This window comes from Neolamprologus brichardi, chromosome 11 (genome assembly GCF_056152115.1).
Source record: "Neolamprologus brichardi isolate AB-2024 chromosome 11, ASM5615211v1, whole genome shotgun sequence".
NCBI lineage: Eukaryota > Metazoa > Chordata > Actinopteri > Cichliformes > Cichlidae > Neolamprologus > Neolamprologus brichardi.
The window spans coordinates 19,366,583-19,506,679 of NC_142114.1; the positions used below are offsets into that span (position 1 = coordinate 19,366,583).

At 37.7% G+C, this 140,097-nt stretch overlaps 17 protein-coding genes and 1 pseudogene across 19 annotated transcripts in view; 9 read left to right on the plus strand and 9 right to left on the minus strand.

Moving 5' to 3' along the window:
• LOC148100537 (cell adhesion molecule CEACAM5-like) overlaps positions 1–8,618 on the minus strand; it is an 18,022-nt gene extending 9,404 nt beyond the window's left edge. The window contains exon 1 of the mRNA XM_087847932.1: positions 8,591–8,618. Coding sequence (XP_087704058.1) covers positions 8,591–8,618 — 28 coding nt within the window. The remainder of the gene's footprint in view (positions 1–8,590) is intronic.
• A 3,941-nt stretch (positions 8,619–12,559) lies between these two features.
• On the minus strand, positions 12,560–15,724 carry LOC102790022 (cell adhesion molecule CEACAM1-like). The gene is made up of 6 exons (XM_087847933.1): positions 15,679–15,724; positions 15,056–15,379; positions 14,279–14,557; positions 13,752–14,018; positions 12,827–13,105; positions 12,560–12,660 (listed from the first exon to the last, which is right to left on the minus strand). The coding sequence occupies exons 1-6, from the start codon at positions 15,722–15,724 to the stop codon at positions 12,560–12,562; spliced, it is 1,296 nt and encodes a 431-aa protein (XP_087704059.1).
• Positions 15,725–18,480: 2,756 nt separating this feature from the next.
• LOC102781241 (cell adhesion molecule CEACAM1-like) lies at positions 18,481–26,166 on the plus strand. The gene is made up of 10 exons (XM_087847789.1): positions 18,481–18,598; positions 18,899–19,222; positions 19,731–20,009; positions 20,762–21,028; positions 22,513–22,785; positions 22,939–23,196; positions 24,181–24,286; positions 24,747–24,772; positions 25,222–25,253; positions 25,800–26,166. The coding sequence occupies exons 1-10, from the start codon at positions 18,553–18,555 to the stop codon at positions 26,025–26,027; spliced, it is 1,839 nt and encodes a 612-aa protein (XP_087703915.1). The 5' UTR covers positions 18,481–18,552; the 3' UTR covers positions 26,028–26,166.
• Positions 26,167–36,707: 10,541 nt separating this feature from the next.
• LOC148100538 (uncharacterized) lies at positions 36,708–41,491 on the plus strand. Its single transcript, XM_087847790.1, has 5 exons — positions 36,708–36,766; positions 37,580–37,837; positions 40,272–40,559; positions 40,647–40,922; positions 41,004–41,491. The coding sequence occupies exons 1-5, from the start codon at positions 36,709–36,711 to the stop codon at positions 41,123–41,125; spliced, it is 1,002 nt and encodes a 333-aa protein (XP_087703916.1). The 5' UTR covers position 36,708; the 3' UTR covers positions 41,126–41,491.
• Positions 41,492–48,277: 6,786 nt separating this feature from the next.
• On the plus strand, positions 48,278–57,370 carry LOC102781534 (hemicentin-1-like). The gene is made up of 15 exons (XM_087848281.1): positions 48,278–48,490; positions 48,709–49,005; positions 49,711–49,992; positions 50,097–50,360; positions 50,580–50,852; positions 50,980–51,231; positions 51,351–51,626; positions 51,741–51,992; positions 52,126–52,410; positions 52,739–53,014; positions 53,617–53,892; positions 55,170–55,421; positions 55,589–55,873; positions 55,996–56,235; positions 56,829–57,370. The coding sequence occupies exons 1-15, from the start codon at positions 48,439–48,441 to the stop codon at positions 56,915–56,917; spliced, it is 3,651 nt and encodes a 1,216-aa protein (XP_087704407.1). The 5' UTR covers positions 48,278–48,438; the 3' UTR covers positions 56,918–57,370.
• LOC148100539 (uncharacterized) lies at positions 57,368–59,199 on the minus strand. The gene is made up of 5 exons (XM_087848282.1): positions 58,420–59,199; positions 58,276–58,326; positions 58,057–58,134; positions 57,862–57,927; positions 57,368–57,646 (listed from the first exon to the last, which is right to left on the minus strand). Exons 1-5 carry the CDS (start codon positions 58,622–58,624, stop codon positions 57,558–57,560), a joined length of 489 nt encoding a protein of 162 aa, XP_087704408.1. The 5' UTR covers positions 58,625–59,199; the 3' UTR covers positions 57,368–57,557.
• A 111-nt stretch (positions 59,200–59,310) lies between these two features.
• Positions 59,311–64,296, minus strand: pafah1b3 (platelet-activating factor acetylhydrolase, isoform Ib, gamma subunit). Its single transcript, XM_006808164.2, has 6 exons — positions 64,231–64,296; positions 63,863–63,953; positions 63,044–63,133; positions 62,792–62,908; positions 62,505–62,627; positions 59,311–61,159 (listed from the first exon to the last, which is right to left on the minus strand). The coding sequence occupies exons 2-6, from the start codon at positions 63,941–63,943 to the stop codon at positions 60,899–60,901; spliced, it is 672 nt and encodes a 223-aa protein (XP_006808227.1). The 5' UTR covers positions 63,944–63,953; positions 64,231–64,296; the 3' UTR covers positions 59,311–60,898.
• Positions 64,297–64,513: 217 nt separating this feature from the next.
• prr19 (proline rich 19) lies at positions 64,514–70,790 on the plus strand. The gene is made up of 4 exons (XM_006808165.2): positions 64,514–64,600; positions 66,355–67,677; positions 69,679–69,755; positions 69,858–70,790. The coding sequence occupies exons 2-4, from the start codon at positions 66,525–66,527 to the stop codon at positions 70,479–70,481; spliced, it is 1,854 nt and encodes a 617-aa protein (XP_006808228.2). The 5' UTR covers positions 64,514–64,600; positions 66,355–66,524; the 3' UTR covers positions 70,482–70,790.
• Positions 70,791–71,031: 241 nt separating this feature from the next.
• tlr21 (toll-like receptor 21) lies at positions 71,032–74,051 on the minus strand. Its single transcript, XM_006808166.3, has one exon. The coding sequence runs from the start codon at positions 73,960–73,962 to the stop codon at positions 71,032–71,034; it is 2,931 nt and encodes a 976-aa protein (XP_006808229.2). The 5' UTR covers positions 73,963–74,051.
• Positions 74,052–76,256: 2,205 nt separating this feature from the next.
• Positions 76,257–76,959, minus strand: cnfn (cornifelin). Its single transcript, XM_006808167.2, has 3 exons — positions 76,836–76,959; positions 76,608–76,744; positions 76,257–76,394 (listed from the first exon to the last, which is right to left on the minus strand). Exons 1-3 carry the CDS (start codon positions 76,957–76,959, stop codon positions 76,302–76,304), a joined length of 354 nt encoding a protein of 117 aa, XP_006808230.1. The 3' UTR covers positions 76,257–76,301.
• A 7,868-nt stretch (positions 76,960–84,827) lies between these two features.
• Positions 84,828–86,236, plus strand: cxcr3.2 (chemokine (C-X-C motif) receptor 3, tandem duplicate 2). The gene is made up of 2 exons (XM_035915511.2): positions 84,828–84,937; positions 85,118–86,236. Exons 1-2 carry the CDS (start codon positions 84,836–84,838, stop codon positions 86,198–86,200), a joined length of 1,185 nt encoding a protein of 394 aa, XP_035771404.2. The 5' UTR covers positions 84,828–84,835; the 3' UTR covers positions 86,201–86,236.
• Positions 86,237–92,118: 5,882 nt separating this feature from the next.
• Positions 92,119–93,779, plus strand: LOC148100540 (C-X-C chemokine receptor type 3-like; annotated as a pseudogene).
• A 2,768-nt stretch (positions 93,780–96,547) lies between these two features.
• Positions 96,548–99,390, plus strand: LOC102787858 (C-X-C chemokine receptor type 3-like). Its single transcript, XM_087847791.1, has 3 exons — positions 96,548–96,644; positions 97,506–97,859; positions 98,198–99,390. Exons 2-3 carry the CDS (start codon positions 97,509–97,511, stop codon positions 98,945–98,947), a joined length of 1,101 nt encoding a protein of 366 aa, XP_087703917.1. The 5' UTR covers positions 96,548–96,644; positions 97,506–97,508; the 3' UTR covers positions 98,948–99,390.
• Positions 99,391–105,261: 5,871 nt separating this feature from the next.
• On the plus strand, positions 105,262–108,767 carry LOC148100541 (C-X-C chemokine receptor type 3-like). Its single transcript, XM_087847792.1, has 3 exons — positions 105,262–105,726; positions 106,405–106,839; positions 107,099–108,767. The coding sequence occupies exons 2-3, from the start codon at positions 106,408–106,410 to the stop codon at positions 107,846–107,848; spliced, it is 1,182 nt and encodes a 393-aa protein (XP_087703918.1). The 5' UTR covers positions 105,262–105,726; positions 106,405–106,407; the 3' UTR covers positions 107,849–108,767.
• Positions 108,768–112,033: 3,266 nt separating this feature from the next.
• Positions 112,034–115,595, plus strand: LOC102795437 (C-X-C chemokine receptor type 3-like). 3 transcript variants are annotated; one of them, XM_006808169.3, is made up of 3 exons: positions 112,034–112,075; positions 113,076–113,444; positions 113,776–115,595. In XM_006808169.3, the coding sequence occupies exons 2-3, from the start codon at positions 113,085–113,087 to the stop codon at positions 114,520–114,522; spliced, it is 1,107 nt and encodes a 368-aa protein (XP_006808232.2). In that variant the 5' UTR covers positions 112,034–112,075; positions 113,076–113,084; the 3' UTR covers positions 114,523–115,595. The 3 variants fall into 3 exon arrangements, with proteins under 3 accessions (XP_006808232.2, XP_006808233.2, XP_006808231.2); XM_006808170.3 differs by having other exon boundaries at positions 112,046–112,181; XM_006808168.3 differs by lacking the exon at positions 112,034–112,075 and adding an exon at positions 112,090–112,542.
• Positions 115,596–119,016: 3,421 nt separating this feature from the next.
• LOC102782110 (C-X-C chemokine receptor type 3-like) lies at positions 119,017–120,185 on the minus strand. The gene is made up of 2 exons (XM_035915512.2): positions 119,799–120,185; positions 119,017–119,694 (listed from the first exon to the last, which is right to left on the minus strand). The coding sequence occupies exons 1-2, from the start codon at positions 120,183–120,185 to the stop codon at positions 119,017–119,019; spliced, it is 1,065 nt and encodes a 354-aa protein (XP_035771405.2).
• Positions 120,186–124,928: 4,743 nt separating this feature from the next.
• Positions 124,929–127,711, minus strand: LOC148100542 (C-X-C chemokine receptor type 3-like). Its single transcript, XM_087847793.1, has 3 exons — positions 127,638–127,711; positions 126,175–126,558; positions 124,929–126,082 (listed from the first exon to the last, which is right to left on the minus strand). The coding sequence occupies exons 2-3, from the start codon at positions 126,556–126,558 to the stop codon at positions 125,348–125,350; spliced, it is 1,119 nt and encodes a 372-aa protein (XP_087703919.1). The 5' UTR covers positions 127,638–127,711; the 3' UTR covers positions 124,929–125,347.
• Positions 127,712–128,598: 887 nt separating this feature from the next.
• Positions 128,599–131,079, minus strand: LOC102796142 (C-X-C chemokine receptor type 3-like). Its single transcript, XM_006808171.2, has 3 exons — positions 131,005–131,079; positions 129,829–130,215; positions 128,599–129,730 (listed from the first exon to the last, which is right to left on the minus strand). Exons 2-3 carry the CDS (start codon positions 130,213–130,215, stop codon positions 128,996–128,998), a joined length of 1,122 nt encoding a protein of 373 aa, XP_006808234.2. The 5' UTR covers positions 131,005–131,079; the 3' UTR covers positions 128,599–128,995.
• Positions 131,080–140,097: the final 9,018 nt, after the last annotated feature.

Consider the following 140,097-nt stretch of genomic DNA (forward strand, 5'->3'; position numbering starts at 1 on the left):
AAGAAAATTTGTGTATTTAAAATTCATTGCGACAACAAGGAGATGTAGATAAAGGGTTACAAAAGAAGAAAAGAAACAAACCCAAAACAAACAACTTGTGATTTCAACATTCAAGAATCAGTGTTCAAAGACTGAAAGAAATAGGAGCATTAAGGATTACTAGAGAAACGAATCAAAACACTGCTCTGTTTATCTCATTTAATGTATACCATCAGTACTTAAACCTGCTCCTTAAGACACTGATCCATGTTATCTGATCTTATCTGAGTATTCCTGTGTAGAATATTCAGGTTTCAAATGATTATACATGAACTAGAAGTATTCAGCAGATATCTCATAAAAACAGTGATATAAATATTAGCCAAACAAATGAGTTTAAGGACATATTGGAAGGAAAATGAGGAAGTAAAACTTTAAAGTCAGTGTGAACAGGCAGAGTTTTTTTCTGCCACATCAAGCAGTGAGAGCTCACCCGAGACAGCACCGAGAATGAAGAAGTATATCATAAATGTTTCCATTTCTAAAGTGGTGTCTTTCACTCTGACTTTTCCTTTACTGGTACCAGTACATGAAAGCTAATTTCAATATATGGTGTCATAAGGAAGTAAATGTTTTATTTTGAAAGGTTTAACTTCCTGAACTTGTTAATCTTCAACACGGTTTTCTACTAAATGTTCACCCCCTCATTTTCTTTTTGCACAGTTAACAAGCAATAAAAATCAAATGCATAAATAAATAAATAACCTGTTTCAGTAAATGTTGTCCTCTATATTTATATGAGTGTTCGGTTTCCCCCCCAAACAACATTTAACAGTAGTAGTAGGAATAGAATAGAATAATAGAATAGGAAAATATCTCCTATTCCATAAAAGTTGGCTATGGTTTAAAATATGAATAAAAAACAAAATATAATGACGTACAAATTTTCATTTGCACCATTTAAAGTATGATTAAAAAATAAGGTCATTTTGAATTTGATGGAATTTGAATTTGGTTTCTGTAAAACATGCGTACACCTTTCAGTATTTATGAGGCCAGTTTTAAAGTACTTTGGCCCAGAGAAGAAGGCAGTTTTCCTGGATGATGTTCAGCAATTTTCAATCACAGTTTTTTCAAATTGATTAACATCTGCCCATCAGTACTTTAAATAAGTCTGCCTCTCTAAGGTGATGTTTTTATACTTAATTATGTTACTGACGTTCCACAAGCATTTTCTTTTAGTACCGCTCAGATCTTCAACATTTTGATGCCCCTGTCCCAAATTTTGAGGTATCCAATGGAGCTGGATCGGCAAACGTATGACATGAGAGTACTTAGAAAATCTAGTCAGACGCCTCTCAGCAGTGTTGGAAATTCAACAACCTGTAGATGTCCCAGGGAGTTTTTGCTTAGACCAATGAACAGTGAATTAAATACATGAATAACAATCTCCAGTTCAAAGTGTGTCACAATGGGACTTAACTTAGCAATAATATAATTAACTATAATTAACTATATAATTAATTATAATTAATAATAATAATTAACTTAGTGATAAAAGAGACTGATGTTACTGAGAAATTATTTAGTGAAATGTTACAATAAAACCCAGAGCTTTCATTACCTTAGACATAAATCTGTCAGGGGAACAAACATGGACTTCAGTTTTTTGATCATTAAAACTGGAGGAAGTTGTCAGCCATCCAACTTTTAATGGAGTCTAAGTTCCTAAATGACTGTAACTGTTCAATCAGAGGAAAGTCAAAGGGGCAGAGTGACTCTCTAAAAGAAGTGGTAAAATGGTTTCATCGTTGATATCAGCTAACAACGAGGCTGAAGATAAACATTAAAATATTTCATTGAAGTCCATCTAAATTATGTCATGGTGAGGAGTTGAGGCTTTTTCAAAGGTTTGTATTATATTATATTTATCTTAAAAACACAAAGTAGAACTATATATATTTTAAAAAAAAAGCTTAGAAGTTGCCGTAAAAGACTGCTAAACAATGTTTCAATCATTTCTCTGATATCATGTTGAATATCTACTCAGGTAAAATGACTTAATAATGTCATATATTAAATTTAGAACTTAGTTTAAGCTTTGTTTACAGAGTATCCAAACTCTGTGGTGCCTCCAGCCTGGTTTTTATATTGGTTGATAGGTTTGTAGTTTGAACCTATTCGCTGGAACGTTCAAGACGATTTAATTACACAGCAAAAGCAAGACACAAGTAGGCAAAGTTCTTTGTGTTACTCATGCATGAGGGAGAGAACCACGACAAGCGCCGTTCCTTCGCTTGACCCCAGTCGCTCTTGTCCACTCCCCCATAACATTGTTCTTTTATTGAGCTCACATGAATATACATAGGTTCATTAACATAAGACGTCTACATACACACAAAGAGTACCTTGCCTGTGCGTTGTGTCAAGATGTGACCATGTGAAGACTCCCCAAAGCTGGTGCCAGGAGTCTAGCGGTCCATCTAAACAAAAGGCTCTTACACTCAAACATATATACGTGTGTTTGCTATACCATATATCAGCAAGAGAAGATACGACCTCTCCTAGGAGGTGTGTGATCTATGCCAGAACACTCTGTAGAGGAGTGAACGCACCCCCCTCTTCATGCTACACAGAGTTGTTACAGACCTCCTAGGATGAGACATTCTTTCAATCTACAAATGATTATATACTTCTAAGCATATATGAGTAAATATTTCTAAGCATAAATGACAATGAACAATACAAATCTAACATTGGTAATCAGTAAGACCTAAATGTATAAAAGTTCATGACATTTATTATAGTTTTTTTAAATCCAGTTTTCAAACTCTTTTGTACAGAATGTGTTATGCATTATTAGAGATGTACAAAAACAAGAAAGAAAACTCTCCTGGAGGCCAAGGCAATGCCATCCAAAGTAAGTATCTCGCTAGGCACCATGTTTTTTTTTTAATGAGTTTTTAGGGTATTTAGAGTAAAACAACCTCAGTTTCAGGTGAATTTAAAAGCAGAAAATTAGAGGTCATCCAGACCTTTATATCTTTGGGCCTTCAGGTCACTTGCTTAGTTTGTGAGAGTTTGTGAGAAACCTTCTTTTGGTTGGTGTAGTAGTGCTGCTGCCAACACAACATTAAGAGTGATAATACAATTAATTTGGGAAAAAAAAGGTTTTCTACCTGTATTGTTGTATATATATGTGTGTATATGAATGTGGAAAAGACCAAAGACACCAAAGAGATTATGGCAGATTTCAGGAGAAGTCATTCCCAGCATACCCAACTGAATCTACTGCACTGCTGTGGCCAAGAAGGCCTAATCTCTCCTCCACTCCACTATACTCTAGAATAGCTCCATTCATGAGGCTGTCAGAAGACTGAATTCTTTACTACCTCCCACCTACCCCCCAACACACTCTCACAGAGTAAAACTTGACAGTACTGCTTTTCTCAGTGTCTTCAGACAGCATAAGGCCTGCAAAATCTGTAAACATCCAGATTTTTACAACATGTAGATTGAGTTCACCATTAAAACATACAGGACCACATTTATGAGTGATAAACTGATGTAAGAGCAAGGGCTAAAACCTCTGTGTATTTGTTGTATTTATTTTACATTTAATGATCAATAAGATGCTACAGACAAAGAACTATATCAAAATAATAGCAACTTAAAAAACCTTCATATTTATTGTTGTAGGCTAATAATTTATAAACAATCTTCATATGTCCTGTTAAAATATTTTCATAATGACCCCAAAAAATATTATAACCAACAAACTAACAAAAACAATAACTTTTGTCTTCCTGGAGCAGATAGAGTCTTCACAAATGTTTCATCTGCAGGACAAGAAAAGATAGACATTTTTTTCTGGCAGACAAACACTATAAACTGCATGCGAGTGGGCATTAGCTTTCAGCACTAATGGAAAAATGATAGATTTTTATACAGAGAAAAAAATCTTTCACTCTTTTCCTTATGTATAAGTATAATGTATAACGGTATTCTTTCTTAATAAAGCACAACAGTGAATTTAATGCTTACCTTAAAATGGAAATACAGTTCAATTTTTCTTGTCATTTGGGGAAGTGTTCTCATACACATGTTCTCCTGGTCAAAAAAAAAGATATTGATACAGTAATTTTATTTATACTTTCTTTATTTTGTTATTAAAAATGTGAAAGTTAAATGGTCTGTATTTGTATAGCGCTTTACTTAGTTCCTATGGACTCCAAAGCGCTTTACACTACATTCAGTCATTCGCCCATTCAAACACTGGTGATGGCAAGCTACATTGTAGCCACAGCTGCCCTGGGGCGCACTGACAGAGGCGAGGCTGCCAGACACTGGCGCCACCGGGCCCTCTGACCACCACCAGTAGGCAACAGGTGTCTTGCCCAAGGACACAACGACCGAGACTGTCGGAGCTAGGGATCAAACCGGCAACCTTCCGATTACAAGACAAACTGCCAACTCTTGAGCCACGATCGCCCCCAATATTTTAAATGTATGTTAAAAATATTACTCACCTGTATTATGTGTCTGTGGATTTTTGTTGGTTCTAAATATAATAAATGAAGCATTATCAAAGTCTTTCCACAAAGTTACACAAAACTGTAACACTAAACATTTACATTTGTTTAAAGCCAATCTTAATGACAAATGATAAAGACTTGTTTGTTCAAACAAATAGTGCACTGAAATACTTGTACCTCTGTGGTTATTTCATGAAATGATATGATGTTAAATGAATTACACATAACATTGCTAAGTTAAGCACAAGCATATGCTTATGTGTTTAGAAGTGGACTGAGTACACAGATTCCGAGACAAATAAGATCATTAAGAAATGATCCACCTACCTTCGCCTATAAAAGTAGTATCCTACACCACAGGCAACAGCAACGATGGCAAAACATGCGATTACAATTCCAGCGATACAACCTGCAGCACATTCTGATGATTGGTCTGGGGAAGTTCAAATAGAGACAAAATAAAGATGACACAAAGTTGTCTCACCATCTCAAAACTCTCCAAAACTGTCTCTCTTTGTTTATTTTCATAATTGAACAGGTTTCAGAGGACTTTTGGTGAGTACATTGCTGTTTTTGTCTGGAGAGCACTTGTATTTGTCAAAATGATGAATGCACTGTGTAGTTTCAGCAAATATTTTGCTGAAGATTAATGTTTTGATAAAGGATTGTTAAGTGTTAGGAAACATTTCCAAAATTTAGTTCCTGGAAAATATTAAAACTACAGGAAACGTACATCATTTAAACTATTAGTGGTACCATACTATAGGCACACTGCAAAATCCAAGAGTATCAGAGCACACATGTGCCTTTCACATCAAATCCATACACTGCGGATGATGATCTCTCATTTACATTATTCCACCTTTGAGAAATGTGCTTCACTCTCTCAGAAAAGAGAGAGTGATGCTTAAAAACCTCTATTTTTATGTAGTCACCCAAATTGGTAATGACCTGCCCCATTTTTGATTCTGCCAACAACACTCTCGACAGTTAATTAGGAATTGCCTTTTTCAGCTCAGAAATATCTCCCAACTGTGAACTTTGTTGTCTAAATTAGAGTTAAAAATAGTTATTCATGCTTTTATTTCATCTTGCTTAGATTATTGTAACAGCCTTTTTCTTTGTTTGAGCAAAAGGAATCTTGACCGTCTCCAGTTAGTCCAGAATGCTGCTGCAAGGCTTTTAACTAAGACACGAAAAAGAGAGCATGTTACACAAGTTTTACGTTCATTACGCTGGCTTCCAGTACATTTTAGAATTCATTTTAAAATCTTGGTACTGACTTTTAAAGCTTTGAATTGTGATGCACCTGCCTACGTTTCTGATCTTTTAGAACCCCACGGTAGTCCCATGAACACATTTTAAGACCAGAGGAGATAGATCTTTTAGAGCGGTGGCCCCCAGGTTGTGGAATGCTCTCCCTCCATCATCGCATAACCTTGATTGTATTTATTCTTTTAAAAAGCAGCTCAAGACTCATTTATTTAGATTGGCTTTTAATTAGATTTGTGCTGAATGTTTGATTGTGCTGTTTTATATGTATACCTGTTCTTATATTATTGTGAAGCACTTTGTGGTTTATAATATATAAATAAATTGAATTGAATTGAATTATAGAATGAGGTAGATCTGTGGATTTAGAAGAGCAGGTCAAATTTAACCCCTCTGTAAATTTACACCTTACTGCAGTTTGTATTTTCCAGTGGTTTCAAGAGCTATGTTGTCAGGGGGGGATTTGCCCTTGGCAGGGTCCCCCAAGGCAAACTGGTCCTGGGTAAGGGATTCTGATAACATCTATGATGAATAAAAAAACAAGAAGCATTCAGAGAGTGCGTTGCAGCTCACTCTCCAGCAGTAATTACTTTAAAGGGAATAGTATTATATTTTTGACAAATTACATTTTGTCTTCTTTGTTCTTTTTAAATGTACTTTAAGAAGTGTGTAGTGCAGTACAAATCAGATATGGGTGGTATGATAGATGTTTACATTGAATACAAAAACATTATGGAGGAGTAGGTAATGGAAAATAATTTTCAAATAAATAGACATGAATAACTTGAGCTTCTTATATATTATTATACTACAATATTTCTATTGTATTGTATTGTATTGTATTGTATTGTATGGTACCGCTTTCTATTTCTCTTGACAATACTTTATTTATAGATATAATGCATTTTGGAGTCAACTTGAAAGAAAGGCTCACGTGAAGCGCAAAAGTAAGATCAGAGGTCAACTGGCAAATGTGCATGTTGGGGTTGCTTCTCTGCACATTCAGTTTGGGTTTAGGTCATGACTGTCATTTGTGACTATAGACCCAAAAGGGGGTTCTAAGTAACTGGTGGTGAGATGGATCATCTGGTGGGGTAGGATGCCAGACAGGCCTGGTGTACCCAAACGTCTAGTATAGTGAGGGTGTGCTGTGAACATCTGCCAGAGCTCCCAGTCCACAAGATCCTTATTAACCTCCATCTTGCACTGGAGCTGTTCGTAGCTTAGTATGAATTAGAAACAGCATCTCCAAATCTTAGACCATGGTATTAAGACCAAATCTGGGCAGCAGACGTATGCAGATGTATGGTCTGCTGAGGTGAGGAGAGAGCTGAGTGTGAATTGGAAGGTGATGACTTACCAGTCATTTAGCGTTTATATCTTTATCTATGGTCACAACCTCTTGCTAGTGTTACGTCCCTCTGCAGCCTCTAATCTGCTCAGTGTGTTCAGCTGGTGCTAATTGACCACACCTAGTCAGGTGTGGATAAAGGCATACCTGAGGCAACTTGTCTTTGCCTTGGTGGCACCAGCCATTTTAGCCGACCTGATGTTCCATTTTAAGACAAAACCTCTGTTCACCTACACTCTGGTATTCGTCTCCTTTTTTATGTTGTGGCTTTGAGCCGGGTTGTAACATAAGTGGGGGCTCGTCCGGGATCTTTGGACATTTTAGTGGAGATCGAATACCAGTTTTTTGTGTTGCTTTTAAGTGGGTGAGTGAAGGTGTTCACTGTGATTGAGCAACGTCCCTTTAGTCAGTGTGTTTCAGCTAGGTGGCTGTGCTGCCCTTCCAGCGAAGCACTTGTTTGTTGTTTTGCTTTGTTGTTTTAATTTGTTGTGTTTGGTGGCTATCCTGGGTGGGGGTACGCTTCAGAGTTTGGTAGGAGACTATATCTCTGGTCTGCTGCCAGCTCTCGAGTTCGCGTTTAAAGTTGCCTCGAGCCTGGTACACCACTGAAGACTAGGGTAGGTAAAGTTAGGGTTTGTTGTTTTTAGTGTTTTAGGCTGGGAGTTGCACATAGTAAATCAGTGGCACCAAACTTGGTAGGAGGTTTGAGACCATTCATGATTATGGTCTGTAGCTGAGGCAGGTAGGCTGTTTTTAAGTTGGCATAATGTGTACTGTGTGTGCATATGTCAGTGTTGATGGATGCTAATGAGGTCCTCATGAGGTGAGTGTTTTGTGCTGTGACCTTTAGTGTTGTGGGAAATATGGCGTTTTGTTGGATCACTTGTGAGTGTTGTTGGCCAGGTGATGGCAATATCACTGTGGGGTGCTGAACCACCCTTGATGTGATCATTGTGTGGCCATAGCTCTCCATTTTTGTGGTTGGTCACTAGCATGCTTGCTTTACTGAACTTTGTGGATTAAGTAACTTGTTGTGGTATAGGGCCACTCATATGTGACCGTTTGTGTGGTGGAGACCACAGATCACTTGTGTGTGATTGTTCGTGGCTGGTTTCATTTTGTGTTGTAACAGGCTGAATAATCATTTTGGGTTTGTGACTGTTGTACTCCTTTGTGTTGGTCACATGTTACTTTTTGTGTGTTCAGTGTGGCAACTTCAGATCCTCATGTAGAGGCATCCATGCTTAAAGATGCCAACTTATTTTTGAGGGATCAAGGCTTCAGAGTGACTTTTAATAAATTTAGGGGTCCTAGAGGAACCCTTTTAAGGGAGGAGGTGTTACGTCCCTCTGCAGCCTCTAATCTGCTCAGTGTGTTCAGCTGGTGCTAATTGACCACACCTAGTCAGGTGTGGATAAAGGCATACCTGAGGCAAGCTTCCTGGGGAGCTCACTTGTCTTTGCCTTGGTGGCACCAGCCATTTTAGCCGACCTGATGTTCCATTTTAAGACAAAACCTCTGTTCACCTACACTCTGGTATTCGTCTCCTTTTTTATGTTGCGGCTTTGAGCCGGGTCGTAACACAAGTTACTGAAAGAATGAGGTTGTGGATACAAGTAGCAGAAATACGCATTGAAATAAATAAGCATTGAATAGGATGACTCCAGGACTCACTGGAGAGATTATGTCATTTGGCTGACTTGCCCCAAAGGACTGAACGCTATTGAAAATAGATGAACATTGTGGAGATGGAAAATTATTTTACTGTTACTATTCATAAGTAATGCAACAGTAATAATAATGATTATCATTTATCATTATCATTTCATTAGAGCATTTATTGAAACTGTTGATGTTACATTAAAGTTTGTATTTCAGGTATGAGCTGAATTAGGCATTGTACTCGGCGCTGAAAAGCTTAGAAATATGGTATCTAACCAGATTCTTACTCTGGATGGCATTACCTTGGCCTCCAGTAACGCTGTGAGGAACCTTGGAGTCATTTTTGACCAGGATATGTCCTTCAACGCACATATTAAACAAATATGTAAGACTGCGTTCTTCCATTTGCGCAACATCTCTAAAATTAGAAATATCCTGTCTCAGAGTGATGCTGAAAAACTAGTTCATGCATTTATTACTTCCAGGCTGGACTACTGCAATTCATTATTATCAGGATGTCCAAAAAACTCACTGAAAAGCCTCCAGTTAATCCAAAATGCTGCAGCAAGAGTACTGACAGGGACTAGAAAGAGAGAGCATATTTCTCCTGTTTTGGCTTCCCTTCATTGGCTTCCTGTTAAATCCAGAATTGAATTCAAAATCCTGCTCCTCACATACAAGGTCTTAAATAATCAGGCCCCATCTTATCTTAATGACCTTGTAGTACCATATTATCCTATTAGAGCACTTCGCTCCCACTCTGCAGGCCTACTTGTTGTTCCTAGAGTATTTAAAAGTAGAATGGGAGGGAGAGCCTTCAGTTTTCAGGCCCCTCTTCTGTGGAACCAGCTTCCAGTTTGGATTCGGGAGACAGACACTATCTCTACTTTTAAGATTAGGCTTAAAACTTTCCTTTTTGCTAAAGCATATAGTTAGGGCTGGACCAGGTGACCCTGAATCCTCCCTTAGTTATGCTGCAATAGATGTAGGCTGCCGGGGGATTCCCATGATGCATTGAGTTTTTCCTTTCCAGTCACCTTTCTCGCTCACTATGTATTAACAGACCTCTCTTTATTGAATCATATCTGTTATTAATCTCTCTCTCTTCCACAGCATGTCTTTTATCCTGTCTTCCTTCTCTCACCCCAACCGGTCGCAGCAGATGGCCGCCCCTCCCTGAGCCTGGTTCTGCCGGAGGTTTCTTCCTGTTAAAAGGGAGTTTTTCCTTCCCACTGTCGCCAAAGTGCTTGCTCATAGGGGGTCATATGATTGTTGGGCTTTTCTCTGTATCTATGAAGCGCCTTGAGGCGACATTTGTTGTGATTTGGCGCTATATAAATAAAATTGAATTGAATTGAATTGAATTGAATTGAATTGAATTACATAATAATCTTTCATTGCAGGTGCAGCTGTAATCATGTTATACACATATTGCATTTTTGTGCTAATTAAAGAGTTGAAGCTCGGTCAAGTTAATTAATGGTCTGAAGCTTCGGCCGACGCGATGTTCGACCGATCTATTGAGTAAAGTGACCCACAGCTAATGAAGGATTGCATACATACTTACAATTCACCACATATTATATAGGAATATAATAAAGGCCTGTGTGTCCTCATGTTGCACTGGAGTCTGCCTGGTAACACATGACTCAAACGGAGTCAGGAAGTATGCTTCTGAAATGTCTTTGTTTGTTGAGTAAGGTCATGCACTGAGGTCAGGACACACACAGGGTGCCTGCGCACATACATATGTACTATGTTTTGCTCAAAACTGCAAGTTGTACCTGCATACGTGACAGTTTAATTCCACAGATAAGTGAAGTGAAATAACAGGAAGCATCTGGCGATAGTGGAGGAACAAAGGAAGGAACTGATCTTTTTTAGAATATGTCCTAGGATCTCTGGAAACTTACTGGAACTTATGCTTGTTGATTATCTGCTTGTGACGCACCATTTTCGTATATATATGACACCCCATTTATTGTTCGAAGAAGATCGATGCTGTGTGAGTGATCGTGCTCGGCTTCCCATATATATATATATATATATATATATATATATACAGTGGGGCAAAAAAGTATTTAGTCAGCCACCGATTGTGCAAGTTCCCCCACTTAAAATGATGACAGAGGTCAGTAATTTGCACCAGAGGTACACTTCAACTGTGAGAGACAGAATGTGAAAAAAAATCCATGAATTCACATGGTAGGATTTGTAAAGAATTTATTCGTAAATCAGGGTGGAAAATAAGTATTTGGTCACCTCAAACAAGGAAAATCCCTGGCTCTCACAGACCTGTAACGTCTTCTGTAAGAAGCTTTTCTGTCCCCCACTCGTTACCTGTATGAATGGCACCTGTTTGACCTCATCATCTGTATAAAAGACACCTGTCCACAGCCTCAACCAGTCAGACTCCAAACTCCGCCATGGCCAAGACCAAAGAGCTTTCGAAGGACACCAGGAAAAGAATTGTAGACCTGCACCAGACTGGGAAGAGTGAATCTACAATAGGCAAGCAGCTTGGTGTGAAAAAATCAACTGTGGGAGCAATCATCAGAAAATGGAAGACATACAAGACCACTGATGATCTCCCTCGATCTGGGGCTCCACGCAAGATCTCATCCCGTGGGGTCAAAATGATCATGAGAACGGTGAGCAAAGATCCCAGAACCACACGGGGGGACCTGGTGAATGACCTGCAGAGAGCTGGGACCAAAGTAACAAAGGTCACCATCAGTAACACACTACAACGGCAGGGAATCAAATCCCGCAGTGCCAGACGTGTTCCGCTGCTGAAGCCAGTGCATGTCCAGGCCCGTCTGAAGTTTGCCAGAGAGCACATGGATGATACAGCAGAGGATTGGGAGAATGTCATGTGGTCAGATGAAACCAAAGTAGAACTTTTTGGTATAAACTCAACTCGTCGTGTTTGGAGGAAGAAGAATACTGAGTTGCATCCCAAGAACACCATACCTACTGTGAAGCATGGGGGTGGAAACATCATGCTATGGGGCTGTTTTTCTGCCAAGGGGACAGGACGACTGATCCGTGTTAAGGACAGAATGAATGGGGCCAAGTATCGTGAGATTTTGAGCCACAACCTCCTTCCATCAGTGAGAACTTTGAAGATGAAACGAGGCTGGGTCTTCCAACATGACAATGATCCAAAACACACCGCCCGGGCAACAAAGGAGTGGCTCCGTAAGAAGCATTTGAAAGTCCTGGAGTGGCCTAGCCAGTCTCCAGACCTCAACCCCATAGAAAATCTGTGGCGGGAGTTGAAAGTCCATGTTGCTCGGCGACAGCCCCAAAACATCACTGCTCTTGAGAAGATCTGCATGGAGGAATGGGCCAAAATACCAGCTACTGTGTGTGCAAACCTGGTAAAGACCTATAGTAAACGTTTGACCTCTGTTATTGCCAACAAAGGTTATGTTACAAAGTATTGAGTTGTATTTTTGTTATTGACCAAATACTTATTTTCCACCCTGATTTACGAATAAATTCTTTACAAATCCTACCATGTGAATTCATGGATTTTTTTTTCACATTCTGTCTCTCACAGTTGAAGTGTACCTCTGGTGCAAATTACTGACCTCTGTCATCATTTTAAGTGGGGGAACTTGCACAATCGGTGGCTGACTAAATACTTTTTTGCCCCACTGTATATATATATATATGTGTGTGTTTTAATAAAATCATTGTTTTGACGCACCTTACTGGGACTTGGAAGTCGTTTGTCTTCACCTCAAATTAAGAATCAGGACAACATGAACAGTTGGGCTGAGGTCAAATTTAAGGTGTCTTTGATATTGATATGGATCTTTTTTGGAACTTTGATTTGAAAATGTTTTGGTCTGTCTGAAGAACAAATAATAAAGTAATACACACAATAAATGTGTTCATTGCATTAAAAAAATTGCAATGATTGATTAAATAGATTGTTAGTAGTGCCAATATTGTACCTCAAAATTTATATAACCATACGTGTGAACAGTTAGTGTAAACTGAACACCATGTTACTTACAGTTAACAATCAGAACATATTTAACTCCATCACTGCTGACAGGGTTGCTGACATTACAAAAATATTCTCCTTCATCTTTCTTCTTCACAGTGTTAAAGGTCAACACTCTGTTATTGTCAGAAAGGATCATGTTGTCAGTCAGGGTCAGTTTGAAGCCATCCTTCATCCAGTTTCTGGTAAAGACTGAGCCAGAAGCCTCACAGGATAAGCTGACAGAAGTCCCCACAGCTGGCAGGTTTGTTGACGAGTTAAGCAAAATTGAAGGACCTGATATTTTCTCTGTTTGCCAAGAGATAAATTGTTAAGAAAGAAAATGCACATACAATTCTTTACATACAGGTTAGAAACTAAAAGAGAGATTTATCTGCTTGCTGGTGATGCATACCTGTATGATCCTCATGTAACACTAAGTATTGCTAAATGCTATCATTTTTAATATTATGAACATCCTGATGATATGGTTCTTTAGCTTAACTATGTTGTAGCAATGATGACTCCCAAAGCTCTGAAAGTTAGCTAGAGTTCCTATTAATTCATTATTAATCCCCAATGTGCAATTATCCCATGGTGATTGAATATATATTTAAAACAAGTCCATAACAATTTATTCATGCTTTACTTAATTGTAAATACAAAATACCCTAAGAAAATGCTATTCTTTCACCCTGAAACCATAAATGAATCAAATAATGTTTACTACCTGTTAGCATGTCAAAAATGAACTGAAGACTTTTTTGCTGGCTTATACAAACTGTGATAATGTTAGGCTAATCGCATAAAGCTCACAATATGTAATGAAATCATAACAACGTTGTTATCATAACAGCCACATGTTAAAGAAAGAAGAATTTGTTTAACATGTGGCTGAGAATCCAGAGAGCAAAGAATGCATGAATCACACACTTTAACAATAAATCAAACCTACCCAGCACAGTGATGGCTGAAGGCTCAGATGTTTGAGATCTCAGAGTTTTGCTGTTAAAGGCCTGACAGCTGTAGTTTCCACTGTGACTCATCTGAACATCCATCAGTCTGAGCTCTGATCCAGTATAAGGCAGCTGATCTCCATTCAGAAACCAGTTAAACTGGGCAGGGGGTCTGGATCCAACCGAGCAGGTGAGGCTGATGTCTGACCCTACAGGAAAGTATCCTTTTGATGGAGGTAAGATCAAATGTATATTTTCTGGACCATCTAAATATAGAGGGAACATAGAAAAGTTACGTTGGGTGGATGGAAAATGTAAAAGTATATTACATTCACTTTTTCTTGTGAAATCGTAAAAGTATTTCACACAACTACATTGCTTCACATCATGTCAACAGAAAAAATATCTCATCTATCTTCTATTCAGCTTATCGGACATATCTAATATTCTGAAATCTAAAATGATATCTAAACACTCTGATGCTTGTTTTCAGATAAATTACTGAACATTTACTTTAGTAACTCACAGCTGATGATGAGGTTTACTGGATCACTGGTACCAGTACTGACAGGATTGGACACACGACACCTGAATGGTCCCTGGTCAAAGCGGGTCACATTGATTATAGTCAGACTGGAGCCTCCATCAGTGAGCTGAACTCTGTCACTTGCTGTAACCTCAGAGCTGCCGTTCAACCAGAGGAAAGAGAGAGAGGATCCAGAGGCAGAGCAGGACAGAGAGACAGAACCACTGAACTCAACCAAGTCTGTGCTGCTGGAAGTTACCAACACATTGGAGACTTTCTCTGTGAAAGAAAAATACAACAATAGAAAATAAGCATTAAAATAATTACAAATCAATTCCAGCTAAACCATGTCATGTTAAGGAGGATATATTACATACCCAACCTAAAATGACAGAATAGCAATAATTGTAAGAAATACTGTACCAATCAAAACCTTGGAATATTTTTATTTGTATAAAAAAATAAATCAACTCCCTTTAAGTGAATATTCTGAACAGAATAAACGAGACAATTGAGTTCTCAGCTTGTTCTTTGCTTTATGGGAATTAATATTACCTTCAAACAAACCATTCAGTTTGTTACAGCCACTTTTTAAAAGTCTTTATTATCACAGTCTTAAGAATAAGACTAATTATTGCAAGAATGCATTACTGCAGTGAGTAGAGATGTAACATAAACGTACTAATCATTACAGGTATTTTTACATGTTCAATATAATGTAAACTTGCTTAAATATTGCAAAAACAGTTAAGCTGTTGAATTTCTACATCTGCTCACCATATATCAACAGAGTAGTACGGCCATTCTGGATTTTTCCATCTTGTACAATGGTAACAGTGTATTCTCCATTGTCATCCAGAGTGAGACTCCTGAGCTCCAAAGACGCAGTAGATGGGAAGAAGGTGATCCTGCCTTCATACTCAGGTTCAATAGTTTCTTCTGAGTTAATCATGTATACTATATCTGTAGTGAAATTAACATTCCAGTTCACAGATTGAAGCGGTTTCTCTGTTTGAGACAGTGTTGTAGTGAACATCGCCGTTTCTCCTACAGTTGCATTCAGATGATCATCAGGCAACACACCAGCTCCTTCAGTGAAACCTGCAGGAGAGAATAGCAAAGTGCTGTTGTTACTCAAACATATAAAACACTTGTGGAATATATAAAGATTAAGAGTTATTTTCATTAAAGTCTAATGTCAGCTTTTCCAGATAATACTGCACATAATTCTGGTTGAGTTTCAGGAACTCGCTCAATAATCGCGTGGTTATTAAAACAGTTAACCAGCTGTTGTTTTTGGTGACTTGCTATTCTAAGCCTTTGGCGAACAACCGAAGGAAAAGCTGACTTTTTGTAAAGAGACCACAAGTTATACGGAACATCTTAATTTGGAGACTTACTTGCAAATGACACAAAAACAACAAGAGGCTGTAGTAACAAAGCCATTAATTAAATATCCGTGAAGTGTGCAGTTAGGAATGTTTTACTATCAAACTGATCAAAAATCTACTGGCTCAGTATGGTGAATGAAACTCTACTTAACAAGATGCAGTGTCAGTTTCATGCACTAGAAAACTTGCAGGATGTCTTCCTCAAGTGGTGCAACTGTGTTAGTGCAAGATGTAAAACTTAAAATGTTGCTATAAAGACATCCAAATGTCCAGTCACATATATAAAAAATCTCAAAAAGTTTAATTAATCTGTAGAAAATAAAGCAAGTCTGAAAAGGTCACGCTATTTTCATCAGAGATTTATTGAAAAAGAAAAAAGAAAAAGAAGCACACACAGCAGGTTAATTCAAGAAACAAAACTGACACTGACAGATTCAGGTACAACATAATCTAGAAACAGGGAGCCAACAGAAGCAACCTGATCAAAGGCTTCCCACATTTCTCCTGTCTCCTCTGTCCTCCATCTGAAATCAGTCTTGAAAAAGGTGTCCCAAGTCCTGCATCCGGAGGAGAAAGGAGACAAGAACTATAGGATTTAATTTGAATGGCTTTAAACTGAGATTCAGAAGGAAGCACTCAACTTTCTTTTAAATGTCTTTTGTTTCCACTCTTCTCTCTCTATATTCATGAAGAACAAATCAGAGAAGTAAAAAGAGTTAAAGTCGCATGATGAACAATTAACGATCAATGAAGAATGACACAAAGGACGAGGAAAACTAAGCATTACTAGAGAAGCCCTGAGAGAATTATAAGGATCACGGCACTGCTCTCCTACTCTCATTTAAAATACTTTTGTACAAACCTGCTTCTTCTCTGATCCATGTTATCTGAGCAGGAAAATTTTATTTCTGTTTATAATATTAAGGTCACATTGTGGTTAAAGATGAACTAGAAGTATTCAACAGATGTCTCATAAAGTGAAAAACAAACAAACAATAAACAAAGTAAAACTATAAAGTCAGTGTAAGCAGACAGTTTTTTTCTGCCACATCAAGCAGTGAGAGCTCACCTGAGATGGACCCAAAAATGAAGAAGTATATCACAAGTACATCAGAAAATGTTTCCATTTTTAAAGCAGTCCTTCAGTCTTTGCCTTTTCCTTTGCTGATACCGGTACATGAATGTTCATTCAATATATGGTGTCATAAGGAAGTAATGTTGTTATTCTGAAAGGTTAAACTTCATGAACTTGTTAATCATTAACAAACCTTTCTACTAAATGTTTGTGTCAGATTCTGTTTAGTCACATTAAGCTTTCCTTCTGTACTGTAACAGCTAGTTACAGGATGTGTCACTTGGAAGAATTCAACATGATTTATTGTCAGAGAGAAATTAATTGATCTATTTTGGCAATTAGGCTCCAATGACCCATCACAGCAGTGATAGAATTCAAGACAGGAACAATTGGTATTTGGTTATGCCAAAAAGGGATTTCTGGTATATGGCCAACCAAGATTTAGGATAGGGTGGCAATATCCTGACTCATTTTTGGGGTTTTAAGGAATTGTTTTCACTGTGTGCAGTGTGAGCAATTTGCATGTGGTTGGTTTGTAGTGCATGTTGTCTTCTGGGAACTTTACTGTAGGTCACATCCTCTCAATCTTTGTTTGAAATCTCCATTTTGAGTGTAAGTTGTGAAATAAAGTTTCTGATCTTGCCTTCTGTGATGGTGTCTTGTTTTTGGTTTTCTGACATATCACAACTTGGATTATTACAGTATTAAGCCTCTTACCCTGGGACAGGTGGGATAGGAACAAGCTCTGTGACTGTGTTGGATAGTCGTTATGATCCAAGTCATAATTTTGTGTATTGCGGGGGTGGTGTTATTAATTTTCTCCACTGTTTTTTTGCTTATATAAGTTCCAGGTGAAAGCTGACTATTGGTTTGGGAGACTGAATGGAGCTGGCTATTAATTGGGGCCCATCCAAATCAGCTGTGCCCTGCCTATATGTACTTCCAGCTTCCAACAAGGCTTTGTGTGTTTAGCTGTGTTTTGTTGTGTGACCGATTTTCTGCACTAAAAAAACAAAAAACAAGATTAATTAATTTGTACATATTGTAAATATTGCAAATGATCATTTTGAAGAGAACAGACCTGGTTTCCCTTTTAGTCTAGGGAGGCATTTAAAAGGCCTGTATTGTGTATGTTGTTTTGGTTATGCCTACCCTGAAACTCTCTACCTTAAAATGAAAATAAATGATTCTGTTTTTTGAAATAGAAATTTATTCTTCCTCTAATGTTGACCTCAGGGCATGCTAGACACTATTTTGCCTTGCTTCATCGTCTTACTCAGAATTTTAAATACTCACAAAAACCTATCAAGATTTTGGCTCAGAGTTTGACTTTTAGTTTTGAAAGCAACAGAAATGAATTGTTTCAACATTGGTTGCATTCTGTTGATAGTTTTAGGCCATTTTGGTTGGTTATAAAACATTCTCGGTATCTTTCTGAGTATTAAATAAACAAATAACTAGGGCTGTGGCATGCAGTGAGGAATATATTACTGCATAGTGATTTGTTTTCTATTGATCAATTAAACTGTGTGGGTTAATCGGAAAAACATCCTGTGACTGGACATCAACATCTTCATAGCAACATTTCAAGTTTTACATCTTGCACTAACACACCACATGAGGGAGGCATCCTGCAAGTTTTCTGGTGCATTAAATTACAAAAAAAAAAAAAAAAATCTAGGACTCTCTTTGCGCATGAAACTGGCACTGCATCTTGTAGAGTTTCATTCACCATACTGAGCCAGTAGATTTTTGGTCAGTTTGATAGTTAAACATTCCTAACTGCACACTTCACGGATATTGAATTAATGGCTTTGTTACTACAGCTTCTTGTTGTTTCTGTGGCATTTGCAAGTAAGTCTCAAAATTAAGATGTTCAGTATAACTTGTGGTCTCTTTACAAAAAGTCAGATTTTCCTTCGGTTGTTCAAGGGCTTAGAATAGCAACAAGTCACAAAAAGCAACAGCTGGTTAACAGTTTTAATAACCACGCGATTATTGAGCGAGTTCCTGAAACTCGACCAGAATTATGTGCAGTATTATCTGGAAAAGCTGACATTAGACTTTAATGAAAATAACTCTTAATCTTTATATATTCCACAAGTGTTTTATATGTTTGAGTAACAACAGCACTTTGCTATTCTTCTCCCGCAGGTTTCACTGAAGGAGCTGGTGTGTTGCCTGATGATCATCTGAATGCAGCTGTAGGAGAAACGGCGATGTTCACTACAACAGTGTCTCCAACAGAGAAACCGTCTCACTCTGTGAACTGGAATGTTAATTTCACTACAGATATAGTATACATGATTAACTCAGAAGAAACTATTGAACCTGAGTATGAAGGCAGGATCACCTTCTTCCCATCTACTGCGTCTTTGGAGCTCAGGAGTCTCACTCTGGATGACACTGGAGAATACACTGTTACCATTGTACAAGATGGAAAAATCCAGAATGGCCGTACTACTCTGTTGATATACGGTGAGCAGATGTAGAAATTCAACAGCTTAACTGTTTTTGCAATATTTAAGCAAGTTTACAATATATTGAACATGTAAAAATACCTGTAATGATTAGTACGTTTATGTTACATCTCTACTCACTGCAGTAATGCATTCTTGCAATAATTCGTCTTATTCTTAAGACTGTGATATTAAAGACTCTAAAAAGTGGCTGTAAGAAACTGAATGGTTTATTTATTTTATAAGGTAGTATTGACCCCCATACTATAAAGAACAAACTGAGAACTCAATTAATCTCATTTATTCTGTTCAGAATAGTCACTTAAAAGGAGTTGATATTGCCAGTTATGTGAAATCTAGTATTTAAAGGTTTTGGTTTGTACAGTATTTCTTTTAAGGTTTAATTATAAATGTATTGTTTCTATTTGAGGTTTAGCTGGAATTGGATTTTTTGTAATTTTAATGCTTATTTTCTATTGTTGATGCAAAAAAAAAAAAATACAACTATTTTTTTTTTTTTTTCACAGAGAAAGTCTCCAATGTGTTGGTAAATTCCAGCAGCACAGACTTGGTTGAGTTCAGTGGTTCTGTCTCTCTGTCCTGCTCGGCCTCTGGATCCTCTCTCTCTTTCCTCTGGTTGAACGGCAGCTCTGAGGTTACAGCAAGTGACAGAGTTCAGCTCACTGATGGAGGCTCCAGTCTGACTATAATCAATGTGACCCGCTTTGACCAGGGACCATTCAGGTGTCGTGTGTCCAATCCTGTCAGTACTGGTACCAGTGATCCAGTAAACCTCTCCATCAGCTGTGAGTTAGAAGAATTTTTTTTTTTTTTAATTATTAGGTGATTTAAATTACAGTTTAAATCACCTAATTCACAGTGCAGTTAGTTTCATTTAGATGGTTTTGTTTTCATACATTACAGAGTAAGTCAATTTTTTTTATTGTGATATAATGTGGAATGATCTGGCTAATAATGTCACAGTTTCACAATAAGCCAAACTGAATGGTATATACCAGGGTTGTCATATAAAGGCCTGTGGGCCAGAATCAGCCTGACAAAGATTCCCATCCGCCCTACTGGATGGTTTTGGAAAAGATGAAAGAGGACAGAAAGTTTGGACTATTAACTGTTATTCTTTGTAGGTTTTAAACCTTTTTATTTTGATAAAGAACTCCTTCAAGGGCATTCACAATACACCAAAGTAATTAAATGACAGATTTCTGTAATTTTACACATTACCTCTTACATTTTAAACCCAGAGTCAAGCTGACACACGTCTTTAATGTATTACGCTTCATGTCTTTGTCATGTGAAAAATCTTAGACATACTGTTGAAAAAGCTCTTCTTTGTCTTATACTACGACAGCTCATTGATAAATTGTGTAAGTAAACTTCTCTACACTGGCTGAAATTGGAGTTTCACTGGTTTGACCCACCTAAGTGCAAAGTAGACTGTATGTGGCCCACAATATAAAAAACATTGAAACCCCTGCTGTATACCTTTAAATTTTTCATACAGTTAACTTTAACTTTTCTATGTCCCCTCTACATTTAGATGGCCCAGAAAATATCAATTTGATATTATCTCCACCACAAGGATACTTTCCTGTAGGGTCAGACATCAGCCTCACCTGCTCGGTTGGATCCAGACCCCCTGCCCAGTTTAACTGGTTTCTGAATGGAGATCAGCTGTCTGATACTGGATCAGAGCTCAGACTGATGGATGTTCAGTTGAGTCACAGTGGAAACTACAGCTGTCAGGCCTTTAACAGCAAAACTCTGAGATCTCAAACATCTCAGCCTTCAGCCATCACAGTGCTGGGTAGGTTTGATTTATTGTTAAAGTGTGTGATTCATGCATATATTTTTGACTAGAGCTATATTCAGATAATGATTTCACACATATAAAAATATTTGTGGAGATAAACAATACAGAAAAACAATTTTCAAATGCAATGGTTTCCTCATATACTACAGGCTCTTGACATATTTTCTCACGCAGAAAACAAATGGGGCTGATAGAGAAAAGGATTTACAACAAATCACCCTTTAACACAAGGAAAATGTAATGAAAAAGTTATTATGCACTTTTTCACGTGCACTTTGACTGTGATGATTTTTATTTTAATTCAATATCTTGTGAAGTTGAAAAAAAACTTAAGGTAGATGCTAGCAGGCAGGGCAGACATGAAAAGTTATAACCAAGTGTTCGGCCCAGTATACAGGAACATCTGTGCTGACTATAATCTCAAAATCCTGAGGCCAAATTGGAATACCTTCCTTAGGATATTTGAGAATAACCAAGCAAAGATCCTGTGGGACCTTCAGATACAGATGAACAGGTGATGCCTAACCAACTGGACAGACAAGTGGTGGACAAGTAGAGGACGACAGCCGTAGTGATAGATGTAGCAATACCAAGGAACATGTGAAGCTTGAGAAATACTAAGGGCTAATAGAGGAGCTAGAGAAGGTGTGGAGGGGGAAGGCAACAGTTGTCTCAGTGGTAATCGGAGGACTCAGGGCAGTGACCCTTAAACTGGGCGAGTGAGTCAAGGCAATCGCAGGGAAAAAATCCAAGATCTCTATCCAGAAGATCACAAACCTAGGAACAGCATCGATACTACACAGGAGCCTCAAGCTACCAGGCCTCTGATAGAGGACCCAAGCTTGAAGAATATAAAACCACCCACAGGGGTGAGAGTGGACTTTACTGTATTCATGTTATAATCTGATCACCCCTGCCTCCAACTCCACATCTTCATAAACCTTCTTATAGAAGTAGCATCCTTGGCACCACAAAAAGACATAAATAAAAAGTTGTCTCTCTCTGTCGTTGTTCTCTTCATCTACTCACAAAACATCAGTTATATTTAAATAGGGTAAAAAAAGTGTCTGGTATCACTTAGTATTAAATTGGTATTGGAGGAAATAAAAGTGTTAAATTAAAAGTGTCCGGCACATTTAAATTTAATATTAGATGCCTTGACCTTGAAGGTGAAGTTGTATGAAAATGTCAAACAGTAATAAATATTAAATTGGTATTAGATTATATAACTGTAATTTAGTGTTGATCACTATCCTGCACATTATTCTACAGAGAATTACAATACCATATCTCAAGAGGTCTCCTCATCTCTGTGGTTTTCTTTGGTGTTTTTAATCTTATTATTTTGATTTTTCAGTTGTTCTTCTATTTCACCATCACTGATTTTAGTGTATAATTTTGGTATTCAAATGATCATCTACTTTTGTTCTTGTTATTGTATTATTTTTGTTCTTAATTATTATTTTTTTGTCAAACAGAGAAAATATCAGGTTCTTCTGTCAAACCATCAACAAACCTGACAGTTGAGGGAACCTCAGTCAGTTTAACCTGTGAGGCTTCTGGCTCAGTCTTTACAAGAAACTGGATGAAGGATGGCTCCGATCTGACCCTGACTGACAACATGACCCTTTCTGACAATAACAGAGTGTTGACCTTTCACACTGTGAAGAGGAAAGATGAAGGAGAATATTTTTGTAATATCAGCAACCCTGTCAGCAGTCATGGAGATAAATACATCATGACTGTTAATTGTAAGTAACAGCCTGGTCAGTCTACACTTCTTGTTCATGCATACAGTAAAATAATTTAAAACTTTGAATGGTACAACTAATATGATATGTAGTCTAGTAATGCAGAAATTTAAAAGTAATGAACACATTTATTATTTTTTACCTGTTTTTCAGATGGACCAGAAAATGTTCAAATCAAAGGTCCAGATAAGATAATTATCAAAGGCGCCTTAAAACTGACCTGCTCTGCTGAATCCGCACCAACTGCCAGATTCACCTGGTTCTTAAATGGGACAAAAATACTCACCAATTCAGTTGAGTACATTAAAGAAGGGGTTGAACTTTCTGACAGTGGAAACTACATCTGTCAGGCATGGAATAATATAACTGAGAGAACATCATCATCAGTGGTGCATGGACTGACTGTAACAGGTATCTGCATGTATTGATTCTCTTGGATTTTTTAGATAGCTTTAACTGTCATGCCACTAATAGGCTTCCTAACATTTTCTTAGAGATCTTTGATACTAACAAGATTAAGATGAATTAATAATTAATCTTTCATCTAATAAGGTCTGTGAAGGTTCTCAGTCATCCAGGTCATTGTAGTCAAAGGAGCTTGCAAAGAAAAGCGTCTGGACTTCTTTAAGTTGCTTCTTGGATGAGAGGTGAAACGTCTTCAAGCAACTTAAAGAAGTCCAGACGCTTTTCTTTGCAAGCTCCTTTGACTTCATCTAATAAGGTTAAGATTCATTTCAAGCTCATGAGACAACAGTGTTTTTAAGTACAGAACTCCATTTAAAGATAGTTGTTTGCTATCTATCTATCTATCTATCTATCTATCTATCTATCTATCTATCTATCTATCTATCTATCTATCTATCTATCTCTGATAGATAGATAGATAGATAGATAGATAGATAGAACTTTATTATTCTTTTAGGTAGCTTCCAGCTTCCAATTTCCAGTTTTCAGTAGCAGAACACCGACAGAAATTTGTACATAATTACAGAATTAGATAAATAAAGGGGAATAAGAGAATATGACAGCTTAGTTGTCCACACCCTCCTTTGTCCTCCTGTTTCTCCTCCCTCTCCTTTCTAGTGAGGAGTTAAACAGTTTGATGGCATGTTGGACAGAGAAGTTTTTAAGTCTGTTTGTCCTAGACTTTAGGAGAAGCAACCTGTTGCTGAGCAGACTCCTCTGGTTGTTTATGACCATATATATGACCATATACAAAATGTTCTCCACGCAAGGAGTTCAGCAGCTCTTCTGTGTAATAAATTGACACTGAAACTTGACCAGTTACAAATTCAAAGGAAACTATTAAGTGACTGTGAGATGATGGAGTCATTCCTATTTTTTTTATTTTTTTTTAAAAAGCAACAATATCTATTGCTTTTTGTACATTCCCAGAAAAATCATCAGGATTATCTGCTGGTGCCATCGCTGGAATAGTAATTGCATGTTTAGTCCTTGTTGCTGCAGCTGTTGGTGGCGGATACTTCTTTTATAAGAAAAAGTAAGTTGGAAACAGGTGGACGTTTTTCTAAAAGTGCACAAATTTCTGAATGTCCATTGTCTGTGTAGTTTTAATGATTACTACAGCTTTAATTTGACGAGTCTTTATTGCTACTTCTCATGGGGACACCGGAAAATTGTATTTGAAAATTTTTTTAAAATTGATTATATGTGTTATCAGTATTTGTCATAAAAATGTCAGTTAAGTAAAACACTTCAAAAACTTGAAATAAAAAATAGTTTGGACTTACTGATTATTATTTGTAATATTTACACCTTTTGAACAGGGACCAAAAGTATAAAAAGAGTGAAACAGCATCTCAATTTCTAGTAATGTTGATAATATAGTGATTATTGATATATTGATTATAATAATACTTAATATGTATTGACTATATTATTGTTATTTGGCAAATTTTTATATGTGTAGTATAATCATAAGTCTTTATCTCTCTCAACAGAGGACCTCTGAAGAAATCTACAACAGGTTAGTGTGTGTGTGTGTGTGTGTGTGTGTGTGTGTGTGTGTGTGGTGTGTCTGGATCAAGATTATTTTGTAGTATTGGCAGCTAGTGGCTCAGCAGATAAAGTGAGTCATCTGCTAATCAAAAGGTTGGTCATTTAATCCCCAGCTCTTTCTGTGTGTGTTTTTGAGTGGTAGCATTAATGCATTACAAGAAAAAAAAAATAATGACAATAATAATAAAATGGTATATGAATCAGTAAATGCAGCCTGTACTAAAACTGTACTGGTATAAATACATTGGAATCAGTTTATGGTGAAACTTAATTAATTTACACATCTTAATTTACATGCTGTGTTATTCTCGGGTTTTTTTTTAGTTAATATTACCCCTGCTGAGTACATGTAAAGTAATTATTGCTTCTCCCTACATTTAACTCCTGTTATTATTATTTGTTGTCGTTGTATTAAAGGAGGCCAGGGAACTGCAGCTTCCTCAAATCAGGTAAAGGTTGCTAATTCCTTCAAATTCACATGAGTATGCATATACCTGAGTATATGTTTAAGGAAACAATGTTTCATCCCTAAACCCATTACTTAAATCATTTACAGAAACATCAGATGAATTAAAACCAATATTCCTCAAATCAACTATTTTCTTATGTTTATAAATTTTACTAGAAAAATTATCACAGATTCATAATCTTGGAGTTTTGAGACACACTTATGGACTATAGCTTAGTCCATATATAGTTTATATGGACCGATTAATAGAGTATGCCTCCTAACATACAGTTAACACTTGTGTACCTTATGCTCAGCATCAAACTTTGAACCTTGTCAGACTTTGAGTTAAACCCAACTTAACAGCTGGATACAACTGTCGGGCTCATGGTTGTGTTTTTCATAAAATTAGCCAAATATGTGTTTAATATTTAATTTATTGCAATGTAACTGAATGAAAGTTGGATATTAAAGAGTCTAAAACAAATACAATAAGACTCCCTGTATTTCACAGTTATAATCTTATCCTACTCTCTTTCCTCTGTAGGAGTTGAACTATGCAGATGTTAGGTTTTTCCCAAAGAGAAATGATGGGAGAGTTCAGATGGGGGTACAGAGTGAATCCTCAAATTATGCTCAGGTTCAAGCGAACAGCAGGGCTCCTGCAGCATTCTCCCTTCCTACATATGACGCTCACATGCACCGTGTGATGAGGCCCGCCCCTCAGCCTGATCCTAATGCTGCAGAAACCTATGCTCAGGTTCGCATACGCTGAGTGTACTGGATGTGATTCATATCCAAGCCGGCCAGAAGCAGTCAATCTCACTCCATTGATTGTGGGCTAGCTTGGACTTGAACTCCAGAGTCAAAGCACTTTAAAAGTAGTCAATAATCAACCAGCTCTGAAATTTATTGCCATGGGAACAATGTTTCCTTATTACTTTGAGTAAACGGCATATCATAGTGTTCCTGTTCTTATATTCAGCATTTTCTTTGAAGTGCAAAGTGCAGTTATCTGAGCAGTGATATTCTTTTTATTTGATTCAGATATTTATATATCACTTTTGTCATGTGATTTCATACAAGATTCTTATTTGTGGCTAATAGTGAAGTAGTAATTTTTTAAAAGCAACACTCCTGGATGCTACTTGATGATCAGTGTGACAATTCATTGCTTCATTATCTTAGTGAACTGTAAAGGTGCAGCAATTTAAAGATTTAAATGAAATCTGCTTTATCATCCCTGCAAACGAAAGGTCAGCAGTGACAATAACTAATAATGCTTCTGTTTAAAATCATTTGAATGCTATTGGGCAGGTTTGGGAAAACCATCCATTGCACACTAGACAATAATGTGGATCATATTTCAGAATAATACTACTTTTTTTTTTTTACTTACCCTGATAAATAACAATAAATGCTTTATATAGGCACGCTTTATCTTTGTCAGGGTTTACATAAACATGAGGGAACTGTAGATGTTTTCCTGGGACAGGTGAACCTGTGTGATGAGTATAGTTATTGATATGTATGATAACAGTGAGCTACTTTATCATTTAAATCCCTTCAACATGCCTAGATGACTTCATCTTCATAATTGTCACCATGGTTTTTTATTAAGATGTTTGCTAAGTAATGTATAATGTGCTATGTGGGAATTGCGGGGCTTATTTTTTTTATTTTATATATTTTTTTACTTGTTCCTGTTTTCTATTCTTTTCTGTCTGTGCATTTCTATTTGTGTCTGAAATGTTTCTGCCATGTTAATTCTGAAAAACCCAGAAAAAATTTCTACACAAAATTGTCCACTAGTCATTCATGCATGTTTGCAGACTAAGATAGCAAGGCATTTGCCTCCTCTGTCAATATCTATATCTCAATAGTGCAAACATAAACAGCGCTTAATGATACTGTAGTGTGCGATGTTTCAGTAAAGGCATTAGATGCATTAGAATTGCACACATTTTACGGTGTCTTTTTAATAAATCAGAATATCCCACTTGAGAGTAAAATATGATCAGAGAGTTTTACTACAGATTTAAAGTTCTTTCTTTTTTTTTTAAATGTTGAGTGAACTGAAAACTGTTGACAGTCAATAACTGTAGGACTTCAGTTTAAGGGTATTGTAAATAAAATGAAGACATCATATAACAAAACATCTTTTACTTTGTTCTGTGGCTGCTGTGGAAATATATAATATTTTTTAGTAGTCTTAGTAGTGTGCTTCATGTATCAAACATTTGCAAGTAGGCACTGGATCCTAGCAGGTGTTGCTAAGGATTGTGTTTGAAATCATTCAAGCAATAAATGCGTGACAGAGATGGCACTTGTCCTTTTCTTAGTGTGCATTTGGTAACAAGGAGTTATGTCTATTTAAAGAACAAGGCTTCAATTAACAAATAAGAGTAGTTTGTCTTAACTCTGGCTTTAAACTCACTGAATCACTGCCATTCATTGTTTAACTGTGGACCAACATCACTTGTCATTCACCCTTTCTATTCAATTCACTTTAGTTCAAATCAAATGTATCAATTCTGACTGGGTGTGCAATCTGTACTTGGGTCATTGTTGGTCTTCTGTGTAAAACAATAACGTTAGTTTAGAGCACATGAAACCATGAGAGAAGACTCCCTCCTCTCTCCAGTGTTTGTCTAGTGGTTATCTCAGTCAGCCCTCCCCCCATTAGTTACCCATTACTGAAGATCAAGCTACATTTGCACTGTCCCTGTGGGTGTTTTATGTCCTTTGAAAGGTGATGTCATTTTTTCTGCCACATGCCGAAATGAAAGTTAAATAAATGTGTAACCAGTTTGCACCTGTTCACTCAGGAGTGCAATGATGATAGCTGAATGTTATTTTTTAATGTATTTGTAATAATATACTTCTTCAAATGAATAAAATACGTTTTCAACTACTGAGTTTACAGAGCATGTTCTGCTTTAGTGACACTTTTGCTTCTGTCTTAAAATTCATGCATAAGTCTCATGTGTCTCCTTGTTTGTTTTTGTTTTTCCAGAGATGAAATGACACAGTAGTTGATGGATATCTATTGTTTAAAATTTCACAAGAAAGGAACTGTAACTGAAAAAATAAAGAAGTTCAGAACAGGAACATAAATATCTTCTTATCTGCAAGACCCAAAGAGGGCTGCAAATGAAGGCCCATTTATTATTGCAACTATACTGTTGCAAGTTTCTTTGGTGTCAGAGAAACTATTAGAAGTGTAACTGCAGGAGGAAGTAGTTGTAGCCTAATTATACAAAAATAAATTTAGTTCCAGGAATGAAACTCTTAACTGCAACTGCATTTTAACTGCAGCAATAAATCCAAAGGTCATTGTACATAAAATACGTTGCCGTGGCAACCTAATGTCATCACAGCAATAAAATCAAATAACAGTGCAGTAAAAGTACCTGTTAATGAACAAATGACGTCTGTTACATATTACACATCGACACATGTGCTTTTACTTAAATTTGAAAATGGAATTATACCACAAACTGACAGATCACTGAGTATTTTACTGTTTGCTCTTTGTTTCTTCTGAAAAGTGCTACCTATTTGAACACAATATTTAATAACTTCTCTTAGTGTCTGACAGCTGGGAAGACTTCTTTACTAGTAACAGAGAAATAAAATAATAAAACACCCAAAATAATAATGACAACAATAAAACATAGAAATAAATGCTAAGGTTAATATTTTAATTAGCTTTGTAGTTTATTGTTTATGTAATTAGGCTTAAAATTCACAGTCATTTAGAGAAATAATGCCTCACACATACAGACACACACAGTGAGGATTAGAGAAGTAAAAAGGAATACTCATTGAGCAAGATTTGCAAAAAGAGGAAATATAATGTGAGCTTCATTACCGTATCAACACCAGTGTCAGGTTTACTGATAACTCTTTATAGTCAGCAATTCAGGTCATTTTCTGGTCACTACTTTTTACAAAGACCTTATTTAGAACTAGAGGTAACCACAAGTAATAAAAAAGACCCATGTGTGACAGTGCCATCTGGTGTTTTGAGGAATGTGAATAGCAGCTGTGCACTTTCAAAAGTGCTGTTTCAACCTGTATTTATAATGATGTTTACAAATACATACATTCATGGAATAACAATGAGCACAGCATCACCTCAAAACTAACTGTAACTAACTCAATGAAATATGCACATTTGTTCTATCTCATCATCAAGGATATTAGGTAGAAAAGAGTTAGGAAGTGTGGGTGTGACTGTAATGTGCACTGTTTTACTATTAGATTTAGATGTGAAAAACATTATATGAGAACATTAATGACTGATAAACACATGAATCACGTGCTGATACCAGGAGGCTCATTGAGAAAATATTTAGCACATTCAGCTCATATTAAACAAATACACGATAAATAAAAATTAATAACAACTAAGCTGACAGGAGGATTAAAATGCAACACAAATAATAACACTGCATGCAAGAATGATTAACCTGGCCAAAAGAAAAAATATAGATACTTCCCTGTTTCTATTAATTTTTATAATAACCACGGGTATTTATTTGCTTAATATTTTTCCTGTAATTTCATACTTCATATATTTTTGCGTGATCAAGTAAAGTAACAAGTTTGTGCACGGTTAAAAATCATATTAGAGTTAACGACTTAGTTTTACAATTTAAGTAAAATCATTGTCATTAGGTTCTGATAATGTGTCAGTACAGCCAAAATGGTAAAGCCAACACAAGCTTTAATAAAATAGCCTATTATTTTCATTTTGTATGTTAAATGCACTTCTCAGTTTATATCACAGAGGTTACAGTATTAGAATCCAAGTCGGGACCCCTCAAACTCTCCTATATGACGACATTCAGTGCTGCATTTGTGGTGCTTATTGTGCTCAACTTGACTTTGTCCAAGTAAATTAGATTAGATGCCACAAATGTGTGTTTAAATAAATATGGGTTCTACTGTAAACAACTTACTAACAGGAACAAGAACTGAAGGGTCCAATGAGCATGGACAATCCAGCAGCAGCACATGAGGAAGTATCAGTGGACTCATGGAAGGTAACATTAACTGAATGACTTTGGCCACATACTTTTAACCAATTTAATAATGAGTGAATGTGTTTTGTCAGTGAAGTCCTCTGGTGCTTCCTCCACATGTGGTGAAAGTAAACAGAGTGAGTTATAATGCTACAGATGAACACTGTGCTCATATCTCTTGTGTTTCCCACAGACACTTTATAACACAGAGAACCGTGGCAGCAAGTGTCGCATTTGCTGTGGCTGCTGCATCTATCTGCAGAATTTGCTGCAAATTCTGAGGCTTCCTCCTCCAACAACCAATGAATATTAACTTTCTTATTATCAACATGCTGTGCTTATGGAACAAAGTCTCTAGTGATATAACTGGATTTGGTGACAAATTCATGGTACTGGTTAGCAGTACAATGTTATGATAAGTAGTTATAATACTGAAGGAACAGAGGATACTCTGTTTATTTAAAAAATAAATACTGGTGGATTCTAAAGTTTGAAACTTTATTTTTTTGTCTGCATCAATGTTGTTGTCATTTCAATTCAGTTTTATTTATATTGCACAAATACACAATAACAGCTGCCTTTATATTATAAGGTAAAGGTCCTACAACAATACAGAGATAACCCCCACAATCACATGACTCCTTTGAGCAAGCATTTGGTGACAGTGGGAAGGAAAAACTCTAGCAGAACCAGCCCTACTATGTCATTGTCATTGTAAGCCGAGGAACTGATAGATGTAGTGATACCGAATGACGATGATAACATCAGGAAGAAAGAATACGAGAAGCTGAAGAAGTACCAAGAGCTCAGAGAAGAGCTTGAGAAGATGCGGAGGGTGAAGGTAACAGTGGTCCCAGTGGTAATCGGACCACTCGGTGCAGTGATCCCCAAATTAGGCGAGTGGCTCCAGCAGATCTCAGGAACAACATTCGAGATCTCTGTCTAGAAGAGCGCAATCCTAGGAACAGCAAAGATACTGAGCAGGACCCTCAAGCTCCCAGGCCTCTGGACCTGAGTAAGTAAGTAAGTAAGTAAGTAAACTTTATTTATTAAGCGCTTTTCACAGACAGACAATCACAAAGCGCTGAACACAAATATTAAAATAAACAGTAAAATCAATAAACATTATATACAATGTAAAAGATCAAATGTAAATAATGTAAAAAATATAAAATATGTAGATCAACAAAAGGCTTGTTTGAACAGAAGAGTTTGAGCTTGAAGGCTAAAAGGCCGCCCACAGAGGTGGGAGGGGAATTTATATATTTAATAGTTCACTTGAAATAATTGAACATCATAATTTGAAATAGAGAAATGAATGTATCATGTGAATTTAGGTGATTTGTAAAATTTCAATTGACATTTTCTTCAAGAGTGTTTGTACAAACACATTTTCACCACAGGAGGGAGATGTGTTCCAGGTTTTTAGGGAAAAACAGAGGCCTGCAATAGGCTTGATAAGATAAGATAAAACTTTATTAATCCCTCGGGTAGGTTCCTCGGGGAAATTCGGTTTCCAAAAGCACAGCACCGACAGAAGTTACAGAGCGTGAGCAGAATATTATATATACACACACACACACATATATAAATACAGAGACATATATAAATAAAATATACGAAGGGGATAAATAGAATAAATAGGAATAAAAATAAAAATAAAAATAAAAATACAAGTGAATTGCACATTTAAAGTATTGAGGTCTATTGCACCGTTGTTTGAAAGCCTAGTCTAAAGAAAGTTAAAGTTAAGAAAAGGTGTGGTGTTGCAGAGCTACTTGGAAAGGCTGCATCACTCCAGCGCCATCTTAACAAGATATGTAGATATTCATTTATGATAGGGAGTGTCAGGTTAGGGGTCAGGCTGACCTTTGAACATTTATCTTCTGTACACCTCATGAAGCTTTAATTAATGGCTAAATGACTACTGACTTTCATCATCTGTTAAAGTTTTCATCATTTTCGTCATCATTTAAAGTTATTCAGTAAAACTGCATCAATTTTTTTAAGCATGTCACATTATCCTGTTGTTGGCCAACAGACCTTCACTCTGGAGCACAGACTGTGTGACTTCAGACTATTTTACAACCACTAGCCTCTGTTTTTTAGCCTGCATCTAGGGACAACTAGAAACAACTTATCAGCTGACCTGATAGCTCTATTTGGAGTATTTTTAGTTAACAGATCAGACGTATGATGGAGCTAATCCATTTAGAGATTTAAAAACAAGCAATGAAATCTTAAAATCAATTCTACAATGCACTGGAAGCCAGTTTAAATGAGCCAAGACTGGGGAAATATGGTCGTGTTTACGAGTGCCTGTCAAGAGTCAGGCTGCAGCATTTTGAACTAGCAGAAGATGAGAGAGCAGAGCATGGCTGATACCAAAATAAAGACCATTACAGCAGTCAAGCCTGAATTAAATAAATGCATGTATCACTTTCTTGAAGTCAGCAACTGACAAATTGTTCTTAGTTTTTGCAAGGAAGAAGCTGGCTTTTACTACAGAATTTATTTGTTTCTCAAATGAAAAACTGCTATCAAAGAACAATCCCAGATTTTTTGCAAAGGGAGTTCTGGACTTTTCCAGAGGACCAGGGTCAGTTTTTTGGTCATTTACATTCAAAAAATGTAATGCAAACCACGATCTAATGTCATCAAGGCAGTCTAGCAAAACCTTCAGAGAGTCTGTAGAATTCTTTTTAAGAGGAAACTAAATTTGAGAAACATCGGAATAACAGTGAAATGTTATAAATACTGTGGTGGGTGGCTTGTTGCATGTAGAATTGTTATCCCTTTAAAAAATACACCATAAAGTAACTGACTGACTGAATGTCACTATTATTATTATGATTATTATTATTGTTATGAGTTATTCTTTTTTTCAATAATTTAGCTTTATTTGAAACATAAATGTTAATTATAAGCAATAAGGAATTTAAGCAAACATTTGGCTCTTTTGTTTAACTGGCAGTGTAACGTTGTATACATGTTGTCACGGCTGCGATGGCAGGCATGTGGAGGTGAAGTAAGGACCCAAGTGCAGACAGAGGTTGATATGAGAAGTAAGTTTATTTAAGTGGAGATGGCAAGGACAGGAACTAAGAAATAAACTAAAACTGGGAAAACCTAAACACATGGAAATGAAGTCAAAACCCTTAGGGTGATACGGAGGAACCACAGGGAGACTCAGCGAAACAACACAGACAGACCAGCAACTTACAAAGGCAAACACAAGGCTTAAATACACAGAGGCATAATGAGGGAATGAGACACAGAAGGAGAACTAGACACATTCACATAAGACATGGACCTTCAAAGTAAAACAGGAAATACACAACAGACACAGAGATCCAGACTAGACACTGAACTTAACAGACAGATTCACGAGGAGACACTGTGACATTATGGACAGACAGAGGGAACACAGAGAAGTGGGACCAGGGCAGGTACAGAACAGAAACCTAACAAATGGCAAATCTTAATGAAAGACATAACCAGAATAAACAAGAACATAGAATATTATAAGGAAACACAAAACACTGAGTCGTCAGACTCAGGACCATAACACATGTATAATCATTTTATTAAAAGACATGATGTTTGCTTGTTTGTTTGGGTTTTTTTTTTGTTTTTTGTTTTTTTTAGTCCTGTCCTGTGTTTGTCCGTTATATGTCACATGTAGCACCAGGTTCTCGGAAGAACACTGTCTCATTTCACTCTGTACTGTACCACTGTATGGTTGAAAGGACAATAAAAAGAAAGGCAGCAATCATAAAGCATATCTGTGGTAACACCCAGAGAGGAGGAAATGAAAAAAAAAAACATGTCACTCTCCCTCTTGCAAAAAGAACTTAGAAGGATGTAGTTCAGGTATATTCCTAAATTTTTATGCTTTTTTGTTTTTCTGATGTTAGTGTATTTGATATACACTCAACATAAGGTTGTAGCCAAACAATGCAAGATCTAGAGGAATGACACAGCATGAAACTGCAGCAATAAATTCAAAGTTCAGCTAATAAATTATATTCCGGTTATCCAACCTGTTATCACAACAATGCAATCAGATAACACTGTACCAAAAGTACCGGTAATGTGTTGTGACAAAGCCTGCTAAATTGGCTAACCACATTGCCAAATATATACTGTCAAGGCAAATGTGACAGTTCACCAAGCAAACAGACTCAGGGATGTTCTTTTGGAAAGTTTTCTAAAATGGATGACTCTGCTTTTCTTGTGCTCTTCTGAACAGAGACCTCTGTTGTGCCCTGAATCTGCTGGAGCTAGTCCCTCAAGTTTAATGGTCACAGCTCACAGTATTTCTTTTACCTCTGGTACCACTGTGGACACACATCCCACTACAATGTGCTGGATAGTCTCCAGGACATCTTTGCACAGTCAGCCTATTTAGTTCTGTCAGCTGTGTTAGACTCCTGCCTCCATGGATCTGGTGCTTAGGGCCCATTATTGTGCTGCTGTGATTAGTGCCTCTGTGCTGTCCTTTAGGCCAACCTTTTTTAGCCACTGCTTGGATTTCCTGATGTCAGCTACATCCTATGTTGTCAGTGGTACATCATATCCAGGGACTTGATCATCCATGATTGTTTCTCCTCATGTTCCTCATGACCGTCAAAGGAGCTTGCAAAGAAAAGCGTCTGGACTTCTTTAAGTTACTTGAAGACGTTTCACCTCTCATCCGAGAGGCTTCTTCAGTTCTAAGGTCAACTACGATGACCTGGATGACTGAGAACCTTCACAGACATGTTCCTCATGACCATTTGCCTTCAGCCACCTAAAGTACTTTTGGAGAAAAATTCTCAGGGAACCAGATGAACTTCTCTAAGAACTTCTCCATCATCCTGATCATAGAGCCTCAACGTGCTGGACTTCAGCTGGACACCCCAGTTGTGTCCAGCACCACTGTGAGGAGTTTTTGTGTGTTGACATCAGTGACATATATCCTCTTCTGTGCCCAGCTCTGACCATTAGGATGTATGTATTGAAGGCTTGAATCTTATCCCTACCATTCCACTGTATTCTCAACCATTGCCTTACATTTTGGAAGTATTTTGTTGTGGTTGTGGTACTTTTCCAGACTTGTGCTGTCAGGCCTTCATTGAATAATATTACTGTAGCTTCTTCATGCCTGAAAATCAGTGTTAGATATCTGCCTTTGTGATGTTCTGATTGTAAAACTTGTTATTTTTGACATTTTCCCTAGATTCAACTAAAGAAATGGGAAGAAATTATGGGTTTGTGACTAAGTGTCTAAAAGTAGAATTTCTGATTGGTTCTTTGCTGTGTAGACAGCTTGAGTTAGCTGCCTCATAATGCAAAATGGTTTTTAATTCAGTGGATTAAAAAGTAAACACTCCTTTAAAAAAATGGCCAGGTACAAGAATTGTAGTGAAGAGCTCTAAAAGACTTTCACAAAGCCTGGACCAAGACCACTTTTTAAAAAAGGACAAGACAGTTTGACTTCTTTGGAAACAAAATATAAAGACATGAGGGATGACTTAAGATGTTTGCACAGTACTGTCTACATGGCATAGATTACAATGTTTTTTTTTCTATTGTACTTATACCAGTAACAGACTGACAGCAACTTTTACTGCTTGTCTTTGCCCTTGTTTCAAAAGCCCCACCTATCTGAGTAATGATAATTACTGAATTATCTTAGTGTGTGACAGCAGGGAAGACTCATCTACTAGTGTCAGAAAACATCTGACATAATAAAAAGCTTATCATTGTGTTGTCATCAGAAGTTAAATTAGGTATATTTCATAATTCCTACTCTATCTTCTATGTAATCAGGTTCAAAGTGTCAATCACAGGACTAATGTTTTAGATTCATGAGGGCTAGAAAAGATAAGATAACTATAATATTAGCTGAGAACAGAAATATATAGTTGGATGTTGCATTATTACTGTGTTACTACCCATCTGCAGGCTTGTTGAGAGAAACCAAAAGGTCCAGGTATTTCTTGGTGAATATTTTTAATGCAGAGGTTTTTTAGAGGCAGAAGGAACCAGAATTAAAATACTCCTGTGAGACAGTGCCATCTAGTGCTTTGAGGAGTGCACTATAAACATCTTCAATTTCAAGCAGCTCTTGACTAGTTCATGCATTAATACAAATAAAAACCAAACAAAAAAATAATACATGCAAAAAACAACAACAAAATCGAACCTATTCTTTGAACTCTATTTGACCTCTTTCCTCACTTGTTTCAGGAAACTTCCAACTTCTGCTGATTTCATCATCACGTAAATTCCAGTATTAAACAACATCAGTTGTGAAATCAAAGTGTGACTGTAATCTGCACTGTTTTAACAGATTTAGTAAATGATTTAAAACTTCCTCCCAGTAACTCACAGCTGTTATAAAAACAAAGAAGGTAAAGCAACCCTACAGCAGAGTCAAACATGGCAAGTGTTACTGTGACATCCTGTTGGAAGAGTCTTCTGCTGGTGGCACTTATGGGTGAGAACATTTCATTTGTGTTCACTGTTATTACTCTATTATTATTCTTTTAAATGCGGACCATCAACATGAATGACAATAGTAACAAAGTAACTGATAAAACAGCTAATAAGAGGCTCAAGAATAAAGGTCTCTGTGCTTTGATTCAGGGTTTATTTTAGCAGATGTTTAACACATTTATTCCTACATAACATCTTCTGAGTGTAAAGATTTTTCCTCGTGATTTAAGAATACATGGAATGAATTAACTGAGTAAGGATTGAAAAGTAGCTTTTTCTTCATATTATGTGATCCTGTTTGTGAGGTTGTTGTGCCCAAACTGTGCAACAGCCTTCCTCAGTCACTCATGTTGGCTGACTATGTTAATTAATTTAAGTGACTGCTGAAAGACAGTTGCTTCTTTAACTTCTGTTTTCATGTAAATTATCATTATTATTTGTATGTTAGCAAAGTTTATATTTGACCATACATCTGTGGAAACAGCAGAACTTTTTTCTTCAAATGTGCTCTTAGAAAAAATGTTTGAATCCTGTCTTTCCTTCTATCACATACATGTAGGTTAAGAACTACACTTGACAGCTTTGAGTACCTGCTGATACTAATATAAGTCTTACATCATCTTTTTCTCACACTTAACCTTTTTAGTTAACTGATACTTATGCAGATAGATATCCATTATGGAGTAATGGATTATATATTATTTAATACTCAGATTGAGTTATTTTGTGCTTTTAACCAGTATTGTACCAGTGTTGACACAGAGTGGCTTTTACTGGTATGTGTTACAGCCATCCTGACTGCTCTGTCCCTCAGGTTTACCAGGTTTGGGGACCAAGGTGCAGATTTCTTGGACTGGCAGTGTGACAGCTGGTTCCCCCACTACTTTCACGTGCTCATCTAATTGTTTTCCAAACTGCATCTACACCTGGTCCTTTAAGGCCAGCACAGTCAACGGGAGCACATTAACTTGGACACCAGATGGACTGGATGATACAGTGAAACTGCAATGCACTGTCTTCAATCCACAGACAGGAGTCTACACAAGTACTGACACCATTGTAGAAATTACAAGTGAGTACATCAAGTTAAATGTCACATTAAATAGTGGAAGGTAACAAAGGTAACTTTTATTCTGTACTTCTAAAATGTACTGGTTATGGGTAAAGGAGTTTTGAAGAACAGAAATTTAGTTAATGAAATGAAACTGAAATTCTTAAACCATGTGCATGTCTGCGCAGTAGCTTCACAGCCCTTTTTAAATCATTAGCTGAGAGGCGACAGGCTGCTTCCTCCATCCTGTTGGGATTCGCCTCTCACATGCTGTCTGTCTCCTACATACAGTGGGGCAAAAAAGTATTTAGTCAGCCACCGATTGTGCAAGTTCCCCCACTTAAAATGATGACAGAGGTCAGTAATTTGCACCAGAGGTACACTTCAACTGTGAGAGACAGAATGTGAAAAAAAATCCATGAATTCACATGGTAGGATTTGTAAAGAATTTATTCGTAAATCAGGGTGGAAAATAAGTATTTGGTCACCTCAAACAAGGAAAATCCCTGGCTCTCACAGACCTGTAACGTCTTCTGTAAGAAGCTTTTCTGTCCCCCACTCGTTACCTGTATGAATGGCACCTGTTTGACCTCATCATCTGTATAAAAGACACCTGTCCACAGCCTCAACCAGTCAGACTCCAAACTCCGCCATGGCCAAGACCAAAGAGCTTTCGAAGGACACCAGGAAAAGAATTGTAGACCTGCACCAGACTGGGAAGAGTGAATCTACAATAGGCAAGCAGCTTGGTGTGAAAAAATCAACTGTGGGAGCAATCATCAGAAAATGGAAGACATACAAGACCACTGATAATCTCCCTCGATCTGGGGCTCCACGCAAGATCTCATCCCGTGGGGTCAAAATGATCATGAGAACGGTGAGCAAAGATCCCAGAACCACACGGGGGGACCTGGTGAATGACCTGCAGAGAGCTGGGACCAAAGTAACAAAGGTCACCATCAGTAACACACTACAACGGCAGGGAATCAAATCCCGCAGTGCCAGACGTGTTCCGCTGCTGAAGCCAGTGCATGTCCAGGCCCGTCTGAAGTTTGCCAGAGAGCACATGGATGATACAGCAGAGGATTGGGAGAATGTCATGTGGTCAGATGAAACCAAAGTAGAACTTTTTGGTATAAACTCAACTCGTCGTGTTTGGAGGAAGAAGAATACTGAGTTGCATCCCAAGAACACCATACCTACTGTGAAGCATGGGGGTGGAAACATCATGCTATGGGGCTGTTTTTCTGCCAAGGGGACAGGACGACTGATCCGTGTTAAGGACAGAATGAATGGGGCCAAGTATCGTGAGATTTTGAGCCAAAACCTCCTTCCATCAGTGAGAACTTTGAAGATGAAACGAGGCTGGGTCTTCCAACATGACAATGATCCAAAACACACCGCCCAGGCAACAAAGGAGTGGCTCCGTAAGAAGCATTTGAAAGTCCTGGAGTGGCCTAGCCAGTCTCCAGACCTCAACCCCATAGAAAATCTGTGGCGGGAGTTGAAAGTCCGTGTTGCTCGGCGACAGCCCCAAAACATCACTGCTCTTGAGAAGATCTGCATGGAGGAATGGGCCAAAATACCAGCTACTGTGTGTGCAAACCTGATAAAGACCTATAGTAAACGTTTGACCTCTGTTATTGCCAACAAAGGTTATGTTAAGTATTGAGTTGTATTTTTGTTATTGACCAAATACTTATTTTCTACCCTGATTTACAAATAAATTCTTTACAAATCCTACCATGTGAATTCATGGATTTTTTTTTCACATTCTGTCTCTCACAGTTGAAGTGTACCTCTGGTGCAAATTACTGACCTCTGTCATCATTTTAAGTGGGGGAACTTGCACAATCGGTGGCTGACTAAATACTTTTTTGCCCCACTGTAACACCAGAGAAACGGAAGACCAAACAGCCAGAGTCAAAGGAATCATCACAGTATTAGTAATTAAATTTAATTGAAGTAAATTTACCTTCAGATTTCAATAATATGCCATTTATAATCACATTTAAAGCAATTTCTTTGCCTTGATGACAGGAACAAGGTGTGTATGAGTTACACATAATTAGGACACACTACATGGACAAAACTACTTTGCTACCAACAGATTACACCTACCCTGTCATGAGGCCCTGGGCACGCAGTTTTTCAGCTGATGCTAATGCCAACGGAGGTTTAAAACTCTGCAGTTATTGAGTCAGAAGGAAGGAAATTTCACATACTGATTTTTATCAATGGTGGCATGTTATTACATCTCATTCAAATTCAGTGATGTTTGTAGAACAACACATTCTTTCACAAATATTTGTAAAGGCAGACTGCATGGCTAGGTGCTTGACTTTACACACCTGGGACAACTGAATGCAAAGATTAAGAGGTGTGGTTTAACACTACTGTATATATTTTTATTCTCACTTTTTGAATTAAAAACTTCTGTTTTCTTTTTGTACAGATCAAATATCTGTACAAGTCAGTCCGCTGAACACTGTACCATCTCTCAACCAGTCATTAAATCTCATCTGCCATGATGCCAGATTTGGTGATCCACAAGGTCTATCAGAGCTAGTCTGGTATAAAGATGGACAAGAGGTGACCCTGCGTGAAAATATGTGGCTTCAGCAAAACAACCTCACACTTCACTTTGACTCCCTGCTGCCCTCTGATGCTGGTTTCTACCAGTGTCAAACGTATCTGCCTACATCACAGACAACAGTTGTCAGCCTGGGCTATTTACTCAGCTGTAAGTACAAGGATACAGAGAGATTAAACCAGAACAAGAAAGGCTGTATTTTGTCATAACTGCAACATGCCTTCTTATCTTTTGCAGATGATCAGTGGAAGGTCAGCATTAGCGGACCTGACACTGTGTTTCCTGGTCAGTTAAGTGAGTTCACCTGCCTGACCAGCTGCACCTTAAATGTGGAATGCACCGTCAGGTGGGAGTTCAGGGGAGGTTTCCCTGTTGGAACCTACTTTTCAGTTCATAAAAATGAGGTCAGGTGGACTCCTTCACTACCTGGGACTTTTCAAAATTTCACCTGCATTGCAGAGAATAAAGCTGCTGGACGTTCTGCTGAGGCCACCAAGATGGTAGAAGTTAAAGGTACGCACAACTCCTTAGCACTTGCTTGTTTCTATTCTTACTGCTAAATCAATTTCAATTACTTTCTTTTTCTCTCAACAGATATCCCAATCTCTGGATCGGAGGCGATGCAGCTTAGTGGACTTTTTGCAGGAATCCTCAGTCTGGGAATGTGGGTCCTCTTGGGTTGGGCTCTAGAAACAGTATACTTATATTCACTTTAAAGAGACAGTTCACCCGAGTATCAGCTCTATGCCCAAATAAACACATGACTACACCATGGATTATCATAGAATAATTACTACAAATAAATGCAGTTGATATCTACAAAACTTTTCAACTCAGACTTACACTCCAGAGAAAAACAACATAAATTTGATTTGGGGGTGAACTGTATCTTTAAGTTTTAGTGTGAATATTTTCCATGCTATTTATTTCTGCAGCAGCTTATTCTTTTTTATTATTATTCGTGCAAAAGAAACATATGTGATGTCAAATGTTAGAAAAGTAGAAGCAGTGGTTTTTTTCTTATGAACTTTTGTAAAACATCTGAACACGCATATGAAAAATAAATTATGTGCATTAAGTCACAGCTGGAGTTGATTCCTATTTAACAATTAAAGTTGACACATTATTTCCTTTATGCTCATTTATAGTGTACGTTTTAATTATGACCACAAGGTGTCACTAAAAACACAGAAGCACTGGATTTCAAGGACAGTGGAACATAAAATGTAAAATATTTCTGTGAATGATATTGCAATAAGTACTCTGACTAACAAACCTCAAGATTTATTAAAAATGCTTTCGCTAGGACGTAACTCCTTCAGTGAAAAATTATTTTTGTAAAGTCAGCTTGATAAACAAATTGTGTGACGTCCATCCACACAATGTGGTCAGTGATTCAACAATCGGTTTCATGTTCCTTTGAAAGTGAACAATTAATGCAGAGAAGACAACCACGCTAAGCAAACTGAGAGAGACTGAGGTTTTTCAGGTGTTTTGTTTCTACCTTTGTTTTTCTCTTTTCTTCTTTTGTCATATCTCAGTTGCTTTATCAGGTGTAAGAATAGGTGGGGAAAATGAAACTAAAACATCTGCTTTCATTTTGTTGTAAAAGAAACCAACATTTGCATGTTAACCTCATTGTAGTTTCAGTTGAAATGCTGCAAACTCTGCACTATATGTATATATATCCTGTGTTTAATTATAAACTAGAAAATGTAGGTTGGTGTTTTATGTTATGTCTGTTATGTACTTTCTCTTTTAAATTATTGAAACAAAAAGATATTCAAAAAAAGATGAATTCCAAAATGGACCAAAATAGAACTTTTTGGCCAAAATGCAAAACGCTATGTGTGGCGGAAAACTAACGCTGCACATCACTCTGAACACACCATCCCCACTGTCAAATATGGTGGTGGCAGCATCATGCTCTGGGGGTGCTTCTCTTCAGCAGGGACAGGGAAGCCGGTCAGAATTGATGGGAAGATGCATGGAGCCAAATACAGGGCAATCTTGGAAGAAAACCTCTTGGAGTCTGCAAAAGACTTGAGACTGGGGCGGAGGTTCACCTTCCAGCAGGACAACGACCCTAAACATAAAGCCAGGGCAACAATGGAATGGTTTAAAACAAAACATATCCATGTGTTAGAATGGCACAGTCAAAGTCCAGATCTAAATCCAATTGAGAATCTGTGACAAGATCTGAAAACTGCTGTTCACAAACGCTGTCCATCTAATCTGACTGAGCTGGAGCTGTTTTGCAAAGAAGAATGGGCAAGGATTTCAGTCTGTAGATATGCAAAGCTGGTAGAGACATACCCTAAAAGACTGGCAGCTATAATTGCAGCCAAAGGTGGTTCTACAAAGTATTGACTCAGGGGGCTGAATAATTACGCACACCCCACTTTGCAGTTATTGATTTGTAAAAAAATGTTTGGAATCATGTATGATTTTCGTTCCACTTCTCACGTGTACACCGCTTTGTGTTGGTCTTTCACGTGGAATTCCAATAAAATTGATTCATGTTTGTGGCTGTAATGTGACAAAATGTGGAAAAGTTCAAGGCGGCCGAATACTTTTGCCCCACAGGGAATGGTTCTGGCTCCGTTTGTCTTCACCATCTACACTGCAGACTTCTCCCACAACTCCATTTTTTATGTTGTGGTCTACTGAGGTGGCAATATCTCTGCCGGGGATAGGAAGAGACTGAACAGGTTGATCCGCAGGGCCAGCTCTGTTCTAGGATGCCCTGTGGAACCAGTGGAGGTGGTGAGTGACAGGAGAATGGTGGCTAAGCTGTCATCCCTGTTGGACAACATCTCCCACCCCATGCAGGAGACTGTGACAGCACTGAGCAGCTCCTTCAGTGGGAGACTGCCCACCCACAGTGTGGGACGGAGAGACTTTCCTCCCCACTGCTGTCAGACTCCACAACAAAGACTTTTGCAGCTGATCACACACACAAACCCACACATGTGCAATAACACTAAGTGCAATACTCTTTTCTGACAAAGTTGTATTTTTACTCAGTTGTATATAGCATTTGTATTCTATTTTTAACCTATTGTAGATATTATTTTATTTTATTCTATTGTATATAGTATTTTATTTTATTTTAATTTATTCTATTCTATTCTGTACAGTTGTGCACAGTATATTATTCTTATTGTATTCCAGTGTTCTCTAATTTTTGCTATATAACTTTGCACTGTCCACTTTCTGCTGTGACAAAACAAATTTCCCACGTGTGGGACAAATAAAGGTTATCTTATCTTATCTTATCTTATCTTATCTTATCTTATCTTATCTTATCTTATCTTATCTTATCTTATCTTATCTTATCTTATCTTATCCTAGGTTTCCTGCAAGACCTTGAGGCATGACTCTAAACAAATATTGAATCTGACTAGGTGTGCTCTCCAAGGATACATGATCTGCTCACACCTGCTCACATTGAAGTTTTTTTTTTTGTTGTTGAGATGATTTCAGGCCTCCATCAAATGTTTCAGTTTCTTTCCCTTCATTCCCTTCAGGCTCAGTGCCAAGTAAGGAAGGATGACGCTACCTGTTTATGGGAAAAGTGATTTCTGATAATATGGGTGCTGTAATATAAACTCCTCATATGAGGGTATCAAGCAGAAGCTCTTCCTCTTCCTCATTAACATTTTATTACCCTTTTCTACTTATTTATTGTTGTTTTTGTTGTTCTCATTCTATTTATATGGTCTGACATTTACTTTGTTTTTGAGATGTATCATACAACATACTTGTTTTAAAAAGTACAACAGAACTTTGTATATGATGAATTCAAAACATATTACACCAGATATATTTGAATAGACCAAAAAGTCACATGATGACAGCGATGTTAAAAATATTAATGCAGAAGTCTGACAGGTAGTTCATACTTTATTCAAACCAAATAGTGAAACATGATTAAGTACCTAGCTTAGCTTTTAATTCCATTACATTTGATTGATTAGCTAGCTAACTATAGGCTATTGGTTATGTCAAATATTTGTAGATTAAACTCCAAAGTATTGCATTCAATGGCTGAAATTAGACCCACCATTTCACCCTTAGCATTAAAATGATGTGTACAAAAACCATTATCAAATGCAGGATGCAGCTATACTACATCATATTTGTTTGTAAAAACATAAGGTTTTTTTTATAAAACTCTGGCATGGCTCATCAAATGTTGTTTTTTCTTTTCTAGGACTCTGAATAGTGATCAGCAATAGGGAACTAAAGAGTTAAGACTATGATTTCATGTCAACAGGGACCCTCACACTTACCTTTAAGATCTACAAATAACCTATACATCAATCACATCTTCTGTTTGGCCAGTATACACAGCACAGGTTTGCTGAACTTCGTCCCATCATAGCTCAAACAATACACCCGCTGTTTACTCAGTGCTATTGAGAGGGGCATAATGGTTTGCCTGTGCTTCACATCCAACGTGGGAAAGAGTATTTCTTAGTGTGTGAAAACAATTGGTTGTCTGAAATAATACAGTTTTCTAAAAATTGTATCACCTTTCTGAGAAGTTTGACAAGCATGAAACCCAGATGACCTATAACACCTGCAGATAAGAAGCAAGTGGAAGCAAGCAGGAAAGTTCCTCATCCTTACTTGGCTTGGCCAGGCTGCGGTTTTTACAAATCACAGTAGGAGGGCGTCTGTCAACATCCTCACTGGAGCGCTCACCCTTAGATCCGTCACATCTGTCCCACAACTTAGGGCCAACACTACCCTTACAGTTTTAGGTGAGAACAGATAAATAAGAACTGATGTTCAAGGTTGGGAGAACCATTTTTGTAGAATTTCAACTTGTTTATTAATAATGGTTTGAAGTTGGTAGTTTCTCACCAAACATTATAACTGAAACACAAGCATTTAAGTCTCAGGGAAAGGTTGGGAAAAAATATAAGAGCTTTTCCTAAAGTGTTTTTTTATTTGTACTTTTTAGTATTAGTATCATTTTTTTAAAAAAAAAAAAAGTTAATCATTTATTCTGAAACATTTCAGCAAGTCACTCTGACACTTGAACCCTTCAACCTGGCTTTCATGCATTATATTTATTACTGACTTTTTATTTTGGGAATGCTGAAGTATGCTTTGAATAAACTGTGATCAGTGTTGAGTAAATACTATGAGATGAAATGCATGTAGGTGTTTTACAAAAAATGAAATCATCTTTTGTGGAAGTCCAGTTTCTGATAATGTTACGTAAGGAAAAAAAAGAAAAGTTATCTAACCTTCAATGACTTTAAATGACGCAGCAAATTGTGTAATGTAAGGCAGAACAAAGATAAATCCCATGAGCAAATAAAGGCACCACAATGAATGACATATTCAAAAAGCCAAAGCAAACTTAAAAGAAACTGTGAACACTGGCTAGAAATTCTTACAGTTCTGTAAGGTGACCAAAAACATTTCGACACACTGAGGGTAAGCGGGATGGAAAAACTTTAAAAATATGCTGATGAATTGTTTGCACTAAACATTTTACTGGAACAGGTTTGTGTTGTAATGAAAAATGATCCCAAAATAATATTGGAAAAGGTTTGGACTAACAACCAGCAAAGAGAAAAACAGCCTGTTCCTTACCGTATGTCTACGTGCTTTTGCTGTTTGCTGTTTTTGGTGTCCTGTTTGTCACGTTGCAGTGTCATCTAGTTTCTGCCTGCCCCCGTGTCTGTCCAAAGTAAGTATGTTAGTATGCTTCTTTTATCCCAATTGTCATTTCCAGTGTTGAGCTAGTTACATTGGAAAAGTAATTAATTATAGTAACTAGTTACTTCTTCAAAAAAGTAACTGAGTTAGTAACTGAGTTACAAGAAGTAATTAATTAATTGAAAAGTAACTATTGCTTTACTTTAAAAAATGTTTAACCCTCTGGGGTCCAGGGTATAATTGGCCATTTTTAACCACATTTTACCTTTAAAAACGATTTACTTTGCCTTGTTTGGTATCATCCTTTTCAGCACAACCTTACGTGTCTGAATTTACAGTTATGTTTTCATTTTGACATACTGTATTAACACAATTGATATGCAGTAAGCCGAACACAGCTTCAACCGTCTGTTTGTTGAAAAATAGTAACGGACCGCATTTTCTTGTTAGTAACTGTAACGGTGTTGTAACGATACTCATTACTGAAAAAAGTAACGCTGTTAGTAACGCTGTTACTTGTAACGCATTCCCATCACTGGTCATTTCCATGCAACAAGGTTAATGATACGAATCTGCTCAGACCGCACCTTTTATTTGAGTTTACATGTTGTTTGCATCTGGTTATTTGCAGGTGCTCTGGCTTCGTCCCTCAGTCAAAAGATGCCTATTTGGTTAATTGGTCATTTTAAGTATGGGAGGGTGTGGTTGTCTGCCTTGTTATGTTCTGTCATGGCCCAGGGTGTAACCCACCTCTAAGTGAGCTGGGATAGGCACCAGCCAGAAAATGGATGAATATATAAAGCAGAGAACTTCAGCTTGTCACATTGTTTCTGGCTTTTTGTTGTAGTTTAAATTTTCAGATAAGGCAATTTGAGAAACAATGTAGAGGAAACTTAACAATGGCTGATCACCCACAAAAACACAAAAAGGGGTAAAACACACAAAACCTAACTGAAACTAACACAATGAACTCCAACTCCCCCCCATGGTCCTAAATTATGAAATGAGCCAATTTGCAGCTTTCCATCAAGGCTTGTTCTGCCCCTTTTCCACCTGTTGGCTCCTCAATTAAGGGACAGGAGCAGCTGCAACTAAAGTAACTCAGAAATCAAAGATTAAATCATACATAATAGTGTAAACTAAAATGTGCACACTTATTTTAGAATACTGTGTTATGTGGATATGTGAACTAATTCTAAACCAAATCCAGTTATTCATTATTCATTGTCCTGTAAATTAATTCCTATTTGAAGAAAGACAAATGTGAATGTGATGTTATGTATAAGCTTCTACACTAATATGGTCGCTATTACCACTGTGTGGCTGTAAGTGCAGCCATCACCATTATCTACTAGAAATACTGTCATACCTAAATTAGGATGTGACCTCAGCTAGTGAATGCAACACCCTTGTTTTTTACGTGTAGCGTGATCATGTCTTTGTTTGCCATTTCCTTGCTCTATCAACCCTATTATTGGTTTATTTTCATTTAAAATCTATTTAATGTTTATAGCCTTTAACACCACATGTTATTAGGTGCTCCACAAAAAGAAAAGCAGATATCGTGTATATTGAAAATATAAAATTGAGCTAATTGTGAGAGATATTTGTGAAAGTTTTTTATTTTATTTTATTCTAGTCTTATGGGGGAAACAGATGAATAGTGCATTTATCCCGTGTCTCTTTGGTTACTGTAAACAAAGTAGGAGAAGGAGACGATCCAGTATAGTGGGACAGAGAGTCCATTGTCCTTTACAAATTCTTTAAGTTTTGATATTCTGGGTGCAACTCATAACCAAATAATCCAAACACAAACCTCTCCATAAGAAGGCATTTACAGATATAGATTTGGATGGATCATCATAGCTGAATCTACAAATGCCTAACCCCAAAATTCGTTTTTATTTTGTCCAATTCAGTGGTTTCCATCTCTATTGTGGGAAGAAGTGACTCATCTTTTTTATGAGAATACTAAAATGACGTTCAGAGACCAAGATTCCACAAATTTGGTTTGCATTCTAGGTACAAAGTCACGTGTTAAAATTATAAACGCTCTCCACATGTTTCCTTGGTTGGAAAAAGTTGCAGAACAACAGTATACAGTAAATGGACACTCATAGGTGTGCACCTGTAAAGCATCAATATAAAAGGGTAAAACAAGGTGTGGTCATGACTTTGAGGTGGTATGATGATGGTGAAGGCAGGGGAAGGCATTTGCATCAAGAACACAGAGAGCTGCAGTGTTACAGAGTAAACATTAGCTGATTTGAAGGCAGGTAGCAGAGAATATCACAGGATTTTATTCATCAAAGCCAGATTCAAGTTTAGCGAAAGGATACCAAGGAGCTTAATGGAGTCTCCAGTGGTGTTCATCCTATTCTTGGCTGCAGTAACCTTCACAGGTAAAACTGAATGATAAGTGAAGTTCAATGAGAGTTTTATTGACTATTACAATAACTACAGGGTCAGAGAATTAGACAATTTATAGATCCTAATATCAAATAAAATTCTTTAAATATACTACTTTGACATATATCAGTAATTTTGTAACTACTTCTGTCCCAGTGTGTGGATGACAACTACGTGGCGACTGAATATTTTACTTGCTTTCTCTTTCTAGATGTGACACGCAGTCACACATTATATGCCTCTGAGAACCCCGTCGCAGTGGGAAACAATGTTACCCTTAGCAGCAATTACAATGTCTCATCAGGCGGATGGCTATTCAACACCCGCCAAATTGTGATAACACTAAATGGGGATGTAGTTATTTCCAAAACTTGGCGTGACAGAGTATTTTTTAACCAAAGTACTTCATCACTGACCATACACTCAGTAAAATTGGAAGACTCTGGAAACTACGCACTACAGGATGTAATCAATGAAATTTTTTCTCAGTTAACACTTTCAGTTGAAGGTAAGCGCTCTCTCATTTTTCTTGTTTAGTCACCAGCACAGATTTCAAGAAGATTTCACTTCCTACATTATACTTCTCGCAAGATTTCTATATCATTGTCATTATTTTTTTTTTCTTAATTAACTTTGTTATGATTTATGAAAAGAGGCATTGTTAGAGTCTCTTGGTTCCATTATGTTAAGGAGAAAAAACAACTCACACTATCACATTGTAGATATATCTCTCTGGAAAAAAAGGAACAAAATTACACTATAAATTTAAATAACACTATCAAAAATATGTTGATCTTGATTTTGATTGTTACAACAAATGTTAACAATTACATTGCCTACAATATATATTTGTGAAAAAGAAAGGAAACCCTCTTTCATTTCTAAGGTTTTACATCAAACATCAAAGTCAGGGTAAATACCAACTCAGAACATGACATCACACCAAGTCATTGTTTAACAAAAATTTTAAGAAGTAAATGCAAATAAAAGTATATCCTTGATGAACCAGAGAATTGGACTGACCAATCAACAGACAAATACTGTCACCCAAGGAGCCCTTTTTTTTTTTTTATAAGACTGTTTTATTTTTATTTGTTTTTATCTTGAACCTGACTTTAATTCAACATATGGGTCACATTGTCATATATATTTGGTGGAGGACACATTGCTTAAATAAAACATGACAAATGCCTTGTTATTTTATTCTCCGCAGAGTCTGTTTCAAATGTGACCGTTCAGACAAGCACAACCAACCTGGTGGAGTTCAATGACACAGCAGTACTTATGTGCAGAGTGTCCAAAGGTACATCCCTGTCTTATCAGTGGTTCAATGGGAGCTCAATGATCACGACCAAAGAAAAAGTTCAACTCAGCAGTGGAAACACCATTCTCACTATCATGAACGTGACCCGCTATGATCAAGGACTATACAAGTGTAATGTGTCTAATAATGTCAGCAATGACATCAGCGCCCCTGTGAATCTGACTGTCAGCTGTGAGTTCTAACCAAAAGACACCAATACATGCATACAATCTATAAACCAATCTGCTGTCCCAACAATAACCTCTAAAACAATTTATGCCCTGTTCTGTCACCAGACGGCCCAAGTAACACAGAGATGACAGTCATGCCCCTTATGAATATATACAAAGGCGGATCTAATATCACACTGTCATGCTCAGCGGTCTCCAGTCCTCCAGCAATGTTCCAGTGGATGGTTAATGGAGTCTACCTAAACAAAATTGAACCAAAGCTTGAACTAGAGAAAGTTAACGAGAGCATGTCAGGAAATTACACATGCCTAATTCACAATAATGTCACGTTCAGATTCAGCAGCCAAACAGCAACAATCCAGATTGTGGGTAAGTTTGGTTTGGTATCTGTTTAAAAATTTATTTTGTTTTATTTTTTACTTTGCTGCTTAGATCTGCTGAGCTGCTAGACCATTAAGACCAAAAAGAAAGAGTTGTGATTTGTGCCTTTTCCTTTGTACAGTGCAGAGGAATTATCTAGTTGAACATGCCATATTTTTTCAGGTCAAATATTTGAGTGAATTTAAATTACTTACTAAACTCCAACAGATCCTGTGACAGCAGTCGTGGTGAGTCTTGCCAAACCAGCAATATTTGGTGAGACATTCTCTTTGAGCTGTGAAGTGACGGGACCTGTTGACATCATTCATTGGTGGAGAAATGATCAACTTATTTCTGCTGACAATAAAACGACGTTTGACACGGGCAACAGGACACTGACTATTAGTTCAACCCAGCATTCAGATGGAGGAGATTATCAGTGTGAGGCTTTTAATTCTGTAAGCAACCAAACCAGCCACCGCTTCACAGTCACAGTTTACTGTAAGTATTTGTATCATTTTTAACATAACATTTATCACTGTGATGTCAGTTCTGTATTATCTGAATGTTTGTAGTCACATAAGCATTTTTCAGTGAAAGTAATTTGTGGTGTTCTTTATGTGTTTAGATGGACCAGAGATAGCAAATGTCATGGGACCAAATTTGGCAGAGGCAGGAGACTACGTCACATTCACCTGCAATGCAACATCTAATCCTCCCAGCAGGTATGAATGGTACTTTGAAAATGTTCTGGTCTCCAACAAGTCGGAGTATGTCACACCGTCTCTGACAACCAACATGAGTGGAAAGTACCTCTGTGTGGCCTTCAACAGCATCAGTGGCAAAAACAGCACTGCCGACATAATGCTTACTGTTATCGGTAAGACTTAAGTGACCATTTTTTTTTGGTGTACACAAAATAACTTTTCATTCATAAAAAGGTGACAGGTGCCTCGGGGGAGAACTAAAGAGCTATTTTGTGATTTGCTTTGTTTGCAGAGCCACTGCAAAACATAATAGTAGAAGCACCAATGATGCCTGCCAAAGAAGGTTACTCCTATAATTTAACATGCAACACAAATGTACCTGCTGATTACATTTACTGGATGAAGAATGGGGAGCCACTGAATCAAAACAACAACATAGTTTTCTACAATGATAACAAAACACTTCACATCAGAATGGTGGAGCGCTATGATAATGCCAGATATGAGTGTATGGCTATTAATGCAGTTTCAGAGAACACGAGCACTCCTTACATGCTCTTTGTCAACTGTGAGTATAATATTTAGAGATTTTATGCAGTTGAGTGTCATGTTTAAATGAACAATTTTTAAGTTTTACATTTATAGTTGTTTAGATATTCATCTATCTCCTTTTCTGTTACAGATGGACCAGAAACACCTTTTGTTTATGGGCCAGCTTTTGCTGAAACAGGACATCAAGCTGTCTTCAGCTGTTCTGCCGAGTCAGTGCCTCCCAGTACGTTCTGCTGGTGGTTCAATGGATCCATCGTGGCCAATACATCAAACTATACAACCGATGTGTTGTCATTAAGCATGAGCGGAGAGTACAAATGCATGGCCATTAATAATGTGACAGGAAAGAACAGCACAAACTCCACGACACTCACCGTGATAGGTATGAAACCTTTAGGATTCAGAGGAATTAGATGAAACATTTTTAACATATGACTCTGGCTGCTATTGTGTTCCAAGAATAAAGAACACTAAAGAAATCTTACCCTCTCAACTCTCATGTTCTGTGTCTACAGAGGCCATAGAGTCAGTGAGGATCAAAAGCACGACAATTCCAATCAACACTAAGAACTTTACTCTCACCTGTGATGTTACTGGGCCTTATGACATGATCTACTGGATGAAAGATAACGTGATGCTCAACATGGACCCCTCTAATGACTCACATATCTTCTATAACATTGAAAACAACATGCTGAACTTCATCCCAGTGACAACGTACAATGAAGGGATATATCAGTGTGTTGCTACCAATAAGGCTGGCCAGCGAAAAAGCGACCAGTACAGACTACTGGTGAATTGTGAGCATGACAGCAATGAAAAGTGTTTTTTGTATTTTTTTTGAAAACTAGTTTTATTTAATTTTGTACTCATTTTCAAATGCTAGACACAAATAGTTTTAATATCTACATCCCTGAGAAAATGTTTGCTGTAAGGAAGATCCAAATGAAGAGTCATGATATGTTTTTTAGCAGTATTTAGACATTTTTGGGATTTAAATGCTTAACAAAACAGCCTACATGTTTTTGAGTTGATGCAAAAAGTGTATTTAATTTATTTTCCTTCTTAGAAAGAGGAATGACAGCTAAATAGAGAAATTAAGTGTTATGTGGTTTGCTTTGTTTGCAGATCCAATCCAAAATGTAAAACTAAATGCACCAGTGACCTTTGTCAAAGAAGGTTACGCCTATAATTTAACATGCAATGTAACTGGACCTGCTAACTACATTTACTGGATGAAGAATGGGCAGAGACTGCATGAAGACAACACGACTTTTTTCCACAAGAATAATGAGACAGTTGAGATTAATCCAGTAAAGCGATATGACACTGGAAACTACTACTGTTTGGCTATTAATGCTGCTGGAAACATGTCCAGCGCTCTTTACATGCTCGTTGTCATCTGTGAGTTTGATATTTTAAAGATTTACGCAACTGAGTGATATGATTTTAACATTTCAAGATTCAAAATATTTGTTGCAAGTCAATTATCTGGAGTTCAGATAATTTCAGTTATGTGGAATACCGAAAGTTCAGGCACAGAAAAATGATTTACAAATACATAAAACATATCAATATCGTATGAAACTTTACAGAAGGCAGTAAATAAAAGACAATGCACAGATGTTAAATTATACTTGCATATCTATGTGCATGTGTGTTGTGTGTTTGTCTCATTTCTTCATGCTTGGGGGGTTTTGAAAAAAAAGAAAGTGTTCCATAGCGTGCCAGTGTGTGATTTATCAATGTTATGTCTATAACCAGAGGGCATCAGGGAGAATAGGCTGTTGTGTGGCTGCCGTGGGCCATTTAAAACTCACCGAGATGTGCTAAAGGATGGTGTTGCCTTTGCTAGTGCGGTTAACATACCAGTTTTGGAGTATTTGAGGGCTCATACTAAAGGTTAAATGTGGGCACTGCTGGACCTTTTTAACAACAGCTTTGATGTAAGTTACCTTTGTCATGTCTTTCTGACTAAATGACTGTTGTGTTTGTTTTGTTTGCAGATCAAATAGAAAATGTGGAAGTAAAAGCACCAATGATGCCGGCCATAGAAGGTTATTCATATAACTTAACATGCAATGTAACTGGACCTGCTGAATACATTTACTGGATGAAGAATGGGGAGATACTGCATGATGAAAACAGAACTGTTTTCTACATGGAAAATAAGACGCTCCACCTCAGTATGGTGGAGCGCTATGATAATGGAATCTACTACTGTATGGCTATTAATGCTTTTGGAAACAAGACCAGCCCTGCTTATAACCTCATTGTCAATTGTGAGTATATTAGAATGTATAGAATGTATGCTACTAAATGGTTCAATGTCAATGGTGCATCACCTTAAATTAGGTAAATCCGTTGTATTTCGGTTCTTCGGTTGGGGTGGCTGTAGCTCAGGTGGCAGAGCCACTAATCGGCCACTAATCAGAAGGTCGGTGGTTCGATCCCAGGCTGCCTCCTGGCTGCATGCCAAATATCCTTGGGCATGATACTAACCCCATGTTTGCCTACTGGTTGTGGTCAGAGGGCCCGGTGGCGCCAGTGTCCGGCAGCCTCGCCTCTGTCAGTGCGCCCCAGGGCAGCTGTGGCTACAATGTAGCTTGCCATTGCCTGTGTGTGAATGGGTGAATGACTGAATGTAGTGTAAAGCGCTTTGGGGTCCTTAGGGACTGAGTAAAGCGCTATACAAATGCAGGCCATTTACCATTCTAGAACATGGATTCTACAAAAAGGGTCATAATGTTCATAATGTGCAGACTTGCTTCTCATATGCCTAACCCCGATTGCCCGATTGATCACTTTTACAAAAAGTGCACCTCAATTTGTATTAGCTTCACATTAATTATAGATTAGTAATTTACTTAATGCAGGAATTTTACAAAGTCAGCTTTCATTGAGAAAGCACTGGTGTTACATGCTCTGGTGTGGATAGCAATCACACTACATGCTGAGCTGTACCCACACAGCTGTGAAAAACATAATGACTTGACACACAGGTGACCAATTTCATGATAAAACTATCAAAGAGTATTTCAGTGTTCCAACTACAATGTCTCTTAAGACACAGGAGTCAACACAATAAATATACAATGAACTGCACAGCTGACCAGAACCTATCCAAATTTGGATAATACTTTACCCAGCTCAAAAGACAAATTTGCATGCAATATAGTCAGGTAGGCTACTCTTTTGCATTAAAGGTAGGACTATGAAATTGCTTCATAATGTTAAATAGCTCATACTAACTCAAAGTGTTATCTTTACCTTATAATACTTATAATACTCCAGTGTTGCTTTGTGCTCAAAAGTTTAGACAATAAATTTCCTCAGGAGCGGCACAGATATCCAAAGCATTTAGAACATTCATTAGGGACAGGTGTGTCAGTCTCTTTTGCATCATGCTGATCCATCACCACATTTTTAACCGCAAGTTGAAGAATGATACTTGCATGAGTCCAACATGGGCACAATTTAGATAACTTTGTAGTTAACAAAAAAGTTAACACTCTAGAGTCTTACTGTTAAAGTCATCTATCCTCTTTTGCTGTTACAGATGGTCCAGAAAAGCCCATTATTTATGGGCCAGCTTTTGCTGAAACAGGACGTCAAGCCGTCTTCAGCTGTTCTGCCATGTCAGTGCCACTCACTCAATTCTGCTGGTGGTTCAATGGATCAATGGTGTCCAACACGTCAGTGTATGCAACTAGCCTCTTGTCTTTCAACATGAGTGGAGAATACACATGTATGGCCATTAATAATGTGACAGGAAAGAACAGCACAAACTCCACTACGCTCACAGTTGTTGGTATGAACACTTTAAGATTTTTAGGAAATTTGTTGCACATGTGGCTCTGAAACCAATCAAATGCAAATTCTTATTGTGTTCTTAAAGTCTAAATATTTCATTGGGATGTACTCCAGTCAAGATGTCATGCTCTTTTGTGTTTAACACCTTGTAATTTGTGTCTACAGAGGCCATAGAGTCAGTGATGATCAAAAACACGACAATTCCAATCGACACTAAAAACTTTACTCTGACCTGTGAAGTTATTGGGCCCTATGACACGATCTACTGGATGAAAGACAACATGAAGCTTAACACGCATACCTCTAATAACTCATATGCATCCTATAATATTGAAAACAACATGCTGCATTTCACCCCAGTGACACTGGACAGTGAAGGGACATATCAGTGTGTTGCTACCAATAAGGCTGGTGATCATGTGAGCCCCCAGTACAGACTGTTGGTGATCTGTGAGTGTTTGTTGAGAACTAGTTCTGAGAAATCTGCCCAATATTCTTTTGAATTGTGTGCCAAGAAAACACTATTCATAATTTTGCAGTACATTATTCAAACTAAATCTTTCTTTTTCCAGATGGCCCAGTCAGACTGACCATTTCCCGTGCAAGTATGTTCATGCACGTGTCCCTGATATGCCAGGCTGATTCTCGACCAGCGTGTGACTTCTCCTGGTTCTTCAACAATCTGTCAACACCTCTACAGAACACATCTATTATTGTCTTCCCTGCAACCAGCCAGAATTTTGGGAATTACATATGCAAGGCATGGAACCCCGTGACTGATATCACAATGTACCAAAATCTTACCGTCACAGGTGAATAAACCACACATCTTATCTCTACTCATTTTTCTTTAACAAGTTCTTTAGTGTTGTTGAGCAAGGGGTATTTTACTATAACCTATGACCTCATAAGAAAATTAGGGAAGCGTAGAGCTGCCACCCAGGCAAAAGAAAAGTAGAAGTATATCACGTTATAACGTGAAAAGTTTATTGTTCTAACAAGATACTTTTCATGTTTGTACAATATAATACCACATTATTAAAATATACATAATTATCACGTTCGTTCAATATAAATATTATATTGTACAAACATGAACAGTATCTTGTTAGAACAATAAACTTTTCACGTTATAACGTGATATACTTCTATTTTTCTTTTGCCTGGGTGGCAGCTCTACGCTTCCGTAGAAAATAGAGGTGAAATGTACAAAAGATTTTGAGACGTTAATGCCAAAAGACGTCTTTGTAGTGTGGAGCATTTGAAGAAACTATGACGATCACACCCATCTTTTAAAATTGGCCACAGGCAGTGCTATAAATTTGCAAATATGCTGCAAGTGTTTTTCTTTCTTTTTCAGTCCTAACCTCAAACGTGTCTCTTTGCTTGTCATATTTTCCCCCAGCTCACGCCCCTGCCATCCACTTCCCATACCAAGGCAGCCTGATGATGATGGTTCTGTTTGCCTTTTCTGCGCCTGTGTTGTTCAACTGAGTTCTCCACACTCTTAAGTCTTCTGAGAATGAAAGGCTTCTTTCTGGCTTCCTGTTTTTTTGACAACAATCTTCCTGCACAATGATTAAGAAAACATAGTGCAGTCCATAATCCTAATGTTAGACATACACATTATTTAATTAGTGCAATGCCTACTTTTTATGTTCAATATTATATCTATTAACAGTAAAATGTAGTTTCGCTAGTTTTAATACTGTCATTGTAATCACTCCTCTGGAGCTAGTTCAGTGAGTACACTTGAATAGTTTCATAAAAGGAAAGCTGGGAAAGTGTACTCCTTACAAATTATAATCACTGTGAGCATTTAACCATGTTAATAATATATGTACGTAGATGTTTTATTATACCTTGATTCACCTTATTTGATTGATTGATTACTTTTTTTAAAAAAATGAATAAAAAAAGACAACATAATATATTTTTTGGAGATTTTATTAAGTGGGATATTTAAAATAATAATGGTCCCATTCAGAAAGTTATAGTGAGTTCAAATTCCAGTGATAAAGTTTCTTTTACACTGCATTTGTAAAAAATATCATGTGTATGCATAGAAAATATGATTGGCAATGAGTCTTACAAAAGCATGCATGTGTAAGAACAGAGGGCTTCTTTATATTGCTCATATGGGCACGGAGGGGTTGAAGGATTTATTAATCCTTTGGCATATCTTCTTGTTCTTGAACTTTTCCTTCTTGCAGTGTTTTTTCCCTTGTGGTTTGAATGAATCCAGAAAGATAAAGCAATTGGACACAAAAAAGAAAATTAATGAAAAAATGAAATGAAAAAATGTGTAACTTCTATCTGTAATCACTCTTCAAAACCATGATAATAAAGAGAATACAATAATTGATTTTATCATTGACTTTTCTTATCATTTTATTCCTTCCCTATTCCAAAAATCTTAGAAGTTATAGGCAACTTACACTTTCCAATGTATACAGCAGTATTCAAGCAGTGGCAGGCTTTGTTCATCACACCCATTTCTTTCCCTGAGTGACATATAATAAAAGAAGAAGAATGGGTTAGAAATACTGTATTCTTCTAAGAGAGAGGATGTACTTACATAAAAGTCATACATGTAAAAATGTATACATTCTTTGGTAAAATTCTCATATCACCTTTACAAGTGCAAGGTCTTTTGTCCTGTCTTTGGATGACTGGACGTGCAGTTGTAAGTAGTTCTCCAACAGCAGATCCTGTTGCACAGTTTATTGAAGAAACAACTTTAAAAGATTTATAATAACAATTTTAATAAAGTAAGTATTTAGATACAAACATGTAACTATCATTAAGGAGCTGGTCTCGTCGAAATGTGTTTAGAAAATAATCTCACATACCGTCAGTGAATGCGCTGACAACCAGGCTCTGTTTCTTTGTCTCATGAACACCTTTAACAAATGAAAAGGAAAATAATAGAAAAGGAGACTTCAGAATAGGGTGCACAGGATACAAAAAGATTTTTACGAAGTATCATACTATACCTTGGATGCAATCAGTTAATATTACCAGCCCAAGAGCCAGCAGCAAAAGCACCCTGGGTCCCATGTTGGAGAAAAGGCAATTCAGTGAACTCGGGGAAAGAAATCCTGCTTGTGCACTGACTTCAGTCCCAGAGAAGAAATGATGGGGTTGGTGTTCCGGCTCTTTATAAAGGATGATGGTGATGAAATCATAGCTGAAGCACATTAATCAACTGGCTGAAAAAACAATTTTACAATATGTGGCAGTGACAGAATGATGTACACTTGCCAACAGATAGTGGTTTTGAGTAATGGCTTTTTGCTTTTAGAGAGATTCACAGGGTTACTGAGATGAGAGCAAGAGCATTTGAATGTCAGATGTGCCCATTTGATAGCCTCTAGTTAAACTTTCCTGATGGGAACCTAATACATCAATACTCTTTTATATGCATTTTATCTTTTTGCTGCCTTTCACTGATTTGATAAAAATTGGGATCATATTCTGTCTTCAGGATATATCTTTTACTCTCGTTAAAAAACTGGCTGGCGGTTATCACTTCTGTCAGCATGACTGCAACTGATACATCACTGTCAATATTAAATCATGTTTACTAATGTCAAGAAGAGCTGTAAGTGCTCTGCTTTTGTTTCATGTGTGATGACAGTTGGAGAAAGGATCAGATTCGTGGTAAAACTCACAAATGAGTGGTAAGGACAAAGTTAGACTTGTTTGCCTTCCTCAAGTTTCTGAAACATGCCTCTGCTCACAAAATATGCGTGAGACAGGAACAAAACCAGTCAAGCAAAAGTAATAAATCTCTTTTACACATCTAACAATCTATATGTACTCTTGATGAACCCAAGGCCTAAAAATGTAGCTCTGCATCAGTGGTACTCAACACACAGATCCAATCTTGTTTTGATATTTAATGCATATCTTTCATCACTTACACAGTTGGCCATCCAATTGTTCATGTAATGTAGCACAGTCGTCACACAAGAGGCCCAGAAGCAGGTTAGTGTGAAGTAAAGCCTTTAAATATTTGAAGGAGCCATTACAAAAGACTTATCTCAATTCACAGACATCTAGATATATCACCACAGCTTCTCGACCTACTCAAACACATCTATCCTTGCAACAAAACAGTCTCTCATATGAATACTTTGTTGCTGTTATGGATAAAGGAAAAGATACAAGGGCATTAATGAGATAACATGATATGCTGAAAAGCAAGTAAACTGTAACGGTCAATTGTTTGCAAGTGCAGCAAAAAAAACAAACACAAAAAAACCCCAAAACACTTTGGTCCTTCAAATGAACAGGTACAAAAAAGAAACCAAACACATCAGACATCGCAATAAAGCTATTGCCAAATAAAGGTAACCTGAAGAACAGTGAAATTGAGATGATTTACAAGGATCTTCTAAGAAGGGCAGTTGTTGTATCTTGTATACAGGCATATTTTGGCTTAAACCTGATATATCCTGCATCCTTTTCCAACAAGCTCCTGTTCCTAAAGTTCAAGAAAGTGCAACCTGTTTTTGTGTGTGAAGGATTCATGAGCTATAGCCAAAGGGATAAGATCTGCAGCACAACAAGCCTTTAACAAGGTGCTGCATTCAGCGGTTTGACCTACAGAATGTCTTCCTTAGAATATAAAGCTGCTGCCTACTTTTGAAATTTATTCATGACCACTGAACATCTGGACTGATGTGTGCTCTAACAGCCATCTCTTCACGTATCGTTGAAGGGTGCTTTATGGTCAGCGCATTAGTCGTGTCATTTGCAAACAGTGATATCACCACAGCAGTCACCATTAATACTGGTGCTTAGGGCTCAGTTACCCGCTACAGCATTTTCTAAAACAAACTGTCATCACTGAGATAAAACCTCCACATCAGCCCTCTTTAAGAGTAGAAGAAGCTCAAACCAGAAGCTGAGTTTTTAAGAAGTCTTTTTGTCAAGCTGTTGCAGCATCTCCCTCTGTATAATTTGGGAATTACCGCCCATGGTGCCAATGCCACCCACACACAGGTAAAAAAAAAAATTGAGAGGTGTGCGACCGGCTAAAATGACACAAAAACTTGCACCAGTGGATATGACATCACTTTTAGTGAGCGGTGCCAATCATGAGGGCGATAATGGACAGTATAATTAGCTCATTATTATTCTCTTAAACTAGAGGGTCCCTGGATGACAAACAAAATTGTCCAATTGTATTGATTCTTTGTGTCAGAGAAGCTATTGGAACAGGTGCAATATTGGGAATGGAAGTAGGGATTTGTCAATTCATATAAACAAAAACCGTATGGTCACATTGTCTTTAACAGTGGTCACCAACCAAGGCCTTGAAGAGGTCTTCCACAAATAGTTTATGCAGCTCTTAGCCCTCAATAACTGATTCTATCCATCATTACACATCTTAATAATATAAGTGCAATGGTTTCTTGAAACAGGGACAAGGACCACTGTGGTAGTGTACTTTTGTGACCTAGATGCTCAGTTGTCAGTAGGTTCACCTAGCAGGGCCTTGAGATGGGCATGCAAAGGTTCACATACAGCTTGATATCCTTTCGGGGTCAGGTGAAGGTAGTCGTACATGTCCTGGTGGGAGATGCTACCATTGGAGTGAACAAAGCCGGGGTCTACATTGAAGAAGGAGGCACGGGGAAGAGATGTTAAGGTGTCTTTTACTAGCTCGTTCACCTTGGCATTTCTCTCCCGTAGAGGGTTTGGCATTTTTCCTCTGGGCAGTAAACTCTGGAAAACAAACATTAGCATACTTATTTTTAAATGTTTCATATACCTTATTTCATAACTTACTCATCTGTGTGTTAGCTGAATTTCCAATTAAGTTTCTGTCCCTAGTACATATACAGTAAATTAATACAGTTAAACTTCAGACCTGTCTGAAACAAGTACAGCTTTTTGGCCCTCCAACATTCACCTGACCAGGCAGAGACTCTTCTGGTTTACTTTAAACTACATATCATATAGCACAAAACCTTCTGATCCAAACAATCTAAGATATCCATTTACATACAATACAATATAGCATCAGTTGATTTTTAAGCAGATTTTCTAAGCCGTTGCCGTTTCAGTTTAGTTTTTATTGTCTGAAAATCTCAGTCTTTTTTTAATTACCAGAGTTAACCAGGTTTGCAGCACTTTTTCTAATTCTTCTTTCTGTATTTAGTGGTGACTTGAAAATAATTCTACTGCGGATGCAATTTTCTTAAACCATTAACTTACATACAGGTGACATACATCGAAGATGGCACATGAAACAAACGCAAACTATTAAGTCTTTTAAAAAAACAAAACATAGATGTTAGTGATCTGATGTTAGTTTTGTTCAGACTGGCCAACCCCGTTAAAGAGGAGATCATTATAGCAAGATAATGAATTCAAGAATTTTGGAATAGTTATTAGAATACATATAACCTGTCATAAATACACGTAACTCATCCCAGTCTCAATAAACATATTCACCACAGGCTCAGACAACTTGCATTGATAGATTCTACAAAATTGGCAAAGACTCAAGCTGTAAAGAGTTCCTCTGTATTTTCATTTGATATTAGTTTCCAAGGTTCACAAAAAAAAGGTTTTTTCAGTTAGCATTAAACTTTTTTAAAAGTTTTGTTTTATTCTGAGTACCTAAAATATTTCAGTTCCAGTCTCTAACTTTAGTTGCAACAGCATCAGCAGCGATTGTAGCTTCTACACAGCTCCCATCAAGCTGCTATTCTCTGCAGACTCGTTGAAGAGCATGTCTGTAGAGTGCGTGCTGCACTGTTTTTCCAAATGGGCCTCAGAACAAAATACTTCAAAGCCCTTATTCTTATGAGCAATGTCTGCAGTGTATATTTAAAATCCTTGAATATACTATGTGAAATGGCTCACAGATAATCAAAGTTCCAGCCTATGAAGAAGCATCCATAACTTTACACTTCACCTCATTTCAGATAGCTAAGATGCTGCTAAAAGGGGTGACATCGCACTGTACTTTGATGGTTGAATTAACTTCATTAGTCATTTTCAAAAAACATGCAGGTGAGCAGATTAACACCCGATATAAGGAATGATTTGGAAAAACACGTACAAGTACAAGCGTGTGGGCATTGGGAAGCTTGTTCTTGATAACTTGGATAATAGCCAAGATGCCTCCACAGATCTGTTCAGGAGTGTGACCGTGATTGTTAGTTCCTACCCACAGCACTACGACCTGCAACAACAAAAGACAAAGCAATGCATGACTGAACACATGTCACTGATATTTTGACCCAAGGTACCTGGAAGTGGGATTTTAACACAGAGTTGAGCACAATTAGTCTTTTGTGTGAATAAACAAGCATGATCATGTTCTCTATTTCTGGCACTGTTTTGAACCTTTGGGCTGATGTTATCCAGTTCACCGTTGCTCAGTCGCCACAGCACATGTTGTGTTGCATCACCACCCACCCCAAAATTAAGGCAATGGAGAGGTGAGAACAACTGACGCCATATCTGCAGACAAACCACAATAATATTGCATTCACATGTTCCACAACAAGTTTTCACACTTTGAAAACATTTATGAGAAAACATAAATCAGTTACATAATGGACAGAGGCACACATATCAATGCAATCTTTGTTTTACCCCAAACTCGTGCATGAGCTGAACAAGAGAGTCTCCAACAAACAGGACATCAGGTTCCTTGTCTTTGCTGTCGGACACAAACCGATTGTGCTGCAAAAAGAAAATGTAAAAGATGTATATGTATTTTTACTACAGTACCAACCATTGCACAACATCCGCACATATTGCAAGACAAACTTTTTAAAACCTTGTGTTTTTTTTAAGAATCAGCATGGTATGTTTCTTTTGATTTTCTGGTGACTACTGACATTTGTGTTCATTTAGAGACATGCTTTAAAATAACTACCCAAATGAATGCCCGATGGCAATGCCAAAAGGCTAACGAGTGGCGAGTCAACTTTCTAGAAACACTTTGGTATCATCACAGTGCAGTCTTGAATGTAACACCAGCAATTTGATTTTTACATGACAAGTCCAGGTACAAAAATGTATTTAGAATGCGCTGTTATGTGGATAGAGAAAACTGAGCATATTTTTCTAATGTTTTTTTTAATCAATTAATGAAATATCTATGCATATTCCCATGTGTCTGAAAAAATACTAATTTTCCAAGACTTTTCTCCTTTCTTTCACAATCAATTGCAAAACTGCACACCCCTCACAATCCATTGCATTTTCATTTATTAGGCAGGTTTAAATAATTTATGAAGGCCATTATTACAACAATATGTACTACAATATGTTAGTAGCTGGCTCTTTTCAACTATGAAGCTTCCCTTTATCTTCAATGATTGCAAAACTAAACATCAGCAACGATGCAAACGGAATAATATAACACCGTACTTTATAAAACCTATAAATAATATGAAAGTCACACACCATAGACATCCATCGTCCATCTCCCTGCGTGTCTTCACAGGGAGTGGGTGTGGCGGCTGGGTTTGGTTCTCCTGCACTCATTCTGCTTTACCTGTGTTGGGAAAACAGTCGCATTGAGTTCTTCACACTTTCAGCAATGTATACAAACCAATTCATAAATAGCCCATAGCTCTGTTCGCTTGAGAGATCTGTGGAAGCTAACAAAGTTAGCTACAATAGCTAGCTCAACATGCTGGAACACATAAGAGATGTAGTTGAACAAAGATAAGAGAAATTGTGAAATTAAATAGCCCTGTGCTCTGCAGAATAGAAAAGAGTAGAGATTAGCATAATGAATGCATTAAGAGGTATAACTTATCATAGCATACCACTAAATCAAAAACACTGTTGTCCCCCGAATCACTTTCCGGAAGTGAGGTTCAGTACAGTAGAGCGTACCATTATCATGAGTAGTCAGCAACCGGTATGGTTTTAGATATTTTAATTTTCCGACGTTTGAACATATAAAATTGTGGTGTGCAAAATGTGATATGATAATGTAAAAAATAAAGGATTACATAAGTAGAGAAATGGAGCAGAGTTGATACTGTGTAACCCCTGGTTTTGTGAGAGTAGTTTCGTCCAACTCGTGGGCTTTCTTGGGCGTTATCACTGCGTGTGAAAAACGCAACGGCTGCGTGTTGCCGTGCAACGACACATTCGGTGTGCGGTAAAATTAAGCAGTTGTTAACGACTTTGGTAAGTAGAAACTATGTTAATGAATTATTTTTCCTTTAAATTTATTTTTTTTTCTCATGTATTTACGGTTTTAACGGATTTACAGTTTGCTAAAGTTGGAAATACTTTTCGCTTCTAAGCAGCTACAGCTTTGACTTCATGCACCGCGTGTCACCTTAAATTACACCTGGGGATAGTAGGTGCTTGCTAATCTCCAAGTTAGTTTGCTGACATAATTCAGACATAAGTTGTATGTGTATATTTTTTTTTTAAACAGTTCAATTTATCTTCAGTTAGTTTGCTCGTTTTAGTTCAGTTTTCATTAAGTTTCAGTATTAGTTAGAGCTGATTTGGGTTTAAAATACCTGGGGGTCAACCATCCAAAGCAACGAACAGTCCACACAGGAAGTGATGAAGAGGTTGTGGACGAGGTGGAGTGGGTGGGCACTAGTGTCAGGTGTGATTGGCGACATAAGAATAGAAAAGGAAAGTTAAGATGATGTTAGCAAGACTTGCGATGATGTATGGTTTGGAGACGGTGGCACTGACAAAAAACGGGAGGTGGCGCTGAAGATTCTAAAATTTTAGTTGCGAGTGACTAGGAGGGACATTGAAGCAAAGTTGAAATGGCTTGGACATATGGTGAGGATGGATAGTGGACACAACGGGCAAAGCATGTTAAAGATAAAGCTGCCAGGCAGAAGAAAAAAGAGGATGATTGCAGAGGAGGTTTATGGATGTAATGAAAGTAGCAGGTTGGTCTTACAGAAGTGGGATGGGGTGAGATGGAGGCAGATGACAGGCTGTAGGAATGCCCAACAGGGCAAACAGAAGTATAAGTTCTAACTTTTTTGTGTGCATACAGGATATTGTCCGGGGCTTTTCCCCCCAGACATTCAGAGTAGAAATAAGTACATTCACATATATTATAAGCAGTACTTTTGACTTACAGTCATCTCAATACTGCACATATTTTTTATTATTATATATTTTTTAAGGTTTTTATTTTTATTATTATTATTTTTTTACACAGGGTTAACAGCAGACCATATGAACTTGACAGGCAACTTTGATGGGTGTAGTCAGCTCAACTCACCTTACTATTCAGTATCTATACAGTTACAAACGTTATAAATAATTACAACCATGCATGCACAGAGAAATGTAACCACAGCTATAAAAGTGCAAAAATATCTGAAGGGGTACTTAAAGTGCTCAAAGTCTGACTGCAATAGGCCCATCTGCTCAGTGTCTTTTTCCCCCCCATTTATGTGAAATGTTTTTCTCGAAACCTAGTTTTCAGTGTGTACAGCTGCACATATATGGTGAAACTCTTGTGGTTGTGGAACAGGTCAAATAATACATTATATGTTGGAATGATTTTGTGTCTGTAGTTTAATATGATTTTAAATGTCATGCAAATTAATTTCCTTACAGTTTTTACTGTACATGAAATGATCCTGACTTCAGGGTTTAATTGCACAAATAATGTTAATGTAAAGAAGACATTTTTCCTACTTTATCTATCTCTGCTAAACTATGGCAAGTATGTTACATGCTTTCTTATTATTTTTATAAAGTGCTTAGAAAGTTGTATTATGTATGGTCTACATACATGTTCAAGTCAAAGCCCACATTCAAATTTATATTTAGTCACTTTCAATGAATCATTGGTAAGTTGCTCTTAATTTTAATACTAGAGTCGACCTCAATGAGGTACAACCACATCCTGTATTATCAAGCCTTCTTTACTAACTGTGGTTATTTTTCTACAGAATAGAATGCAGCATGAGCCATGTGTGTGGCAGGACCTCTATAAGAAGGAAAAGTCAACAATTTTCAACAAGAAAGAAAAACAACAGATAAAAAGTGTTGCTTTGCAAAAAGATTCACTGCTCTTCCCAGATATTCAACCCATTACAGTAAGGCAAATGAGGAGAAAAAAATGAAACGACTGAAGACCCGCAAGGAGAGGAGTCAAATAAGAGGTGGCTGGAAAGAGACTTCAAAAATCAAGTCAAATCACCATCATCATCACCACCGTCATTGCCAAAGCAACATAGACATGGCACATTTGCATAACTGCTGTTGTGCTAGTTGCCATTGTTCTTCAAGGAGAAATCCACCATTTCCAAGTGTTGTGCGCTCTGTGCAGGAGCCCAGTATCATCACAGACGGCCGCCTGACAGGACACCATGGCCTGTTTAACCATGAGGTGAAGTCTATTGATTTTGAACGCTTGCTAAGTGAACAGCCAAAACTGGAGGAACAAAGAAAAGAAAAGAACACTGTAATTTCACATTCATCTTCAGCATCGCACAATTCTGCTTCACTGTCCACTGATGCTTTGTTGGGAGCTGATACAGATGTTGGGAGCTGTGTGCCATTCAGAAAAAATACAGACCCTGCTTCAAAAGCCCACACTGACTGCCAAGAGAAGGAAAAGAAAAACATCCAGTTTGAGTCAAAGCAGTCAGATGTCACAACAGGGGAGAAACCACAACAACAACTCGCTCTTTCATGTGGAAGTTTTCAAAGCAGCCACTGGTCTAAACACAGCTTCCTCGATGTACTAACAACAGAAACCAAGTGGGCATGTGTCATGTCTGAAAACAGCAGAGAATCACTGCTGACTCCAGTTGTTGACAGAGACAATATTAAGACTTTCAACACAAATGCAAAGAAATGTGTGATTTCTACTCTTGTGCAAACCCCAAAGAACCAGGAGCCCCCTGTTCAGCAGATACAAACTCATGGTCTCACCACAAGCCCACTTAAACTCTCCAGTTCAGCCACTACTAACAGCTGTGAGATACAGGACAGAACACAAGATCCAGAGTATGTAACGAAGTTTGTCAGTGCAGTAGCAGCACGTTTGTGTCAACGTCTGAAGCTTCCGTTGATCAGTAGGAGAAACCTGTTGTCAGAGAGCAGGGAGGTTCTGTTAAACTCTCTGAGGGAAACACATGGACCGTGGCTTCAAGAGAACCTCCTTAGACTTCAGCAACATCGTAGCTTTGCTGTGCATCCCACAAAGAAAGACCAAGATCATGATCAAGAGCCAACCAGAAAAAATGAAGAGACTCTCTTTGCCGCAGGTGAGCATTAACCTCTTGAGACTTGAACTCTTCCATGGCATGCATTTTTATTTCTTTTTGATATTTGGGCATATTGGGACCTGATGAATGTAAAAACAAAGAATTACCAGATTTTTTTTTTCCTGATTTTTGTTTCAGACAAAAATGAGATGCACATATGAGGATATTCATTTAAAATCTCAATTGAACAGTGGCACTATAATGTCATCGTAAGTGGATATCAGGCCCTTGTAGAGCAAAATTTAGTAATTTGGTCTAGAGCTTAAAATACATGTCCCCATAATATAATGGAAAGCGCAGATTTGTTCAAGATCAGCGTTTTGTTTTTTTAAGTAACAACTACTTGTTATACTTTATCTATCACTCTGATAGGGGAGATATTCTGGTGCAAGTTTTTTAAGTGATGTCTTAAGTAATCATTAAGTAATGATCTCTGTTTGACCACAGCCATGCTGGTTGACATGGTAATAATTTCAACTATGTAACTTCCAGCTGATCAAACATCTGTTTAATAGATGTTATTATATTGTGATACAGGTTATATGCTCAAAATTTGTTAATTTTAAAAGTGTTTATGGACTATCTTTGCATTCATTGTTACTTATAAGTACTTAGTATAAAAGTGATTGTTAGTAATATATTGACAAGCTGATTGGTAAGAAATATTTAAGTTCGTACATTTTCTTTTGTTTGATAGCTTGAACATTTACTCTGTCTTTTTATGTTGGTGTATTTTAACCATTTAGTCATTCAGATTAAATTGAACTAGTAATAGTGCATGCTGCATCCTGTAAGCTCACACACATTATTTTGTTCTTATGCACACAATACAAACACAACTTAAATACACTAATTGCGAATTCTGCACAAAGTCTTTCCCTTAGAGACTGACCATGACCTCCACCTACATCACGTTTACCTGTTGTCACTTTTTCTTCCCGTGTCTTTGTGCTGTCATGTACGTCATGTTGGGTGTCTGTAGCTCAGGTGGCAGAGCAGGTCAGCCACTAATCAGAAAGTCGGTGGTTCGATCCCAGGCTGCCTCATGGCTGCATCCTGTATGCCAAATATTGTTGGGCAAGATACTAACCCCATATTTGCCTACTGGTGGTGGTCAGAGGGCCCGGTGGCGCCTGTGTCTGGCAGCCTCGCCTCTGTTAGTGGCTACAATGTAGCTTACCATCCCCAGTGTGTGAATGGGTGAATGACTGAATGTAGTGTAAAGCGCTTTGGGGTCCTTAAGGACTAGCTATACAAATGCAGGCCATTTACTATAGAATTTACCGTTGCAGTAATTGTTACTCCCCCTCAGCCTTGTAGACCTTGTGTGTTTGGTTCAGATTTAACTTTGGCAGAGAGTTGTTGGTACTCTAGCTAGGACCAGCTTCTCTACTATCAGACTTACAGATGTTTAGTGTAAGTCTGCATCTGTCTATCTATGGTTTTAGAATAATTAACATTTCTTGCACTTCAATCAGTTGTCATTAACTCACCACTGTCCTCTCTTATACTTGTCTGTCTTTGCACCACCTCTTCCTTCTGTCAAACACGTGCAAAAACAGTTACGGAAGAGAAGTGAAACACTGAAAAAACTTTTTTCCTCTTAAAGAATGACTGGATAATGCCTTCTGTGCTAAAATAGTTTTAAAGGTTTATTTACTGTTACATATCTTTAAACCAACATTTCTGCTGGTTTTTTTTTTTAAAAAAGAGAAAACATTGATCTTAACTCCATGTATTCCATGACGAAGAAGATTAAAAAAAAAATACTTTTTTTAATAGGCATCCATTGTGTGAAGATAGGTTTGGATTTTTTGACCTATCCTAAAAAGTGTTTTGTGTTTGTTTTATGTCAGGAGATTAATTTGTGTAAAGAATAAAGAATACAGAAAAGACACAAACCATCAATTTGGTTTTATATCATTTTATGTAGTTATTTAAAAAAACAGATGTAAGCATGACATACCTACATTTTTTTCAGTTTTGTTTCCTTATTTTTAGATATCTCTTTTAATATGCCAGCAAATAGACATTCCAGCTGGAAGACCAGTCTGCAGCAACACTGCAGTCAAAAACAGGTGAGGCCCTCAGTTTACATTGTCACTCTTAAGTTATTTTCAGATTTCTATAATATAAGATTCTCTGATAATAAATAATGATTCCTTATGTTAATTGTCAAGGTTACTGAGTGGCTGGCGAGCCCTGCGGATATGGCCGACAGTGTTTTGGATGATATCCTCAGACCAAGTCTCTCTCCTCCATTGTTCGTGAACCTTCAGACCTGTGAAGCTCCAGAAAGCATTTTGTTTGCTCCTTCTACCACTTTATGCCAGAGAGAAGTGGCTTCTGTACCTGAGAATTGGCAAGATGGTTTAAACTGGTCAAAGAGCAAAAATTCAGCTACGTTTGGTTCTTTTGAAAATAGCTTCATGGACCAATCCAGCTTATTTGGAAATCAGAGCCTACAGTACTCTGACAGCAACTCCCAGCCCTCTTTTCCTTACCAATCGCAGCTGCCAGATACATACGCAGGAGAGCCAATGCACATTTCCCAGCAGGAAGACCCATTTGGAACTGACATGTACTCTTGTGTTCCCTCTTTTGCTGCCCCAGTTCACCATCAGAGCAGCCATTTCCAACCTTCAAACCAGTTCAGTCATGCTTCAGCTTGTTCTCTGAAGTCCCAGCACACTGATATTATGCACTACCCTCCGTCATTCATTCTTGAGAGAGACCCTGCACCTTCCCTTTCTGCTTTCCTGAGCCCTGAGCAGTGGTCCTTCCCTCCTATGAGACTGTACTAATGTGTGGTAAAGCTCTCCATACAAACATGGCGATCAATATTTCTATGACTGATTCAAGTACAATTCTCCCTTAATTTATGCACTTCAAGGTTTTTGTTTAGTCAGTGATAAACATGTTATGTTCCCATATTAATATAACCATAGCATTAAGCATAGATGCAATAGCTATCCTCTGAAGAGTAACCTGTCTTTTTCTATTGTCCTGTTTTTGCTGAGTTAAGTAGCCTTTGATTATGCACCATTCTCAACCTTTTTAAGCATTTATGTTTATTTTGGACTTCTGTACAATTAAAAACACAAATATCATAATGGAATATTATTTGTTTGTGAAAGTTGCGCATCCCTTTAAATGCAAAACAGTCATTTAAAAGACATTTTTAGAAATTGCATATATACATAAACACTGCAAAACATAAAATTAACAAAAGCTGCTCTTACATTTATAACACATTATATTGTACATTTACAACATAACTTCATCACAGAAAAACACATTTAGACTGAAAGGTTAATTGAGTAAAACCACAAATCACACATTCTTATTTTCTTTCTAAGGTTGCAAGTAAAATTTTTCGTCAGATCTCTCATCCGTAAAGTCTTCAGCTTCTTTGCTCCCACAAGTTGCAGAATATTCTTCTGTCTCTAGTCTGGTCCCTGTTTTTATTCCTCTACGCAGCTGATTCCAGAACAGTTCCTGCGCCTGTGTTGGGTTAGTACAGTCTGAACCAGGCCACTGCAGGTAAGTCTTTTTTAACATAACTTTCCTCATGCGATGATACGAAGACAGCTGCCTCTCAGAGATTGGCTCCAGAAAAACGAGCAGGAGAACATCTCTGTGCTCATCAAAGAGTCTGTAACTGGCAAGCTGGATTTCCAGAGAACACCACTCACTTTGCAGAAAATTCCTGCTCACCACACAAATGGTTTTCCGGCTGCTGTATACAGCAGAAACAATATTTTCCACAATATCACGGCCCAACTCAAAGTCCCTGTGGTGCAGGCAAAGCTTAAAAGATGATCCACCTCCCTCCAAGTTGGGTAACAATTGGTTCATGACCCATTGTTCATCAGATGAGTTATAGGAAATAAATGCATCATATTTACAATTCTCCTCCTCCTCATGGAGTCTGCTCCACTGCTCGCTAAACCAGGCCCGAAACACATAGTAGCTGTACTTCATTTTCCAGTAGAGTTTAACATAGAATAAGGGAATGATTGTAAACAAGAAGATTGCAGCTGATGTGCTAAAAAACAGGTATATTCCTATATCTCCGCGACAAACTTTAGTGTCAAAATTGTAAAATTTGAGTTTTGGATTGTGTTGGCATGACAGGTTGTACAGGTACACCACCTGAACATCTGTGTTATTATTTGTATAATTTTGCAAAGGCCCGTTGTTGCAGGTGCAGCTTACAGGATTATCTCGTATGTCAAGGTAACGAAGCATAGGTAGACTCATTAATGCGTCTACAGAAAGAGTCTGCATGGCATTGCGGTTGAGCTGCAGTAAACGTAACTGTGTAAGATTCCCAAAAACCTCTTTGGAGAAGTTCTGAATGCCCATATTTTCTGCAGCCAATCTGGTCAAATTTCTTAGATTTTTAAAGACCCCTGGTTCTAATTTTTTCACCCCAACACAGCAGTTATCCAGTGTGAGGAAACTTAAGTCTGTTAGGTCATCAAAGGTATCAGGAGCAAGATGGTATATGTTATTGTTGGTGAGATACAAAGATTTCAGTGAGTAGAGGCCACGTAGTAAAGTGCGTGGTAAAACGGTGAGTCCGTTAGGTCGCTGCCGATCTAATTTCAGATCAGTCAGTCTGCTGAGATTCATGAATGGTGACTCATGAGTTTCTGTTATGAAGCAAATCTGATTACTCTGTAAATCTAGCACAGTGAGGGTGTCTTGAAATGCATGATATAAGAAAGGGTCAATTTGTTTTAGCTGGTTTCCATCTAGATAGAGCTTGGACAGGCTTTTTAGTCCATCAAGACCCGATCGCTGAAAATGGGTAATCTTATTACCTCCAAGATCCAGTGTATTTAAAAATGTCAGGTTGAAAAAAGTCCCATTGAAAATGACAGAAATGCGGTTGTTGCGAAGGTTAAGAATTTTCAAACTGACCAGATTTTCAAATGTGACATCGAACAAATCAGTTAAGAGGTTATTGTCTAAACGAAGTGTCTCGAGCTTTTTTAGTCCCTTGAGAGCGTGTCTATGGAGAAATGCAATACTGTTTATGTTAAGTTGTAGCGTCCTGATATTTGGTGTATGATAAAAAGCATGAGAGTCAACTTTTAAGATGCGATTGTAACGATAACTCAGATTTTCCATTTTTTCTAAATGAAACATTGTTTTACAGTATTTTAGGGAGCTGAGATGGTTGTGCTCTGCTTTGAAGTCTTCTATGTATACATGTCTTCTAAGAAACTCAAGGCAATATGCACTCTTTAGGTTGTTGCGGGATAGATCCAAAGCCCCTGTGATATTAGGACAATAGGACAGTGTGTTATTTGTAAGTTGCCTAATTGCATTATTAGTCAGGTTCATATATTTAAGATTTTTCTCTTTCAGCCTTTTTTTCAACAGTATGCATAATTCTTTGAGCATGCTGTCATTGTTCAGTCCTGTACCAGAGAAATCAACATGACTTGGATTGATGTTGCTAATGTGTAAAAACTCCACTATTGTTACATTTGTTGAACGCAAACGCAAATAATTTATAGTGCTCAAATCAATTTGATCAAAGGCTTTTGTAGGCAGCTGAGAATTGTTTGACAAATCTAAAATGTTGATAAAGCTGAGAAATGAAGGATTACATCCCAGCGTTAATAGATTATTTTTGCAAACATACAAAGCAGTGAGGGACTGGGGCAGTGACACATTTGAGTGTCTGAGAGAGGTCAACTTGTTAACGCAAAGATCCAGTGTCGTCAAATTTGTCAGATGTGCCACAGACTTGGCAATGCCTGAGAAATCTGACAGAAAGTTTTGTCTCAAGATTAAAGTGTGTAGCTTGAGAACAGATAAAAAAATATCCTCGGGCAGCTGCTTCAATGCATTGTTGGCCATAAAGAGGGAGGTGAGATTCTGCAGGTCCTTAAACAGAGAAGGGTTGAGCTCTGATATATTGTTTAATGACATGTTTAGAGTCTTCAGTTGATACAAGCCTTGGAAAGCTAACTGACGGATGGTTGTCAAGGAATTATCAATTCTGAGGTGCTGAAGGTCTACTAGGTTACTAAAGCTGTTGTTAGGAAGGTCCGTCAGACGAGTTCTTAAAATGGTGAGATTGATGGCAGATGGTGGCAGGTCACTGACAATATCAGAAATATGCATTGCATTCCGATGCATGCAGTTGAAAGTTTTCCCATCAGAATCTGCTTCTGCAATGCAGTTCCTGAAACTGTAACTATTGATGAGTTGAACAGCTGCAAGAACAACTGTAACTGACAGCAGCTGATGAGTTAGGTTTCCCATTTTGTCTTCTTGCAGTGCAAAGAAATAGTCCTTTAAATAACTTCTGTCGGCTCCTTTTTTTCGTTTCGTTTGTTTAAATATTAAGTTGAAAACGTCTAAAGGCCTCTGTGTTTTTTCATCAGGTGAATGCAGGGATCTGAAAAGAGAATACTTTCCAATCAGAAAAAAATTCTAATATCAGATTGCAAATTCTCGCTTTAGGTATATCATTGATGTTTTCAGCTGTCTCTTAAAATCTGACAATAATAATAATGTGCTTTTTAAGACCCTCAAAAGCGCTTTACAATTCCACTATTCATTCACACACTGGTGGAGGCAAGCTACAGTTGTAGCCACAGCTGCCCTGAGGCACACTGACAGAAGCGAGGCTGCCATATCGCACCATCAACCCCTCTGGCCATCGCCAGTAGGCAGTAGATGAAGTTGCCCAAGGACACAACGACCGAGACTGTCCGAGCTGGGGCTCGAACCGGCAACCTTCCGATTACAAGACAAACTACCAACTCTTGAGCCACGATCGCCCCAAGTACAAGTACATTTAAACATTATAAAGACGTAAATTGACAAACTAGCATTGTATATCTGATTGATTTTTAATAATTTTTAAAATATTGTAGAAACAGTATACATGACACCCATCATGGTTGTTGGAGCCTGCTGCCTTCAACTGACATTTTAATTTAGACTAGATATTACTAACCCAAGCTCAGATTCTTACCTTTTCTTGTTGCTGTTACCGTTTCTTATTAGAAGCAGTTGCGAGTCTCTAGGAATAGTCTCAGCATAAAAGAATCTTCCAATCCTGAGGTGTGAGGAGCATGTCCCCGAAGAAATTTATACGATGAGAAAAACTTTGTTCCTCTTTTCTTATGTTTTCACATCCACTTTCAATATAAATGAATGTTTGCCCTTCTCCTCCTCTTTAGGGTTTCTCTCACGTCATTGCGGTCCACACAATGCACAATGTTGAAAAGCAACGAATTCCTAATTGAATACTACAGGAATGCAATAAATGGCAAAAATCACGATATCAATAATTTTAGAACAATAAAAGAAATGCATAGAAAGAGTTGAAAAATAATTAGGTTCTTTCCTATGTATAATGTTTAATTTTCACCCTTTACAAACATAAATTCTTATGATTTTGCAAATAAGATAACGTTTATTTCCTTTCCTTAGACGATCCCAAGAAATGAAAACTGAAAACTGAAAATGTCATGATATGTGAAGTTAATCTAATTTGTACTTACTTAAATTAATGCTGTTTTTCCTGCCTTCTCAGACAGCTTTGTTTTTGGTGCCTGCAAAAACATTGAGTCAGAAAGAGGAAGCTGTCTATAAAAATAAAATGTATAGAAAGAGTTGCGAAATAGTTTTCAGAATTTTTTTTTATATAATGCGTGCCACTTTTAAGATTCACCCTTTATAAGCATAACTTTATAATATTGATGTCATTCCTCAAACTTCCCCAGGAAAACTGAAAACATGTCCTGATAGTTTGAAGTTATAAGTTACTCTAATTTGTACTTAGATTAATGCTTTTCGCCTCACCCTGTGGCTTTAGACAGCTCTGAAGTACATGGTCAGCCAAAAATAAAACAGTCAGAAAGGGGAAGATGTCTCCAACGTATTCTTCTTCTTTCATAATCCTTTACAGCTGTGTTCAACTATTTAATCACAACACATTAATTCCAATAGTTTTATTGAAATATTGTTTTTGAGTGGATATACAATTTGCATTCAGACATCTATAAATCACGTATTTTTAACACAATTATCTTAAACATTAAAAAAAGAAAAATATAAAATTGTGAACATTATTGAATTATATTGTAGGTAGTAAAAAAGTTCTCAGAAATGATGATGATAGTTATTTGAGTTTACCACCATAAACTGGTTGATTTTTATTTTTTTGTTTTGTTTTGTTTTGGGGGTTTTAAGGGTGGTTAAGAGTTACTCGTGCTGCAAATTCCCACATATCCGTCAGATTTTTTCGCTGATTTGTTGCACAAACTTGGTGTCAGCACAATGAGTCGCTGTTGAACTTTGAGTGAAAGATGTGGGGTTTTTCAGCCTTATTCTAAGACTCAGAGCTCACATTTCAAATATAACAGATATACTATGTAATCCTATTAAACTATAGAATAAACAATGAAAAACATGAAATTGTCAGTTTAGTCCAGTTATCTGACTTTATTTCTTATCAAATCCTTTAGCTTTACTACAATATGTCTATGCCATTTTTTTAACATTTTAATTTAAGATACAGAAACTGAAGAAATACAGTCACATATTATCTTACTTTGATACTTTGAGGATATCATATATTGTATAAATTTTCAGTTTCCTCTTATCTTCTGCTCACGTGCCATCTGACATAATCCACATGCTGGAATGCAGGCCATGACTAACCAGTCGTCACACACAGAGCCCTGAGGAAAAGCACAGTCACAGTAAACTGGTGACAAACATCATAGTTTTTTTTTTTATAGAACCATATTTAGAGTGCTGGGATTTCAAAAATGTAATATAAAACACCATCTAGATTAGAATTCTAGAGAATTGTATGACTTCATGATTGAATTCATGATTAGAATTCTAGTCTTCTTGTTTAATAAACGATTAGACATCTGCAGCACACTTACACCAATATTGTATCTGTTGCGTATGCTTGTCCGTAAAGCAATCAGGGCGCCGGGAAGGCAGGCCAGACAGCAGCTTTCATCGCTGTCCTGAGCCACCTGACAAGCCAGGATGCAGGGAACGAATGTTCCACAAAGACCTGGAGGTGAGAGATGTTTTATCATATTTCTGTTATGTTACACTGTTGGTAAACTTCAGCATGTTCCCATAAAACTTATATAGACACGTACAGATGCCGCAGTCTTCACAGCAGTCGCATGCATTTGTACTCCACTCTGACGACCCACGGGAGACTGTGTACTGTGTCACAGTCACCTGAGGTTGTGCATTTATCACATTTGTCTGGTATTCCATGGCTGCAAGAAGAAGACAAATAACTTGGAGCAAATTAAACATGAAGGTCACTTACTTTACCAGTTTATTTCCTTGTTTATAGAACTTTTGAGACACTTTTACACAGTTTCTTTATAACAAATGTTATATATCCAAATCTGTGTTGTGAAAGCTTCTTAAGATTTTATTCCAACCAAAAACAATGAGATCTTTCTTGATTAAGAGTTTAGCCCAAATCAGATATAAAGGAAATCAGTTAGTAGGATGAGTTTAAACTACCTTGATTTGTAGGAAAATTTGGAGTCCACTTGAAGTTAATATCTGGCTCCTGAAAGCGACGTCTGAAATTGAAGACTAGGATAGGGTTTACAACCACAGCTCTTATACCCAGTGACACAGTATGCGTAGGTTGTAGTTCAGTTTCTATGCTGATATGAGATGGCAAACAATGACCAAGTAAACAGGGCTGAATGTCTTGTAAAGGAAAAAAGGAAAAAATGTTTGGTTTTGGGGCGTATTACACACCTAAAACGGTGCACCTAGAATGATGCAGGCTTTATCAGATTAATAGCACTAGAAGGGACAAAGCAGGAACTTATTGTACATTTACATGTGAACAAGGTTTTGACTTCATGCCAGGTGTGGTGTGTGTACATAACAGGGGACAAGCTGAAAATATTAAATGAACTGTGACGCTGAAGCGCATACTCTGTTGACTTTATAAAGTGGCACTCCGTATGTACATACCAGTGACTCAAGAAAGTACTCATGAAAAGCACGGAAACATTATACTTGTATAATACCATTTAGCAAAGTATTTCTGACTTCTAGGCTGTTCAAATACCACTTTTGTTGTTGTTCTTTATGGCTTTTTCAGTTAAAAAAAAGGTAATAAATCATCAGTTCAAATGTACAGAGCATTACATTACATTATTAATTCATGCTTCAGTTTTAAATATGACTGTTAATCAACTCTATACCACAGGCCTTCAATTTGGCAGTAATTGAACCACTACTTATAAAGCCATCACTTGACCAGCTTTCTTGGCTACTTATCTCCAACCTTCCTTTTATCTCAAAAATTCTTGAAAGAGTGGTTGTGATGGTAATGCTAAATGGCTTATTTGAAGAGTTTCTCTCAGGTTTCATAACTTTGCAAAGTACAAAAATAGTGTTAGTGAAGGTTACAAACAGAGGCGGAGGTGCATTTAACCTTCAGTTAATCTTTATATAGTTAGGTAGGAGTCAGACCATGTTTCTTTTTAGCTGAAAAACATTACACCAGGTAACCTGCAGTGTTGAAAACGTGTTTTCCGATGATGTTTGCTACCCTACAATCCGTCCTACTCTGTAGTAAAATCAGCGACATTTGACAGTCCTGTTGCTCCCATTGAAATTTATATAGCCTATTTAAAATCTAAAACTTAAAATTGTCCGTAGCCTACTGTTGTTACCACTGTCCTGTTTGAAATAAAATGAAATAAATTTGTCAGATGTGCCGATATTAAACCCAAGGTACTAACTAGCTAACTGACTGGATGCCCATTAACCTTATAACTCCTGTTGTGTGTGTGTGTGTGTGTGTGTGTGTGTGTGTGTGTGTGTGTGTGTGTGTGTGTGTGTTTTGTTCAGCCAGGTTCATAATGGATTTAAGGACGTTTTTCAAAAAAAGGTGTAAGATCAAATAATCCATCAATAAAGGATAATGTTGGGTAAATGTTTCAATATTTATATCTTTTATTAGTGGTACATGTGGTTTGGTTATTTGCCTTTTGGTTGAAAGTACACTGAGAGAGGACTTTTTTCATATTAATGTTATTTTTTCATCTAATTAAATACAGTCTATTTGTGTATAATTGTCAGTCCAAAGAGGGACAGAGGAAAGAGGGGAACGTGAGGAGAAAGGTCCTGAAGAACCAGGTAAGAAAACGGACAGGGAATAGTGACAGGCAAAACTGAAACAGATAAACTGCTTGAGAGAGTTGATCACCAAAAAGTGACAGACAGATTTGCCAACCTCAAGGTGAGGTGACATCTGCAGAGCCATACTAGTATCTGCAGTAAAGATCGTCTTGATGCATTCTCAATCATCCAGGAAAGTAAATCTCCAAAAGTTGATTCTGTTCATCTGGACGTAGCGTTTTGTGGGAGAAACGTTTCGTCACTCATCCATTTGACTTCTTCAGTCTCAGCTGACTGCAGGTTTCCCCAATCTTATAAATTTGCAATTCATTATGCAAATGTACTGTTTATAAGATTGGGGAAACTTGCAGTCAGCTAAGACTAAAGAAGTCACTTGGATGAGTGATGAAACGTTTCTCCCACAAAAGCTACGTCCAGATGAACAGAATCAACTTTTGGAGATGCAGTAAAGATCGTTTCATACATAGTATACATTGTACCATAGGCAAAGTTGCCTCCATTTTTAAGATTTAAGGTTTTTTTTATTAATATTTTGTACATTTGTACATTTCAAGGACTCTTCTATTTTGGGAGTGTATTTTTGTGTATCTGTATTATATTATACATACACATTAAAAGTGAATCTCTGTCCACTCAGTTTACTTCTTGCTCACTATGAGCATCATTCATTTTTCTTCCCCAGTAATTAAGGTTAGGATATGTATTTTATTTTTTTATTCCAATCCATTCTTCTTTTGCAACATTTAAATAACCTTTATCAGATTTGATGGTTTTGTTACAGACTTTTCAAAAAGGTGTTTTGCTTTTTCACAAATGTCACAAATTGTGTTAAAATGTACAAAACAGTCATGTCATGTTTTGTGATGAGGACCCAGGCACAGAGAGACTTGATGGATTTAAGAATCTTATGATTTAATAAAGACATTTGTAGACTTGCACAGAGATGGTAAAATTATGATGACTGATAACGGAGACGAAGACAACAGATGACGAGGACAGGGAGGAACAGAGGTATAAATGCACCAAGGAGACAGTCAGAGAGAACCTGGGATAACTGGAGACATTAAAGGATGCAGGGACTGACAGAGACAGGGAAGAAGTCTCATCATGACGAGTATAGTTTATCTTGTCTGGCTGGGCAGCTCTCTGGGTGCTCAGCACCCCCAAAGCTCTGATTAAAAGTGATCTTCTTATGGCACCTGACAGTAACATCATCCTTTTGCTGTCAGAGGCTATACTTCAGTGCATCATTCATTGTTGACCACAATATTTTATTAGAGACATTGGGGCAAGCATGTTTTTTTTTGTTTGTTTTTTTTCGAAATTCTATAAAGTGAACACGAGAGCCCTCGGTGCGCCCGCTTGCCGCTGTGCTGAAGTCAAAGTAAACTTTATTGTCATCTCCGCTACATACAGTATACACAAAGTGTCGACAGGGGAGGGGGCGGCTGCTTCCAAATAGAGCACATTTCATTCATAATTATGTAAATCCAAGCCCATTTTGTATTCCTGGTCTGACTCCTGGTTTGTGCGAAATCCCAGAAATAAACCCAGACAAAGCATATCTGTGAACTAAGGTATAGGTATATTAAGTATTGTTGTGGTGATCCTCGGGTTGGGGGTGGGTGTTCATACTGGAGTGCAAAATTAAAACCAATGGAAGGTGGACAAGAAAAGTTCAAAGCCATCAAGTGCTCAGTTTAGGAAAAAAGAGAAAAGAAGAGGAGGAGAAACGAGCAAAAGATACAGGTAAGCAGATGTGTCATTGGATAATGGCAGGTCATCCTGAAACAATCAGAATCAGAATCAGAATACTTTATTAATCCCTTTGGAACTTATGTGGGTTACAGTTGGTCCAAGAAGAAATTCTAAAAATAGTAACAGTAACAGACTAAACTCCGAACAATACATTATGTTACAGATTTTACACATTTAGGAAATAGCACTAATATATACAGATCACTCAATTATAAATATCAAGAATTAACAGAGGTGATTATAAATAAATATCAACAAAATTGACAAGAATATTCCAGAGTAGAAAAGAGCGTGTGTAAAAAGGGTGTAACTATTGCAGCGTTTACAGTGTATTAGATGGAGGAGTTGTACAGGGAGATGGCCACGGGCAGGAATGATTTCCTGTGTTATTCAGTGGTGCGTTTGGTAATCTCAGTCTCTCACTGAACGTGCTCCTGTAACTAGCCAGTACTTCATGGAGTGGGTGGGAGGTATTATTCATGATTGTCCTTATCTTGGACAACATCTGCCTCTCAGACACCACCCTGACAGAGTCCAGCTCCATCCACACAACATTACTGGCCTTGTGGATCAGTTTATTTAGTCTGTGGGCATCTGTGACCCTCAACCTGCTGCCCCAGCATGCAACAGCATAGAGGATAGCACTGCCCACAACAGAGATACAACAAGATAACATTAATTAGTAGGGATAGTGAAAATGTCTGTTTACGTTTGTTAGCCACTTGGCTATGATAGTAAACAACACTGATGTAGCTTACTGAATCTTTTGGATTGTGTTCAGCACAATATTAAGGTGCATTAGTCATTGCCAGTTATTGATTTGTTCCAATAACAGTTTTTACAGTAAAATATGTTATTGTACAATGCTCAATATATTGAATGTGTGGGGGCGGGGTGTGGGATGGGGCGGGGTGGAGGGTACCGGGTGCGGGGGGCGGGGTGGGCGGGGGCCAGAGGGGGTGTTCCAGGGCACCAAACAGGCTAAGACCGCCACTGCCCATCAGTGTGGTGTTCAGTGAACATAGTAGCTTAGAACACCTTTAGGACTAAAGAGTTGATACTGAAATACAGGAAAAGCTTGACTCAAACCAAGCCTCATTTTGTATTGACTGTGGAGAGCTTGTGAGTTCCTCAGTGAGACTCCACTTTCTGCTGTTATAACACAATTTACATCAGTGTGGTATGCACGCTGCTCTGTGGCAGAAAAAAAAATGGTGCTGCAAGCACTGGTGGAGAAAAAACCAGCGGTTGCTATCTGTCAACCCTAGAGGACATTGCCACCTCAGACCACAAAACGTCATCAGGGACTGCTCTCATTCCAGTTAGGGACTTATTCTTCGTCTAAAACACGCACCTCTAGATTGTGACACCCTTTCTTTCCAAAAGCTATCTGTGTTCTGAACACTTGCATCCACCAATAAATAAATGTGCCGATAACTCACTCATGCTGCTACTTTTTTATTTCAATAAAGCTACAAAATGTCACATTAATAAAACACTTAGGGTTGATTTTTGTTTACATTGGGTAACATAAGAAAAAGTCTGAATTTAAACATGGAAGCATAGTGTTTGAGGGGCTGTCAGAAGACACAAAAACATGTATGATGTTACACAATAGCTTAATTTTCCAGGAGACCTTCGGTTGAGACAGATGTAACCACAACAGTATTCAGTTCCTCTCAAACGAACTGCTTTTCAAAAATAACACTTGTACCATGAGGGGATATGGCTCACTCAGACTATCCAGCCTCTGTCTAGTTTATGACTCATTTCTTAACTGAATTTTTCAATTTGCATTTGAATGTTCTTGAACCTGACTATGCAATTATCTACTGCTTAAACATACTTTTTTATGTTTTCACCTTAGTTTCAAACTTGTGGACTGACTGTCTTTTGTTGTCATTGGTGCCCAAACCTCATAAACTTTTAAAGTTTTTTAAAGTCTGCATAGAGACATCATCTGCAGGAAATCATATCTACCACAGATATATATAGCAAACGATATATTCTGATATCATCCTCTTAAACCTATGTTTAATTTAACCACAGAGATAAGCACAAATAATGTCATATCCTGTCTTCTTTAAAGCCTGCACAATCATAAAGCCTTCAGTATCTCTTTCACCAGCCTTCATCAGCTTGTATTCTGTTTTTATAAAAGTTCAGAAGGTAAGTCTTGTTTGCTCTATTTATACATATATATATATATATATATATATGTAATATTTGAGTGAGTTGACATGGCTCACTCAGTTAATCCAGCTTTAGTAGTTTTAACTGAGTGACTTTAATTAAGTTGCCCACTGCTTGCTAACACGCTTTTTAAAAAATTTTCATCTTACCTCAATTTAAAATTTATACCCTGAAGTGTCCGTGGAGTATTTTAGTATTTAGTACATTAATAAGTAAAACAGTTTTAACATTTACTTTTAATTCACTTCCGAGAGCCTTTGAAGTACCTCTAACATTGTTTCTGCACACAGCTTATATCCTGTTGTCATCCTTTAAACCAGGGGTGGGGGAACTCGAGGCCTCAATGGCCAGTGTCCTGCAGGTTTCAGATGTGTCCTTGATCCAACACAGCTGATTTTAATGGCTAAATTACTTCAACATATCTTGAAGTTCTCCAGAGGCCTGGTAATGAACTAATCATTTGATTCAGGTGTGTTGATCCAGGGTGATATCTAAAACCTGCAGTACACCGGCCCTTGAGTAATATATGTAATGCATATTTATAGAGAGATCTTATGTTTTCAGTGAGGGATGGGGTTTTTTTCCAGAAGTCCTTATGTATTTTTTCATTGCCTCCCTACAGGTTTACATTTTGCCAGGAATGTCATTGCTAAAAAAAAAAAAAAGGGCACAATTATTAACCTCACTGAGGAAAACACTAAATGGATTTAACCTCTATAATCTAGCATGAAAATACTGAAAATACCACAAAGCTAATAAACTTTGTTTTGTGCAAGAACGCACTCTTGGCTGGAAACCTGAAGGTTGACATAGCTCACTTCCAGGTGCAAAGTTCCAGGAAGACAGCTCTCTGTTTTTCTTGCTTATTTTTTTATTATAGAAAACTGCATGTGGCACCATGGTGAAGTGGTTAACACATTTGCCTGACATGCAAAACCTGCTCAGTATGTGCCTAGATAAATGGTAGTGCATCAGGAAGGTTATTTGCCATAAAAAAACCTCTGCAATATCAAATATCACATATACAGACCCACTTTTTGTGATGAATCTTTCAGAAATAAGGGAGCAGCTGAAAGTCAGATCTGTTTTACAGGGAACTTCAGTGGCACACAGTTTGGAGCCAGGTGGTCCGAGTTTGACGACAGAAAGAATTTTCACAAATGAGTGACTCATTCGCTCTAAGCCATTGCAACACAGCTGCGCTTGCAACATTTACTTGAGGCACACTGTCAAGTTTAACAGAAGATTATCTGTCAAGATAAGAACATTAACCTTCATAAACCTCACTGGTTGCTAAATGTAAAAATGCACTTAGAGGTAACCATGCATAAGTCAACAAATATAGAAATTGTAACTAAGACATCAACTGATATTTCATGAGCGAAATCCAAAGTCACCAATGTTTGAAATCACTTAAATCTTATAATGCAGTCCTGCTGAGCTCTAAAGTGTTTTATATTTTCACATTCTATAAATGGACAAAAACAGGAAAAAAATACTCCTGAAGAAACAAACAAACAAGTTACTACATTGTAGGTTGAGTGAAATGCTTGATATGTCGAAGCAAGTTGAACTTGCAGCATAGTGGCGAGTGTAAAATTTGTGCCAACAAAGCACTTTCACTTCTCCTTAGTTGTGGAGGATTTCTTTGCAAAAACAACTTTCTGCTTTTTAAAGCCTGACAACTTATAGTTTTTTACTTTATGATGTGTAATCAATTTATGTTTTCAAAGAGGATGCATTTTCTTCTAAGTTTTCTTTGCAATGGAATATTTTTCATATGAAGCACAGTAGTCATGCTCTGTCTGTCTGGCTGACGCTTACAGCTAGGTGGAGACACGGATTAAAAATATGTGTAAAAAATTTCCTGAAACAGTCATCAATTCCCACTTTAGCTATGTTTTCATCTGTCTAAAACTGAAAAAAAAAAACAATCAGTTCCTGAAATTCTTACTTCTTCTTTCTGATCCTCTGTCATCTGGCTAAGGCAAGATGTGAAAAGGGATGTTTGGCAAACGTGTTTATGAGAACAGTGTACTCTCATCTCCCTTGGAAGGTTTTAGGTCTTCTGCTGGCTCGCCGTCCATTCCCAGGTTCAGCCATGTCAACCACAGACAATGTCTGGGTGAGTGGATATTTTTAAAATTTAGTTATTAATTTAAATTAGTTATTTAGTTGTTATGCATAATTGTTCATTAGGAAACACAAAGTGTTACCTGAACCTTATCCAAAAGCAAGTCTTTTTTTTTAATTACCCAGATCTTTGAAAGATATTGATGAGTTCTGTGTCTCTGTCTTCTCACAGGACTATGATTATTATGGAAATAAGACAGAAGCTGTTGCAGCCCCGTGCTTAGAGGAAGACATCTATGGTTTTGCAGAAAAATACTCCCCTGTAGTATACAGCCTGGTGTTCGTCTTGGCAGTTGTTGGCAACGTGCTGGTGCTGTGTGTGATCAGACGCTACAGAATCTCTCAGAGTAGTGGAGCTTGTGCCTTTTCCTTAACAGACACCTTCCTCCTTCACCTGGCCATTTCAGACCTTCTTCTGGCCTTCACTCTGCCCCTGTTTGCAGTGCAATGGGCTCACCACTGGATGTTCGGCTTGGCTGTTTGTAAGATCTCTGGTGCTCTCTTCTCCCTAAACCGGTACAGTGGCATCCTCTTCCTGGCCTGCATCAGCTTTGACAGATACCTGGCAATCGTTCATGCCATCAGCTCAAGTTGGAAACGAAGCACATGCCATGCTCAGTTTGCATGTGCCATCATCTGGGCAGTCTGTCTGGGCTTGAGTGGAATTGACATTTACTTTAAACAAGTGGTGATGATAGAACTTGTCGGTCAGCAGAGGGGGCCCGTGTGCCAGGTGTGGTTCACTGAAAACACTTTAGAGTGGCAGGTGGGGCTGAAGTTTGTCAGTGTAGTTCTGGGCTTTGGGGTTCCCCTCCTAGTTATGCTCTACTGCTACATCCGGATCTTCAGGTCTCTGTGCAATGCCTCTCGCCGCCAAAAGCGCAAGTCTCTCCGCCTCATCATCTCCTTAGTGTCTGTATTTGTAATCTGTTGGGCTCCATACACCTGCTTCCAGCTGGCAGATAGTCTGCTAAGGCTGGGTGTGTTAAGTGCATCCTGTGAGCTTGGCTATGTGCTTGACGTTGGAACTCTGATCACTGAAAGTCTGGGGCTGTCACACTGTGCCCTCAATCCTCTGCTGTACGGCTTTGTAGGAGTGAAATTCAGGCGGGAGCTAGTCAGAATGTGTAAGGGGCTACTGGGACAGAGGAGCTGGCTGGCAATGGAAGGGTGGCGAGAGCGAAGGCTTAGAAAAGCCACGGGATCGTTCAGTTCTGCAGAGAGTGAAAACACCTCGTATTCTGTCATGGTGTGATTTTAGTCAGAGATACATAAAGAGAAAGGAAGATGAAAATATCAGTTCTTTGACTTACTATCACCAAAACAAGATGGGAATGTATCATTAACATCGCCTTTTTTGTGGTTTTGGGTGTGAAGCTTGTATAGTAAAGTGAGGTGAAAACTGAAATAAAATGTTCTCAAAAATATTTGCTACATGTTATTGGTGCTTTTTTTGGAAGTCTGCAGTTTATATTGTTTTGATTTCTTTTGTGTGTGACATGAGCCATGGAGTAAAACGATTGCAAAATGCTGATGGTGTCACAAAATATTTCTTGCTAACTTACTGTGAAATTTTTTGATTTCCACATTTCTAAAAAGCTTGATCAGCAGTATTGGGTAACGTTTACGTAAGTACTCAGAGTCAGATCTCATGTATTTATTCCCAGTAGATTGTAAATTTTTAAAAGATTTTAAATCTGTATATGTTATCATTTATGTTGTATGTATAAATCACATGTATAAATCAATCATCCTATTTGTGTCCTTTAAAATGTTTAGTGCTGCAAAAAATGAAATGGCTATAGCGCGTCTTAAAGTTTCTATGTATCATTGAAACGCAACCTTTATTTTGACTGATGCTGAATATTTTTGTATTAAATGTTTTAAAGAAAATGATTGTTCAGTTGTCTTTTATGTATTTTTTCATTGCCTCCCTACAGGTTTACTTTTTGCCAGGAATGTCATTGCTAAAAAAAAAAAAAAAGGGCACAATTATTAACCTCACTGAGGAAAACACTAAATGGATTTAACCTCTATAATCTAGCATGAAAATACTAAAAAAAAACCCACAAAGCTAATAAACTTTGTTTTGTGCAAGAACGCACTCTTGGCTGGAAACCTGAAGGTTGACATAGCTCACTTCCAGGTGCAAAGTTCCAGGAAGACAGCTCTCTGTTTTTCTTGCTTATTTTTTTATTATAGAAAACTGCATGTGGCACCATGGTGAAGTGGTTAACACATTTGCCTGACATGCAAAACCTGCTCAGTATGTGCCTAGTGTCATGGTCCTGAGTCTGAGGACTCAGTGTTTTGTTTCTTTCTATTATTCTTTGTTCTCGGTTATTCTGTTTTGTCTTTTGTTTAGGTTTGCTATGTGTTAGTGTTTTTGTTTCATGCCTGCCTGTGTTCTCTCTGTCTGTCCATGGTGTTATTGTGTCTGCTCATGAGTCTGCCTGTCAAGTTCAGTGTCCGGTCTGGTTCTCTGTGTCTGTTAGTTTCCTGTTTTATTCTGAAAGTTCATGTCTCATGTCAGTGTGTTCAGTTTTACCTCTCCCCTGTCTCGTTAGCCTAATTGCTCCCAGCTGTGTCTCCCTCCTGTGGCCCATTCCCTGATTACTCCCCGTGTATTTAAGCCCTGTGTTTTCCTGTGCTCTCTGTTGCGTCGTCTGATTAATTCCATGTCAGTCTGCATTATTCTATGTTACCCGGTACTCATTCTGCGTCTCTCTGCCATCTCTTTGTGCATTTTGCTCCTCCTCCCGTGAGTGTCTGGTTTAAGTTTTGTTCGTTAGTTTTCCCAGTTTAGGTTTGTTTACTCCCTGCTCTGCTCTTCTTGTTTTGTCACCTTCTCATCGCTGTAAATAAACACTCACTCGCACCCCAGCCAGTACCTGCATTTTGGATCCTTTTTCAATACACCACACGACTGCCCCCAGCCGTGACACCTAGATAAATGGTAGTGCATCAGGAAGCTGCACTTGCATCATTTACTTGAGGCACACTGTCAAGTTTAACGGAAGATTATCTGTCAAGATAAGAACCTTAACCTTCATAAACCACACTGGTTGCTAAACGTAAAAATGCACTTAGAGGTAACCATGCATGAGTCAACAAATATAGAAACTGTAACTAAGACATCAACTCTGATATTTCATGAGCGAAATCCAAAGAGCCGTTACTAGACCCAACATTTGTTTTTATAAGAAGCAAAAGTACCAAAGGGTTTGGAAGCACATTATGTTTGATAACATCATTAATTAAAAAACATATTTATGTCAAAAGTATTCATGTAGTTGTGAGGTTTAAATGTGGACAGATGTGACCATAAAGTAGCTTACTGCAATGAAAATACTTTGAAGTAAATAAAAATTGGACAAAAAAAACCAAAAACATTTGAATCTACTTGAGGATTACACATTTCAAAGTCAGCAAACTTTATAGTGGTATTTAGTATACTGTCTTTATGTCTATTATTTGAAGTTAATTTAAATACTTAAAAAATAAGAGCTGAGTTGTGAGACCTGCTTGTTTCTACGAAGACAGATGGCCTCATATTACATTACATTGATCAAAACACATGAGTGCTACATTAAGTTTAACGGTATGTTTACAATAGATGTCAGACATGTCAGACAATGTGTAATGTAAAATAATACAATAGAAAAAATACATGTAAAGTTTGATTACATGTAAGAGGATTGCCCTCTGGTGGAATCTGATTAAAAGACAGTGTAGATTAAAATAATTTGCCTGGAGATTCAATAATATAAACAGTGGTGATTATAGAGTCTTATGGAGTCCTAAAAAACTCACAGCACGTCCTTTCATCACCTTTACTGTGCAAAATTCTTGAGCCTTTGCTTCCAAGGAGTCAGATTTTTGACATATTTACTCATTTTTCATTTTTCAGTACAGTCCTTGTACCTGTGTCATGGTCTCCTGGTCCTTCTCCAGTTGCAATGCAATGATCTGGCAATCTCTGTTGGGCTCACTATGGTGAGCAGGCTACTACTGAAGAGGTGATTTCAGATTTACCTGCGCTTTCTCTTTTCACATGCCCACTGCTGTCAACAGAAAGAGTTGTTTACGAGGGAGAAGTCAGGAATCAGCTGTTTTGATAGAATTTGGAAACAGAGTTTCAGAGGAGACAGACCCACCAAGAGAAGATCACTCACCTGCCCCATTGCCAAAAGCCTGACTTATGCTAAATTACACAAGAACTGGACTGAAAATCAGTGGCAATAGGTCATATTGAGTAGGGAATACAAATTTTAAAACTGTGGTTCAAATTACCATAAAGTAGCACAGTCCAGCTTTCTACGTCAGGTAAGATGAAGCACATTTACTATCATATCACTCAGATTTTGTTTTTCAAAATCAATGCCTTTTGAAATTTCCAATGTGAAAGCCTTCAAAAGTCTTCAGGTCTTTGAATGTGGAAGAACTGAGGAGGGGAAAATTGCTGAGCCCTGTTGGCACTGCAGAAGTTACGTTTTTACGTTTACATTTTACAGGCAATTATTGTATTTCTCAGACTATAAGGTGCACTTAACCCGTTTAATCCCAAATTTTTCCCTGCAAAATAATAAATTTTGTTTTCCACAACTTCATCTCTGTCCTGTCTGGTGCTTTCCTTGATCTTCACGATGCTGTTTGTTCACCAGTGATCTCTAACAAACCTCTGAGGGCATCAAAGAGCAGCTGTACTTAAGCTGACATTAAAGTTCACACAAATGGACTCTTATTTACTAATTACGTGACTTCTGAAAGCAATTGGTAGCACCGGATTTTATTAAGGAATATCGGAATAAAGGGGGTATAAATAGTTTTTTTAAGAAGCTGCTTACTCACCATTTCTTCTGCTTTCCATGTTTGTTTCTCACTTTGAAACTCACTAGAATTGTACAAACTCTGTTTTTTGCCTTGTACGCTGTATTTACATTGACATGTCTGCACAGGATTCAATTTATCACTGTTTACCTTTACTTCAGCTCCTAAAGCTCCTTGGTCTTTGACTGTGAACTTAATGTAATTAGGTTTACTTAAACAGCATCATGCACCCCACTTGAAAAGGGATTGAGTGGAGTCAGGATTCTGCTTCAGTTTTAGGTTTGTCAGTCCTGACCCGCCTCCCCATCTCACAATTTTACAATATCAACAGCTCCCTCTAGTGTTAGCGGCTCTTATTGTAGTGCTTTGTCAGTTTTGTGCCCCTCAGTTTGCCAGGTACAGGTTGTTAGAAAGAAGCGACACTGAAGTGGGTTAACGGGACCTTTTTTCCTCAATAAAGACATAGGTCTCAGAGATTGAGCCTGTGTAGAGCCCTCTCTTTTTTTCAGATTATCTATTTTTGACTTGGATTAAGTTTTCAACCGGAAAAATTGTGCTCCAATTTTTCCGGTTGAATCCAGATCCTTGGCTGAACCTGCAGAACAGGGTCATTGTACTCAATGGGATCATAGCAACATCGTCTGAGCATTAAGACACCCATAGGAAGATGAGGGGATAGCACAATATTTTATCTATAAAATGAATTTAGTCTTTAAGATTGAAAGTAAAATCCTTGTCTGAGGGTGCTTTCGGAAGTATTATAAAATCAAGGCTATAGCCTCGTGTGGGACCCCAAGAAAACCTATTTTTGTTTTTTGTTTTCAAAAACAGCCTGGATGTCTAAACAGGAACAAACTCAACTTAATTAACCTGGTTCAACACATAACTGGATGAATATAGCATTCCTACTCAAGGAACTGCTTTCAGTCAGTCAGAATTCTCTGTAAAAGCACCTGAAACATGAAATTTTTAACTGCTGATTGTTAAAAAAATTATTTACAACTGCGTTACTGATCAATTAATCAATAAAACTTGAACATTAAAAATTCTTCTGCAGCCCCCACCCCCTCCTTTGTTTTACTTCATCAATTTCTACTATGGATTTTGAGTTGTGTTTTTCATTATGTTCGTCTGTAGATATTGTCAAAGGTTTGTGTTTTATGCTTGTGTTTTCTTGGTAAATTTTACATTATTTTCACCACAAAGATGATGACAATTCATTTTTCTGCCATCTTTCTGGCAAATAAAGAAAATTAAACAAACTAGTCAACAGGCTTCCAATAACACCTGAATCACTGAGACCAGTACACCTCATCAAATGAATTTACCAACTGTTTTGAGAGCTTTTTTCTAAATCTCCTTGGATAGCGTTCAACGACAAGTAAGTCAATTTTCAGTGAATAGTCACCCAAGTTCTTTAATTGGTCTGTTGACCCTGTGGATGTTCTGTAATGTTGCAAACAGAATTGTTTATGCATTTTAACATGTCACACAAAAACATGAATCAATGTATTAAAAAATGTGGCAACCTAAAATAACATCTCATGTCACCTTACTTCTATTACAACACTTTCCAGAAATCAGAAAAGCGAAATATTATAACCTGCCAACAAATGCAGGTGTGAGCCCCAAATAGACAAAATTATTTTTGTCCTATCACGTTCAACTACTGATGCACTAGGAAGTACAGAAAACAACAAAATAAACGGTGCTTATTGCAGATTATCTCATATACAAGCATACTTTGTATGTGCGGATGTTAACGTTTTTCTCTTCATGTCCATTTACATGCTATTCATTACAGCCATTCTCAGATAACAAGGGAGTTGCAAGTTTCTATGTTTGCTTGAGGCTACCTGTCAAGCTTAATGGAAGATTAACTGCCAAAAACCATACACTGATTACTAAAATGTAAAAACACCCAGCTGGGAAATAATGAACAGAAAGTTTTGGAAACACCGGGTTAATCTTGTGCTTAATAACTGCATTATTTTTATCTAAAACATTGAGGAAGTGCCATGGTCCTTGGTCTTTGACCCAGTGTTTCGAGTTTGTTTTTCTTTGTCCTTAGTTAAGAGTAGTCTTATTTAAGATTTCCTGAGTTTTCCCAGGCTAATTCATCTCTTCTTATTTATTTCATGTGTTTTAAGCCCCCGGATTTCCTTGGAGTTCTTGGTTGGTTTTACTTCTGTCTCCCATGCTCTGCTCTAGTCCTGCTGCCAAATAGCTGCATATTACATAAAGAAAACAAAGGCTAACACAATGGAAAGCTGAAACTAAAATAAAGTAAAGCTTCACTTTCTGTTTTGGACCTTGCTAGAAATTCCAGAATTTTGTGTCACTATGGCGATTTCTGACATAAAATGGTGAATTACATGAATGACAAATAACAAATATTAATAATTGGCAATGAAGTGGCAATTTTGAGAAGAAGTTAAAGTGTTTATAACTCTTTTTGTGCATGAGGGGCTTTAAGCTACCAATCTGCGAGTGGGGTGTGTCTGTGTTAGGGTTTTCCTATGGGGAGATTTCAGCAAACTGGCTTCAAGTTCTCATATACAGCTTCTGAGGCACTGATGTATTTTTGTCTATTCTGTTTTTGTCTCCACAGTATATGGACATGGCACAGCTGCATGTGGATACTGCATGTGGATATCTTAAAGGAGTCGGATGACTATTGGGAATATGGCAGGAACAACACCCATGATTATGATTATGATGCAGCGAATACACTACAGTGTTTACAGTGTTAAACAGTACAGTGGATAATGTTCCTGTGGAAAGAGGCAGTGAGGCAGTGTGGGTCCCTGCTCTGTATGCTGTGGTGTTTTTTGTTGGAATCCTGGGAAATATTATTCTCCTGACAGTTCTGGTTCAAAAAAGGAGACAGTGGAGCCTATTGGACACCTTTATTCTCCACCTGAGTTTTGTGGACGTCCTCCTCCTGTTGATGCTGCCCTTCTGGGCTGCACAGATGACTCAGCTTTGTGACTGGTTCTTTGGGACTTTCAGCCATATGTTTGGGGTGTTTTCAGGGTAAGAACCAGATGTTGTGTGAAACAGAGACTGAAAGTGAAAACAAGATATTTTCAGTGAAGCTGTGAGAAAGCTGAACAGAGTCATTGTATTCAACAGGATGACAGTGACATCCACTGAGTATTTAACATTTATAAGGAAGAGAACAAGCTTAGAACAGCAGTTTAGAGTAGGACAGAAGTGAAAGGGAAGAAGTCGAGTGTAATTTTTATAGATGTTAGAGGTTTGTGTCTTACACTAAAAGTTCTCCCTGTCTTCTTCTAGCTCAACTACTACTGTGGGATCTTTCTGCTACTTTGCATCAGTCTTCAAAACTACCTCTCTGTCATCCGTGGCATCCAGTTGTATTCCCACAGGAGGCGCTGGTTAGTTCATATCAGCTGATGTTAGTCTGGCTTATCTCTGTCCTCCTCACTGCACCTGACTGGATTTTCCTGGTGGGTAAAAATAATTACACAGAAGATAATACTTGTGTTAATATCTACCCTCAATCTGGAACTGACTGGCAGTTGTGGTCACGCCTTCTACACCACATATTTGGCTTGGTGGTACCTGGACTCATGTTGATGATCTTTTGCTCACATATGTTATGGCGGCAGTGCAGCTGTAATGGCCTCCCAATGCAGAGAAATATCACCGTCATCCTGTCTCTGGTGGTCGTATTCTGTCTGTGTTGGATGCCGTACAACTTCATACTTATTTTGGACACTGTCCAGAACAGACTTCGGGATCCTCCTAACGATTCACATGAAGGTTCTGAAAGTTCACTAAAAAACCTTCTCATGGTCACCTCTGCGTTAGGCTGCCTTCATGCCAGCCTGAGGCCTCTGCTGTATCTCGGCCTGTGTGGAAACTTCAGGCAACACTTACTGGCCATGCTGAGATGTAATAAAACTGAACCAAAAGGCTCACTCTGGGATCTTGGTGTAGGCCAGAGACAGCAGCCTGATCACAGTCAGGTTCAGTAGGAAGAGCTGGAACAGATGATGGCTGTAGAGAATCCATTAGCTTAGTGAAGATGAACAGACAGAAATACCCTCTTGTGACTCAGATGTGAGCAAAATATTGTTACACTCCTGACTATGGATTGACAATTAATAAATTAACACTTTAATGGCCACACCAAGAAAACCCATTGAAACTGTTTTTCTTTGTATTTTTTATTCTTTTGACCAAGAATAACAATAATTCAAACGGAATTTAAATAGACGCCTCTCCCAAACGGTTACCTCTAATCAACATAATCGATGTAACACATACTCACACTATCTATGTTTTAATCTTCTTTTACTTTTCCTTTCAGCTGGGTCGCCAGAGCAGATTATCTGCTTTCATTTTCACCTATCCTCAGCATCCATCACTGTCACACCAACCCTCTTCATCGTCTCTTTCACTATATCCGTAAATCTCTTCTGTGGATTGCTCCTGATTGGCATCTCCACATTCAGCATCCTTTGTCCACTATATCTCCAATCTCTCCTCTGCATATGTCCAAAGCATGTCAGCCATGTCTCTCTAACTTTGTCTACAAACTGTTGAACCTGGGCCATCTCTCTGATGTACTCATTTCTAGTCTTGTTCACTCGAATGAAAATCGGAAAATCTCCAGCTCCTGTCCTTTAGTCAGTGCTCCCGAGTAGCCTTCAGACTGAAAGTAAAATCACATAAAGGAACATTTTGACTTATTTAATTGTTAATTTGTTAATTTTATTTTACTTTTGCTTTTAAGACTTTTTCGTAAAATGTGTGTTTATGTCTAAAACATTTTTATAATGTTCCACATGTTCTTTATACAGCTAAAACTTTTACATCAGCAAAAGTGCCATTATTATTCCCTCATCAACAATATACAGTATTTCCAAACTATGTACATTATTTTCCACCAATTATCCATATAGTTGATAGTAATTTTTTTAAGAGTTGGTTTTAAGTATGTCAATTTTAAGAATTGTTTGAACATGCTAAATGAACTGTGTAAATCTCTGTAGATTGTAAATATCAATTTTAAAAGATGTAGTGCTTTGTGGATAGTTTTAAAAAAAACTCTTTAAGAAATTTTGTGAGGAAAAAACTGCAATGAATTTAATTATTTCATCAATTAGCAAAAATTTATTTATCTTCTAAAATTGAAAGTAAAAATCCTCATTTAAGAGTGCTTTGGGATCCACATCGTCTGGAAATCCTGCTATTTCCAAAAGCAGCATGGATACAAATTCGGTGTAATACACTTGAGTCCCCGAATAAAACAGATGGAGTTGTATACCAGTCTTATTTAAAGGACTGCTTTTATTCAGTCACAGTTCTGTGTAACAGAAAGCATTACGACATTAAAACATTCAATTTTGTACCAGTCACTAGGAAACTGTTACTTACTCTGTACTCTATTGTAACTTTGTACTGTCCACTTTCTACTGTAGCAAAACAAATTTCCCACATGTGGGACTAATAAAGGTTATCTTATCTTATCTTACTCTCATACTGATCAGTTGGCCAAACAATAATCAAGCCTGAAAGTTACATTGTCTTGAAAAAGTATTCATATTTTTTTTAACTTTTCCACATTTTCTCACATTACAATCACAAACCAAAATGTATTTTATTCAGATTGTATCTGATAGACCAACATAAAGTGGTGCAAAATTGTGAACTGGGAGTAAAATGATACATGGTGTTAAACATTTTTTTTTTACAAATTTGAAACATGTGGCATGCATTTGTATTCAGTCCCCTGAATCAATACTTTATCAAACCACCTTTTGCTGCAATTACAGCTGCAAGTCTTTTCAGATATGTCTCTGCAGACTATATTTTTTGCTCATTTCTTTTTTCCAAAATAGCTTCAGTTCGGTCAGACTGGATGGAGAGCCTCTGTTAACGGCAATTTTCTAGTCTCACCAGAGATTCACAATAGTAATTACATCTGGACCCCTGCTTGAGTCATAATCCTTTTGCAGCCTTGAACAGGTTGAACATCATGTGGCTGCCACCACTATGTTTGATGGTGGGGATGGGGTGCAGTGTTAGTTTTCCACCACACTGCATTTTGCATGTAGGCATGTCAAGCCTGTCAGTTTAGGTGGATGAGCATGCCTTGGTAGTTTGCAGTTGTGCCACACTCTTTCCATTTTCAGATGAGGCATTAAACATTGCTTTGTGAGATGTTCAGAGTTTGGGAAATGTTTCTATAACCTATCCCTGCTTTAAACTTTTTCATAACTTCATCCCCATCCTGTCTGGTGCATTCCTTAATCTTCATGATGCTTTTTGTTCACTGATGATCACCAACAAATCTCTGAAACCTTCACAGAACACCTGTATTTAAAGTGAGATGTTCTTATCTCTGAGTTCTGGCGTTTTGCAACATATTTCTCTTTGTATCGATCAAAGTTTGTCTTTGGATATTGACTGCTTTGTCAGTTATTTTTAGCCCAGTCTTTGTACCAAACCATTTTCAAAGGAATGCATTTTCTTTTAATTCAATTAATCCAAATTTGACAATTTCGATTAAAATTCAATTCCTCGAACAGGTGAAGTCAGGTGACTGTTAAAACGACTGTGCCCTTGCCCTGCATCCCATCTCACAAAGTCATGTTGTCAACAGCTCCCTCTAGTGTTAGAAGCGCTTTATGTGGGGTTTTAACAGTTTTTTTTTTTTGGCCTGCACTCTACGTCAACCCAGGCAAAGCGAGAAACATCCGACCAGTACTGATCCTTTAACACTGGTTTACTTGGAGTTGAAGCGGTAGGACATACTGAGGTCCTGCTTTTAGTATCATCGGTCCACAGCGCTCAAGAACCTTCTCAAACTCTGCAGCTGAAGCTCTTTATGTGAAGTAAGTGCATTTGTTTGCATATATCATCCCTCCTACAATATGTCTTTTAACATTATGAACATTTTACTGGCAGCCATGGAAGTTACTGATAATTCTGTCTACTTTCTGTTTGCAATAACTGTGTGTGCAAGCTTAGCTGGTTTTGTAGAAGCTTTATTTTAACAACGGTAAAAAGGAAAGCTGGGAGGCAGTTTGATAGATTAAAAGTGTGTGTGTGTGTGTGTGTGTGTGTGTGTGTGTGTGTGTTTTATTAATGAAATTTGCACATCTCTCTTACGCAATGTCAGTCTTACCTTCAGTGTTTTTTACTAACTTAATTTTTACTGTTCTTTGGTTTTTATCTCTGTTGTAAATGTATTAATTCCTACTCTATCTCACAGTATAAGCCTGTTACCAAGGGGCACTTTTCTATAACCGTGTTGTTTATTTCTTGTGAATTGTAGACTGTACTATTTTTTACTTTTTATTATGTTGCTGTAACACAACAATTTCCCTTGTGGGATCAAAAAAGTGTGTGTGTGTGTGTGTGTGTGTGTGTGTGTGTGTGTGTGTGTGTGTGTGTGTGTGTGTGTGTGTGTGTGAATGAGTGAGTGACTGACTAAGGAGAACTGTACTTTCCGTTTATGTCCACTCCACGATTTCTACATCACACCATATGAGTTGTGATGTGTTTGTGTATGTATTATAAAGGCTCATCTGAGCTTCCCAAAGGGAAATGTCAGGGAACTGACTTCACTTTTACCCAGAGAGAAGGAGAGAGTGGAATCTATTCTGGCATAGAGCTTCTGAGGCACTGCAGCACTTTTGTATTCTCTCTGTGTTTCAACACTTGTGTTTTGACTTTTTGTTTTGGTTCAACAGAACATGAATATGAGTACAGATGATCTGGATGTGAACAGTGGAATTGACTATGACCCTAACATCACCTATGACTATCCAGGGGATGAGTCTTTTGTGGAAAAAGGCAGTGAGGCAGTGTGGGTCCCTGCTCTGTACTCCATAGTGTTTTTTGTTGGAATCCTGGGAAATATTATTCTCCTGAAAGTTCTGGTTCAAAAGAGGAGACTGTGGAGCCTATCGGACACCTTTATTCTCCACCTGAGTATTGCGGACATCCTCCTCCTGTTAATGCTGCCCTTCTGGGCTGCACAGACAACTCAGCTTTGTAACTCGTTTTGGGGGATTTTCAGCTGGGTCTTTGGGGTCGTTTTCAAGGTAAGAACCAGATGTTGTGTGAAACAGAGACTGAAAGTGAAAGTAAGACATTTTCTGTGAAGCTGTGAGAAAGCTGTTTTGGCTTGAATTATATTTGGCTGCACTCTGTCATTTCCTGCTGTTTGCAGATTCTTGGCAGAACATGCAGAACAGAATCATTGTACTCAACAGCATGACACGTGACATCCTCTGAGTACTTAAAACATGTTTAAGATGAGAACAAGCTTAGAACAGCAGTTTAGAGTAGGACAGATGTGAAAGGGAAGAAGTCGAGTGTAATTTTTATAGATGTTAGAGGTTTGTATCTTACACTAAAAGTTCTCCCTGTCTTCTTCTAGCTCAACTACTTCTGTGGGGTCCTTCTGCTGGTTTGCATCAGTCTTCAGAACTATCTGTCATCCATTCGTGGCATCCAGTTATATTCCCACAGGAGGCGCTGGTTAGTTCATATCAGCTGCCTGTTAGTCTGGCTTATCTCTGTCCTCCTCACTGCACCTGACTGGATTTTCCTGGTGGTTAAAAATAATTACACAGAAGAGAAAACATGTGTTCACATCTACCCTCAATCTGGAACTGACTGGCAGTTGTGGTCACGCCTGCTACACCACATATTTGGCTTGGTGCTACCTGCATTCATGCTGATAATCTTCTCACATATGCTATGGCGGCAGTGCAGCTCTAATGGGGCCCGAATGCAGAGAAATATCACCGTCATCCTGTCTCTGGTGGGCGTATTCTGTCTGTGTTGGATGCCGTACAACTTCATACTTGTTTTGGACACTGTCCAGAACAGACTTCAGAAACATCTTAACGATTCACATGGAGGTTCTGAAGGTTCACTAAAAACACTTCTCATGGTCACCTCTGCTATAGGCTGCCTTCACGCCAGCCTGAGGCCTCTGCTGTATCTCGGCCTGTGTGGAAACTTCAGGCAACACTTACTGGCCATGCTGAGATGTAATAAAACTGAACCAAAAGGCTCACTCTGGGATCTTGGTGTAGGCCAGAGACAGCAGCCTGATCACAGTCAGGATCAACAGGAAGAGCTGAAACAGATGACGGTTGTAGAGAATCCGTTAGCTTATTGAAGATGAACAGAGAAACATGCTTTCTTCTGACTCAGATGTGAGCAGCATGTTGTTTCACTCCTGAGAGGATGTGGATTCAATCTCATGTCAAGGCATGAGTTCAAGGGCTGGAGGACTTTATTCTGTGTAACTGACAAGTAGATATGTATCTACAAAAACTACTTTCACATTTCACTATAATGCTAAGGTTTTGGAGATCCATCATGGTGACTCATACTAATCCAAAAGCACAAAATGTAGATCTTTCTTATTATTTTAAATAAAAATATATAGTTTTATTTATCAATAGTGAAATATCTGTGCTGTTAGTCAACTGATTTCAACACATTTATCATTAAGCTAATGCTGTAATCATTGAAAGTTGATATACTGCAAACTGTTATCTGTGATAGTATTACTGACTTCTTACATTAAACAACACATAAACACTTTTTGTAACTTTATTGCCATAAACATAGTTTCATGTTTCTTTTGTCATTGTCATTGGTGGGCAACTCCAGGCGTCGAGGGCCGGTGTCCTGCAGGTTTTAGATATCATCCAGGGTCAACACACCTGAATAATTCGTTCATTACCAGGCCTGTGGAGAATTTAGCCATTTAAATCAGCTGTGTTGGATCAAGGGCACATCTTAAACCTGCAGGATACCGGCCCCTCGAGGCCTGGAGTTGCCCATCCCTGTGCTCTGTTTTCACTCTGCTTGAAACGGTGAAGATGTCAATTACTTCATATTCAGCAACATTATTTATTTACATTATTTTTTTGCACCCAAACACACACAAATACTTTGGAACAGCCTTTTAACCAAAAATTAAACTTAGCATTTAAAAGCATATTTACTCATTTAAATGTTCATTACATTTACACTACATTTTTATCAGATTTTTTTTTTTTTTGCTGAATTTTGTTCAAGATGTGTGTTTTATATTTAAAACTGCATTGTTTTTTATTATGTTACAAATGTGTCAACAAACATTTTTCACTTTTTTTCAAACTGCTAAATTTGTTAATACAGCTCATCAGAATTTAACAATTAAAAAAATCACTAACATGCACCATAAACACTTTTTAGATCAGCATCAATGCTTTTTCAATAAGGAGAGATCACTTGTAAGGATTACAATGATGTATTTGGTGATTAGAGTCCAATGACTCATCATGGCAGAACCGAATCCCAGTGATTGAGTTTTTAACAGGATCCCCTCAGAGTGTAGACACTGGTGGAGGTGGTGAAGATGAAAACTGAGGGTTGAGTAGAGCTCTGGCTAAGGTGTCTGAGGTGTAGCTGGGTAGGAGGCGAGTTGCATAAAAGAGAGTCTGAAAGGGAGAATGATGGAGTGGACAGATTTAAACCGAAGCAGAGGCTGATTGGCTCAAAGAAGGCGAGTGCGAAGATGATTGGACTAGAATAATGATGTCACTTTTGAGATTAGCAGCGTGGGAAAGCGGTAGACACACCCAGGAAAGCAGGCAAGTGTGTGATTACAGATCTTCTGTATTGAATTTACACATAAGCTTTATTACTACAGCCCTAATGGTGATCTTCATTATCACCAGCAATACACAGCATTTCCAGAATACATGCATTGTTATTATGCCACAAAAATTAAATAGAAAAGCTTTTACAGCTTTCAGCCCTGCAGCCTGTGTTTTTCAATTTCCATATTCATAAAAAACCCTAAATATCTCTGGGAGATGAATAAAGTAGAACTGTGCATATGTGCTTATTTACTACGCTGAGAGCTAAGGAGAAAAAACTGATCATGGTTAAAATACAGAATTCAGTTATGCTATTTGGTGAATAGACTTTGACCCAGGATGAGTGAATACAGATCTTTGTTATTGAACTTGCACATAAGCTTCATTTGTATAAACTAGTGACAGAGAAAAAGTAGCAGTGTCAGTAGCCATAATTTCAGCACCACACCTCATTTACTTTATTGCAGTATGCACTGTAAAAAAAATCTCTCTGCATGACTTATATACCTCTAATATATCTTCTACAGATTTGTTTTGTTGTTGTTTCCATATATACCAAAATGTAGTAAATATCCATATTGCTTTTTTATCCATAGTTGTTTTGTTGTAGTTTGTTTTAAATAAAGCATTTTTGAAGCACAGTGGAGACATGTTAAAATGAACTGTGCATAGTAAATTTGAATTTTTCACTTTTACGATGCTGACTGTATGAAGAGTTTTTTTAAGACAAAATTTAATTATATGAAAAATAAGCATTTTGTCTATGAAAATAAATTTAGCCTTTAGTATTGTAAGTAAAATCCTCACCTGATGATACCTTCCAGGAATATTCCAACTATAAAGGGTATAGTTCAGGGTGGGATCCACATCCCCTGGAAATCCTGTTATTTTTAAAAGGATGTCTAAAAATGAACAGACCTTAACTGAACTCACCTAGGTCTCCAAATAACACAAGTGGAGATGTACACCTCCACTTGTGTTATTTGGAGACGTTCAAAGGATTGCTTTCAGTCGCTTAGAATTACAGCAAACCCCAATTAGTACTTTTTCTACTCTGGATTTTGTTATATGTTTTTAATTATGTTTGTTTGTACATATTTTTACAGGTTTGAGTTTTAGGTTTGATGTCTTACATATATGTGTATTATCAAGTTATTTTTTGTAAGTTTTAGGTTGTTTTCAACAAAAAGGTGAATGAAAGCTAATTCATCTGCCGTCATTCCTCCAAATAAAGTAAATCAAACAAACTAGAGGCTTCAAACAGGACCTGAATCATGGAGTACACAGAGGAATTTACCAACTGTTCTGTGTTTTTTCAACTGTTGTGCACTATTTTGATAGCTGTTTCCAATGCAATAGTTTTATCAGCAAGTGAGTCCAATTTCATAGAATGATCACCAAAGATTCCTTTAATTAGTCTGTTGGCCATGTGGGTGTACTTTTAATGCTGCAAACAGACTTGATTGTGCTAGGTTTATGTTACACTGCTAATAAATGCAGTGTAACATACAGAAAACAACAAAGTAGCCACTTCTTCTTTCAGGTTATATAACACAAAAAATATACAAACATACATTGGATGTGCTGATGTTTTTGGCTTCGTGTCCATTCATGTCCATTTTGTAGACTTGATAAGATTTGTTTGATATCAAGGGAGAGGGGGGGGGGGCGTCAGATTGACCAGAACACAGAGACCTGGGAATGCTCAGGAGCCGATACCGGAATTCCACACCCACGAAGGCATACAGAATCAGATGTTGTGACTGAACAAGCTTTGTTGCTCGTGTCAAAATGAAATGTTTCCAGCGTGTGATATTGTGCAGCGTCCAACAGAGGAAGAAAACCACAATAGCTGCCATAATAATCTTAAAAGCTTTCTGCTTTTTAAATCCCTGGGTACCACGCCACAGCTGATCCATGCTGCAGGTGTAACAGAAGATCATGATGGCTGAAGAAAGCATTAAGACCACTATTTCATAAATCAATGTGATTCAAGCTTCCAAGAATCTACTGCCTGTTGGCCAAACTTGGGATAGCTGTGAACACACTCTTTTCTACCTCATCTTTCATCCAACACATCTTCTAAAAAATCCAGTCAGAGAAAGGAAGAAGCATTGACTGGCCTGAATGACCCAAGGCTTCTTTGGAAATACATCTAGTGTGGATGATGGACTGGTAGCAGTCCAGACTGTTTCAAACCAGGAAACCCATAATAGAAGCTGATCTAAATGTACCAAGAAATAAACGCAACCTCTGCTAAATGATACAGGTACAGGTACAGGCACTTTCAAAGCATCTTCACTCCATCACAATACTTACTGTAAAAATTGTTCCAATGACATGTTTCCTATTGCTACCCTACAAGTTTACTCCAGGAAACCCTCACACAGTACAGTATGCAGATGACAAGGTCATTTACCATAAAATGTCATTGACAGAAAAACACAATTATTCATTTCACTAACAAAATGTAGGAAGAAGCAGTAAGGTGTTGTTAGTGAATGGCATCTATTTTGCTGTTGTCTACTTGGAGGGAGGGGCAGCATAAGTGACAGAGATGCCACCAGGATCACAAAACTAATCTGCAAGGCCACAGTCATCATTGGTCTGAAATTGGAGGTGTTTGAGTCAGTGAGGGACACGAGGTCACTGAACAAACTGCCCTCCATCATGGACAACCCATCACAACAGCTCCACTCCACACTTCTCAGCCAGCAGAGCTCCTTCCCCCTCAGACTGATTCAACCTCGCTGCCATAAAGAACTCTACAGGAAATCATTCCCACCGTTCTCTATGAAGCTGTTATTAACTCTTCGTTCTGTGACAGGTGAACACACCTGCCAGGCACAAAATCCCAAACATGTTTTATATTTTACTTTCATTCAGCTGTTCTTCTTACATTTACTGTATAAATATTTTTTATTAATGAAATTTGCACTTCTCTCTTACACAATGTCAGTCTTATCTTCACTGTTTTTTACTAACTTAATTTTTACTGTTCTTTGGTTTTTATCTCTGTTGTAAATGTATTAATTCCTACTCTATCTCACAGTATAAGCCTGTTACCAAGAGGCACTTTTCTATAACTGTGTTGTTTATTTCTTGTGAATTGTAGACTGTACTATTTTTTTTTTTTTACTTTTTATCATGTTGCTGTAACACAGCAATTTCCCTTGTGGGACCAAAAAAGTATCTATCTGTCTGTCTGTGCAAATAAAAAAACATTGTTTAAGCTGTAAACTGAGCTCACTTGCAGGTGTGACAATAAATCCCAGGTGTTGTTGAATTCTTTATTATAGATAACTGCATGTGTCGCCATAGTGTAGTGGTTACCAATTTACCTGACATTCAAAAGATTCCCAGTTTTTTGTCTGTCCCCATGCCTGTATGGGACAGGAGCATCAGGAAGTGAATTTAGAATTGTAATAAAATAAATTAACCAAATAAAACTGCCATATCAAATATACAGATGCACTTGTCGTGATAACCCTTAAGGAAATAAGAGAGTGTGTGAAAGTACCGTCTATATTATAGAAAATTTTACTGACACATACACTGTAAAATTTCATTAGTTCCCAGAACTTAAAAAAAACCTATGCAAACTCGTTGCCTCAAAAAATTTGAGTAAAACTTACTTAAGATGACTAAGTTAGGGCAACTAATTGGTTTTGAGCAGTTTGGCGCTGAGACGGTGTGGGTATAATGATGGAAAGAGAAACCTTTTAGTCAAGAGTGACTCATGACTAAGCCACTGCAACACAACTGCACGCTTACTTGAAGCATCCTGTCAAGTGTAACGAAGGACTAACTGTCAAGATAAAAAAAAAAAACGTAACCATCAAAAACAATACAATGATTGCTAAATGTGAAAACACAGACTTGGAGGTAACCATGCATGAATCAGCAAATAAGGGAAACGTCTAAAACGTCTTTCTGCCTCACATAGTTCATGAAAGAAATGATTCAAACTCCAAAGAGCAGTTAATAGAAGAAGTAACAATCCAGAAAGGTTTAAAAAGACCTGGTTTATTCAATATTTTGAATTGAATTTATTTATTTAATAACATCGTAATTTGTATGGAAAATATTTATTTAAACAATCTGCATGTAGTTGTTGTTACGATATTGCTTCAGGGAGCAGACATGACACAGTCTTTTAGGTTTTGCCATCACTTTTTATCATGCGCTCGACACCACCCTCCTGTGGCTTCCACATGAACTGCACCTTAAACAACAACTTCACGCATATCATGACAGCTGTCAGGTCTAAATGTTAAAATATCTGACTTAAAAGTGTTTAAACTAAATAAAAATACTTTGAAGTACATCAAAAAGTTCCAGAGACATTATGATGACTACCTAATAATTCCTGAAATGAAATCTATAAGAGAAGTTCAAAGGACAAAGTCTGCAGACTTTTTAAGGGGTCCCTAACATACTTTGTCGATGGTCATTATTTAAGGTTGAATTTAAATAATACTTCAAGATAAGTGCCCAAATAAATCAAATGATAACTGATTTATGATAATTACTTTATTAACAGATGTCTTTGAGCCAGTGTTTCCTTAGGACTTTTCTTATTTATGATTTCTTGTGTCTAGTTAGATCTCCCAACTGCCCACCCCATCTCACAATATCACAATATCAACAGCTCCCTCTAGTTTAGTAGCTCTTTATTCGATTATCTTTGTTTGCTGAAATCTAGTGGATCATATAAACTAGTAACGCGGAAGTGACGTTACGTGGTTTTTCGAAACAAACCACCTGTTTTTCTTATTAAAGCGGATGTCACAGAGACTAAGCCAGTGTTACGCGTCTGTATGAGCGCTATTAAACCACAGAGCCTCGTCTTTTTGTAAACGCATCTTTCTTTGAGATTTTTAGTTGTATCTGTTGCAGTTAAATTGTTATAATGCAATATTTTATTGTGAAAAACAACGAGGTGAGGCGTGATGAACCACAAAATCCCAGTGGAATAGAAGTTAAGATGTTTATAAGTCCTTTCTGTGCATGAGAGGCTTTAAGGTACGAGTCCGCATCGTCTGCATGATTGTGAGTGAAGATTCTTTGCTGAGCTCAGCTTTTCTTATCGTCTCGTTTACCATGACCCTTGTTTTTTATAGATTGAGTACTCAGCACGTGCGAGTTTTCTGTATTACAGTTTTATGATTCCTAAATTTTGAGCGCAAACGCAGCTTCTTAAGAGATTTCAGAGAAATAATGTATCTCTTCACCTGAGCATCATCGGTCCACAACGCGGAAAAAGCTTCCCAAACTTTGCAGCTGAAGCTCTTTATGTAAAGTAAGTGCATTTGTTTGCATATATTAGCCCTCATGCAATATGAATATATGACTTTTGTAAAGTGTTTTAACGTTACGCCCATTTTTCTTGCAGCTATTGAAGCTGCTCATAATTATCAGGCACGTCCCTTTCAGTTTCTTTTTGTATCAGCTTGCAAAAACTGTGTCGGCAGGCTTAACGTTCCTAATCTTTAACTCCTGACTGTCCATTTCAACATCACTCAATAACAAAGCTGCGAGACATTCTTGTAGATTTTAAGTGTGTGTGTGTGTGTGTGTGTGTGTGTGTGTGTGTGTGTGTGTGTGTGTGTGTGTGTGACAGAGAGAGAGAGAAAGGGGGGGGGGAGCGACAACGGAGTACTGTACTTTCCGTTTATGTCCACTCCAAGATTGCTACATCACACAGAAAGAGAGACAGAGGAATCTATTCTGACATAGAGCTTCTGAGGCACTGCAGCACTTTTATCTTCTCTCTGTGTTTCAACACTTGTGTTTTGACTTTTTGTTTTGGTTCAACAGAACATGAATATGAGTACAGATGATCTGGATGTGAACAGTGGAATTGACTATGACCCTAACATTAACTATCACTATCAGATGAGCCTTTTGTGAAAAGAGGCAGTGAGGCAGTGTGGGTGGCACTGATGTATTTTCTTCTGTCCTGTTTTTGTCTCCACAGTATATGGACATGGCACAGCTGCATGTGGATACCGACGGAATCTTAAAGTCCGATGACTATTTGGAATATGGCCAGAACAACACCCATGATTATGATTATGATTACGATGCAGCGAATACAGTGAATAACACTACAGTGTTTACAGTGTTTAACGGTACAGTGGATAATGTTCCTGTAGAAAGAGGCAGTGAGGCAGTGTGGGTCCCTGCTCTGTATGCTGTGGTGTTTTTTGTTGGAATCCTGGGAAATATTATTCTCCTGACAGTTCTGGTTCAAAAGAGGAGACTGTGGAGCCTATCGGACACCTTTATTCTCCACCTGAGTTTTGTGGACATCCTCCTCCTGTTAATGCTGCCCTTCTGGGCTGCACAGACAAGTCAGCTTTGTGACTGGTTTTGGGGGATTTTCAGCCGGGTCTTTGGGGTTGTTTTCAAGGTAAGAACCAGATGTTGTGTGAAACAGAGACTGAAAGTGAAAGTAAGACATTTTCTGTGAAGCTGTGAGAAAGCTGAACAGAGTCATTGTACTCAACAGGATGACATCCTCTGAGTACTTAAAACATGTTTAAGATGAGAACAAGCTTAGAACAGCAGTTTAGAGTAGGACAGAAATGAAAGGGAAGAAGTCAAGTGTAATTTTTATAGATGTTAGAGGTTTGTATCTTACACTAAAAGTTCTCCCTGTCTTCTTCTAGCTCAACTACTACTGTGGGATCTTTCTGCTGGTTTGCATCAGTCTTCAGAACTATCTGTCATCCATCCGTGGCATCCAGTTGTATTCCCACAGGAGGCGCTGGTTAGTTCATATCAGCTGCTTGTTAGTCTGGCTTATCTCTGTCCTCCTCACTGCACCTGACTGGATTTTCCTGGTGGGTAAAAATAATTACACAAAAGATAATACTTGTGTTAATATCTACCCTCAATCTGGAACTGACTGGCAGTTGTGGTCACGCCTGCTACACCACATATTTGGCTTGGTGGTACCTGGACTCATGTTGATGATCTTTTGCTCACATATGCTACGGCGGCAGTGCAGCTGTAATGGGGCCCGAATGCAGAGAAATATCACCGTCATCCTGTCTCTGGTGGTCGTATTCTGTCTGTGTTGGATGCCGTACAACTTCATACTTGTTTTGGAAACTCTCCAGAACAGACTTCGGGATCCTCCTAACGATTCACATGAAGGTTCTGAAAGTTCACTAAAAACCCTTCTCATGGTCACCTCTGCGTTAGGCTGCCTTCACGCCAGCCTGAGGCCTCTGCTGTATCTCGGCCTGTGTGGAAACTTCAGGCAACACTTACTGGCCATGCTGAGATGTAGTAAAACTGAACCAAAAGGCTCACTCTGGGATCTTGGTGTAGGCCAGAGACAGCAGCCTGATCACAGTCGAGATCAACAGGAAGAGCTGAAACAGATGACGGTTGTAGAGAATCCGTTAGCTTAGTGAAGATGAACAGAGAAACATGCTTTCTTTTGACTCAGATGTAAGTAGAACAACTTTACACTCCCGAGAGGAAGTGAATGCAGTTTCATGTCATGAGTTCAAGGGCTGGAGGATGTTATTCTGTGTAACTGACAAACAGATGTTTATATATAAAAAATGACTCTCACATTCCAGACATGCATCATGGTGACATATGTTCACCCACAAGGGTTAAAAGTAGATCTGTGTGTAAGTATCTGTGTGATGAAGACGAAGAGCTGAAACAGATGATGGGTGTAGAGAACCAGTCAGTTTAGGGAAGATGAACAGAGAAACATACTCTTTCGTGAGAAAGCTCAGATGTGATCAGGATGATGTTACTGTCATGGTACTGGGTCATTGACCCACAGCTTTGAGTTTATTTAGGTCCATAACGTGTTGTGTAGAATGTGTTTTGCAGTGTTTGGTCTTGTTCTTTCTGTATAGAGTTATTGCTATTCTTATGTTCAGTTTGAAGCCCTGATGCTAGTTTGTAATCTATTGAGGGTTTTTTTTTTCCTTTCGGGTCATGTTTGCCTTGGTATTGCCTCTGTGTGTCCTCCTCAGTATCTCCTGCGTTTATTTGCCACCCAGTGGAGTCTGTCTTGTCTTGTTTATTTGCCTGTTTCCACAGGCATGTGGGCATCTGTGTGTGTGTCTGGTTTCCCTCACCCTCTCTGTCCCTCACTCTCTCACCCTCGTTCTGTGTCTCCCTAGTCGTGTCTCTGAGTTTCGTCTCCCTTTGCTTACATGTCCTGCCTGGGTCTCTATGTGAGTGTCACTTGTTGTTTTATTTTGACAGTACCTTATCTCATGTGTGTTATGTTCAGTTTGGGTTCCCTTGTTTTGTCAGTCAGATTTGTTCCTGATGTCTTTCCACCTGTTGTCCATCCTCTCCTAATCCGGTGTATTTAAGTCCTCAGATTGTTTCTGTTTGTTGTCCGTCTTTATGTTGGTCCTCCTGTCATGGAGCCTGAGGGGCAGCACTGGTAGTCGCCAGTATTTTTACATCTTGATTTCATTGTTGTAGCATGGGTACTGGGAATGTGCAGACAGGAGACCGGATGACATGAGCATGTAGTGTTGTTTGTTTTTGTTGGCAGATTTTAATCCTGCTCTAAATGTGTCTTATGCTTAAAACTGATTCACAAATATTTTAAAAAGAATTATAGTGGAATAGTCTTTAACCTGACTAGCAATAAAATAAGTTTGCATTTAAAATGTTTACTTTTCTTTTGTTTACATAGCAGATCTTTGCTCAAAATGTGTGCTTATGTCTAAAACATTTTTTCTAATTTTGCACATATTACAGTGCACATTCCTTAGATTTTATATTTTTTTAAAGTGTTAAGTCTTTTGTTTGTTTGGGTTTTGTTTTGTTTTGTTTTGTTGTGTTTTTTACAGCTCAGCAAATTAAGATTCAGAAACTCACTAACATACAACCAAAACACCTTTTAGACCAATAATGGCATTTTCAAATTACATGCATTATTATTATTATGTCACTTAAATTAAGTGTAAACGCTGTTATGTGCTTTGTGTTTTACAACCCTACATTCTTGTATATGATAACCTCAGAGAAGCTATAAGTGAGGAAAGGTAGCTGTGGTAGCTGTGTTTGCACGCTGCAAAGGGGCTCTACTTTTAGCATCACACCTGCCTCCATTTCCTTCAGAATGCACTGTCAAGATTCTTTCTGTGTCTCTAATATATCTCTTATCTCTTCTGCAGATATGCTTTGATGTTAATGATTTCCTATATACCAAAATGTATCAAATAATAATAATTGGGAAATAAAAGGAAACAGATACATAATGTTCAATGTGTGATGTGTATTTCTTTTCAGGGTCCACAACCAGCCTGATAAAACTGTGTTCTTTTAGTTGGAAACAAAGTAAAGCTCTTTGTTTTTCTTGGTGAATTTTTTATTATAGAAAACTGCATGCGTGCAAAAGAGCCCCAGGTTGGTACTGTCCCATGCCTAGACACGATGGGACAAGTGCATCAGGGTATTTGGCATTTAAACAAAACAAACAAGTTTAAAAACAAAAACAAAAAACGGCCATATCAAATACGCAGATCCACTTGCTGTTATGGCCCTTTAGGAAATAAGAGTGTGGGAAAATACCATGTATATTGTAGAAAACTCCCTGACACAAAGTTTGGAGCTGAGATGTTCTGGATATGATGATAGAAAGAGAAACCTCAGAAGAGGTTGTTATTTTTTTAATCTTCTGTACCTTGTAGCTGACATCAGGTCTGGCTTGATTACAGAATTATGTCATTTAATTACACCTCAAATTATTTTTGAGGGGATTTCTTTACTCTTTTACTTAGAATGGTGAAACTGTAGTCATACAAATGAGGTGGAGGAGAGTCAAACATTGCAGTAAGAAAGTAAAGGCTCAGACGAGGACGTACCATCTTTTGAGCCTGAAAAGAGGGAACACGATGGCCTCCAAAGTCCATTGTGGGTAACAAGTAGTGTACAAGTTAGGGCTCTAAAGTTGTGAAATTTGGTTTCTCAACTGGCATATACGCACTGACCTGTGCAGGGAATCAATCCAGTTTAAGTGTTGTTGAAAGTTAACTGACAAAGACGGGAGGCTCACAATTCAAAACATTTTTATCATATATCCTATTAATCAAAGAGGATAAAGAAAGCAAGTGTGTGTGTGTGTGTGTGTGTGTGTGTGTGTGTGTGTGTGTGTGTGTGTGTGTGTGCGTGCGTGCGTGCATGTGAGCCGTACAATTAATACTTGTTATTATGGATGGTATGGGTGCCAGCACATTGTTCATGCTAAGGCACCTTAAAAGCTTATATGTCTTCCTCTGAGCTTTCACCTTCCTGCTCTAATGTCTCGCCTTCCTCTACCTCATGACAGCAGTAAGTCTGACTTCCCTTCCACACTTTCAAGTAAAATCTGCATATAAATGTCCCCAACAGAGGACAAAATTGTAATTCTGGGTTTCAGAGGATAATAAATGTGAGCATAATTTATTCTCAGAAGCCACTATAACTAGATAAAGTTAAGAAGACAGAGGACCACACATTGAACAACTGAGATGAAACACACTGAGTGCTGCATTGAGTTAAACTTAATATTTACAGTAAAGCTGAGATTCCTGTTTAGGACCTTTCTTTTAGAAAGAAAAAACAGACCTTTGTGTCAAAAGAGCAAAGTCAGATATAAAACAGTGCAACTAAATGAATGAACAAAGATATGGTCATTCATGAACATCACCAGGCTAAAAACAGATAAAATACTCCTGTAAAGACAATGATACTACATACGTACTTACATGTATGGAACGCCACATGCACATCATCACCCATCGTTTGATTGCAATGGAGCGCCCTCTGCTGGATTTGGGTTAAACGGCAGACATCTAAACTTTTTGTTTTTAACCTTACACGTTGTATAAGCATGTTTACACATTGACTTATTTCCTATTTTTCCAGAAAAAAAATTAAAAACGAAGGACGGCTTAAAATATTTTCAAAGTATTGCATGTTATAAATATTCTGACACCTGCACCAACAAACAACAGCTGCATTCGTCTTGGCCACAGACTGCGGTAAACGACTTTTGAGCAGGTCATGTTAAAAATCAGTTTAATTAAAATAACTAATATGAAACTTACATTAGTGTCTCTTTCACAATTAAAGTTAGATTGGCATCATTTTGATATTTAGCTCTCTACTTAATTCTAATTATCTGCTACACTCTTAGGTTTGTTTAAATAGCATCATCATCACTTTATGAGTGGAGTTAGGTAACTCCAGCCGGCCAACCCATCTCACAATCTCAACAGCTCCCTCTAGTTTCGCAGCTATTTATGCGATGCTTTGTCTGTTTTGTTTCCTTCGTTTCAGAAACCTGAATCAAGCCAGACATCTAAAGGCGACACACGGAAGTGAGTTGGGGGCGACCTTCAAAACAAACCACCTGTTTTTCCACATTAAACACGGAGGTCACAGAGAATTAGCCAGTGTAACCACTGTAAGGTGTCTGTCTGAGCGCCACAAAACCACAGAGCCTAGTCTTTTTCTTAAATTCTTTCTTTTGGATTTTCAGTCGTATCCGCTGTAGTACAATTATTATGCAGTATTTTATTTTGAAAAATAAAATATTGTGTTTTGCGTATTGTATTATTTGACTGAAGTGGCAATTTGCGAGCGAGGTGACGTGTGATGAACCCAAACAAGTCAGTGGTGTAGAAATTAAAATGTTTATAATTCCTTTATGTGCGTGACACGTTTAAAGGTAGCAGTTTGTGTGCGGGGCGTGTCTCTAATAAGCGAACTACTGTGGTGAGCTCAGCTTTTTTTTTCACCGTCTCCTTCTAAGTTACGTCTGCCGGAGCGCTTATGTTTGTGGATCTACTTTCAGCGTATTGTTCTGTAATTACAGTTTTATGGTTCTATAATTTAACTGTGTTTGGTAGCTGTAAAGAACGCTATCGCGCGTTTTTCAGTTGTACTTGACAGGCGTCGGACAGCTGCGGGAGTTCGTCTGTGCTCCCTCCAAAAACACCGGACCGGTAGTCACCCTTTAAAACTGAGTGACCCGAGTTTGAAGCGGTAGGCTATGCGCGGGTCCTGTTTTTAGTATCGTCGACCTACAGCGCGCAGAAAGCTTCTCAAACTCTACAGCCGAAGCTCTTTTTGTGAAGTACGTACATTTATTTGCATATATCAGCCCTCCTACAATATGTATTTTAACATATGAACATTTTACTGGCAGCCATGAAAGTTACTGATAATTCTGTCTACTGTCTGTTTGCAATAACTGTGTGCGCAAGCTTAGCGTTCCTTATCCTTAACTCTTGAGTCTTCTGGTTTTGTAGAAGCTTTATTTTAACAACGGTAAAAAGCAAAGCGGGCAGGCAATTTTATAGATTAAAAGTGTGTGTGTGTGTGTGTGTGTGTGTGTGTGTGTGTGTGTGTGTGTGTGTGTTTGTGTGTGAGTGACTAAGGAAAACTGTACTTTCCGTTTGTCAGCCCCACAATTGCTACATCATAACATGTGAGTTGTTGTGTTTGTGCATTTACTATAAGCTGGGTTTACCAAAGGGAAATTTCAGGGAACTAACTTGACTTTTACCCAGAAAGAAAGAAAGAGAGGAATCTATTCTGACATAGAGCTTCTGAGGCACTGCAGCATTTTTGTCTGGTCTCAGTGTTTCAACATTTTTGTCTTCACAGTTCACGAACATGGGTGATCTAGATGTGGATCTCGATGGAATATTTAAAGAGAATGTCACATTTCCTGAGGAGGACTATGAGTATGATTATCCAGGGGATGAGTCTTTTGTGAAAAGAGGCAGTGAGGCACTGTGGGTCCCTGCTCTGTACTCCATAGTGTTTTTTGTTGGAATCCTGGGAAATATTATTCTCCTGACAGTTCTGGTTCAAAAGAGGAGACAGTGGAGCATATCGGACACCTTTATTCTCCACCTGAGTATCGCAGACATCCTCCTCCTGTTAATGCTGCCCTTCTGGGCTGCACAGACAAGTCAGCCTTGTGACTGGTCCTTGGGCATTTTCAGCCAGATCTTTGGAGTCGTTTTCAAGGTAAGGACTAGATGTTGTGTGAATCAGATAGAGACTGAAAATAAAAGCAAGACATTTTCTGTGAAGCTGTGAGAAAATTTTCTTTTGTTTTGCTGTACTCCATCATTTTTCTGCTGAATTTAGTTTCTTGGCAGAATGTGCAGAACAGAGTCATTGTACTCAACAGGATGACAGTGACATCCACTGAGTATTTAACATTTTTAAGGAAGAGAACAAGCTTAGAACAGCAGTTTAGAAGAGGACAGATGTGAAAGGGAAGAAATGAAGTGTAATTTTTATAGAAGTTAGAGGTTTGTGTCTTACACTAAAAGTTCTCCCTGTCTTCTTCTAGCTCAACTACTACTGTGGAATCTTTCTGCTGTTTTGCATCAGTCTTCAAAACTATCTCTCTGCCATCCATGGCATCCAGTTGTATTCCCACGAGAAGCCCTTCTTTGTTCACATCAGCTGCCTGTCAGTCTGGCTTATCTCTGTCATCCTCACCGTACCTGACTGGATTTTCCCAGGGGCTAAAAAGGACTCCACAGAAACGAAAACATGTGTTCACATCTACCCTCAATCTGGAGCTGACTGGCAGTTGTGGTCACGCCTGTTCCACCACATATTTGGCTTGGTGCTACCTGCGTTCATGCTGATAATCTTCTCACATATGCTATGGCGGCAGTGCAGCTCTAATGGGGCCCGAATGCAGAGAAATGTCACCGTCATCCTGTCTCTGGTGGGCGTATTCTGTCTGTGTTGGATGCCGTACAACTTCATATTTTTTTTGGATACTGTCCAGAACAGACTTCAGAAACATCCTAATGATTTACATAAAAGCTCTGAAGGTTCACTAAAAATACTTCTTATGGTCACCTCTGCGTTAGGCTGCCTTCACGCCAGCCTGAGGCCTCTGCTGTATCTCGGCCTGTGTGGAAATTTCAGGCAACACTTACTGGCCATGCTGAGATGTAATAAAACTGAACCAGAAGGCTCACTCTGGGATCTTGGTGTAGGCCAGAGACAGCAGCCTGATCACAGTCAGGTTCAGCAAGAAGAACTGAAACAGATGACGGATGCAGAGAATCCGTTACCTTAGTGAAGATGAACATACTCTCTTGCGACTCAAGACTCAACTTTACACTCCTGAGAGGAAGTGAATGCAGTTTCATGTCATGAGTTCAAGGGGTGGAGGACTTGTTTCTGCGTAACTGACAAGCAGATGTTTATATATAAAAATGACTCTCACATTCCACACATGCATCATGGTGACATATGCTCACCCAAAAGGGTTAAAACAGATGTCTGTATTTTATTTTTGAATTATTTAAAATAAAGGTATTTAGTTTTTTATGATTAGTAAAACATTTGTGTTGTCAATTAACAGTTTTTAACACAGTTATCGTAAAGCTAATATCATAATCTTTGAAATTCAGTGTAATGCAAGTTGTTACCTTTGGCAGTGTTATTGACATCGTATGTTAATCAGTCCCAAACAGTTTATAACTTTAACACCATTAAAACAATTCAGTGTTTAAGCGTTCTCTCTATCTGCTCTCTTTGACTTGTCTTGAAGCAGTAAATTCCAAGATTGTGTAATGACATGTCAGTGTGTGATTGCTTTGCAGTTAAGGGATTTCCCCTCAGGCCAGTTTACTTAACTTTAAAAATCATTGTTTCTGGGAATGTACAAATGTGACACAGGAAGAAAAGAAAAAAAAGTAGTGATGTCATCAGTCAGGTGACAGAGCACAACGGTGGAGGAGGGGTGCTGCACCCTTTTCATAGCTTTCTATTTACAGTCATCTGAAGACGTGTCTGTGTTTAGTAGGAAGAACTGTGTGAGGCTTTGTGAACAGAGCCAGCTGACAGAAAACCAGCAGACCAGTATGTGGGAGAAGAACAGAAGTTAGAGAAGATAAAAACTTATTGTGATGATAATAGTCTGTGTTGTGCTGCACACACACAAAAAAGCCTGTGGTTTTATGCTTTCACACTGCCCAGCACGTTGTAACCTGCCATGCTTGCCTGGTTTCAAATCCTAACAATCTTGAGAAATGTAACTATGTTCAGAAATAAATGTACTTTCAGCACTGAGTGTTCTTCTGAAAACTCGCTGTACAGTAATTTCACACTTGAAAATATTCAGTTTCCTCGTTTCGACGCACTCCTTCCTCTGTTTAGTGTTTTGTGACTCTAAAGAGTCTGTAAGAGCGCACGATGCAATAAAAGAAATGGTGGTTGTCAAAAGCAGCAGAAACATTCTTCATGTTTAAGATGTGGTTTACAGTTTTCAGCTGCACCTCAAGCATTATTTCCTGCTTCAGTTTATCTGGCAACTAAGATAGAGAAAACCAGCTAATCAGGTCTTTTGTTTAATGAGTAACAAATCTGGTATCAGCATCAACATAATCTTTAGAAATAGAGTCCAAAAGAAAAAGAGAAAGTCTTTGTATACAACTTGATCAAATGTAAGCGCACTTAGCAAAAATACTAAATAATTAACACAAATCCAGGGCTAGTTGACCCTGTTTGGCTGTGTTTGCAGACAGTGTCTTTAATCCACCTTACTCTCTGTTGCTTTAAGACTGAAATGTTTATAGTGTAGACATCATGACTGTGGTTGGGATGATCTTAGCACTGCTGCCATCAGCCTGCTATTGTCAGATATTTGCCTTTCACGTAATTATGAAAACAAAAGCAGCCGTGTCATTGTCCACATGTTTATCTGAATGTCGGTCATGTGCATGTCAGTTGTTTTGGAGAAGTGAGTCACATGTCACATTATATCTCATTGTTTCCATCTGTTACGTAAGATCTCTGTCACCGAGCCAGTGCGTCTACCTTTCATTTTTATGGTTTCAGTTTCCAGTTAAAAACATGTAAGCTGTTTTTACAAAAACTGCTGGATGTGAGTTTAACTTTTTCTCTATCATTCTTACATGCATTCTTCATCTGTTTGCCAAATAGGTCGTGAACTTAACTTAAAAGCTTCTCCTCGGTTTACACAGGCCATTATAAAAATTTAATATATACAGAAAAAAAGAGGGAAGAAATAGACCAAAATGTTGCGCAGTCTTCTGTCACGTCAGTTGACATGTACTAAGTAAAGACTTCATGAGCAGAAGACAAGTCACACAGTGGTTTCATAACGTGATTTGAATGCTGCTTTTTTGTTTTGATAATGCTTAAAGCAGGTAGAAATAAGCAAATAATGCATGTAATAATGCTGCTTTTTTATCTTTGCAGGCTCCTCTCCTGCACTGAACTCTATACTGTAAACATTAAAAATTGGGAGTCATTATAATATGTAGAGTAATGGTATGTTGTAAACAGGAAAGTTCCCTTCAGCTCAATAAGATTGTAGAGCAGCATATATACTGACAACCAATAAACTAACCAAAACAATAATTTACTCATTTTTTTGTTCTATTAAAAAATGTTTTTTTTTACACATTTATTTTGTTAGCAATTGTAACAGTTATTTCTCTGATTTTACTTTTTATTTATTTAGCAACAAAATTGTTATTACCACAAATATAAACTCTGGGAAATAAAATTCCTCAAAAAAGAGCCAAAAGCTTTTACTGAGGAGTAGCATTTTTGATTTAACTACCTATAAACTCACCAACAAACATGTTCACTCATTTAAGTGTTCATTTTACATTTTTATTTTACTTTTGCTTTGAAGTTTTGTTAAAAATGTGTTTTTTATGTCTAAAATTGCTTTTTAGAAACATGTTCTAACAGACCTCAGATTTTGAATTTTCCAAACTGTTAAGTTTTTTTATACAGCTCAGAAAAACAGTTTGTTTAACATAAAAACATTAAAATAATAGAACATTGTATAACAGTAAGAGTAATGGTGGCCTTCATTATGGTCTTAAAATCACCAGCGATAGACAACATTTCCAAACTGCATGCATTATAGGCCACAGAAATTATGCAATCCCACACACAAAATCAGCTGAAGTAATTCTGTGAAGTAATTATAGACCTATGCATACATTAATTATACTTGTATAGGAGAGCCACAGAGAGTCAAGTCAGAAAAAGTACCAGTGTCAATGCCTGTAATTTAAGCCTCACACCTCATCTTTCTTGCGGTGTGGACTGGAAAGAATCTCTCTGCATGTCTAATATATCTCTTTAAATCTTCTACAGATTGGCTTTCTTGTTAATTAATTCCATATATTTCAAAATGTAGTAAATAACCATATTGTTTACAGTAATTTGGTTGGTTGGTTTTAAAATGCCATTTGAAGTAGTGTAAATAAAGTGTGTCTAGTAAATTTGAATTTTGAAAGATGTGGTGCCTGAATGTTCATTGGGTTGACTTTTGCTATGTTGACTATGTGAAGTTTTTAAAACAAAACTTCATTACATGACAATTTTTGTGCACATAAAAAAATATTTGTCTATAAAAGTAAATTTAGCCTTTAATCCTGAGCGTAAAATCCTCATCTAACGGTGTTTTCCAGAAGTATTCCAAGACCGAGAGTATATCCCTGGGTGTAAATCCTGATATTTTCAAAAGCAGCCTATATAAACAGGAAAAAACCCAGCTTAAAACAACTGGGTCCCTGCATAACACCAGTGGGTCCTTCCTATTTAAAGAACTTTTCAGTCAGTCAGAATTCTCTGTAACATCAACTAAAACTTTACACTTTGTACCAGAGACTACAGTTGTGATTGGAAGTTTATATAAATTCATCATAAGCATGAACTTCATGGTAATTTTGGGCTTTTAACGGTTTCTTTCAACTGTTCTTTTTCCAGGCTTGAATAGCTGTACGCAGGGGTGGGCAATTCCAGGCCCCGAGGGCCAGTGTCCTGCAGGTTTTAGATCTCACCTTGGGTCAACACACCTGAATCACATGATTAGTTCATTACCAGGCCTCTGGAGAACTTCAGGACATGTTGAGGAGCTAATTTAGCCATTTAAATCAGCTGTGTTGGTTCAAGGACACATCTAAAACCTGCAGGGACACCGGCCCTCGGGGCCTGGAATTGCCCACCCCTGCTGTACAGTATACATCGTTAGTTACTTTAAAAACACAAGAATTGAATCCAAAATGAATCTAATTAATTTTGGATTTTCTCATATCCACACAGGGTCAAAACCATCAACTCAAATATACTGTAACAAGGCTCCATGAGCCACCATGAGTTCCCCAACAATTATTGTGTACTTACTGTAGGATCTTAGTTTATCAAGTGTCTGACGTAACTGCTCTTGTGATTTAGGTTTATACACAAACAAAATTGAATTGAATCGAATTGAATTGAACTGAATTTGCATGTGAGTGAAATAAATATTTAAAGCTTTACAACTTAGGGAGAATTCTCACTCCTAAAGAAAGAAAAAAAGAATCAATCATTTTGGAGCTCCATCTATTATCATGAGGTGAGCATAAACATGAGAAAAGGTGGAGGGGAAAGCGGTGCTCTACTCACACAGTATTTAATGAAGGTGGGGTGCTGCTGCCTTCAACTGTGGACATAGACTGTAAAGAAAATACTTAGAGGAGCTCCTTAATCTGACTGACATGTCTTATTTAGAGGAAGCACGTTCAGGGGATGGGGGAACAATTCACCTATGATTTGTTTGATGATTTGAAACATTAAAGTGTGACATGAACACTGTTTCCCTGCTCAGGAGCCGACGCCGGAACTTCTCACTCACAAAAGCATACAGGATGGGATTGAGGCAGCAGTGAAAGAAGCCCACACAGGTGGTCACTGTCTTTGCTTTCTCCAGAGATGTTGTGTCTGAACAAGTTTCATTACTGATGTCAAAATTAAACGTTTCCACTAAGAGAGTGATGTTGTACGGGGTCCAGCAGATAAAGAATACCACCACCACAGCCACAATAACTTTAAAAGCTCTCTGCTTTTGAAGGCTGTGGGCACCACACCTCAGCTGATGCAGGATGCGGGAGTAGCAGAACATCATGATGGCTGAAGGAAGTGCAAAGCCAACTATGAGGTAAATCATGCGTGATGCCAAACTCCAATTATATACTGCTTGCTCACGAAATTTGTAATAATTGTGAACACATTCTCTTCTGCCTCGTCTATCATCAAACACATCTTCTAAAAAGATCCAGTCAATAATGGAGAGAAGCAGGGAAAAGAACCACACCATCAGGCAGCTGGCTCGAATAACCCAAGGCTTCTTTCTTGAGTACATCTGTGTAGCATGGATGATGGACAGGTAGCGGTCCAGACTGATGCAGGCCAGGAGAAGGATCCCACAGTAGAAGTTAATCTAAAGAAATCAATGAGAGATGAGCAAGACATATTTTGAAGCCTCTGCTAAATTAATTGAAAATACAGATATTTTGTACTACTTTATTCCTGCACAATACTTACTGTAAAAACACTTCCACTGATCTTGCACAGGGGAGTACCAAATGTCCATCCAGCACTTTGGACATACTGTGCTGCCCAGATGGGCAGCGTCACCAGCATCAGGATATCTGCCACTCCCAGATGGAAGATGAAGGTATCTGTCGCACTCCAGGTCTTCCTACTCCGAGCCAGTATTCTCAACAGCAATCCGTTCCCAAGCAGACCAACAGCAAACACCACAGAGTACAGAACTGGTATGAACACGGCTTCAAAATTCACATTCTCAGTCAGGCTGCAAATATCACCCCCTTCATAAGAGATGTTCCCGTCTGAATGGTTATAGTTTTCATACAAATCAGACCAGTCAAGGTCCTCCCCTTTCACTGTAATCTTTTCATCTTCCATCATCTGTGGACAGACGGAGAAAAGGACGCAAATTTTCACTTAGACTCTGACTTATGAAGTGGTTTTCAACCACATGGTTGATCATGTTTTCTGTATTTAGTTTTTGTTTGTTTTTTTTTAATGCATGCCTTTAAAAAAGCTGCTGCATTAGATATCCCGTGCCTTCCAGTTAAAGTAGTTGGAAACACTACTAATATTTTCCAGGTAAAGAGCACATTGTTTTTTTTTAATAGATAATATTTTAACAGTGAGGCAGGGTAAAAAAAAACAAAAAACAAATGCAGAAACTGGATACATAAAGTTTTGCTTTGTACGGTTTATTTTATTTATTTATTTTTATTAACTGAATTACTTGTACCAATCAACAAAAGACAGTGTCAACCATTTCAGTCATACTATTGATTTATTTTTTAATTTCTTAATTTGTTTTAACTGTTTTGTATTCAATCTTCTTCTTCTTTTATTTATGCTGGTAAAATTTAGGGAAGAGAAACTGATATACACCAACCAAGAGGAAGCATGTAAATTCACATTTTGCAAGAAATTAAGAGTCAGGTGGCTCTAGACATTAGTGTGTCGTAAACATAATGTCATAAACTGAATGTTAAAAAAATATATAAGGAAAATATCACTCTTCACATCACATCACAGTTTAATATGCCGTAGTTTTTCACTGAGAACCGAATGTGTGTATACAAACAGAAAAACAATCCAGTAAAGAAAAACATACACCCCTCTGCATCAAATCAATTCAATTTGTGATCATTTAGTAAATTCTTAAACGCATAATTAATTAATGTAAACAGAGAGTGGTCAATGTAGTTAAAATGCATAATAGGATGTTGACCAAAATTTAAGAATAATGACATACTCGTGAAAAGTTAGAAATAGCCAGTATAGAATGATTAAAAAATACAAATAATTCAATAATTCAATAATATAGGCATAAAATAAAAACATACCAAAGTAGAAGTCTCTAATATCGTAGATAATAAAAATGTGTCCAGAGCTCTACCTCCAGCAGTGCCGTTAAAAGCATCTAAATCGGTTAAAGAGGAAGCTCGCACAAAAACAAAACCAAAACAAACTCCTCCACCATAGGCACACTATGAGCCAGCATTTGATGTTTTTATATAAAATTATTAGCTTTGTTTTGAAAAAAGTATTTTTGTAAAAAATAATAACAATACTTTTAAATTTTATTTGTATGTTTTATTTTGTATTTATTCTTTTTTTTTAAGATGCTGAAAATATAGCTTACAACTGCACTTCATATATTTAAATTGTGCTTTTAAGATGTCTGGAACTAACTACAGCAGAGATAACTGAACCCATTTATAAATTTGCTGTAAAGCTGTAAGATTTCCTCATTGTTGCCCTTCCATTTTTGTTATTAATGTGAATATATGCTATAAAATTTTATAGGATCAGTGTGTAAGTGGTGGTTCCACTGCCTATGTACACATTTCTGTGAAATCAGGCACAAAACCTAAAAACACTTATCAGATTCATTTTGAAGTTATGTTTCAGAATTGAAAGGCTTAGAGTTTTAGTCTATAAGTGTTATCAATATGTTATTAACATTTGAATAAAGTTATTTTATTTAGGGTTTTTTTTTTTTTTTTGCTTTTTGTTGCATTTCTTTTTTGCTTTTTCGCTGTCAAATAAAGAAAATTTAACAAATTAGTCAACTGGTGTCAAATTGAAACTGAAACCTAGAAACTAGTTGTCCCAATCAAAAGAATTTAGCAACCGTTTGATGGGGTTTTTTTCTAAACTCTCTTTCAGTTTTGATAGCTGTCCTTGTATAACTTTAACGATCATTAAGTCAGTGAGATTTCTTTAACTGGCCTTTTGATCCTGTGGGTGTACTGTATAAAAAACTATAAAAACTGACTTGTTTGTGTTATTTGGAATAATGATTCTGTATTCGAACACATGTAAAACATAAATCAATGTGCAAAATAATGTATCATAAAACACATGTTGTATAAAACCTTTTTGAGGTGAAATAGTAGTTCTCTACAATAATAAAGCATGTTGTATGGGGGGTTTTTTTGCCTTAGTGTTCATCTACGTTAGTTTGTAAGCTCAGTCAGGATTTGTTTTAGAGACACTATATTGCCAAAAGTATTCTCTCACCCATCTAGAATTCAGCTGTTCTGGTAGCTTCCACAGCCATATGTGTATAAATCAGGCAGCTTGGCCTGCAGACTGCTTCTACAAATATTTGTGAAAGAATGGCTCGCTCTCAGAAGCTCAGTGGAGATCAGTGTGGTATTGTGATAGGATGCCACCTGTGCAACAAGTCAAGTTGTGAAATTTCCTCACTATTAAATATTCCACAGTCAGTTGTCAGTGGTATTATAACAAAGTGGAAGTGATTGAGAACAGCAGCCACAAAGAGGTAACCCACCTAAAATCACAAAGTGGGCTCTGCGCTTGGGTATGGGTTCGTGAACCTTCTGCAGAGTCAATCAATATAGACCTCCAAACTTCATGTGGCCTTCAGATTAGCTCAAGAAAGCTTTATGGAATGTATTTACACTAGTGTGAAAATATGTATATGAGTGATTGCATTTGAGAGCATGAGGGTGGGAATGGATGTTTGTATCTGTGTGTGCCTGTTTGTTTGTGTCTACATGTCAGGTCGGGTATCAGACGCCACCTCTCTAGGGACATCTCAGGCCCTCCATGGTATGGAGGCCTATCTCCCCCCACTACTTCCCCTGCCAGTGGCAGACGCCCTCAGACATCGGTGCATTGGTGGTTCTTTGTGTCCGGGGATGGGCGTCCAGGTACGCACCGGCTCACTCCTGGTGGCTGCTTGCCTGGAGCATGGGGCTCACTCGGGCCCCTTCGGGGGTGGGGTGCCCTCGGCCTCTCGGCCTCGGTCACTCTGGCACATGGCACGTCACAGCAACCCCCCCTGGCTTCTGCTCCGCGGCTGCTCAGTGACCCCTCATCTGGTGCTCCCCTCAGCTCTTTCCGGGATAGTGGCGCCGCTGCCCCTCTGTTGGTCTGCCTTGGTCGCTTGTGTTCTAGGGGCCTCTGGATGTCTGGAGCCTGGATCTCCTCCATACCTGCTTCATGCCCTGGAGGACAGGGCTGTGGCTCCCCACACCCTCTAGCAGATCATTACATGAAGGAACGTTTTAAATACAAGCGCGCTCATGCTCACAGGTGTACACACAGGTGCTCACACACACAAACTACACCCTTTTTGGCTCCTACCTCAAAGCACACTGTGCGCTGTCGATCCTACGTGCTGCACAATAATATTTAATATTTAGTATTTACTGTTATATTCACATAGTTCCTTGCGATGATGTTGTTTATAATATTGCTCTTTTTTTTTTTTTTTTTGCTTGTTTTCTCTTTTTTCTTTCTCAACAGGTGATCCAGGTGATTGATATATGTATTTTTTGTCTGTTTGTTTTGTTGGTTTTTGTTTTTTGCCCTTTGTCACATTCCTCTTCTCTGCTGTTTTTCTTTCCCTCTTTCTTTCTCCCCTTTCTTCTCCCCTGTCAAGTCTGTTCTGTATTTAGCAAGTGAAAATAAAATAAAATAAACAATAAAAGGTCAATCAAATAGACCAATACGGCAAGGCTGGGATGGTCCATTTGGTAAAGTAAATCTGTTGGACATCTTTCTTTGCCTTTAGACAATAATTCTGATGGCAAAAGAACCAAACGGGACAGGCAAAAAAAAAAATGGATATGATAAAAACCTTTACAGGATAAGTGTGTAAGTAAGGTAAGGTTTACTTTCTGTGAACTTTTCTCTGCAATCAGAGACTAAACCTGAAAACAATCATCAGTTTAATTTAGTGGTAAGTCGTCCTTCAGAATTATTATTTCATTTTTGCATTTTTAGTATATGTTAGTGCTATCTTTATAATTCTAATACATTGCAGTTACTGGGTAAATGTGTTCACCAAATAAATGAATGGATGAGCCATAATTTTCTTCAGCTTAATGCTGAAAAACAGAAGTAATCACTTTTGGTCCCAAAAAATGAAAGTCAACATAATTCAATACAACAGAACAATTTAAAATTGTTTAGCATAGTTATGAATGCAGATTTGAATTTGAATAGTCATATAAAGACCATTATGCAATCTTCTTCCATCTTAAGAATATTAGAACTAGAATTAAGAGTCTTGTGGCAAAAAAAAGATAATAAATGCTTATTCATGCATTTATTTTTAGTAAGCTAAATTATTATAATTGTTGTTTTTATTGGTTTTAATTTAATGTACATCCAAAATGCTGTTGCTACATTTCTGACCAACACCAGGAAAAACTGATCATATTACAACTAATTTTAAAATCATTGTACTGGCTTCCTGTGTGTAAAGGGATTGATTGTAAAATACTGTTAACGGTTCATAAAGCATTGAGGGTCTTGGACCTAAATATATTGCTGATCTACTTGAAGTCTGTGGGGCTCCTAGGTCTCAGATGTAGAACCAAACCTGGTGAAGTTGTATGAAAGATGCTATATGAATAAATTTTACTTTGACTTTAACAGGGTTTTGTTTTTGTTTTTTTAGTCTGTGTTATCTGTATGTCAATAATATTTGTAACAACTTGTTCTATTCATATTTTAGTTTTTTGTAGTTTTCAGCACAAAGTCAAAAGAAAACTCATTTTTATGTCAGATTCCAGATGAGACCAGACTAATCACAGGAAGGTCCCAACTGCTTGATGAACTGTTTTTGACACATTTCCAAAGTTTCCTGCATAGTTTTAATATCGATTAATTACATTTCACTGAATAATCACCCAAATTCCATTAATATTCCTGCAGGTCCTGTGGGAATTGTTATATTGGAAACTTTATCATACTTAAAAAAAAATATAATCTTCATTTTAAGATTTTGTACAGAACATAAATCAAGATACAAAGAAAAAATATATAAAATACAAGCTGAATAGGTATTAATCTCTTTACTCTATTAATTCTCATGTTGTCATTTCTTATTTCTATTACAATACTGCCCGGCAATTAGAAAAAAGAAATATTATTATTAATATTATTAATTCATGTTCAGCTACGGAAAATAATAACAACAACAACAACGACAAAAACATCTAACACAACAATATACAAAAGCACACTGTACATTCTGATGTTTATGTATTTCCCTGGTTTTGTCTTTCTCAGATAGCAAGGGAGTGGGAGGTCTCTGCAGACTCTGACCACATGGAGCTTCTCCTGTTGCTGACAAAAGACTGGATTTTTGCACTCGCCACTTTGCAGCCCAGAGACCTGAGGATGCTCATAAGCTGACGGCGGAACTTCACACCCACAAAAGCATACAGGATGGGATTGAGGCAGCAGTGAATGAAACCCATACAGGTGGTCACTGTCTTTGCTTTCTCCAGAGATGTTGTGCCTGAATAAGTTTCTGTTTTGTTGTCAAAATGAATTGTTTCCACTAAGAGTGTGATGTTGTACGGTGTCCAGCAGATAAAGAAAACCACCACCACAGCCACAATAACTTTAAAAGCTCTCTGCTTTTGAAGGCTCTGGGCACCACACCTCAGCTGATCCAGGATGCGGGAGTAACAGAAAATCATGACACCGGAAGGAAGCACAAAGCCCACTATAAGATAAATCATGCGTGATGCCAACCTCCAAGAGCCTTCTGCGTCCACATCAAATTTACGATAGTTGTGAACACACTCTCTTCTGCCTCGTCTATCATCAAACATTTCTTCTAAAAAGATCCAGTCAATAATGGAAAGAAGCAGTGAAAAGAACCACATCATTAGACAGCTGGCCTGGGCAACCCAAGGCTTCTTCCTTGAGTACATCTGTGTAGCATGGACGATGGACAGGTAGCGGTCCAGACTGATGCAGGCCAGGAGAAGGATCCCACAGTAGAAGTTAATCTAAAGAAATCAATGAGAGACAAGACACCTCTGTTAAAATAAGTGAAAGTACAGATATTTTCACTGCATCTTTACTTCAGCACAATACTTACCATAAAGACACTTCGAGTGATCATGCACAAGGGAGTACCAAATGTCCATCCATCACTTTGGGCATACTGTACTGCCCAGATGGGCAGCGTCACCAGCATCAGAATATCTGCCACTCCCAGATGAAGGATGAATATATCTGTCACACTCCAGGTCTTCCTACTCCGAGCCAGTATTCCCAACAGCAATCCATTCCCAAGCAGGCCAACAACAAACACCACAGAGTACAGAACTGGCATGAACACAGCTTCAAAATTCACATGCTCAGCCAGGTCATTAATTTCATCCTCATAAATGCCATCATAAGAGCTGTTACAGACTGAGGTGTTGTCACACAAGTCCGGCCAGTACTCCTCTGACAGTGAAATCTTTCCACCTTCCATCATCTGTGGACAGACAGGAAATTTTGTTTCATCATTTGACTTGTCATATTTTTTTCTACCAGATGGGGGTGCCATCCAACTATATGTCTCTATGGACACCAGTGTTTTTGTTTGTTTTATTTTTGGTTACACAAACTAAAAGTAAAAATAATTTTTGTAATTTTCTGTATTTAGTTTAATCAATTCCAATAAATTTTCAGTGCATTTTTATTTATATACCACCAAATTCACAACAACACTTCCCTTAAGGCACTTTACGTTGTAAGGTAAAGACCCTGCAATAATGTAGTGAAATCGCCAAGAATCAACTTAAAGCAAGGAACTAAGTGTGCAGATAAGCCTAAACATAAATCCCATCTCAAAACCAAAAAGAAATTATGAACACACACTTTTAACTTTTCCATCAACATTGTTGTTGTTTTTTTGTCTCTTTAATTTGTTTTACATTCTTTCTTTTTCTTTTTCTTTTTTTTTTAAATTTAGTCGCAAAATTTGGGGAAGAGAAATTAATGTGCACATCCAAGAGGTAGCACGTGTAAATTCAGTTTGCGAGAAATTAAGAGCCACAAGGCTCTAAACATTAATCTGAATTTTAATTCTCTGTGACTTAATGCTATATCATGAATTAATCGTACTTTTGTTAAAATAAAGGATCCAAAGAGTAGTATCACATCCATTACACCCTCATTTTTGAGAAAATCTCAACAACCTCTTGAATGATAAAATATATATATATATATTCTAGCAACTATCACACTTCAAACCACAGTGCATTTTAACACGCCGTGGTCTGTTACTGTGAACTAAAGGTGTGCCTACAAACTGAAAAAAATAAGAAAATAATACAGAGTAAAGCAAGTGTTCATCCTCAAAAGTCAATTTGTGATCATTTTGTAAACTGTTAATCACATTTATTTGTCCAGAGATGAGAAAGTGCAATTGAATCCATAATGTGATGTGTGTAAAGAAAGGTGAACAAAAATTCTATAATAATGAACTGCACGAGGAATCAGAACTAACTAATATACAATGATAAAACAGTAAATCATTTTTTAAAAGATAGGCATGAAATGAAAACATACCAAAGTAGAAGTTGTTGATATTTTAGATCACAAAAATATGCTCAGCTACCTCCAGCAGCACCGATAAAAGCATGTATTACCACTGAAGAGGAAGCTGACATAAGACAGACTCAGGCAAAAGCCAGAAAACCCTCCCCCACCTTGCAGACCACATTACACGTAAAAACATTCGTAAAATTGCATCAGGACTTTTGATAGTTTTACACAATCTTAGAGACACCATCACCAAAGGTGACCTGATAAAACATTTTGGTGAAGATAATCTCACTATTAATTTTTATTCTATTTCTTGTTTCTTCTTTTTTCAAGACAGTGAGAATAAACTTGATCCCTTATTTAAAATGTTATATATATTTTTACACATCTATAAAATAATCTCAATCTGTAATTTTCGCCCCTCTGTTTATGTTAGACCTTTTCACCAACATGAAGATTTGCATATGATAAGAACGTTTACGAGGTAAGTGTGTAAGTAAGGTGGTTACACTTTCTGCAAATGTTTCTGTCAAATCAGAGACTAAACCTGAAAACGCACATCAGTTTCATTTGGTTTTAAGTTTTGTTTCAGATTATTTTGACATTTAAAAGAGGTTTTGATTTTAGTCGATATGTGTAGTCTGTATGTGAATAATATGTGTCCTTTTTTATTCATATTTTAGGTTGTTGTTTTAAGTACAAAGATAAAAGAAAATTAACTTTCATGCAATTTCTCTGTCAGATAAAGAAAAATTCATCAAATTAGTCACCAGGCCTCAAATAGAAACTGGAACCTGGAGACCAGTACACCTCATCAAAGGACTGTACACACTGTCTGATGAACTGTCTTGTAATTTTGATATGTGTTTCCAAAACTTCCAAAGCTGTAAGAATAAGTAAGTTTATTTCAATGAATAATCATCCAAGATTCCTTTAATAGGCCTGTTGGTCCTGTAGGTATAATCTTAAAAACAGACTTTATTATGATAACAAAGATTTATTTTACATTTGAACATTTTACACATAAAACATAAATCAATATGCAAAATAAATGTAGCATAAAATACATGTTTAAAACATTTTAAGATAAAATAGTAGCTCTTTACATTAATAATTCTCGTGCTGTCATAACTTATTTCTATTACAATACTGCCGAGAAAACGGAGACAGGAAATCTCATACACTGCCAACAAATGCAGGTGTGAGTTATTTCTGTTCTGTCTCATTCAACTACTGGTGCACTAAGAACTGTAGCAAATAACCAGTGCTGATTTCAGGTAATGTAACACAAAAACGATACAAACACAAGTTGTATGTGCTGATGTTCATGTATTTGTCTTCATGATTGTTTAGGTCAATCAGATTTGTTGTTTTTGTCTTTCTCAGATAGCAAGGGAGTGGGAGGTGTCGGCAGACTCGGACCACATGGAGCTTCTCCTGTTGCTGACAAAAGACTGGATTTTTGCACTCGCCACTTTGCAGCCCAGAGACCTGAGGATGCTCATGAGCTGACGGCGGAACTTCACACCCACAAAAGCATACAGGATGGGATTGAGGCAGCAGTGAATGAAACCCACACAGGTGGTCACTGTCTTAATTTTCTCCAGAGATGTTGTGCCTGAACAAGTTTCTGTGTTGTTATCAAAATGAATTGTTTCCACTAAGATTGTGAAGTTGTACGGTGTCCAGCAGATAAAGAAAACCACCACCACAGCCACAATAACTTTAAAAGCTCTCTGCTTTTGATGGCTCTGGGCACCATAGCTCAGCTGATGCAGGATGCGGGAGTAGCAGAAAATCATTACACCAGAAGGAAGTACAAAGCCCACTATGAGATAAATCATGCGTGATGCCAACCTCCAATTATATACAGCCTCCTCACCAAATTTGTAATAATTGGAAATACACTCTCTCCTGACTCGTCTTTCATCGAACACATCTTCTAAAAAGATCCAGTCAATGATGGAGAGAAGCAGGGAAAAGCACCACACCATCAGGCAGCTGGCCTGAACAACCCAAGGCTTCTTCCTTGAGTACATCTGTGTAGCATGGACGATGGACAGGTAGCGGTCCAGACTGATGCAGGCCAGGAGAAGAATCCCACTGTAGAAGTTAATCTAAAGAAATCAATGAGAGATGAGCAAGACATATTTTGAAGCCTCTGCAAAATTAATTGAAAATACAGATATTTACTTTATTCCTGCACAATACTTACTGTAAAAACACTTCCAGCGATCTTGCAAAGGGGAGTACCAAATGTCCATCCATCACTTTGGGCATACTGTGCAGCCCAGATGGGCAGCGTCACCAGCATCAGGATATCTGCCACTCCCAGATGGAGGATGAAGGTATCTGTTACGCTCCAGGTCTTTCTACTCCGAGCCAGTATTCCCAACAGCAATCCGTTCCCAAGCAGACCAACAACAAACACCACAGAGTACAGAACTGGTATGAACACGGCTTCAAAATTCACATTCTCAGTCAGGTCGCAAATATCACCCCCTTCATAAGAGCCATTCGAGTCTGAATAGTGATAGTTTTCATACAAATCAGACCAGTCAAGGTCCTCCCCTCTCACTGTAATCTTTTCATCTTCCATCATCTGTGGACAGACAGAGAAAAGGCCATTAATTCGGTTTCAGCATTTGATTTGTCAAATGTTTTCTACCACATGATGGTGCTAGCTATCTATCTATCTATCTATCTATCTATCTATCTATCTATCTATCTATCTATCTATGTGTAGTATTTAGTTTGGTCATTTAGATATTCTTGATGATCACATTATAAGCAGGTAAAAAAAACACCGTGTTTTGTAAATATTATCATAACTGTAGGGACAGAGTAACACCACATAAACATACATACATATATACAAGTTTTGTAATTTTATTTTTAATAAATGGAATTTATTATATCAATAAACATAAATGCAAATGATTCAAAAGAGTTCTATCACATCTCATCTTTACAAAACCTGGAAACTTACTCAGTGACAAAAATATAATAGCAAACTATAACACTTCACACCACATCAGAGTTTAATATGCTGTGGTCTGTCACTGTGAGCTAAAGGTGTGCGTACAAACAGAAAAACAAATGAGCATAATGAAAGCAATGCAAACATCAAAATTCAATCATACTCCAAATTGAATTTTTATGCAGAATTCATGGTTTGCATTGTTTTCAATACAAACCGATTTTAATTATTTCTTAATTACATACTTAACTGCATGCATTTGTGCAGAGAGGGGAGAGTGCAGTTTAAATGTTCAATGTAATGTGTGTACTCTTATGTAAGCACAACTGAAATTTTACAACAAGGAATGACAAATGCATGAAATTTAGCTAGTATAGCCTGATTGAAAACAGCATAAAATAAAAAACATACCAAACTAGGAGTTTCTGATATTGTAGATCACATAAATCTGCCCTGCGAAAAAGAGCTCTACCTCTAGCAGTCCCGATAAAAGCATCTAAAGCTACTACAAAGGAAGCTGACATAAGACAAAGGCTCAGGCACACAAACCAAAAAAAAAAAAAAAACCCTCCTCCACCTCTCAGGGTACGTTATGACAGTATGAAAACTCTCATAAGCTGTAAATAAGAAGCCTGATGGTTTACAGAAATTTAATGAAATAATTGCTAAAACAGTTTTTTGAGGATTTTTGTGAAGAAACGTCTTACTTTTAAAAAGTTTTATTTTTTATTTCCTCTTTTTTCCGAGACGCTGAGAATAAAGTTTTATCCTTTAATTAAAAACAAACAGTTAACAAACTTAAAATGTTAAACTATGTGTTTCAGATGTCTGAAACAAGCCTACAATAGAAACAACTTAACATATTTATAAATTCTCAAAAAAATTGTAAAATTTTCTTTCTCCTTGTCGCCCTTCTGTTTATGTTAAAGTAGTAGTAAAGGGCCTTTACACCAATGTGGAGATATGAATACGTCAAAACACTTTCGGGGTCACTGTGTGAGTAACGTAGTCGCACTTTCCGTGAACGTTTCTGTGAAATCAGAGACTAAAAATGAAAACACTCATCAGTTTCATTTGGTTTGGAAGTTGTGTTTCAGAATTTGTTGCCATTTAAGAGAAACACACGATTTAAAAGAAATGCATTGTGTTGAGTGCTGAATTTGTCATATGTATTTGACATATATTACATGCAAATATGCTCTGATCCTGGACAAGCTCAGGCACATTTTTTCTGGCCTCTGATCACAAATGTTGATGGGGTTCTTTTTTTAAGCTTTTTTGGGGGTGTAGACATGAGCTTAAGCTCTCTGTCACCACCAAAGATCAATCCTCATCATGCAGTTTGACCAGATTTATTTCAGTGAGTAGTGTCTGTTTTTCTTATTTGTATATTTTGCAGTGTTTAACTTGTTATGTATTATTCATGCATGTGCACATGTCTTCACACATCAGTTGAAAGCTGTAAAACGTTCTCTGGAATATGTTACATTTATAAACTGCAAATTTAGATTAGATGACAATGACATAGCACACAAGTAATGGACTTTGCATACATCCATTTAGTTTTGCCACAAAATTGAAAGACAGTGTCATAAAAGTTCATCAAATATACTTTCCTGTATTGCTTTAACTGAATTGTGCACCAATGTTTTGTTGCATTTATTTGCTTCAGTCCTGAAAACTTAAAAACAATTTTAAAATGTGCTCAAGCAATCAAGAAAAACTGCAATAAGGACAAGAAATGCATATAAAATAAACAACATACATGAAATCCAAATTTTAAAACAGTTTTCACAGCAAGAAATTACAATACAAATATTGTTGTAAATGCACTCTTCTTGTTACTCATGTCAGGGCGACACATTCACACTTATTGCTAATTTAGAAAAGAAAAAGTTCTCTAAAGTGGCAACGGAAGATATGGACACATAGAAATGCCAGTGGAGACCACTGATGTTCAAACCAGAAAGCTTCCTGCAGTGAGGTGACAGTGCTAACCACTGCCCTACAGCACCCTTTTATAGGTCTAATTTATGTTACTATCATATTTTTCAAAAGCAGACTCTATGCAAAGAACATAAAACTGACTGAATGTGCGGTGAAATAATAGTGTAGTCATGCTGTGCATCTTTTTGTCTTACATGTCTTACATTTGTCTGTTTACACAAACAAATCTCACTCTGGTTTTATTAGAACAGTAGTAGTGAAGAGTATTGGTGCAGAATGCATGACCAGAGACACAGCAGCAATTCACACCATTCATATAAAGCTCTTAGACTACACAGTCTCATCAAAATGAATGAAAAAAACAAACTGGAATTATGAATGAACAGCTACATGTTGATAGATAAGCTCCTGGCATGTCTTAACAAACCAAAAAAAAAAGATAGCGTTTTATGACACTCATATCAGTGTTAAATCTCACTTTATATCATTTTCAAGATCAGCATTTCAAAGATTTAGTTACCTTCCCCCAAAACCTCAAGATATTTCTCACACCTTTTTTTTTTCACTGTATTGCTCATGCTTTGTATGCAGCCACCAAACATGCAAAGATGACACCTGTGACAGAGCTTGGTTTCAAATGTCTGTTTCCCCTTACCATTTACAAAAGCTTCAGATCGTGTTCCTGTTGTTTTTCACACCTTTCCTCGGCTGGTTGTGCAGCTCTTATGCAATTCATCTTAGAGGCGAATGGAAATGTAGGCACCTGTCAGAGAAAGAGCGAAAAGCACAGCTAGAAAACAGTTCTGTTGTGACCCAGATTATACATTTTACATCATATGAAAAACAGCATGCATGTCTGGCTTTTTTGGTTCATTCTGCAGTGGGATGCAGCATGCTGGAAACAGTGGGATTTAAACACAAGTCATTCAAATCTAACATAACATGACAACATTCTGATACAAACAAAAATATATAATATATACACACGAATACTACTTTTTTTGTCTCTAAGAAACTAATTAAAACTTGTTTGTTCACCATAAAATCTGTGCTTCTAAACTGAGGTTTGTTTTTTTTAAGCTACAGTGAAACCATTGAGATGTTTTTTTGGGCAGTTTGAGGAACTGAGAGAAGAAAACTGGCAGTTTTAATTCCTAAAATTGTTTTTGTATTGCTAAGTTTTAGCAGTAGTGAATCATTTCGTATAGCACATAGGAATCACAGTTCCAGTTTACAGGTTCAATCACATCTGCTCACTGATGTAATACCATCGGCTTCGTGTGATGTTGATGGTGTGATTGGATGTAAGATAAGATTCACAGAAGATGAATAAGCCTCTTGGCAAGATTTTTCTTTAGCAACTGTTTGAACATTTGCAGAATGGCTTCAACTTGAACCACCTCTTCCTTTTGCTTAGGCGGTTAATTTGACCACATTGTAGGTTAGTGTGCCACTAACCTGTGCCACTTGCTGAAAAAGGTTTCCGTTGTAATGCGTGACTATCTATGATTGACAGAAGGGTGGGGAAGGAAAGACATAGTTCATATTGGGAAATCTATTTGATAGCGTGCTTGTTTCGACACTTCATTGGTAAGGGGGACAGGCTTAGGTACACACTCGCACTCTATACGGCTTACATTTAACAATGAAAACACTTCCTTGGATATAATTCGTCATAGGTGTGAATGCTACTTTGTTTTGTTTTTGCGAAACTGCTACCATTATATAATGCACCCAGAATAAACTATTAAAACAGTACTTGATTTTAAATCCCTGAGTGATGGCAAAACAAACAGCAACAACAACAAAAAATGTCACTTGTGCAGGTTCAACTTGTAAACAGAAGGAACTCACAGCACCTCTGTGGATTTCCTGTGTTACATTCAGTCTCAAAAAATATATTCACCCTTTCAGCTGTTAAGTAAAATAGAGCTGAACAACAGTGCTGATGTCACAACAAATATGTACAGTTTATTTTGCAGATGGAAGCATGCAAAATCCACCACCCTGTCACAGTCATGATCAGAGATGGGCAGTAACGCGTTACAAGTAACGCGTTACTGTAATCCGATTACTTTTTTCAAGTAACGAGTAAAGTAAGGGATTACTATTGCAAAAACGGTAATTAGATTACCGTTACTTTCATGTAGGAACGCTGCGTTACTGCGTTACTAAAACCGTGATTTTCTTGCGAGAATGTCTCATGACAGTGACGTAAGCGAGTGCGACATGTGTGACAACAGCTGTGTGCAGATCAACAATGGATCATATATCGAGTGCGGGAGAGAGTATGAGCGTGCAGCGTTTAAAGCGTGGAAGTACTGACCTTATTTTGAGTTTGATTCCATAAAAAGTGACAAAAACATTAGTGTCCGTTGTGCGTGGGAAGAAAACTTCTTTTTACAGCGAAAAAAACCCCCCTAAACTTCCAAGCAAGCACCGAGTGCGCTACCACGTAATGGGAAACTCACAGAGAAACTGCCGTATCCTTCCACTGACCGCTGCGGCACACCTGCACCAGGATAACCCTCCGCCTACCCTACTCCTGCTTTACAGGTGAAAATAGAGCAAAAGGACCGCTAGTCTTTGACTTTATTTATTTTCTGCTGTGTTTTACTTGCATCTGAAAGAGTGAGTGTAAACACAATATATATATATATATTATGTGCTGGAATGTGCAGAAAATAGGTTTAAATGTTAAACTAATTTCTTCCAGTCAGAGAATGGTGCATATAATTAAAATTTTGCTTCATGCATAAAGTTAAAAGATTAAAACTAACAAAACAAGTTTTAAAAAGAGACTTTTCCATTTGATTACATTTTGTATGATGATTATGTAGAAAAAGTAGAATTGGGCTGAAAGATCTATCGCTTTATCACCTATTCAGGTTGTAAATCATGTTTTTAAAAAGTAACTAAGTAACTAAGTAACTAAGTAATTAATTACTTTTGAAAATAAGTAATCAGTAAAGTAACGGGATTACTTTTTTGGGGAAGTAATCAGTAATTAATTACTGATTACTTTTTTCAAGTAACTTGACCAACACTGGTCATGATGTATTCAGAAGTGAACTATTAATGAATCTCATTGCTAAATGTGTGGCTTTAAAGCTGCATCCTTAAAAACGCCCAACATTACAGTTACCATCAAATCAGTGCCATACACCCTACATGATTGTCCATGATCATCTGAACCATCTGGGCTGGCTGTCAGGGAACGATCATTAAACCTTATTAAACCTTAGTCTAAGACACAGTACTAGACAACAGACAAAAAGAGTTGTAATGACAGAACAGTTATAACTGGTTTGGTTTGACAGATACGCCTCATCTGAGCATTAATCTCTTAGTTCTTCCATGGTGCACACAGGAAAATCAGTCCATCACACTTTACTGCTCTATTGTGAGCAGAGGAACAATGCTAAGTTGAGGAACTCCTCCATAACCTGGTGTTTGGTGGAGCACAGCACATTACTCTTGCTGTCTGCTCTTACTGATAGTCAGGCTTCAGCCTAATTGAGGAAGGCATCCTTCACCTGTCTGTGAATTTGAGATTACACGGAAGACAAAGTTTTGCAATATCTCAAAGTATCATTTTCACAGTGAATAGTGGGAGGAGGTGTTCTATGTGCATGCTGCACGCTCAGCTCTGGGGGCCTCCCAGGCAGGAAATACAAGGTGCTGAAAGGTCACGTTAAGCTGTTTTCCTCTTCCCGAGCCTCAGGCAGCAGATTGGATTGGAGGATTTTATAAAATTGCAGTGTTTGCAGTGATATTTGCTCTAATGGCCAGAACCAAAAGGGCCAAAATCCTCTCATCTGTCACTGCCGTGCTTTGAGAGCAGCACATAAGGATCAGATTTGGTGCATTAAGCTGTGTGGCTGCTTCACGGCCACAACAGATTTCTAAAGTCTCAATAAGCATGTGCATCAAAGCCTCATGAGGCAGAATGTGATATCAAATATTACCAAACTGGGGAATGCTAAAAGTAAGAAGTTTTTCTCTCTATTTTTTGGTTTATTTTAGTTTTCCAGTTCTTTATTTGATAAAGTAAAATGTTCTCTCTCAACTTACTCCCACACACTGATAGAGTGAACTTAGTTGCCACTAACCTGTGGAGGAGTTACTCAAGTGTGAGCTCATGCTGGTATGCTATCATGTCCATGTGCCAAAGGCGTGGTACCGTCAACTTCAGGTATCAGGTATGAGTCAGAATAGTTGCATGTCTCTCGTTGTCATTTCTTGTGGCGATGCTGTCCCGGTTGAGGCATTCCCTCTCATAGCACTTGAAACAGATACCCAGGTCATATCATCCTCATCCTCCGGAGTTCTGGCAAAGAGGCTGTAGCTTGAACTGATTGGTACAGGGTTTGGATCACCAGGTGGAGCACTTTGTCCATTTTCTCCTTTCTTCTCCTGTTGGGTTCTGATGGTATTCTCAGTGTGAACGAGATGGTGTCTTGCATTACATGGCTGCAATGGCCTCCCTGTATGGCCTCTCTCAATGCCCTGCCCCAATCTCATCATCGCCTCAATCACAATCTTGATGTTTATGTAGGAAATTTGCTAGGACCTTTTGCAAGTGATGAGTCAAGACTTTTCTCTTGAGCTTCTCCTTTCCCTCTGTTCCTGCATTCTGCTTTATATTTCCACAGATGTAATGTCTTTTCAGTTTCTTTTCTTCTTTATTCTATGATCTATTTTTTTCCTTCCAAATAAATTAGTTCAAGCTGAGTGCTCCTCTCTGTGGAGCCCTGAAGTCTTTTACCCAAACATACATAACACTTATAGCACCATCGCCATATTTTCCCCTCATATGAACAGCATCCACCTCTTCAGTCTTCAATGGGGTTTTCTTTACCAGACCTATCCCCATGCTCACAAATGCTTAATTGTATCTATCTGGCACATTAATTTCTATAAATGTCACCTCAAATCCAAACTGTCTTTCGCTACAACCAGGCAAAACAGTCACAACAGCCTTAAACGTTCGGAAAACCCTTGTCCTCAATTTACTTTCCCATTGAGAAAGTACTCTTTGTTCCCTGAGCACTGAATTTACTCAGCCGTGTGATGACAAATCTCTAGACCAAAAGCGAGCAATCAGTTTTTGTGCGGGGGTTTTGTTTGTTTGTTGTCTTTCCCCCAAAGAATTATCACAATTTATTTCACATATCTGACCTCTGAGAACAATGTGGGCCATTTCTAGATACACAATGGGAATACATCTAGGGTCTACAATGTTTGCCCTTTTTGTGTCTCAACTATGGGAGGTAAAGCCAAAAAAATAGATTATTCCAGTATGATCTGTCTCTGTCCATCTCACACCCCTCATTCAATCAACCAAGGCATCTCAATTCTGAAGCTTGTTATGGAAATCTGAAATAAACCTCAAACAGTCAGTTTGAGTTTGAATTTACTTTGCAAAGGGATCAGCCAACAGCACAGCATGCATACTCCTGTCATGCATACATGACTGGAGTATGCATGCTATTTGACAAAGAGGTATCGTAAGTCTAGATTATGTGTCTATCTGCCATGATCACAGTATAAAGTCAGTGTGCAAAAGATACTTTACAGCTCAACATGTGGTATATCTGAAAGATCACGCTGAGAAAGAATAAGACTGTAGGGAGCTTCTCACTGAGTAGGTTCAGCTTTACACAGAGAAAAAGATCATCTTAAAATTTTCCATCACAGTATGCATTGGGGTATTAATAAAGTCTGTATGACTAAGCCCAGTAGCCCCTGGTTACAGTGGCTTAATAAAGCATACAGCAAACAAAACACTTTCTGAAGTTGCATCAGAAAGTGCTCGGACTCTTTCACTTTCTGCATAACTTGTCTTACAGTTTCTAAATGTCTCAAATGACTTGCATAAATGGCCTAAAATTCATGAACCATAAATAACAATGAGAATATTTTTTGTGTTTTTTATAGAATTTATTAAAAGTCAAAATATGAAATTGCTCACTTAATAAAAACTTAAGACCTTTAAATTTACTAGTGCATATGAGCCGTATCTCGGAAATGCACACGTAGATTTGTGCAGTTTATCCCACTCAGTGTGGCGCATGCTCTCGAGCTCTGTCAGAAATGTGCGAACTGGACTCTTCACAGATACTCTGGGGGGTGGAACCCTTATCTGAACCAAGTTCCTGGGGTTACTTCAGTAATATCTTTTGCTTTGGGTCATTAAAATGCTGAAAGCTAAACCATTGCCCTATTCTCAGATCACATGCATTGTGGGAGAGGTTTTCTTTGAGTACCTCTGTGTGGGACTACATTCATCTTTTCTTTAGTTCTGGGCAGCCTCCCTGTGCCTCTGCCGAGAAGCGCTGCCATACTACAATGCTGAGGCTCGAGGATGGTGCTAGTCCAGGGGATATGTGTACTACGTGTTTGGCAAAAAAAAGTTTCTGGAGTTGGACTCATATTCAGTTGTGTGTCTTCCCATTTCAGATGGTGATTTTTCCTTATGCACTCACTCTATATTTAAGTCAAACCCTCACCCCGGTCTCCATGTAGCCGATTGCCAGAAGAAGCAGAGAAATACTGAAACTCTATTACAGTGATGCATTGGGCTCTTGATCATCTCCCTGACTCAGGCCCTTCTTGCTTTATTTCCCATTTTAGCCAAATGGTCAACTCTAGGTGGAGTCCAGTCCAGACACAGTATGTGATTTGGTTATGCTTTTGTAAAATAATTAAATTTTCCACTGCATTCAAGTTCTGCCATCTGTTCACTGCTTTATTAACAGCAAAAAGTGTTTTTTTAATGTTGAGGTTGTCAGAAAAAGAACATTAGTTTCACAGCAAATGCATGTTTGTTTGTTGGTTGGTTAAATGAGGATTTTCTGAAGCCTCTTTACAGTTTGTTGTCCAAAATACCAAACCTGCACTGAATTGTTGCTACTGGGAGCTTCACTGTTTTGGTTCCTGTTTAAAACGTTACCAAGATCGTTCAAAAGACACACATACAAACCAAACCACACATTTTCCACACGCTGTCACTGTCCTTCTAAAAGGAATTTTTCTCTTTTATTTGTTTTTTTTTGGTTTGATTTACTTTTTGGAACTACTTGTTGTTGCAGAATCTGAGTTTGGTAACTTTACCGTGCTCAGTGGTTTTCAAGTATTTTGAGGCAAAAACACACTAAAGGTTAAACTGGATTATTCACACCTGCCAAAAACAAAAACAACATATCTTACCCACAGAAGAACCGTGTCATCAGTTCTTCTCTTAAATGTAAGCACTTTTCTTAAAGCAACACCATCATCATCACTTCATCATCAAATTTTCTACATTTCTGGTAACGGTCCCTTTGTCACAAACAGATGAGTAAGTTAAAGGCTGAGTTTAATTCATTTACTGACAAAGAGAGAAAACACACATTGATAAAAGTCAAAGATGTTTTCACTGAAAAACTCTCCACTGGAAATTCAAATTTCCAGTGGATAATGCAGGAATATTCATTTCACCATGATGGAAGTGTAGTAAAAATCAGATATAGTGAAAGCTTTTGTTCAGCTCAAGCCTTTCCTTTGAGAAGCCAA

Excerpts from the sequence above, each read along its gene's own strand:
- LOC102787858 (XM_087847791.1), top strand. The coding sequence starts at position 97,509 with ATGAATATGAGTACAGATGATCTGGATGTGAACAGTGGAATTGACTAT. Across the intron at positions 97,860-98,197 it reads TCTTTGGGGTCGTTTTCAAG|CTCAACTACTTCTGTGGGGT; the intron begins GTAAGAACCAGA and ends GTCTTCTTCTAG.
- LOC148100539 (XM_087848282.1), bottom strand. The coding sequence starts at position 58,624 with ATGTGCTTCAGCTATGATTTCATCACCATCATCCTTTATAAAGAGCCG. Across the intron at positions 58,327-58,419 it reads ATTAACTGATTGCATCCAAG|GTGTTCATGAGACAAAGAAA; the intron begins GTATAGTATGAT and ends CATTTGTTAAAG. Across the intron at positions 58,135-58,275 it reads TGTCAGCGCATTCACTGACG|GATCTGCTGTTGGAGAACTA; the intron begins GTATGTGAGATT and ends ACTGTGCAACAG.
- LOC148100542 (XM_087847793.1), bottom strand. The coding sequence starts at position 126,558 with ATGATGGAAGGTGGAAAGATTTCACTGTCAGAGGAGTACTGGCCGGAC. Across the intron at positions 126,083-126,174 it reads TCACTCGAAGTGTCTTTATG|ATTAACTTCTACTGTGGGAT; the intron begins GTAAGTATTGTG and ends TGATTTCTTTAG.
- LOC102782110 (XM_035915512.2), bottom strand. The coding sequence starts at position 120,185 with ATGATGGAAGATGAAAAGATTACAGTGAAAGGGGAGGACCTTGACTGG. Across the intron at positions 119,695-119,798 it reads TCAGTGGAAGTGTTTTTACA|ATTAACTTCTACTGTGGGAT; the intron begins GTAAGTATTGTG and ends TGATTTCTTTAG.
- LOC102796142 (XM_006808171.2), bottom strand. The coding sequence starts at position 130,215 with ATGATGGAAGATGAAAAGATTACAGTGAGAGGGGAGGACCTTGACTGG. Across the intron at positions 129,731-129,828 it reads TCGCTGGAAGTGTTTTTACA|ATTAACTTCTACAGTGGGAT; the intron begins GTAAGTATTGTG and ends TGATTTCTTTAG.
- LOC148100538 (XM_087847790.1), top strand. The coding sequence starts at position 36,709 with ATGGCAAGTGTTACTGTGACATCCTGTTGGAAGAGTCTTCTGCTGGTG. Across the intron at positions 36,767-37,579 it reads TCTGCTGGTGGCACTTATGG|GTTTACCAGGTTTGGGGACC; the intron begins GTGAGAACATTT and ends TCTGTCCCTCAG. Across the intron at positions 37,838-40,271 it reads CACCATTGTAGAAATTACAA|ATCAAATATCTGTACAAGTC; the intron begins GTGAGTACATCA and ends CTTTTTGTACAG.
- prr19 (XM_006808165.2), top strand. The coding sequence starts at position 66,525 with ATGAAACGACTGAAGACCCGCAAGGAGAGGAGTCAAATAAGAGGTGGC. Across the intron at positions 67,678-69,678 it reads AGAGACTCTCTTTGCCGCAG|ATATCTCTTTTAATATGCCA; the intron begins GTGAGCATTAAC and ends CCTTATTTTTAG. Across the intron at positions 69,756-69,857 it reads AACACTGCAGTCAAAAACAG|GTTACTGAGTGGCTGGCGAG; the intron begins GTGAGGCCCTCA and ends TTAATTGTCAAG.
- pafah1b3 (XM_006808164.2), bottom strand. The coding sequence starts at position 63,943 with ATGAGTGCAGGAGAACCAAACCCAGCCGCCACACCCACTCCCTGTGAA. Across the intron at positions 62,909-63,043 it reads AGCTCATGCACGAGTTTGGG|ATATGGCGTCAGTTGTTCTC; the intron begins GTAAAACAAAGA and ends GTTTGTCTGCAG. Across the intron at positions 62,628-62,791 it reads TGGATAACATCAGCCCAAAG|GTCGTAGTGCTGTGGGTAGG; the intron begins GTTCAAAACAGT and ends TTGTTGTTGCAG.
- LOC102795437 (XM_006808169.3), top strand. The coding sequence starts at position 113,085 with ATGGGTGATCTAGATGTGGATCTCGATGGAATATTTAAAGAGAATGTC. Across the intron at positions 113,445-113,775 it reads TCTTTGGAGTCGTTTTCAAG|CTCAACTACTACTGTGGAAT; the intron begins GTAAGGACTAGA and ends GTCTTCTTCTAG.
- LOC102790022 (XM_087847933.1), bottom strand. The coding sequence starts at position 15,724 with ATGGCTTTGTTACTACAGCCTCTTGTTGTTTTTGTGTCATTTGCAA. Across the intron at positions 14,558-15,055 it reads TACTACTCTGTTGATATATG|AGAAAGTCTCCAATGTGTTG; the intron begins GTGAGCAGATGT and ends TTTCTTTCACAG. Across the intron at positions 13,106-13,751 it reads TTCAGCCATCACTGTGCTGG|AGAAAATATCAGGTCCTTCA; the intron begins GTAGGTTTGATT and ends CTTGGCAAACAG.
- LOC148100541 (XM_087847792.1), top strand. The coding sequence starts at position 106,408 with ATGGACATGGCACAGCTGCATGTGGATACCGACGGAATCTTAAAGTCC. Across the intron at positions 106,840-107,098 it reads TCTTTGGGGTTGTTTTCAAG|CTCAACTACTACTGTGGGAT; the intron begins GTAAGAACCAGA and ends GTCTTCTTCTAG.
- LOC102781534 (XM_087848281.1), top strand. The coding sequence starts at position 48,439 with ATGGAGTCTCCAGTGGTGTTCATCCTATTCTTGGCTGCAGTAACCTTC. Across the intron at positions 50,361-50,579 it reads AGCAACAATCCAGATTGTGG|ATCCTGTGACAGCAGTCGTG; the intron begins GTAAGTTTGGTT and ends AAACTCCAACAG. Across the intron at positions 53,015-53,616 it reads TTACATGCTCGTTGTCATCT|ATCAAATAGAAAATGTGGAA; the intron begins GTGAGTTTGATA and ends TTTTGTTTGCAG.
- cxcr3.2 (XM_035915511.2), top strand. The coding sequence starts at position 84,836 with ATGAGAACAGTGTACTCTCATCTCCCTTGGAAGGTTTTAGGTCTTCTG. Across the intron at positions 84,938-85,117 it reads CAACCACAGACAATGTCTGG|GACTATGATTATTATGGAAA; the intron begins GTGAGTGGATAT and ends GTCTTCTCACAG.
- LOC102781241 (XM_087847789.1), top strand. The coding sequence starts at position 18,553 with ATGGCTTTGTTACTACAGCTTCTTGTTGTTTCTGTGGCATTTGCAA. Across the intron at positions 21,029-22,512 it reads TTCAGCCATCACAGTGCTGG|AGAAAATATCAGGTTCTTCT; the intron begins GTAGGTTTGATT and ends TTTGTCAAACAG. Across the intron at positions 24,773-25,221 it reads TCTGAAGAAATCTACAACAG|GAGGCCAGGGAACTGCAGCT; the intron begins GTTAGTGTGTGT and ends GTTGTATTAAAG.
- tlr21 (XM_006808166.3), bottom strand. The coding sequence starts at position 73,962 with ATGGGAAACCTAACTCATCAGCTGCTGTCAGTTACAGTTGTTCTTGCA.
- cnfn (XM_006808167.2), bottom strand. The coding sequence starts at position 76,959 with ATGGAATACCAGACAAATGTGATAAATGCACAACCTCAGGTGACTGTG. Across the intron at positions 76,745-76,835 it reads CTGTGAAGACTGCGGCATCT|GTCTTTGTGGAACATTCGTT; the intron begins GTACGTGTCTAT and ends TCTCACCTCCAG. Across the intron at positions 76,395-76,607 it reads GCAACAGATACAATATTGGT|GGCTCTGTGTGTGACGACTG; the intron begins GTAAGTGTGCTG and ends GCTTTTCCTCAG.